The following is a 127151-nucleotide window of genomic DNA, read 5'->3' as shown; positions in this document are numbered from 1 at the left end:
TTCCACCCGAAAACCGATAATGTCACGCCGATAATTCTATTCAAATATGTAAAATTTTTAAGTATACAAAGATCAAATGTTACTGTGCAAAAATGTAATTTAGTGCTATTTTTTTCCACAACAAATGTGAACAAATAGTAAATTCTAACAACTAAACAATGGCAATGACGTTGTGTAATGGTAAGCTTTTGGCAACAATTACTTAGAGAGTAAACACCCAAGTTGCACAAAAATACCTTTAAAAGTAAGCCATTCTTAACATATATCACATTACTACACTGCAAAAACACCTCATTAAAACTAGCAGAATTGGACAAAACTGTTGATTGCGCATATTTGGAGGCTAAATCAAGTATATAATTATCGGATTGCATTATCGGTTGAATTTCGCGTTATCTGGATTATCTGTGTGACGTCATAATTGCCATTATCGGCCGATAATTATCGGTGACCGATATTATCGTGCATCTCTAATTGGAAGAACTAGCGTCCAGGGTGCTTTACTGTCCAGGTTCACCTCATGTGAAGTCACTGATCAAGAGAATGTGGCCAACAATCCCACTACTTCTCGCGTGAGACTGAAAGCATCAGATGTGTAAGTTTGATGGTAAATGTGGAGCCTACTGAAAGTTAAAGTTGAAAAGAATCAAAGGTTCCTTTATGCTAACCCTTGAGGGAATGTTTGGGGTCATTTTTGACCCAGCTTATAGAAGAGAGTGTGGTAATGATACAAAAACGGCAAATGCAAATTTGTAATACAATAGCCTCATGTCACAAACATTATTTATGATGAACTCCTGCAATATGAAAATATAAATAATTTTAATATCACAATACACAATATCACAGATTTACAACCCTTGGGGTGATTTTTCACCCTATTATGCATCTAAGGGTTACAAAAAAATACAGTGGGGCAAAGAAGTATTTAGTCAACCATCAATTGTGCAAGGTCTCCTACTTGAAATGAATAGAGAGGCCTGTAATTGTCAACATGGGTAAACCTCAACCACGAGAGAGAGAATGTGGAAAAAAAAAAGAAAATCACATTATTTCATTTTTAAAGAATTTATTTCCAAATTAGAGTGAAAAATAAGTATTTGGTCACCTACAAACAAGCAAGATTCCTGGCTGTCAAAGAGGTCTAACTTCTTCTAACGAGGTCTAACGTGGTCTAACGAGGCTTCACTCATTACCTGTATTAATGGCACCTGTTTTAACTCATTATCGGTATAAAAGACACCTGTCCACAATGTCAGTCAGTCACACTCCAAACTCCACTATGGCCAAGACCAAAGAGCTGTCGAAGGACACCAGAGACAAAATTGTAGACCTGCACCAGGCTGGGGAGACTGAATATGCAATAGGTAAAATGCTTGGTGTAAAGAAATCCGCTGTGGGAGCAATTATTAGAAAATGGAAGACATACAAGACCACTGATAATCTCCCTCGATCTGGGGCTCCATGCAAGATCTCACCCCGTGGCGTCAAAATGATAACAAGAACAGTAAGCAAAAATCCCAGAACCACACGGGGGGCCTAGTGAATGACCTGTAGAGAGCAGGGACCACAGTAACAAAGGCTACTATCAGTAACACAATGCGCCGCCAGGGACTCAAATCCTACACTGCCAGATGTGTCCCCCTGCTGAAGAAAATACACATCCAGGCCCGTCTGCAGTTCGCTAGAGAGCATTTGGATGATCCAGAAGAGGACTGGGAGAATGTATTATGGTCAGATGAAACCAAAATAGAACTTTTTGTTAGAATCACAGGTTCTCGTATTTGGAGGAGAAAGAATACTGCATTGCATCCGAAGAACACCATACCCACTGTGAAGCATGGGGGTGGAAACATCATGCTTTGGGGCTGTTTTTCTGCAAAGGGACCAGGACGACTGATCTGTGTAAAGGAAAGAATGAATGGGGCCATATAACGAGAGATTTTGAGTGAAAATATCCTTCCATCAGCAAGGGCATTGAAGAGGAGACGTGGCTGGGTCTTTCAGCATGACAATGATCCCAAACACGCAGCCAGGGCAACAAATGAGTGGCTTCGTAAGAAGCATTTCAAGGTCCTGGAGTGGCCTAGCCAGTCTCCAGATCTCAACCACATAGAAAATCTGTGGGGGGAGTTGAAAGTCCGTGTTGCCCAACGACAGCCCCAAAAGCTCACTGCTTTAGAGGAGATCTGCATGGAGGAATGGGCCAAAATACCAGCAACAGTGTGTGAAAAGCTTGTGAAGAGTTACAGAAAACGTTTGGCCTCCGTTATTGCCAACAAAGGGTACATAACAAAGTATTGAGATGAACTTTTGGTGTCGACCAAATACCTTTTTTCCACCATGATTTGCAAATAAATTCTTTAAAAATCAAACAATGTGATCTTCTGTTTTTTTTCCACATTCTGTCTCTCGTGGTTGAGGTTTACCCATGTTGACAATTACAGGCATCTCTAATATTTTCAAGTGGTAGAAATTGCAGAATTAGTGGTTGACTAAATACTTTTTTGCCCCACTATACATGTGTAAATGGTGAAACATATTGTAGGAACAAAAAAAGAGAAGTGATCATAAAAATGATAACAGGTACCCGATGTGCACACCAGTAAAAGAGCATCTGGAAACATTCCAGCTGTAGAAAGGCAGACTGCCAACCTACATATGCTACCAGATTGGGTTTAACACGCCAGATTGATTGTAATTGTCTGATCAATCCAATGTTTTTGAGCATTAGTGCCCTTTATTACGGTTTGTTTTTCTTTAATGCTCTTTCCTCTGCTGATTTTTCTTCCCTGGGGAGGATCTATCTGTTTCAACAACTCTATTGCATCACTTCATTCCAAAACGAGTCTCGCTGAGAGCGACATGAAAAAAATCTGTCATTTGCAGCCCCTGTTTTTCAATATAAATCTGTCTATAAAACTTTTTCAAAGCAGCATATTTCAAAGCGTCACATAATAGCCGGTGCGCTTTCCAATCATGGTCAAAATATTCTCTCTTATGAACATATTTCACTTTTAATTCTTTTTCCCCGTGATGCATAAAGTGCTGGGTGGTTGCTTAACAATCCCAATCATAAAAAAACTAATTTACCAGTATTGTTGGACAAGAGTTCCTTGTGGTTTGGCGAACATACAATGCAATCCAAGAGCAATTATGTCTTTTACTTGAAACAGTATGGGGCCGGTGCAAGGTGTAGATTTCCACAGGTTCAATCTGATTGAAATTGTTCTGTGCTAAGTGTTGACATCATGTGTTGCCTCAGGGCCTTTGATTTGTTCTATTGCCTTGCTGTTTCGTTTTTGCAATTTTTTTGTTAAAAAAAGAAAAAAAGTAGTTTTACTCTTGACAAGCATCATTATCCCACACCGAAGTACTCTCATTCTTCATCACCAAGTCAAAGTGGTACGAAAGGTCCAGTTATGGAAGTACTGTACATAGTTGAAACTAGTCCTGTGAGGCCCCTGCTTGACTTTTAAAAGTTGATCACTCTTGATATTTGTTCTCATCAGTAAATTAACAACCTTCCTGGAGCTTAGGTTCCGTCTAGCTGCCAGAATTTACAACTCCTCTATTTTTCACACGACAGAATCAATACCGGTACTGAAGAAGAGGGATAAAAATTTATGGTATCTTGCAATTTAATGGTTGAAAAGATGCAATTTGAGAGATCATAAATTGTGAAGGAGCTTACGCTTCATTGCTTTTGATTCAGTGCTTGCTGTTAGAACTTGATTTGCGAGTGTCTGCAAAGTGTGATTAACGAGGCGATCAATGTGCAGTGCAGCACACCATGGCCCTCCTAATGCTCTTCATTAGAATAAATAAAATAAATTGACTGCAGCTCTATGAAAACTCGGTAATGGTTAAAAATCAAAGAGTGTCATCCCCGCAGTCACGATTTAGCTCCTCTCGGCCCGCGTCCACCTTGATCACATTATCGTGACAGCCCCCGGGACCCCGAGCGAGGGAAGCGGACGGAAGCTGAGCATCAGCGGGGGGGGCGGAGGGCACCGACTGCCGCTTAGTTGACTGGTAATCATAAATCGCAGGGCTTTGTCGTCAACGTGTTCAGTTTGTGAAGTATTAATGCATGAAATAGCATTTGAAGCTGATAAACGCTCGGCTGAACGGTCACTGTGCGCTCTTGGAGGCATATTGTTTGGAATAACATTTACCGGGAACGTTTATTCCACTTCACCTCATGTTGTCGTGCCAGACAGCTCAAGTGTTGTGTCCGACTCTGCTTTAATATTCATCACTCGCGACTGTCCTTTTATTCTTATAATTGTCTTGACAGATTACAAACACAAATGGCTACTCTGAGTTGTTGCTCAGACCTTCTGATTGATTTCTGACCCATGTAGATATGTACAGTGGTAACAAAATGGTTTTTTTTAGTTTTTTTTGTCATCACTCACGATGAAAGGCAAAGTTTTTGCATTTGCTTACAATATCACAGAAAATGCTTCGTTTTGTGAAGTATCGACAGTGCTGCCATGCTCATTAATGTTCCTCTCGGGTTCATATTGAAAGGGTTGAAAAGATGACACGTTTATGTCGCTAGAGCAATACTCTGGAAGCTCGGCAGCATAACCATGTGACGTCACCTCCCTGCGACATCAACAACAATGGCGACCTATGGAGGAAGTCGGCGTGATGTCACGATGACGTCACCTCGCTTAGCAACTAAAGATGCACCAATACCGATACTAGTATCGGCAGGGGGCGCCGATCCAGCCCGAAATGGTGGTATCGGTATCGGCGAGTACCAACAAAGATGGCGCCGATACCATTTACTGGTCCATTATTATAACATTTGACCGCTGCCTTTTTTTTTTCCTCCTGGCGCTCACTACACTCTGTCTCCATGTTGTGTGATGACACGTGAACCAAGAAGCTATCGCTATTGGCCTGCTCCAGACCAATGAGAACGGGCCAGTAGCCATTCCTGACCAATGACAAGGCTGCTTGGCGGCGCCGACATGGCGGCGCCGACATAGCGGCGGTCGGGAAATATTTCAAAATAGAAATCCCTTCAATTAAAATCAATGGCTGCATGCAAGATTTGCGGCCTGAAAGTTTCGAGATGTGGAGTTAAATCGGCCAGTTTCAATACCTCGAACATGATAAAACATTTGAAGACGAAGCGTGAACGAACACAACGAGTTTGAGCCTGCAAGAGCAGGACTGCTATGGAAGGCCGCTGGACCGGTGCAACAATCTCTTGTCAGTTCACTACGTCAACTTTACTTTGTCTTTTACTTAAAGAAATGCTGCAGTAATTTGGGAACTGTTTTCAAAGTAGGGTTGCCACCTTTCAGAAATGGAAATAAGGGACCCCCCCCCCCCCCCGAAAAAAGGAGGCTAATAGAGAGACGGGATGCTGTGGTCAATTATTATTACTTATAATTGTTAGCGTCCGCAAATGCGGAAACAAGGTTGGACCTCGAAGCGGACAACAAGCGGGGGATACGTACAAGGGTTTAATGATTGCAAACAAAAAAATAACACGCGATCGCCGGATAGTAGAAATAACAAAAAGAGTCCGTGACAGCAGGTCGACGGAGCTCAATACTACAAACTCGAAGGTTGACTAAGACGATAGGCAGCGAGCCAAAAAGTCAAAATAAAAACACTCAAATACCTGCACAGGGTAGAGGTTACAAACGAGTGCAGCACACTAACAGAAAAAAACCAATGCAGGGGCGTAACAAGCAAATGTAGCGAGACTATAGTGCGAGATGTCAAATGGCAATCAGCAAAGCAAATATCTCTGCAGCCTTCTCTGAGCTCACCCGTGCTTAAATGCTGCGTTGATGAGCCTGCATTGGATTCAGGTGTGACGTCAGGAACGCCCCCACTAACAGCCCAGCAACAAAACACAATCTAACCAGCAGCAGAATGTGACAATAATTTCATGAAAGTTGCACTGTTTGGCCTTTGAGAGGTTTAAAAAAGTTTACTCAGTTCATTCAGAGTTTATTATTATGAACTTATTTTTACTTTCTTACTGTTGGGCTAGTATTATACTTTGTACAAATCCTTTTCCTATTTTGCAAAGGTAAGCAACAGCCTGACAAAGCCTTGATAGAAATGATTTCACATCCAATTATGTAGCTCTTTGGGGGAGAAAAAAAAATTATATATATATATATATATGTATATATGTATATATACAGGTATATATATAAACGGGGTGGTATCGGTATGGTATCGGTATCGGCCGATACTGCACAGCCAGGTATCGGTATCAGGGCCAAAAAATGGTATCGGTGCAACACTATTAGCAACGTGTCGCCATTTTGTGAAGGGGGTCCGCACAGCTAAACATTCCATAGACAAACGTCTGAAATTCATATATTTCAGGTGTGTTTTGCGTCTTTTTTCCTGAAAACGTCTTAAACGTGGCTTACTATTATCACGAGTCACTGCCGACAGACGCGAGGAGGCGATGCAATTTAAAATTAGCGTTTATTGGCGTACAAAGCTGCCGATACAAAGTCGCAGCTGATAGCTGGATAAACAAAGGAATGGCCTGCAGAGGAGTTCGGAAACATCTACAACTACCTCATAAAGTCACCCAGTAAGTTGACCTTTATCATTTACGTGGAATATGTACTGTGTGGAACTGAAAAAATTGGTAGTATATACGAAGTGATTATTTCTGTCGTTACCGGTAATTAGCCTCCAAGCGTTATTTAGCCGTCAACACGTCACGGCAAAATAACCAATTCCCACCAGGCCAACAATATACCGATTGACTAATCAGAGCAGTTCACGGCAAAAGAAAAAAAACGCTTTGCGAGTTGCCGGTTAAGGTAAAAATAACCCCTGCCTAGTCTATTGAATCTTAGCAGCTAATTGGGGCAAAAAAATAATCAATTAAACTCACCAGTAATAAAATGTCGGCTGCAAACGTAAATGTGCTTGGATTTAGGTTCCCACAGGCGAAAATAGTCCACGGAACCGTCTTCTTTTACTGTTCCTCGATTAATTGCGCTCAGCCATTTGTTTCTCCTTTTTTTCTCACGTGGAAGAATGAAGAACTTCAAATGCAGCTCCGAACTCTTCCTTGTGTGACAACCCGCAACACAGCAACTTTTAGCCATTCCGACGGAAAAAAGACGGCAAATAAGACGAAAGTTCAATGCGTTTGTATTATAAGTGACTCGTCTTTTACCCCATTGTCAATATGGCGACGCTTTGTTGTGGCTGTTGACGTCATTAAATGCCCGGATGTCCGACTGCCTCTATTAGTTAAATTAATTTTACAAAATGTATGAAAAACGAAAACATCAAGAGTGGTTTCAATATCAAATTATTTTAACTCATAATAATGTTTATCTTTTAAGACTTTCTATCCGTGGATCCCTTTAAATATTTTAGTGTTTGCGTTCCCACCAATACAGTAAATGGATGTAGAGAACACATACCTCCCAAATGTGGGCTTCATGAACGCCAAGGAAAACACGGCGACTGTCAATAGTCCTGTTCAATTTTACAGTTGATGGTAATGACCTCGTTCTTCTTCTACAAACCGGATTCGGTTGAAGTTGAAGAGACAGAATATGGCTGAATAATAAACAGACTTTCAAAATGTGAGGGATCCCTACATACTACTAATCTCAATCCACAATCATGAAACGGATCTGAGAGACGCAGCATTGGGCCTAGAGTGGTAATCCAAACCGGATTCAGTTGAAGTTGGGAAATTGTGTAAAAGGTAAATAAAAACAAAATACAACGATTTGAAAATCCTTCTCAACCCATATTCAATTGAATACACTACAAAGACAATATATTTAATGTTCAAACTGATAAACTTAATTGTTTTTTGCCAAATAATAATTAACTTAGAATTTCATGGCTGCAACACGTCCAGTAGAAGTTGGGAAAGGTGGCAAAAACGCCAAGAACGCTGAGAAAAGCTCATCAAACACCTATTTGGAACATCCCACATGTGATCAGGCTAATTGGGAACAGGTGGGTACGATAAAAGGAGCCTCCCGAAACATGCTCAGTCATTAACAAGCAAGGATGGGGCGAGGTTCACCACTTTGTCCACATCTGCGTGAGAAAATAGTTGAACAGTTTAAGAACAACATTTCTCAAAGCAAAATTGCAAGGAATTTAGTGATTTCAACACATACGGTCCATAATATCATCAAAAGGTTCAGAGCATTTGGTGAAATCAATGCACGTAAGCGCCACGGCCGGAAACCAAGACTGAATGACCGTGAGCTTCGAACCCACAGACGGCACTGTCTTAAAAACCGACATTAGTGTGTAAAGAGTATCACCAAATGGGCTCAGGAAAACTTCAGAAAACCACTGTCAGTAAATACAATTCGTTACAACATCAGTAAGTGCAGGTTAAAACTCTACCATGCAAAGCAAAAGCCGTTTATGAACAACATCCAGAAACGCTGCCGGGTTCTCTAGGCCCGAGCTCATGTGAAATGGACTGATGCACAATGAAAAAGTGTTTTGTGGTCTGATGAGTCCACTTTTCAAATTGTTTTTGGAAACACTGGACGTCGTGTCCTCCAGACCAAAGAGGAAGCGGACCATCCGGACTGTTATCGACGCAAAGTTCAAAAGCCAGCATCTGTAATGGTCTGGGGGTGCATTAGTTCCCATGGCATGGATGACTTACATTTCTGTGAAGGCAACATAAATGCTGAAAAGTACATATAGATTTCGGAGCAAAATATGCTGCCATCCAAGCGTTGTCTTTTTCATGGACACCGCTGCTTATTTCAGCAAGATAATGCCAAGCCACATTCTGCACGTGTTACAACAGCATGGCTTCGAAGTAAAAGAGTCCAGGTTTTCCCCTGGCCCGCTTGAAGTCCAGACCTGTCTCCCATTAAAAATGTGTGGCGCATTATGAAGCGTAAAATACGACAGAGAAAACCCGGACTGTTGAACAACTGAAGCGGTTCATCAAGCAAGAATGGGAAAGAATTCCACATGAGAAGCTAAGAGAATTAGTCTCCTCTCTTTCAAAACGTTTATTAAGTGTTATTAAAAGGAAAGGGGATGTAACGAAGTGGTAAACATGCCCTTTCCCAACTTCTACTGCACGTGTTGCAGCCATGAAATTCTAAGTTAATTATTATTTGAAAATAAAATAAAGTTTATGAGTTTGAGCATTAAATATGTTGTCTTTGTAGTGTTTTCAATTGAATATAGGTTGAAAAGGATTTTCAAATCATTGTATTTTGGTTTTATGTACACTTTACACAATTTCCCAACTTCAACTGAATCCGGTTTGGATTACCACTCTAGGCCCAATGCTGCGTCTCTCAGATCCGTTTCATGATTGTGGATTAAGATTAGTAGTATGTAGGGATCCCTCACATTTTGAAAGTCTGTTTATTATTCAGCCATATTCTGTCATATTTCTTCTCTTTAACACCCCTCGTTGAGGCTGCTTTTTTATTTTGGCGCGTACGGGAGAAAAAAGTACAATAATTTCAAAGCTAATCCTCTGATATTGGCTGGTGTGCAACATGGCATGACGCTTTTTTCCTGACTTAAATTCCTTCTATGTGTTCTTCTCTTACTCAGTCCAACCTTGATGAGCTCTCTGCCCATTAAACATGACCTGAGAGCTCATTTTACACGGAGACATTTAATTGCGTGTTGCCGGGCTACTCGTCTTATTAGGCTAAGTGCCGGCTCCTACGGTGACTCCGTGAAGTGAACATGCAAGCTGCAGAACTTTTCCACCTCGCTGCTCAGCCGCTGCTCATTATTGCAGTCATCATCACACAAGTCACTTTCTAATAGATTTGTGTCAATTTACAGATGGAACTACTTGTATTCCTTTGACAGGTTTGACCCTGACTTGATACTTCTGTTGATTGCAAAGTGTTGGGGATTACTGTGAGAAACTGTGAGTAACCATAAATAAGTTCAGTAAGGTATTGTTGTTGTTGTATTTTTTTTAAATTGACAGTTTGCAGGTTACAATTATGTTTGATTGAAGGTGTGCATATTTAGGCAATGACTTCCCCCCGCTCCCTCAAAATGAAAGAAAAATGATTCAATTGAGTTCTATATATTACAGCTCACTGTTTCGGTCGAAAAGGTTTTGAAATGATGGATCTTAGTCACATCTTTATACCTTGGTAGTTGAACATGGGTGTCTAGAGTTTTTAAAACTACTGTAATTTAACACCCAAGCTTAATTACAGAAAATAATCATAAAATACTATTTAAATCTACTGTAAAAAATAAAATAAAATAAATAGTGCTGTCAAATTTATCGCCTTAACGGGCGGTAATTAATTTTTTTAATTAATCACGTTAAAATATTTGACGCATTTAACACATGCGCGGAATGACACGCTCAAGCATTGCCTTAAACAGATTAGAATGACGTCGTTTTTTTGCACATTGAGAGCTAAGAAGCAGAGAAAGGCGAGTTGACACAGGTGTTCATTGGACCGCGTCGTTTATTGGCATAAGCTTTGGCAACTCCTTCACAACAAACATACTGTAGGTATCATTTAGTGAAAGCACAACAAAAATAATATTCCTATCTCTCAAAAAAAATAAAATAAATAAAAAATTATTCCCAATCAAAATAGCCATGCAAAATACACATAAAACTTACTCAGATTTTGGTCAAACTCTATTCAAACATTTCGTCTAGCTCAACAAATACACTGGATGGCAATATTTAGTCACAATACACAGAGGTCTCGTACGTTGTGAAGCCAGCATTTAAATGACCGTGTACAATGTATGAACCAGTAAACAACTACCTGGCGTCAGTCGAGGGACAAAACACACTCATTGGCTTGATTTCTAAGTAATTTAAAACTCGCCATTGACACCTTGTCGTGCATTTCAATGACGACCTTACGTAGTTAAAGACACTGAGGAAGAACAGCAGAGAGGCAGTGTGAAGTCCCCACTCTGCGACGTCAACAATGGCGATATAAAATTACTATAACTTGTACTAACATTTATCTTTTAAGAACTACAAGTCTGTCTATCCGTGGATCCCTTTAACAGAAAGAATGTTAATAATGTTAATGCCATCTTGTGGATTTGTTATAATAAACAAATACAGTACTTATGCACAGTATGTTGAATGCATATATCCGTCTTGTGTCTTATCTTTCCATTTCAACAATACAGAAAAATATGGCGTATTTTAGAGATAGTTTGAATCGCAATTAATTATGATTAATTTTTCAGCTGTGATTAACTCAATTAAAAATTTTAATCGTTTGACAGCCCTAAAAATAAAAGAAAATGAAAAAAAACACCCTAGACTATTTACAGAGAAGACTCATAAAATACTTAATTTAGATGTCACCAATGGTGTAGTGGTGCCAAGACACTACACTATGTTGTCGTGAGTTGAGGCGCTTCATGTAGATGCATAGTTGGCATCTTGGAGCCAAGGAACTTTGTTGAACTAATTTAAAGTGTTCCATTGCAATGTTTGTCGCCATTATGTGACATCTAAAGACAGTTAACTCATTCACTCCCAGCCATTTTCATCGGTGCAACCCCTTTCGCTCCCGGCCGTTTTACTGGATTTTGACTGATTTTGCAAGGCCCACAGAAAATTATGTTTTATTGCTATATAAACATGGAAACCACCCAAAGAAAGATTAGACTCTCTTCTTTCAGCAGAAAAAAAAGCAAGTTCATATATTTTTCCATTCTTTAGAAATCAGCATTAGAAAATAGCGTAGTTTGAGCAATTTTCCAATTTCTGGTGAAAAAACGGAGAAATTGAGCTTTTTGTGAAAGCATACATTTCAAACATAACTTTGACTTTAACCCAGCTATTTTTTGCTTTAGTTACATCCCAAACATCTGAATAATGTTTTCCGTTTACACAAACATCTGAATAATGTTTTCTTTTTACAAAATAACATAAACAACAAGACAAATAGAGCTTTTGATAGCAAAGTAACAATTTATTTACACATAACTAACTGAGAGATGACTGTTGTGTCTGTGACAGACGAGTAAACTTTTCCCTCATTGCCGCCTGTCTCATAAAGATGGATTTTTTTTTTTTGAGTCTCTGCGGGGTCTGCTCGGCGAGCAGCATGGACTCAACGGCATCGTACGCTGCACTGGTGGTCCCGGTCGTTCTGCTCGGTCGTCCAGCGTCTGGCATCCTGGGCGTCCTCTAGGTTGTTCTGCTCGGTCGTCCGCCACCTGGCATCCTGGACGCCATTCGGTCGTCTTCCGCCGGCGCACCGGCCGTGCGGCCCGGCCATTCGTTGCCGTTGAATCGGATTGCGGGTCTTACCAAATGCGCTACTGCCCTCCAGTGGTCAGTTTTATTGCTTTAAAATGGATTTTCAGCTTTGTGCTTTGGAGCTAAATTTAATCAGAACCAGGAGATGTCTCTTGTTCAAAAAAAAAAAAAAAAAAAAAAAAACGTAAAAGAAGTATACTTCTTTGGGACTCTGAAACAGTTAAAAATAGAATGTATTTATACATTTCTGTGAGCAAATGAGTTAATATAAACCATCAATTACTCGTGACCTTTGCTAAATTTTGTGGGGATGATTTAGTAATTTTTTAAGTAGTAGTTTTGTAACCCAAATTCAGCAGATCCCTGGGGCAACAGTTTTTTTTGTTTGTTTGTTTGTTTGTTTTTTTTGCATACATAAATGCACAATAAATACGTATGATATATAAGGCTACATTAAAAGAAAAAGTTGGCAGACTATATATATATATATATATATATATATATATATATATATATATATATATATATATATATTAATAGAAAAACATTCAATGCTAAAATAATTAGCATCAAATAAAATTACACACTTCAGTTTCACTTATCACGAAATACACGGGGTTGTTCTTCCCCTCTTTTGTCTGCTTCCTTCCTTTCTGTCCCCCTATAACCCCTTCCCATTCGCTGAAAAAAAAAAAATACAGGTTATGACGGACCCGATTTATGCGATTTCGAGTTTACGACGACCCTTTTCATTTTTTTTTGTTTTGTTTTTTAATGTTGACTTTTATTTTGGCACAGGAAGCATAGAGCAGGTTGTACTTTTCTGCACGCGAGAGCATTTACACACCGCCCACCCCACACACGGCACACGCACAAATGAGGAAGCAGCCGATTGAAGAGGTGACAGCCTGTGCGCACATTTGTTGTTTGTCAAGCATCCATAGGGGACGGCTGTATACAGGGTACCCGCGGGTTATTAAAAGTATTAAAAAAGCATTGAATTTAGTTTTCCATTATTAAAGGTATTAAAAGTATTAAATTAGCTGTTGTAAGTCTGGAATTTTTTCACCGTGGTCTTAATTTTCAAGAACATCTCAGTGCAACCTAAATTATATCCGTGACGAAGTTTTTTTTTTGGTTTTTTTGTTTTTTTTTAAATCCATAACGAAGATGACGCATATCATTTTTACGATGCACTGCACTACAAATTGAAATGCAACTCGTGCGTGCCAAACCATCACAACCGGCAAAACGGAGAATCCATCCACCTCTGCATCGGGAATGCGTCCGTTTGTCGGTGGAACGAAAACCCTGCAGGCAGAAGTATTGTGGATTCTGAACACCAAAACAGACCACCACTCATATACTTCAAATGAGTCCATTAGTGATCTGTTTCGGATATTACGTCATTTTTGGTTGGCATCGGCTGTCACATTGTTGGTCATATTGCGTTTTGTTCAAGAGGGAGCGTTCCCGATGTCTTAACTGTCTTTTGTAACGAATTTTCAGTTGGCAGAAAAAAACCGCACATTTTCTTAATGTTTAAATAGTCTACATATTTTTATGACCATTATAAATGCATTTACACAATGAAATAACGCTGGAAAAGTTTGTTAAACATAATGTTGCTCAAATTGTGTTTTTTTTCCGGCGGGAGCATTCCCGTCTTCGTAACTGCAGCCAATTTAAGCTCATCAAGACTTTAAGATAGAGGTAAAACCGGGCCTAAAAAGTCCAGCCCGACCCGAACTGGTCCGCGGGTATTAAAGCCCGACTCGCGTTTTGTGTGATAACATTTGTGACGATGTCTGCATAAAAGCCTGTCTTTTATAACGAATTCTCAGTTGGCAGAAAAAAAAACGCACATTTTCTTAATGTTTAAATAGACTACATATTTTTATGATCATTATAAATTTATTTACACAACGAAATAACGCTGGTAAAGTTTGTTAAATATAAATAAACAGATGCGATTTTGCGGATTCGTAGAGGGGAAGATTAAAAAAGGCGTATAGGCACGCTCTGGCTCTGCAATGACCATACAGTGCCTTCTTTTTTTTTTTTTAATCCCAATCATTTATCTTATAACAAGTATTCTTAGTTTATCATTCATACATCGTTAATATATAGTTATTTCAAAAAGTTAGCGAGAAAGAACCCTGGCCCGGCCCGACGTAATTATTGACATTTTAATTTTGGTCATGTTTTCAGTTTAATGTAGCTGTTTCCAGCTTGCTATGTTTATAATTGCGATGTTTGTTTACCGCTTTTCCTCTTACTGCGAAAAGGGAGGAAGTTACATCGGCCGCCGCTATGATATTTAAGTCATCGGCCATCTGCTGTGACCCGGGAATTTAACGCCTGCTTTCACGCACGCTGCTTCCCATATCAGTCGACACGGGAAATTGTTTTCACACATAACTGCTGCACGGTTAAGTACCGCGATATTCCCGTTTGTTTTGGAGTATGTGATAGGGGCTCAAGTTACATCCAGATACTTTAGGTTGCAGTTTATGGGTCATGCGAAGGCAGTGGACCTGCTTAAACATTTCGGTTTGCCTTTCGAATGAATGTGAATTTCGCCGTTTTAACTCGAGAGTTAGCTACAGTGCTGCTCAAAAGTTTGTGAACCCCCTCAACATTTCAGAATTTTCTATTATTTCAACCTGATTTCCTAATCAATCAATTCAGTAGTTTTTTTTTTGTTTTTTTAACAGTTGTGTTGTCGAGACTAAATTAAAAAGAGTTTTCATCAACTGATGTAGGTGCAAAATTGAACTGTTTGGTCACAACCAAAACCGCCATGTCTGGCGAAAAGTCAACACTGCATACCACCAAAAGAACCTTCTCCCAACAGTGAAGCATGGAGGTGGGAATGTCAAGATCTGGGCTTGCTTTTCATCCTCAGGACCTGGACAACTCCACATAGTCCAGGGAATCATGAATTCTGAGGAATATTGTCAAATCCTAGAACATAACCAGACGCCATCTGTTTTGAAGTTAAAGCTTGGCAGAAGGTGGATCATGCAACATGATAATGATCCAAAGCATTCCAGCAATACAACCAAGGAATGGCTGAAAAAGAAGAAGATTCGTGTTCTGGACTGGCCCAGTCAAAGTCCTGACCTAAATCCCATTGAAATGCTGTGGCGGGACCTGAAGTGAGCAGTTCATGCCAGACGCCCATCAAACCTCTCTCAACTGACTGCGTTCTGCAAGGAAGAATGGGCAAAAATCCCCCAAAGTAGATGTGAGAGGCTGATTAGTCACTACAGAAACCGTTTGGTTGAGGTAATCTCTGCAAAAGGAGGCGCAATATCCTATTAACTGAAGGGGTTCACATACTTTTGCACACATGATATCTGAGTTTTTCTTAAATCAACCACTTTTGTTAAATAAAGAATGACAATATAACTATTTCTTTTGTTTCAGTCCATTATTTGGAATGTCAGTATTGTGGATTTGGGTATAACTTAACATTTAATAAGGTTATTTTAGTTTTTTTTACAAAAAATCTGACCATCGCTGTGGGGTTCACAAACTTTCGAGCAGCACTGTATGTTCACTGGGGTCTTGGCAGGTGCGCTAGCGGCTAGCCTGTTACAGAAGATGGCTGGTCTGAGTCCTGTCCTCCTCCTCTTTTTGTCCATAATTATTGTGTGCGTGTGTGTGTTTAAAAAAATTCTGACAGACTTTATAATGTTACTTTAAATGTGTTTTAATTGTATCTTCAACATATGTGCATTCTCATTTGATGTTCAGTGCTTTATTTATTTAATATGATTCAATATGATCTAAATAATGGGTGCGAGAAAAGTATTAATTTTCAGTTGAAATGGCATTAATAAAGGTCTTAAAAGTCTTGAATCTAGATTTATCAATCCTGGCGGGACCCTGTGTATATAACCCCATAGACTTGATAATGTAATTGACGGGACACAGGGTGCGGGGCCGATAAGTAGGGGACCTGCATTGTTGGCGAGGCCGTCAAAGCTGATCGAGTGGAATCACAGACAAAGAGCTTTTTTCGTTGAAAATTCTTGTGAATAAATGCTTAAATCCCTGAATTCTTTATAGATATGGATTTAGAACAGTTTCGATTCTTGGTTAAAAGCAACAACAAAAAAACGTGCAGGTAGCATCTATTTCACGTAACTATGTCTATTGTGCGGCTCGTCTTTAAGTTCACTGTGGCACCGCCTTACCACCACAAAGAGCTTTTTACGTTTAAATTCTTGTGAATACATGCTTAAATCCCTGAATTCTTTATAGATATGGACGTAAAACAGTCGATTATTGGTTAAAAGCAAAAAAATCTGCTGGTAGCATTTATTTTACGTAAATATATCGAATGTGCGGCTTCGTCTTTAAGTTCACTGTGGTGCCGCCTTACCACAACAAAGAGCTTTTTACGTTGAAATGTTTGTGAATAAATGTTAAAATCCCTGAATTCTTTATACATACTGTATGGATGTAAAACACTCTCGTTTCTTGGTTAAAAGCAAAAAAAAAAAAACTGCAGGTAGCATTTATTTTATGTAAATATTGCGAACTAAGATGCCAATGCCTTAGCGGCTAATCTCTCCACTTTTTTTCACGTTTCAAAATGCAAACATGGTACAAAAAAATATAATAATTACCTTGAATCCTTGAACAAATCACTCCTGAGACCATCCTTCCTGTGTGTATGTGGTACAGCTTTCGTACTTTTTAAACCGAAATCCACTGTTAGTTCGCTGCGTGCGTGTGTTTGTGAATAGCTCCTCTTGATGTGGGCGGCCCCCTGCTTGAAGGAGTCCCGCAGTGCATGGCCGAGCTGACCCGTCAATAATGATGATGTCTATGATAACCCCTTTTCTACTGTTTTCTGTGTTTTCAATTGTGGTCAGATGGTTAGAGCGAGTTTATGTGATTGTTTTTGATGATGTGCGCACGCTAACTGATACATGCTAATCGTTTGTTATTGCTGTATCAGCAGCTACTTACTAGTGAAGACCGATTTAATTTCATTTTATTCTACTTTCATTCTGCAAGTGTTGATGTCATGAGCAGCTGAATAAAGTCAGCAAACCACACGGACGTCTGACATCGTCATTTCGGAGCTTAGCTCACTCTCTAGTTAGGACTTAGCTCCAACGTCTTGGCGAGGACAGTACAATGACGTATAATACATGTTTTTGGATTTTTAAAAAAAAAATTATTTAGAGGGTGTTTTGAGGTATTTAAAGGGTTAATTCAGACTTAAGAGGAAATCCAGGTTAGATCGCCAGCGCAGGAACGGAAGTCGTTCTACCTTTACACGGGGTCCACTGACGGCGTCAAGTGAAGATTGACCTTGTGGTGCTCAACAAGAGGGGTTTGCTACTGCGGTGTCATTTCAAATGGCCAATTCTTGTCGTTTCTGTGGAGTACATTTTGGCAAACCTCAGGTGCCCCTTTTTTTGGCCGGGGCCACCAGCAACTGCCTGGTTTGCCTGTCTGCTAGCCCCACCTCTGCAGATAACGTCCATTTTATCTGGAAAAAAAGAATGTCACTCTTGTATTATGTTACATCATCATCTTGTGTAGCTACGTTTTTTCCTACATTTCTGAGAAAAGTGCCTTGTAGAGAGACTTTATTTCACGCGGTCACTCTAAGCACAGGCATCCTATCTAGAGGCCTTTTTTCCAGAATGGGAGTTTCCCCTCCATTGCCTTGTTTACTTGCGATATAGTCACAGGCCAAACAATGCTGGACACTGATATCTACCACAAGAGAGCGCCGGATACCCTCATGTAATTAAGGATTTTTTGGGGGTTTTGTTTTATTTTCTCGCTGATTTCCCTGGGTGTCTCTTTACAAATGAAAGACAAAGCGTACAAATATTTGTAGATCACGTTTTCTTTCAATTCCACTAATTTCACAAAGCCCTTGTTATGACAGGAAGATGCAAAATGGCGCAGCAGAATGAGCAGTGGTGAATGGTCTCTAGTTACACCCAAGACATGTAACTATAGTTGCAATCATTCCACGGATGTGTTTTTGATTGTGTCCTTAATTACTGAACTAATACCAATTTTAGTCAAATTATTTTTTTATATGTTAAGTCAAGTCATGATGGTAGTAAATAATACTGGACTAGATAGATAGATAGATAGATAAATTTATTAACAGACTCAAGGTCCAAGCCACAACCACACAATACAAGGGAACGAACCATACTAAACTAAAAACAACATAACAGTAAAAGAAGGTAAACTACAGTGATACAAAAATTAGGTCATCTATTGGCCCAGTCACTAACTATTACGAACTATTCAAATTTGCATAAATTTAGCTATATATCTTGTTAGCCAACATGTATTATCATATTTTTGTGAAAGATTTAAATCTCCTAATTTGAAAATGCATTTGAACAAATGTCATGCCTAATTAACAGCTGTTATAAATAACTATAATATAATAATATGTGTATATATATATATATATATATATATATATATATATATATATATATATGTGTGTATATGTATACATATGTATATATAAAATATAGTACCGTATTTTCCGCACTATAAGGCACACCTAAAAGCCTTACATTTTCTCAAAAGCCCACAATGCGCCTTATAATCCGGTGCACCTTATATATGAATCAATATTGAGCCGCAACTTTTTTTTTTTTTTTTTTTTTTGACAGATTTATACAAATTTGCATACAAAAACGGGCTTACAAAATTGCACAATTATAGTAAGAAAACCACAAATAACACTCTCCATCATAATATACAAAATCTTTGCAGCTTTACACTATTATGAGTGTTACTATATTGTGATTGCACTAACGTTTAACCCTTTAAAGTCCGAACCTTTTTTGTCTGATTTTGCATTCCTTTGATATTGCATTTATATTTCAAAGAAAAAAATGTTCACAGTGGCCTGGTTTGGTTCATTTTTTCAGGACACCTTGAACTTCATGTCCAAACTGTTGTTTTCTTCGCTGACCAATTATAAATCAACATTTTGGGACCAAAAAGACATAAGCAGCAGGTATAGTCATAGGCGTTTTTGGCCTTTATACATGGTCTGGTCAAATACAGTGCATACATTGCCAAACAGTGGAAAAATTATAACCCATCTAACACAAAAAGTGTGACTGTGGAAAAGAAAAAAGTTCCCCTCCACGATGTGATATAAATGTTGCACTGCATGTTTTACCTTGCTGTTGTGTTGCTGTTTTGTTGACATTCCCTTGAGCGCAGCACCGTCTAATGGATGCATAAAATAACCCCAGCCTCTACTGTAGTGTTTATTCTTTGCGCCTTATAATGCGGTGCGCCTTATATACAGTGTTGGGAATAACGCCGTTACAACGCCGTTACCGTTACTGACGGTCAAAAGCGGTGTGTTACTTACTCTGAATAAATTGGAGAAACTACCAGCCGTAGTGAGTCTACTCTGCTCTGTTAATTTGTCATCCAAGACTTGGGGTGCGTTCAGGTTTGAGAATAGCGCACATACTTCTTATGACTCCAGGCTGTTTGTCCCTACTCATTCTATTAGACAATGCTTTCCAAAGCTTGCTAATGTTTCTGTGTTTGCTACACCTAAATGCTAGCCTTGTTTCCATCCCCCACTGTCAGCCAGCAAGAATGCTGCTTCCATCTTGAGGACGGCAGACGCTTTGAGGGTGACGGGAGGAGTAGGGGGACGAGGCTACCTGAATGCATACAGATAGATGCGATGGAAGTCATTGTGATTGGCTGAGGGTTAGAGTCATGTGTCATGGTAAGTCAAACAAACACAAACCGGAACAGCGCATGCGGCAAACACACACGCAAAACAGATGCAGAGGGATATGATGGCAGAGCATTCAGAGGAAAATTTGTCCTTTACGAGGTGGAGATATAAACACTATTTCAATTTGGTCAAAATTAAAGGAAAGAACGTGCATGTAAAGTGTAATTTATGTCCCAGGGCAAAGCATTTCTCGACATTTGTGGTAAGCAATTCAAATCTGCTGAAGCAGCTAGAAAAACTACACACGCTATCAGAAAGCTAGTGGCGAAAAATCTTACTGTTTATTTTTGTTGCACTTCAAGTGTAGGATAAATCTGTTGCTGGTGAGGTGCAATAAATATTATAAGGTTCTATAACAAGAATCTGTCTGTTCTTCTCTATTCAACTGACTCGAATACTGCTCAGAAAATTTCAAATTCTATGACATACAACAACTTCTTTTGAAAGTAACGAAAATAGTTACTTTCCCTGGTAACTAGTTACTTTTACTATAGAGTAATTCAGTTACTAACTCAGTTACTTTTTGGAAGAAGTAGTGAGTAACTATAATCAATAACTTTTTTAAAGTAACGTGCCCAACACTGCTTATATATGGAAAAAGTTTTAAAATATGTCATTCACTGAAGGTGCGCCTTAAAATCCGATGCGCCTTACAGTGCAGAAAATACGGTAAGCTTCATTTCTTTAGGTAAGGAAATTTTTTATTTTAAAAGTTGTGCATTATGTGACCTAAGAATGTTTTTTTTTTAAGTTAATATTATTCTTTATTATCAATTTCAATAGCAATAGTGTTACCAGATAACTTATTTTATTTCCCTGCTCTGTGAACAATGTGATGTAAAAGCATCATTGTGGAGAAAACTCAATCAACACAGGGCAGCACAGGGCACCAGGTTGTGAATAGGCCTCATCAGTGAGTGCGAGGGTTCATGTCCTCATATTACTTATAAAGGAGTCGCTGTGCTCGACCCAAGGCAAATAAGCCCCTGAGGCAATTATTCGCAATCACTAAATGTATTATTCATTGTACGATTTTCTTGTTCACATACCGACATAATTTGCTATTGTTCGTGCAAATATGGCATGCAAAAGTAATATTGTACAGAGAGTGGTTTCTTTTTTTTTATAAATATAATGACTGCTTAAAAGAGCATAAACTTTCAAAGAGCGAATGAAATGGAGTGTCATTGTCCGTCCAGCCACGTCTGGTGTACGTGTAATCATTAGGCTGTTTTCATTGACCTCATCAGAGTGTATTGTGTACCGAGAGCTTTGTGTCAGACAGCCGCCACCTCAGGTGAACGTGTTCCATAATGCCTCCCAGGCTAACAACTTAAAGTTGCACAATTACTCCAAACTTTCTCTCCAGTCTTTTATCTACACTTTACTATCTGCTTTTCTCCAATTCCCCCTTCTCCTTCTAACTTGCTTTGCAAAGCGTAACATTCTGATTGGTGATGCAAAAAGAATGTCGCACTAATTAGCAATTCCATCACGTTGCAATGTTGTTGTTTTTTTTGCCCCACGTAGTTCTGCCTTGGAGATAGGAATGCAATTAAGGACAGCGTTGTTGTTGTTTTCTGCAGAAATTGTAGAAAGTAGATGTAATTAGAGAGGGATGAGGAGGGAAACTGATTGAATGCAAAATATACAGTACATAAGTCTAGAGCTGAAAAGATTACTCGAATACCGTATTGGCCCGAATCTAAGACGGTGTCTTTTGCATTGAAATAAGACTGAAAAAGAGGGGGTTGTCTTATACTCGCGGTCTAGACATTATACCCATTCACGATGCTAGATGGCGCCAGATATCATTGAAGCGATGTTCTGTCATGACAGATCTCAGCTACCCTCCCCATTCACGACGCCACATGTCTCCAGATATCATTGAAGCGATGTTCTGTTATGACAGATCTCAGCTACTTTCAAGTTTAACCAGTTTGCATTATTTTATTGCATTGTTTTTCCTTATTCAGATTTGTTTCAATACTACAGTTACAGTTAGACTTCACTTTGATGGTTAATGCAGTTATTGCAATTTTGTTGTTTTATCACAATAGATTGGTTTATTTACATTTCAAAAACCAGAAGCCATTCATTTACGAATGTGATTGCACTTTAGTTTACATATTTAAATGTTCAGATATTAGGATTTGAATGAGTCAAAATAACAGGCTTTTTCTCTCAAATCAATATTGTTATAATCATTTGTTTCGGATGTACTAAAATTATTTTCTGTATAAAAATTAATTTGGTGTTCAAAAAGTCTTTTTTCAAACTTGAGTCTTGAAAAAGAGGGGGTCGCCTTATAATCAGGGCCGTCGGGCCAATACGGTAATTCGAGTAACTCAATTTAAAAAATTGATCGAGGAATTTTCTCCGCCTCGAGGAATCGTTTCATTTTGCCAGCTCTTAGCATGACGTTTTGCCCACACTACTTTTAATGCGGCACAAAGCGCTGACGTCACGTGCGTACAGGAAAAACAGGCGGCGGATATATTTGATTTCAACCCTGCATGAATATAGAGGTAACGACGAAGACGTCGATGAAAGGGAAGAGAAAGGCAACAAGAAAAATCAGAAAATGTCCAAAGTGTGGGAGCATTTCAAGCTGGACACCAAGGCGAACACTGCTTCATGTAGTCCAGTAATTCTCAAATAGTGGGGCGGGCCCAGAGCATTGCTGGTATAGGCGCATGTGACCCTTGGGAACATACTTTTTTGCCGTACTGGAATAACGTGTAATTGTACATCCTCTCAGTGGGTGGCATTCAGTGGCACACCCATTTTCATTGTGTGCGCAGTATTTTTGAACAAAAGAAGAGCACACAGCAAAGAGCACTGGAGATATGAAAAGCTAAGACGAGGAAATATGACGAAGGGTATGTACCATTTGGCTTTTGGCTTTGACTTTTAGTACAGCAGGAGACGAGGAAAGACCAGTCTGTTTACTTTGTCTAAAAATGTTCGCAGCGGACAGCAGGAACTTTTTTATGTTCAGCGAAAATGTGACGAATTTTGTCAGAATGTCAGAATATCAGTAAACCAACGAGCACTGTTAGCATCATATAAGGTGGCATACCAAGCTGCTCAGTGCAAAATATCCCCACACCATAGCAAAGGAGCTGATACTGCCTGCAGCAAAAATAAAAACTGTCCCTCTGTCCAATGACACTGTCGTTTTTGTTCTTTTAATTTTAATTTTTTCTGTCTAATTGTTTAGCATAGTGTCCTCATGAGTTAATGTCGCTAATCACTTTGAATTTATTATTATTTATTGATTTGATTAAATTTTATTTTTCAGTATCAAACAGTCAAAAATGTATCTTGAGTGTATTTTTGCAGTATGGATGTGTTTTTTTTTTTTGTTTTGTTTTTTTTACACTTTATTGTAAGTTGATCTATATTACTTTTCTCTTTAATATTAAAAAGGACACGATGTGATGCAGAGGTGTACATATAAGAATTTGATAGACAAATGATACTGGGGGGGCATAACAGAAAATAATTGAGAAGCACTAATGTAATCACTGCAAGACAGCGCTTGCATACCACTACGGCACTTCTGCAGCTCCACCAAAGGCACACTGTTTACTCCAAGAGTGGAGGACTGATACCCGAGACAAGGGAAAATTAGGTTAACATAGCGCTAATAATTAAGATTAACGTTACTGTACCTTGCTAACGTAACGTTAGCCCTGCGGAGGGCTAGGTTTCTATTAATTGTAACTACTGTCGATACGTGGCTTTCATACAGGCTTTATATAATCTGTAAAAACAAAGCGCTGTAGAGTGATGAGGGTGTAAAATATAGGGCTGTAGCTATCGAATATTTCAGTAGTCGATTAATCTATCAAAAAGTTAGTTCGAGTAATCGGAATAGGATCATTTAATGTGTTGCTGAATAAATTTAAGGTGATGTAAAGCAAAGGCTTGCTAAGATTGCACTTTCAAAAGAGCATTGAATGAGAATACAAAATAAAATTCCAGAGGTTCTTCAAACTGGATTGCACCTTCAATTAAAAATAAGTTAAAATACCTGTGTTTAGCCCCCCAAAAATAAACGAGGATCAAAGTACAACAAAAGAACAATTGGCTAGCTTGCATAGAATGTCTGCTAGCTAAAATGATATAAAATGCTAAAAAAATTTTTTACAATGCTCTTAATTGGTCAAACATATATTCCCATTGAAAAAAAAAAAACGGCTCAATATACATATAAACTAAATTACGAATGCATAAAGAAAAGGAAAAAAAAGCTCAAACAAAAACTTGCCTTATGTTGGTCTTAAGAGGGAGCCGCTGGATTCAGCCATGTTAAATTAGTTATGTCATATTCACTGTTGCCACTAGAGGGCAGTTTATCCACCCAAATCAATCAAACTAAATGCAAACACTTTCAAAACAAACCATTACAAGGCCACTCTAATTAAACGAATACTTGAAGCAGCAAAATTTAATTCGAAGTTTTTTTCTAATCGAATTACTCGAGTTAATCAATTCTCGTTGCAGCACTAATAAAATAAAAACATAATAAAGCTAACTGTCAATTTTAGCTCAGTAGTCATTGATAGATAAATCACCAAGTTGCACTGGTGCCTAATGTGCTTCAATACAACAGGTATTATCATACATTTATTTTGAACACTGCAAAAACTCAAAATCCTATCAGGAATTACAATTTAGACTAACTTAACACTTAACTAGAACAGAAAAATAGCTTGACACAAGCGTAACGACATTTTTAGGTAAAAAAATAAGAATTTTTAAAAAAGTTTTTGGAGTGAAAGCGGTGAATTTGTTGTTGTTTTTTTCTAGTCACATCTGAAATGCAGTTGTTGGCTGTTTTCAACAATGTTCATCTAAAATAAAGACATTGATTGTCTAAAAATGCTTCAATATTAGGTGAAATGTCTTGTTTTCTGTATATTTATAATTGCTCTTCACCTTAAGAAGCGTTTTATTCGATTACGCGATTAATCAATGGAATTATCAGTGAAATACTCGATTACTAAAATATTCGATAGCTGCAGCCCTACATAAGTCTGTAAATTTCTGCAGTGCACATGCTTTCTTTACACGGTTGACATTAGATGGAGAATTTTTGTCATCAATTCTGAGATCCAGTGTGTCAAACAGTAAAGTAAAATAAAGCAACACGGCAACTATATTCTGCTTACTTGAAAATAAGTACACACAGTTCACCAAATCAATTCTTCAAATTAATTACACAAAATTAATTTAATTTGTTATGTCTTAGTATTTTAAATTCACATAATTGTTAAAAAAAATATACAGTGTGCAATCACAATAATAATAAAAACTATTGCCATTGTACAATACATGCAATTTTAAAAATATATAAATACTCTATTGAGGTGGTGACATTTGGGTTGTCCTTTGCTTTAGCTATAAAATTTTTTGTCTAAAATCTTTCATTATCTTGTGCATAAATATCAATTGCTATACCACCTCATAAAATACGCAAGTGCTTCTCATCATTTACTATTGTAATGAATAATGTGTTCAGGAGGAAATGAGTCTAATTAGCAAGCACTTTGGTTCAATTGATAAAGCCTAGGCTTGGTTCAATGATGGGCAGGAAGCTATGTCATCAGTCAGCCTCAAACAAATGAGCATCTCTAATAGAGGCAGTGCTCCTCTGTCCAACCAAGTATGTCCGCTATCCAAACAAGTCTTACACATGGAGCAACTTTCCCACAAGCACAAAGCACATTTGCAGTCATTACTGCACCTCTTCGTCCATCACACAGAAAACCGCGGAAATGCATTGGACACGCCGCTTTAAAAGCGTGCCCAGCTTTGAGGCCATGATTAAAAGCAAAAGGAGGATTATGGCACATCCTCTCTCGCTCTTATAAGACCCCACTAGTGTTGTTTAGGAGTGAAGTAGCGTACAAACTGATGGGGGGGGGGGGGGGGGCAGCGATTTAATCTCCATTGTCATGTCATCGTATTTTCTAATAATGCAGCCAGTTAGACTTCACTTTGATGGTTAATGCAGTTATTGCAATTTTGTTGTTTTATCACAATAGATTGGTTTCTTTGCATTTCAAAAACCAGAAGCCATTCATTTACAAATGTGATTGCACTAAAGTTTACATATTAAAATGTTCAGATATTAAGATTTGAATGAGGCAAAATAACATGCTTTTTCTCTCAAATATATTGTTAAAATCATTTGTTTCAGATGTACTGTAATTATTTTCTGTATAAAAATTAATTGGGTGTTCAAAAAGTCTTTTTTCAAACTTGAGTCTTGAAAAAGAGGGGGTCGTCTTTAAATCAGGGCCGTCTTATATTCGGGCCAGTATGGTAATAATAATACCTGTAATAATGTAACGAATCAGGTTCTAGTGTGGCGGATATGTTTTGCATGGTTTACCTGAACGCACCGCGTGGCTGACGTGACAGACTTTTTACTTTCACTTTTAATGTTCAGCTGCAGCGGACAGTAGGCATGTTGTGTTGCACAAGTTCTGAAATAAGTGATTAAAAACCTGACGAAACTAGCGATTTTTTTGGCGATGTTACAGTCATAATAATTGTCACCTTAACTTACAAAGACTGGCAGACGGAGGTCGTTGGAGGATTGTTGAGATCGAAGACATTCTACAGCCGTATTGTCGAGCCAGTTCACGGACGCGCACACCACGCTTTTCCATCTTCATTTCAATGGTAAGCTTTTTTTTTCACCACCTGCACTAACATTCTTGGAACCCATGTTGATTTCTCTCTCAAGAAAACCTGCCGCGCGTCCATCTTGCAGGAAAACAAAGACACTGCAGCGCTATCATAAATTGTCATAATTCGAGCATATCGTCGGATGTAGAAACAAATGGCGAGTCAAATTTTACGGTGGATGTCGAAAAGATCGTGTGTCGAGGTACCACTGTGTTTCTCAAATGCTAAAACACATTTGACAAAAACTCACTCCTTTTCCCCCAAGTTCCAAACATAACACACTTTTCTAAAGCAACAGTCCATTTATTGTTCATTTAATGTTTGCACCGTGAATGCTCATATAAGAAATCCCAAGCATCTTTATTTGGAGACATCTTATGGTCAATAAGCATGACGGCTGTGCTAACCTGTGGCCAGCCCTTTTACAAAGGCAAAAGGCTATTACATTCACTTTGTAGGCATCATACATAATGACCCAAAATTGACAGAGGTGGGTAGTAATGCGTTACATGTACTCCGATAAATTTACTTGAGTAACTCTTTAAGAAAAATGTACCTTTAAGAGTAGTTTTACAAAGCCATACTTTTTACTTTTACTTGAGTAGATTTGTGAAGGAAAAACACTACTCTTACTACGCTACTTTGGGCTACACAAGAGTCGTTACATTTTTCCTCTTTATTCCACATATTATATTTTTATTTTTTGCCAGCAATGCTAAGAGTAGCTCTGCTAATTTCACCAATGAGACGTAGCAACAATAATCACATGACTCCATTAAACCAATCAGACGCAAGCTTGCCGTTCAATGATCACGCCAGCCTATTCAATCACGTGGCGTCTTTAAAGCACCATAGAAAATGAAATATTTGATATAGAGCGCTGCCGTCAACATGACTCGAAAGCGCGGATTTATACCTCTCTCCCAGGTTTTATTTAGCACCGTATGACCACGGAAAACTGGAGATATAATCCTTTTAATTTCTTCATAGTAACTAGGAAGGAACTATTCACTATTCAAACTAAGAACTAGAGGGCACTCATGATCTTTGGCATATTATTGCTTCATTTCTGGTTTTTCTCTTGCCGGAATTCAATGATTTTTTTTTTTTTTTTTTTTGTATTTCTTTGGATTAATGTGGTTATGTAATGGGTTATTTTACAGTATCATTATAACAACAGTTCACATAGATAAGTTTGTGCTGAGAGAAAAAAATACAATCGTTTAAAAAAATAAAATAAAATAAAATAAGCAGTTATTCACAATGTTACTCATTACTTGAGTATTGTTTTCACTGGACACTTTTTTACTTGTACTTGATTACATCTTTTGGATGACTAGTTTTACTTTTACTTGAGTAATATTATTTTGAAGTAACGCTACTCTTACTTGAGTAACATTTTTGGCTACGCTACCCACCTCTGACAATCGAAAATAGAAAACCCATGTCAATATTATCCGATATCATTTTAAAATGCTTATATCGGCCGATATTATCGGACAACTCCAGTTTCGAGTGTGGCAAAAGCGAGAGTTCTAGGTCAATATGTTTCAATGACAAGGGTCCAGGTATGAGGGATGATATTAATAAACAGCGAAACCATAATGAGAACTAAAGAGGGTGATTAAGTTGATGCCCTTGCAGGAAAAAAAGTCCATGAAGTGTGCGTGGAGATGTGATGAGCGTCTCTTTTCAATTCTGGTGGGGCTTGAAAAAGAGGGATGCTGAGCAGATTCTCCAGAGACATTTGAAGATGATTAGATGAAGTCAATTCTAACACACATCATTCACCCGCAGACATGATGAAGGATACTCAACATTTAGGTTGGGGCGGGGGTTTGAGTCTTGGGCTTGATCATCCAGCTTCAAAAATGCCCAGTATCACCTATTTTCAACATACATTTTCCCCTTCAAGTTCAATATGTTCATACAGTGCATTTATGTCTCCAGGTGCTATTACAGCTATTACAGTAATGACTAGCACATAATTAGCCCTCCCACTCTGACTCGACTGCTGGATTTCTCTCATTACAATTCATAATTGTCTGTGATTGAAATGAAATAATTCTATGTGCTTTGAGGACGAGGTGAATGACTTTCCACAGGCCCGATGGAATTTAACTGTAAACAACACGCTAATACGCTGCAACACTTTCGCGCCTTTCTGTGCGCATCTCCCAATTTTCCCTAGAAAGCAGGCTAAAGAAAGTTTAATTAAGAAAGAACCTGTTGAGGAACGTTTCCAATCACGCTCGCCAGAATGAGCCATTGAGCGTATTCATCTCCAGGCGATGTGCTGTCTCTTTATCCAAATTTTCTCCAGAGGGACCCCTAGTTAATTGAATACATTAAAGCCAAGCGCTGGGGGCTTTATTTATTTTTCTCCTTTGCGCAGACTTGTTTAAAAGAGACCAACTGCTGATGTTTGGCCTCCTTCTAGAGTTGAAATGGTCTCTATGCTGGGAGCGTTGTGCAGGAGAGGAGATTTCTTGAAAGCCAAAGAATTATTTATTTATAAGGAACCCCTGAGCTTTAAATGAGCATGCCAGTTTTTATTTGGTTCTCATCTCTGCTGACAATTGACAGTGTTCGTACATCTTTTTCATGGCCACATTCAAGCACTTTTTAAGCACTTTCGAGACCAATTTTATAGTCTTTCCTGTACATAGTAACGTTATCCCATTTATCTATATATATTTTTTATTTTTATACAATATGGTGCGTACTCACAAGAACGCAAATGTCTTCCAAAATGTTCTGCGACCCCGAAGGCTGGAGAAATTTAATTTGAAAGGTACCGATTCCGAAACCCCCTGGGAGGGTGCTTTACCGGCAGCAGAGAGCATTTTGTGGCAAACTGTGTCCAATAGCAAAGGTGCTGGCATATTGATAGCATGGTGTTCGGTGGACGGACACACAAGTCATGGCCGAGGAAACCTCGATAAACGCGCTTTCTTGAAGTTTGGAACACCTGAAAAATGGTGGTCACATCTCTAATTTCTAAGCTAAATGACACCTCGATGTACGTTTGTGTAGAGCTGTAGTTCACAACAACAAAAAACCATTCCCTTCTCACCGAACATAGTAAAGCTCTTTACAAGTAGGGTTGGGCATCGAACATTGATGGGATCCGGGACTAACACTCCGGTTCTCCCAGAACCATTCGATTTTTTAAACTTTGATTCCAAGTTTCGATGCCCTGACCACCAAGCGGAAAAAATAGCTGCCGAAACACCACAAAGAAAAAGCCACATGAAGACTAGCTCTGTTACGAGCAAATCATATCAAGTGGCTAATTTAGCATAGCACAAAAATATGTTGCTTCGCTTCACATAAATGACAACAAAGTAACAGAATAAACACACCGGAATTATATCAGACCCTGTGTTAAAACGTACAAACTTACAGATTTTGTGTTATCAAGGGTTCCCAACGATGTGTGGTGCAGAGGAAGTGTGTAGCGTCTGTACACCTCAAGGATTATTTTCCAACTAAAGTAGTAAGTTCTTTTTGCCTACTGCTTCCAGTAAGTCACCACTAGGGGAACCCAAGCGCACATAGCAAAACCAAAGAAAAATTGTAGAGTCCGGAGTTACAATAGTGACATCTTGTGGCTGGATTAACAATATAACAGTTTAGAAAGAAATCAAAATTAAAACGTAGTCAACTTAAGATCAAGGGACAGAACACCAGCAGCATAAGACACTCTAAAACGTAGGCAAAAGAATATGTGCAAATTTTTCTATGTGAGTTTTTGAAAAATAAACATCTATGTAAAAGTGCACTCCTGTGGAAAGAAACGTCATCATATTCAAGTTCAAACACTGATATTTATATACAAGTTAAAAATAGTCCTGTGAGAAATTCATAGCAAAGTTAATTGAAAGTTCATATACGGTAATTTAGAAAATAATCGAGGAGTTAGGAAATTAATCTAACGATGCAATTTTTTGACCCTGCCTATTAAAAGAATCTGAATCATTTGGAACTGGAATCGAAACGTTGAATCTCAATCGGAACTGGAACCATTCAAATTCAAACGATCCCCAACCCTATTTACAAGGCTATTACAATCTTGGCGGCACTGTCGGGCTACCACAGTGTAAAAAAAAAAAAAAATTTAAACTGTGTCACTCTTTAAGCTACATCTTTATGACAAATTAAATTGTTCAACATTAAACCTGCTTTGTTTCATTAACCTTGACTGTGCAGTTTCAGTCATGTTTACATCTCAAATGATATCAAATTTTATGAAATTTAATGTTGAACAATGTAAGATACACAGTATTCCTCTAAATTTAAATGAAAAATTCTAAGATATACACATTGAGCCAGTCTTGGTTTAGTGGTCTGTTGATGCCGTGGGAATAAAGATAAAAACATAAATTTTGACCTGTTTTTTAAAAAAAAAAAAAAAGTGCTGTCTAAATGAGGAGAAATTTGATTGGAAATTCAATTGGGGTTTTAGCTTGCTAACTTAGATATTGCGGAAAACACTCAGGTGACTTGAAGTTCCGCTCTTAGACCCCCAATTTTGCCAAATTTTAAAATTGTCCTATATGCATCTGTGATACATCATTGGAAAGCTTAAAATCTCAATTTTCTGGGGTAAGAAAAAAATTGAACAGGAGGGTATTTAAAAAAAAAAAATTAAACAGCAAAACCCTAACTGGAGGTGAGAGCACGTGAGAGCATAATTAAAGACGCCATGATTTTAACAATATATTATGGCGTACTTACCTGTTTTCGATCCAAAAACTCCATGTGGCATGTATCACCGAGTGTCAAGACACAGCTGTGAATGGCCACCGCCAGATTTTTGGTGGATTTTAGGGGTGAAGCATGGAAATATAACAAGGGTCGCGAAGCAGAAATTGCAGACATCAAGGAGTGGTTGAGATGTTTATTTTCATATATTTACCATTTTTAAACGTTATTTTTCAATTTTTCTTTGTTTGGATCGATTATTTATCATCGAACCTATCGGAGAAAATGCGACAGTGACAAAAAAAATACAATTAAGCGATAGTTATGAGGTAGATATCCAGGACTTTTTTACGGACACCATTTTTTTTCATTGTGACATAATTTGTTTAAAAGTTTAAGATATGCGAGTGAAAATGTTTTAAAGTCGTTTTTTTTTTTAAACGAAATATTAGACATCAATTAATGATTCAAAGATAAAAATGGCTGACATTTTGAATAATAAATATAATTAATTAGCTTTGTTTTATGGCAGTGTTGAAACAAAAGCAGTTGTGCGATGTCTGTAAATGGGGGCTTCCAGGGTAAAACGGACAAATTAAAAATAGTTTGGGGGCTTAATGCGCCATGAATCTGCTATGGAGCATATAGACATATTGTTCTATCAAACACAACTGTTCTTTTGGCTTAAAATACAGCAATTTATTATAAAGAGGCGTACAAGAGCAGAAACTGCTTTTTCAGTCTTGTCTGTGTTTTCCACCATATATCCATTTTTAATTTTTCTAATTCCCAAGGGTTCGGTTAATACAAGTGTGAAACACGTGGGTTTCGGTACCTTTAGCAAGGTTGAGAACCACTGCTCTAATGTGAAAGAGCCCTTATGCTTTTCAGAACCCCTGCTCGCAAGACGCTACAATAAGACAGCAGATGGCCTTGCTCTTTGATTCATGGTGAATAGCAAAGATTATGTATTTGTAACAGACATTGCATAAGATATGTGATTTCCAGTCTTAGCCATTTTCTAAGCACATTGCGGAAGGAAAAGAAACCCAAAACAAGTAACCTGACTGGTAGCGCGAGTGAATTATGAACATAGTGTCAAGTGTGAAATGCAGACGGTGGCTTTCTTCCTCAGAGGGCGCCGGGGTGACGTCCCCGGACAATACTCATTAGTCAACATGCTCTTCACCTCTATTGTGGCATTCATCACGCTGACGTCTGAAAGCCTCTTGTACAAGCGGGTTACTTGCTCATTAATGATGACTTTCATCTCGCCGCGACAAAGTTCAACTTTGCAGTTGCTGAAACAGAATTGTAGCTTAGACTGATTACGACTAAGGAAACTGATTTTTCCATCTAATTTGAATATGTAAAACTATAATTGACCATTGCCTAAATTGTGGCCTAAAGTAAGATTTAAAGTGAACAAGATGATTAAGCGTTTATGTCGCAGGACTGCATATAATGAATAAAGATCCCAAGTTGATTTTTTTTTTTTCCCACCAAGAAAGTGCCTGGTGTGAGCAGCCTTTAATCACCTCCCTGACAGGAATAACTGCTTTCATTTAACCTTGAGTGAAGATCATGAATTGTAAAGCGCTTTAATTGGAAACAGCGTTTAAAAGACGGAACAGAGCAAATTGTCGCCGACTCAAAGGCCTGCATGGATAGACGGTGGTGAGAGGCACCACAATTAAAGCTGATCTGTATTCACCGGTCGTGTCACCTGCCACCATTAGTGATGGAACTGTTTGATCATCTCCCACGACAAACTTTGCAAAGCTTCACCGTGTTTCCGACCCATGACTCCTCAGTGAAGAAAAGGCTGCGGAAGATCATTTATTGTTATTTCCAACAGCCTGCCAAATTGAAATGTTCCTAAATCAGAAAAATAACAATGGCGTTTTTGTGAAAGTCAGCTTGTCATGAAGTTGTCTCCGCAGGCAATCGCCCCAGTGAGGTGAGAAAGTGTGTCAAGTGGTGCGCGGGCGCAAATGTGCATTTAATTGTTTTCCTTCCTTTGACATGAGAGAGAGCACAATTTCAATCTGCGCAGCAGACTCGTCCTCTGCGACTGAACTCGAGCACCCGCGGCCCGAGCGAAGAGCCCTAGGGTCACATTTCACATTTTGCCAATTATATTTAGAGAAAGATCTTCCACCAAATACAAAGTGTTATTTAAATGAAAATAGCTTAGGGATAGTTTTGTTAACTAGATCCCCCAAAAGTGAAATCTGGGGAGCCCCTGTGAGAGCCTGAGGGGATTTGCAGAAAAATGAATTCATAGATTAATTTCATTCTGTACTAACTCATCAATTTGTAGAAGGAGGATAAATTGTTTTGAGGTCATGTCTCTTCATCACAGAGGTCTACAATTAGGGGGGGTCAAAGTCATATTTTGTCATAGTCATATTGTAGTTAGGTTTTCCCTTTGACAGTGGAACTATAAATATTACTACAATGAATAGATACCAAGGGCTAGTTTTGCATAGGGACGGTAGGTACATAACTCTACCAACTTTTCAGGATGCTCAAATTGTCCCCACCAACTTTTAAGCAACCTTATTTGCATTATATAATGACTCCAGTCATTTAGATCAGGGCTCCCCAACCCCCAGGCCGCGGTACCTGTCAGGGAAGTTCAATTTCGAGCAAGACGGTCATCCAGGACAATAAAACCTCCACAGAGGTTTAGAGAAGGGGTTGGGTGCAATGGCGCAACTGGAGGAACAGCGTTTGGTGAAGAAAGGTATCGATTGTTTATCTGTAGTTCAACCTCTCTGTACTTTTCTCAAGGTAATTTTTACTTCGTGCACGGTACTTTATGTACGGTGGGGCTGCCGATTTTGCTGGTTTTCCCACTTGCAAAGCATGTAGAGGTCTGTAATTTGTATCATAAGTTCTCTTCAACTGTGAGGGACGGACTAACAAAAAAACAGAAAATCACGTATGATTTTTAAATAATAAATTTGCATTTAATTGCATGAAATAAGTATTTGATACATCACAAAAATCGAACTTAATATTTGGTACAGAAACCTTTGTTTGCTATTACAGATACCAAACGTTTCTTGTAGTCCTTGACAAGGTGCACACACTGCAGCAGGGATTTTGGCCCACTCCTCCATGCAGATATTCTCCAAAGCCTTCAGGTTTCGGGGCTGCTGCCGGGCAACACGGACTTTCAGTTCCCTCCATAGATTTTCTATTGGGTTCAGATCTGGTGACTGGCTAGGCCACTCCAGGACCTTAAGATGCTTCTTACGGAGCCACTCTTTAATTGCCTTGGCTGTGTGCTTTGGGTCGTTGTCATGCTGGAAGACCCAGCCACGACCCATCTTCAGGGCTCTCACTGAAGGAAGGAGGTTGTCAGCCAAGATCTGGCGATACATAGCCCCATCCATCCTCCCCTCAATACATTGCAGTCGTCCTGTACCCTTGGCAGAGAAGCAGCCCCAAAAAATGATGTTTCCTCCTCCATGTTTCACGGTTGGGATGGTGTTCTTAGGGTTGTACTCATCCTCCTTTTTCCTCCAACCGCGATGAGCAGAGTTTAGACCAAAAAGTTCCATTTTGGTCTCATCCAACCACATGACCTTCTCCCATTGCTCCTCTGGATCATCCAGATGGTCAGTGGCAAACAAGACGTGTCTGGACATGCACTGGCTTCAGCAGCGGGACCTTGCGTGCGCTGTAGGATTTTAATCCATGACGGCGTAATGTGTTTCTGATGGTTTTCTTCGAGACTGTGGTTCCAGCTCTAGTTCTAGTTCTGGGCTGATCCCTCACCTTCCTCATGATCAGTGATGCCCCACGAGGTGAGATCTTGCATGGAGCCCTGGAACGAGGCAGGTTGACCGTCAACTTGAACTTCTTCCATTTTCTAATAATCACTCCAACAGTTGTTACCTTCTCACCAAACTGCTTGCTTATTTTCCTGTAGCCCATCCCAGCCTTGTGCAGGTCTATTATTTTATCTCTGATGTCCTTACACAGCTCTTTGGTCTTGGCCATTGTGGAGAGGTTGGAGTTTGTTTGTTTGTTTGTTTGTTTGTTTGTTTGTTTGTTTGTTTGTTTGAGCATGTGAACAGGTGTCTTTTATACAGGTAACAAGTTCAAACAGGTGCAGTTACTTCCAGTAATGAGTGGAGAACAGGAGGGGTTCTTAAAAAAGAACTAGTTGGTAATGTATCAAATACTTATTTCATGCAATTAAATGCAAATTTATTATTTAAAAATCATACAACGTGATTTTCTGGACTTTTGTATAAGATTCCGTCCCTCACAGTTCAAGAGAACTTATGATACAAATTACAGACCTCTACATGGCTTGCAAGTGGGAAAACCAGCAAAATTGGCAGTGTATCAAATACTTGTTCTCCCCACTGTATAAAACATGTTTGTATTGTGTGCTGACTTACAGTACAATATACAGAGTGTAAATGCGCAAATGTGCGCATGGCAATCTACTATGTATGGAGTTGTGCCTCGTTGTTCAAAGTATACTAGTACTGTATATGATATCATTATGTTCATGTATGTGCAGCAATCCATAAATTTTTGGTACTATACAGCGTTTGTGACTACTACTACTCTGCTACAGTTTGTGTTGTGATGAGGAACAGCTATATACTGGGTATGTGCTATAAAATGACAATGAAATAAGAACTCATCTTCTTCCTCAAGAGACATATGTCCTGGAGAGGGCTGTGGAGATGCTGAAGCTGGAGATTCCATTGTGGTCATAGACCGAAATCGCAAGGGGGCCAGCATGGGGCGCCAACTCTGCAAAGGAGCACTGCCTGGATGTGTGAGACATGCAATGTGGGCCTGTATCTCTAGCCAGAGAGGAACTGCTACTCGCAGTTCTACCAAGGCCTCAGAGGAATCAAAATACTAAAAACTGTATATACTTTTCATTTTATTGTCTGTTTTGTACATTTAGAGGAAAAGTAACAAAATTTATTGTAAATAGTATATTATATTATATATAGAATGCTGGCCAAAAGTATTGGCACCCCTGCAATTCTGTCAGATAATGCTCAATTTCTCCCAGGAAATGATTGCAACTACAAATGCTTTGGTAGTAATATCTTCATTTATTTTCCTTGCAATGAAAAAACACGAAAAAGAATGGTGAAAAAAATTAAATCATTATCATTATACGCAAAACTCCAAAAATGGGCCGGACAAACATATTGGTACCCTTTGAAAAATCATGTGATGCTTCTCTAATTTGTGTAATTAACAGCACTTGTTACTTACCTGTGGCACATAACAGGTGGTGGCAATAACTAAATCACACTTGCAGTCAGTTAAAATGGTTTAAAGTTGACTCAATCTCTGTCCTGTGTCCTTGTGTGTACCACATTGAGCATGGAGAAAAGAAAGAAGACCAAAGAACTGTCTGAGGACTTGCGTAGCAAAATTGTGAGGAAGCATGGGCAATCTCAAGGCTACAAGTCCATCAATAAGTGTAAAGCCCATGGGACTGTGGCTAACCTCCCTAGATATGTACGGAAAAGAAAAATTGATGAGAGATTTCAACGAAAGAGTGTGCGGATGGTGGATGAAGAACCTTGACTAACATCCAAACAAGTTCAAGCTGTCCTGCAGTCCGAGGGTACAACAGTGTCTGCCCGTACTCTCTGTCAGCGTCTAAATGAAAAGGGACTCTACAGTAGGATACCCAGGAAGACCCCACTTCTGACCCAGAGACATTAAATAGCCAGGCTGGAGTTTGCCAAAACTTACCTGAGAAAGCCAAAAATGTTTTGGAAGAATGGTGTCTGGTCAGATGAGACAAAAGTAGAGCTTTTTGGGAAAAGCCATCAACATAGAGTTTACTGGGGGGGGGGGGAAACGAGGCCTTCAAAGAAAAGAACTCGGTCCCTAGAGTCAAACATGGCGAAGGTTCCCTGATGTTTTGGGGTTGATTTTCTGCCTCTGGCACTGGACTGCTTGACCGTGTGCATAGCATTATGAAGTCTGAAGACTACCAACACATTTTGCAACACAATGTAGGACCCAGTGTGAGAAAGCTGGGTCTCCCTCAGAGGTCATGGGTCTTCTAGCAGGACAATGACCCAAAACACACTTCAAAAAGCACTAGAAAAATGGTTTGACAGAAAGCACTGGAGACTTCTAAAGTGGCCAGCAACGAGTCCAGACAGTCCAGAAAATGGCAGTTTGGAGAAGGCACCCTTCAAATCTCAGAGACCTGGAGCAGTTGGCCAAAGAAGACTGGTCTAAAATTCCGGCAGAGCATTGTAAGAATCTCATTGATGGATACCAGAAGCGGTTGTTCAGTTTTTTTGTCTAAAGGTTGTGCTACCAAGTATTAGGCTGAGGGTACCAATACTTTTGTCCGGCCCATTTTTAGGGTTTTGTGTAAGATGATAATGATTTGATGTTTTTTTCCTTCTCTTATGTGTTTTTTCATTTCAAGCAAAATAAATGAAGATATTACTACCAAAGCATTTGTAATTGCAATCATTTTCTGGGAGAAATTGATCATTACCTGACAGAATGACAGGGGTGCCAATACTTTTGGCCAGCACTGTATCTACAGTATATATATTAGGGGTGTGACGATACACACAAGTCACGGTTCAGTACGTACCTCGGTACGGAGATCACAGTTTTGTACGGGTTCAGTACAACAGGAAAAACAAAAAGGCTTTTTTTTCTCACATTATTTGAAAGTTTTAAGTTTTTGTATACCGTTACACTCTTGCATAGGTAAAAATTTTTTAAAAATGTAAAAAGTATGACCTACGTTTTTTGTTTTTTTTTTATGAAAAAATCTGTTCAATTCAATCACTTATTATTATATGTTATAGAATATATAATGAAATAAAATGTAGAACATGAAAAGTAATGTCAGTTACTTTGCTGAGTAACTAACTCTTACAATGAGGTCACTCAGTTACTAAATTATTTTTTGGGAGAAGTCATTTGTAACTGTAACTAATTACTTTTTTATAGTAAGATTAACAACACTGGCCATTGACGGCAAAAGACGTTCCATTCATTTAAACCGAGAGGGCCAGGCTGTGATCGCCATCCGTAGCAGGCATTGAGACAAAGGCATATGAGCTTTGCCGATTTTGTGACCTTGTACATGGAAGTTGTGTGTGATGTCGTGTCCGTGTTACTTCTTTGTTCAGACAACATGTATCCACTCCTGTAAAAGTCCTCAGTGTATCCTGTATCTTGGATTCATGAGCATAACTGCGGCTAGTGTGACAAAAAGGGTCTGAAGGACTTAATGAAGTAAAAAATTAATGAAGCACGTGAGAAGCTCCATTTTAAGCTCCTCCATGCCCCATTTATAATGTATGATCTCAATAAAATCGATCTAATGTACCAGGTCTCACTCCAGGTAAAAAGAGATTTACTGATTACGGCCCAGTGTTCCCCATAGTCATAATTACCCTCCTCAGCATTGTCATGTCTGCTGGAAACCTCAACTTATACAAAATGTTAAACCTCTACACTGGTGAAACTCCAGATGTATTGATTTTCTATCCCAGTTTGACTAAACTATGAAACCCAAATTATTGACATTGCAATGTTGAGCAATTGAGATGCCTGTATTAGAGCTCCCCCGTTAGGTAACAGTGAGAAGGGCAGTTGGAAAGGTTAAAATGATGAATCAGAAATTTTAAATCAGTGTTTCTTAACCTTGCTAAAGGTACCGAACCCCATGAGTCTCCCACGTGCATTATTTTTATTAATTAAAAATCTTTTTTTTTTTTTTTTTTTTTTTTTTTTGGTCTAATTCTAAATCGATATATCTAAGGTAGGTTTCAGTGAATTTCCATTTAAATTTCTTCAGACTGCATGATTTTAAACAGGCCAAAATGTATGTTTTTATTTTCATGCCTGCAGCATCACCAGACCACTAAACCAGGACTGGCCCAATATGCATAATTTTTCATTCAAATTTGGAATAATATATCTGAGATTGTTCAGCGTTAAACCTGCTCAGTTGCATTAACCTGTACCGTGCAGTTTGTCATGTTTACATCTCAAATGTTATCAAATTTAATGAAACACCCTGCACAAAATATCGCCAAATTTGTACACAATGTCATTATGTTAATTAAATATATATATATATATATATATATATATCTTCTCACAAACCCAATAAACAGTGTGAATTCACAACAAATATTTTTTCCTTTTGATTTGCTTTTCACTTTGGAAAATGAAATTAAACTCCATTTCAACGCAGTATGTTGTACTTCCTCATACCAAGTGAGAGTCAACCTTCCACTGAGCAAACCAGTTTCTCCTCCCATCAGATATAGGAATAGAAGAATTGGAATAAAGCCTGTAAATTGGGGAATAACCAGTCTAAAACGCCACTTTGCCTAGCTTTAGTCAGCGTCCAAAAATAGGGCCCTGAGTGTCATAACCTTCACCGAACCCCTGGGGCATAAGCGGATTTTAAGGGGGGCCAGGCCCCCCCCGGTGGCCGAAAAGTGTCATTGCATGTAATTGAGTTTCCTATATATATAAAAGTTGTAAAGCAATAAAATTGCAACAAAAATGAATGAAATGAACAAAATATATATATTTTTATAATGGGTCAAAATTATTTTTCAAACAGATCATGTGACTAGCAACATATGGTCATTTGCTTTGCGTATATATATTTTTTTTAATTAGGGGAGGGCAATTTTATTTTTCAAATGTTTTTTTTTCTTTGATTGAAAATATATATATATTGTTTTTTTGATTGAAACAATTTTTGGGGAATTAAATGATTCAGACACAAATGTCCTACTCATAATATGACCCAAACACAAAAAGGACAGCTTCAATCAAAGAAAAACTTTTTTCAAATGCAAATTTTTCAATCTCAATTATTTTTTCGCATTCAAAACCTTTTTCCATGATTGAAGTGTTTCTTTTTTTGATTGAAGTGATTTTTCTGTTTGAAAATATACTTTTTATTGAAGCAACTTCTTTTTTGATTGAATAATAAAGACAAAAATGTCCTAGCCAAAAAGTGGCCTAAACACAAATCAACATAACTTCAATCAAAAAAGTTGCTTCAGTGAAAAAAAAAAAAAAAAAATCAATCAAACAAATATAGCTTCCACATGCCTTCTTTTGAGTTTCAAATTTATTTTAGCATTCAAACACATTTTTGGGGGATTGAAGCGACTTTTTTTTGAGTGAATAATAAAGATACAAATCTACCTCCGTATGGCGCTGCCGAGGGGATACAAGGGGAAAAGTATTGCCTCAGCAGCCCGATTTAGAATTCCCCTCAAGAATGATGGGAAAAACGCTCATTGCCAACTTACTATTATAAATATTCTTGTTAAGTTAATTTTATTGCTGACACTGCGACATCAACATGCTGTGCCCCACCTGCCCCAAATGGTAAATGGTGTTATACTTATATAGCGCTTTTCCACCTTTCAAGGCGCTCTACACTATCTCGCCATCCACCTACTGGTGACACAGCACCAGGAGCAACATGGGGTTCAGTATCTTGCTCAAGGACACTTAGTCAAGTTCATCAGGGCGGAGAATTGAACCCACAACCTCTGGGTTGGGGGACAACTACTCTACCACTGAGCCACGCCACCCCAAAAGTGGAACTCCGCCGATGCCCTGGGGTTCAATCGGTCCCAGGTTAAGAACCACTGTTTTAGATGCATGTTTGGATGTATGCTTTTGAAAATGAATAGAATAAATTTTAAAACTTGATTACTCATCATATAAAACTTCATTGAGTTGATGATTATCCATGAGACACCAATTCTTTCCAGCCGATATTTTAATTCAGCCAAAATAATTTTAAAAGAAAAACTTCATTGATTCGATGATTATCCATGAGACGTCAATTCTTTCCAGCCGATAGTTTAATTCAGCTAAAATGATTTTAAAACAAAAATAAAAAAGTAAGAAGAATTAATGTGCTTATTTACTCGAAACTACATTGGGTGTATATTATGCATTATGTCTGTTCATGCATTCAAAAGTGCTTCCAGATCATCAAATAGCAATAAAAGCCTGTCATAAATATATGGTTCTGTATTTATGGAGAAGAATACCTCCAGATAACCACATTTTTCGACCGACGTCCGCCCCGTCCATCAACAAGTGCATATTTCACCTTAGTACGCGTTCCTTTTAAAAGCATCAGTAAGTGCACTTGTGCTTTTCCTTTGTTAGGGTGACTTGGCAATTTCCCCCGTGATGGACCGACTGTTGAGAGCTCTTTGCTTTCCATAATGTCACCAAGACGGCACGAGGTGAGCACTGTTTCCATCACTTTGCTTGCTGGAGTTGAAAAATGAGCGCGTCCGGAGACACATTTGGACGTGCTCACAGGATGCTCCAAACTGGCTGGAGGTTTGAGTCATGGGATGGGCTGCATCTCGAACATCTGTCTTTTGACATTGCTTTTCATCCCAGTGTTTTGACTGACAGCTATGGTTTTTGCTGTTCAAAATTCACAGCAGATTTTCAACAATCATCATTTAACACGTTCACAACCAGTCCAGGTTTTGTATACTCATAGGGTCATTCCAGAATTGGATATTTTATGTCCCACCCTTCAAATTTTAAATTGTCCACGTACAAAGTTCTAAAACATGCAGTTTAAGTAAAGTGACTTGTCCTGAGGCAAAATCTTCAAATAAAAACAAAAGAAAGGAATGCATAAAAACATATTTTTTAAATAGCAAATTCATTTGAGCACCTGTTAACTCATTAAAGCAAGAAATATTTTAGTTGTTGTTGTCTTTTTTAAACCTTTTAAACACTCATTTACCTCAGTGTATGAATGAATGAACGTTCAATGGCACTGAAACATGAGCATTGACAGCCAGTCTTCCCGGTTTAAATGAATTACATGTCCATCGCCATCAATGGCATGCGATGATTTGATACTATGCTCGACTAAAAATCTACTATAAAGTGTAACCACTGTGTATTTCAATAGTTTTTTTTATTAACATTTGTATTTTATACATTTCTTTAAAGTTAGAGATAATATTATAACACCATAATTATTGTCATCATATAAATATATAAAATCATATTTTTATACGAAATCATACTATAATAATCGCCTTTTTTTTTTTTAATGACCAAAAATATTCACTTGCTCTATAAAGTCTTAAGTTGCAGAGGTGGGCACAGTAGCTAAAAATTTTTACCAAAGTAAGAGTAGCGTTACTTCTAAATAATATTACTCAAGTAAAAGTAGTCATCCAAAAATTGACTCAAGTACAAATAATAAAGTATTGATTGAAAAGAATACTCAAGTAATGAGTAGCATTGTGAGTAAAAAGCACAACTTAATTGATATAAACTTATTATTATGCTGTATTGTAACATACTAATTGACCATATTAGGCCAAAATGACGACACAAAAATCATCGAAATCAGACCAGAACAACAATATGAAACATCACCCGTCCAAAGAGCATGAGTGCCCTCTGGTGAAGAAAAAACATTCTTAACTCTGATTGGAATAATGGAGTCATGTGGTTATTGTTTCGATGTCTCATTGGTGAAACTGAGACGGCCACTGTCGGCATCTCTGGCAATAATAAAATCAATATGTATAATAAATATGAAAAAGGTAACAACTCTAGCGTAGCCAAAAGTAGTGAATTAACAGTTGTGTTTGTTCACAAATCTACTCAAGTAAGAGTAAAAAGTATTGCATGGTAAAACTACTATAAGAAGTAGATTTTTCTCAAAAAGTTACTGAATTAAATGTAACTGAATAAATGTAACGCGTTACTACCCACCTCTGCTTAAGTGTCAACCTATACAGCTGTCCACTGTTAATGACCACTCTTCCTCAAAGGGTTCAAATGCCATTTGTCTCTTGTCCCAACCTCCATGACCAAGTTTAATCTCAAATAAAATGGTTAAAATGAATTCCTTGCGAAGTTTGGGGAAAGTTTGTTTAAGAATACATAATGTTTCACATATTATTATTCGTAGAACATGTTTCCCGCAAAATGTACGTATCCCTGTTACCATATCCTTTTAGCATAGTTGAAGAAAGCAGGAAGTCACATGATACGCTGGATTTGACATCATCAGAGCATTTTTTTTTCTAAGTCCCTGCTTCTATTTATATTTTCCTAAAATTGTTAGACTTATTTGAAAGTCTCACTCTACCTCACTCAATCAACCCTGTTATGCATATGATCAGAATGAAATCATTACTTTTTCTTTGTTACTAACATAACTTAGTCCTCTTGATCAGCAGTATCAGCTAAATAAACAGATAGCTTCTCCCATCTTCCTGGAAAAAAAAGGCAAATATTGTAAATATCAAAGAATGTCATAGAAATAATGTTACTAATGATCTGTACACTGAGCCCTTGATGGTTTATTACCTATTGCTCATGAATATTCAGTAGATAGCTGTAAAGGGAAAGATTAGTTGAAGAATTTTGAAGATAAAATCCTCCAATTGTGGACCGATCTAGTAGAGGATTTATTGTGTTAGTAAAGGAAGAAATTTTTACATTAAATTTTACATTCGGTTTTCTTATATAAATTGTGGATAGTATGAAGAAAACAACAATAAAGCTGAGTTTTGACCTTTTTTTTTTTTTTTTTGGAAACGATTGCTGCCAGTACACCCAGTCCAAATGGATTTGACGTTTATCGCCATCATTGGTAGCACATGAGTTAATATTGACTTGCCAACTTCCCTTTTAGAAATGCGCAATAAAGTAAATAAAACACAAATACCTAACAAAATAAACTATATCTTTTGTTGATTTTCACCCACCTCACCCCACTTGCCCTCCAAACAGAAATCAACATGGACCTACAGGCCTCTGAGGCAAATCAGCAGTCTCCACACTCTCCTGCAAACCTAATGAAAATATCAAATTCTTTATTATGCTGTGAAACAGCATTATCTCCCCACGTGCATAAAAAAAGTCGCATTGCTCAAAACCTGTTTTAGCAGAATTTCACTATGACCGGATTTAACCTTTACTACTTTTGCTTACAAATTTGACCTGTTTTGAGATGTTACAACAGAAATGTACTTTCTGAATGCTTTAGTTTCACGGTGAAATTTGCTAACTTTTGATTTTGTCTCATTCATGGTCCCATCTGTAACCCGTCATGTGATAAAGGTCAGCACGTGCGGCCCCTTCAAGGATCCTCCACCTTCCTCCTCCCGACACCCCGCCCATCCCTAGGTTGGTGGTACCCCGCCGCCACACGCTGCTCATTTGCTGCTACGCTGGTTTTCATAATTAGCACCGCAAGGCCTCATTAAATCTGCTCTAATGAATAAATATTGTATTTCATAGCGTGATTAGCAGATCAGCGCAATGCTGAAGCGTTGTAAACAATTACTAGGCCAAATATTCATCACCCCAAAGTGGAAGATCATTGCTATTTAATACAGGAGACTCAAGTGCAGCATTATTAGAAGTCAGATCTTTGGAAATTTTGACACACAGGTTGGGATTTGTCATTTTTTAATGCATAATTGCCTGTCTGTCACTGTCAAATATACAAATTAAATATGGATAGTTGGGCCCAAATTTCCATATTTAAACAAAACAAGACTCGCGTCCTTTCTCAATAATTACATAATTATGTTTTTTGATTTATTTTGTGATAAAATTAAATACAAAAGTTTTTAGGGCACCAAACATTATGTCAAAAAGTTTCATTAAAATGTGTTACATGCTTAGATGTTTAAAACTGTCACACACAAAAAAAGTTATAAGCTATGAGCTATACTCAAAATAAGCTATAAGCTATATTCAGTTTTTTTTTAAAAAATCAACCATTAAAATGTTATTTGCCTCAACTACTTGAACAGCTTAATTTATGTTGCACTAGATGAAAATTTGCATCACTAACAAGGTAGGGGTTTCATTCCTACAGATTATCTTTAATATTGTTCAGCACTAGCACAGTAAAATTATGAAGATATGCTTATGTTATATTTTACATTTAAGCTGTATATATTGTATTCAAATTCATATACTGTGTATATAAATATATATATATATATATAAAATAGTATCTGTAAATAGGTCACGGATATATACCTCATAATTATCGCTTAATTGTATTCTTTTTCTTTTTTTTTTTTTTTTGTTACTGTCGCATTTTCCCAGAAATTTTAGATGATAAATAATTGATCCAGACAAAGAAAAAAAAAAAACATTTAAAAGGGTAAATATTTGAAAACGAAAATCTCGACCACCCCTTGATGTCTGCTATTTCTGTATTGCGACCCTTGTTATATTACCGTGTTTCACCCATAAAATCCCCAAAAGGTCTGGCTGTGGCCATTCACAGCTGTGTCTTTACACTCGGTGAGACATGCTAGATGGAGTTTTTGGTTCAAAACAAGGTAAGTACGCGATAATATCTCGTTAAAATCATGGGGTCTTTAATTATTAATTACTAATTTAATTTATTATAAATATTAAATAATTATCTCATGCGCTCACCTCCAGTTAGGGTTTAGGGCAGGGGTGTCCAAACTTTTTGCAAAGGGGGCCAGATTTGGTGTGGTAAAAATGTGGAAGGCCGACCTTGGCTGATGTCCTTTACGTAGAACAATATATTTAAGAAAATGTTAGCAAGCCATTCTGTGTGTCACATTTGCTTTATTTTTTATTTTTTTGTGCTGAAACGATGAATCGATTAACTCCGGTATTCGATTAAAGAAAAAAGATTCTAATTAAATTTTGCTGCTTCGAGTATTCGTTTAATTAAAGTGATACACTGCCCTCAAGTCTGCCTCATTTCACATGGCTGAATCCAGCTGTTCCATGATAAAACCAACATAAGCCAAGTTTTTGTTTGAGCTATTTTATTTTATTTTAAATGCATTCTTAATTTAGTTTATTGGTATATTTAGCAGTTTTTTTGTGTGGGAATATGTGTCTGAACCATTTGTTAAGAGCATTGTAAAAAAAAAAAAAAAAAAAAAGTGTTTTATAGCATTTCAGCTAGCAGACATTTGCTATGTAAGTTAGCCATTGTTCTTTTGTCAATCCTTATTTATTTTTTATACCATTTGAGGCTCAGCTCAGGTATTTCAATTTTTCATGTTCCTTATCCGATTACTCGATTATTCGAACTAACTAGTTCATCGATTAATCAACTACTGAAACAATCAATAGCCGCAGCCCTAATTTTTTAAATTAATAATTTCAACAATCTCGCAACTAGACATTGTGGCGTTCTCTTTCGACTCTCGGGCTCTTGCAAAATACTGCTGTTATATGTAATGTAATAATGCTGCTGTAAAATTAAACTAGCTTCAAGTTGCTTCAATTTCTCGCTTCTTCCTTGTAATCTTTTCGTACATGTCAGCATGTCTTGTTCGGTAATAACGCCTCTGGTAATATCGCCTAACATTGAACCATTTAAAAACAGCGCACTGTCTCTTTGCAAATGAGGCAGACACAGCTGTTGCGTATTTTAGTGAAGAAATAGTCCAATTTCCACCTATCCCTGAAGCGTCGGCCGTCGCAGTCAACAGTTTTTGTTGATTGTCGCCATTTTAGAAAATTGGGAGTAAAGGGTCACACGGGGTAATGTTGCTTAGAGTGCTGCTGCCTTTTAGTGGGTAAATGAGGAGCAGGATTTAGTGTGTAAGCTACTTCATATGCTGGTAGGAGTACTTCTGACCAATATATTAAGTCTATGCGGGCCAGATGTTAATGATTATTATGACAGAGGTTGGGGGCCAGATGAAATTTGACCGAGGGTCGCATTTGGCCCCCGGGCCGGACTTTGGACATGTCTGGTTTAGGGGTTTAATTTTTTTTTTTTTTTTTAAATGCCCTCCTGTTCAAAATTTTTCTTCCCCCAGAAAATTGAGATTTTAAGCTTTCCAATGATGTATCACACATGCATATTGGACAATTTTGAAATGTGGCCAAATTGGGGTATCGGAGCAGAACTTCAAGTCACCTGAGTGTTTTCCGCCAAATATTTTAGTTGAGTACTAGTATTCCTTTTAATTTTTAATCTTGTGTTCCATGCATGCTTATTGGGAATGAGAGATACGAGCATTTCACTGCCAAATGGCTTCATGTAATTTTCAGCATGTGCCAAACTCTTGAACCTTGAAACCAAAATATAACCTTAGTACTTTAGCGCTCAATGAATTCATGGATTGATTGACATTCACAATGGATTCAAGCAAGGACCCTTGAATCAGCCAGAGAAACAATAGCTTGTATAATGATTCACTTCAAGTCAAATTTCAGCCTGGAAAGAAATTTTTCATTTTTAGTATAATCATCTGTAGTTTGAATTCATAATCATTGGTTAATTGCAATGATGTTCAGTGCTACAACAGTTTTAATGGGGTGGTATGCAACCAAATATTTTAAAAAATGCACAAATTACAATGGTTTTGACACAATTTTTTTTTAATTAACTCCACAAAAACCTGACATTTGAGCAGGGGTGTACAGACTTAATACCCACAAAATATTGACATAATGGCTTATGAATGGTACCATTACGCCCGTAAACAGAATGTAAACAATTTATCTCCAATAATTCCAGTCAGAGCGATAGTGATACTTTTGTTTTCCTGCATGATGAAAAATTGTATGAATACAGAAACAAGAAAAAAAAAAAAAAAAGTACAGTTAAGTACAGTACACTCAGTGGAATGAACCCAGAAATGACCTGGTCCAATTCCAGTCATTTTGTATGCAGAATCACAAGGGTGAGCACAAAATGAGCCAGAGCGCAAGATGAAATGATTTACAGGTACAAGACTCTCATTAGAGCGCACTAATTGTTTCCACGCCATTAGCGACAGTTATCTAATGAAGGAGACCTGAGCTCTACAGTACATCACACAGTGCTTCTCACGATCACCAAGTAGCGATAAGTGGACACCCTGCCCCCATCCACAGCAGTTCGAACATAAGAAAATACATACCAAATTTATATAGGCTTATGAAAATATACACACTTTTTTTAATGCCTTATAACAGTGACAAGACCAGGAGTCGGCAACACGCGAATGCGGGTCAATTTATTGTGACGCTTGTGAGATGTGAAGATTAATTTCCCTATAGTTGACATATCAAGCCAGGCTTGCCGTTTTGTTAGTTTGGCCATTAACAGGCGCTAAGACTTGTGGGTACTTTTGGTAGTAACCATGACTTTACATAGACTTTACATAGTTGGTGAATTCATGAGTGAACTATGTAACCATGACTTTACATGAATTACATGAATTCACCAACTATGTAAAGTCCTGGTTACTTGCGCCAAGTCTGACTTCTAGCTGTAACCATGACTTTACATAGTTTACTCATGAATTCCCCAACATTGCGCGTAGACATAATCCAAATCATAAAGACTGGCTCCATGGAACATGCAGTCATGGCGCGATGAACTCATGAATTCACCAACTATGTAAAGTCATGGTTACTACTAAGAAGTCATGGTTACTACTAGTAAGTCGTAGTAACAAGTGAACTATGTAAAGTCGTGGTTACGACTAGAAGTCAAACGTCACCAACTATATAAAGTCGTGGTTACTACGTAACCATGACTTTACATACTTGAATCCATGAGGGAACTATACAAAGTCATGGTTACTACGAGTTTACATAGTTGATGAAGTCTGGCTTCTAGTAGTAACTAGAGGCGTGCAAAATTTCCAATTCTTAAATTATTTGCGATTCGGCCGTGGAAGATTCAAGAACGATTCACAAACATCCAAATTCCGAATATTGAATTATACCAGGTAAAGCAGAACTAAAACACAGTCAGCGCGGTCTTCGGGGCGCAATGAGGAACGAACCGAGAGTAAATATCATGTACAACTGATGCCGCTAGATAAAAAAACAATAATACCTGACTGCGGCCGACAGCTGCTTCAAACAACGCCCAGTTGCTAGTTGCTACAAACATGCGGACACATACGGCTATAATAGATAACACATATATGTAGAACTATAGATGCGAAATGACAGACTTGCAGTTTAATAGTTGCCGCGTTGTAAACAGCCGCCATCTTAAAGCAGTAGACTTCTCTAGAAGGCTCTGTTGTAGCAAACCTAAATAACGTTTTAGCTAAAATACTCCTAGATCGGCAAAATCTTGACTTGAATCTATCTTTAAAGGAAGAAACAGCTTTAAAACTTTGACATGTCGAAAGGAGACAGAAGGGAAATTATGGAATAACAATTTTAACAACTTTAACAGTTGATTCACATCATTAAATGTAGTTTAAAGCTGCTGATACAGAATGGAGACTTGAGTATTTTATTTACTGTTTTTAACTGTTAACTTGATAATGAAATATTACTTTGGTTTAGCCTGAGAGGATTTTTGAACAATTTTGGAACGAATGTACAACACATTAAAAGCGCGGGGGGCGGGGGTAAAATCAATAATCGATTTATAATCGAATCGGAGCCTCTGAATCGTAATCGAATCATTAGGTGCCCAAAGATTCCCACCTCTAGTAGTAACCATGACCTTACATAGTTCACTCATGAATTCACCAACTATGTAAAGTCATGGTTACTACAACTTCTAGTAGTAAAAGTCATGGTTACTAATAGAAGTCAGACTTCACCAACCATGTAAAGTCATGGTTACTACTAGAAGTAACCACCCGACTACTAGAAGTCGTAGTAATCATGACTTTACATAGTTTGCTCATGAATTCACCAACTATGTAAACCATAACTTTACATAGTTGGTGAAATCATGAGCAAACTATGTAAAGTCATGGTTACTACTAGAAGTCCGATTTGGCACAAGATTTGTCGGTAGACCTTCCAAGTTTCAACCATGACTTTACCTTCAACCCACAAGTCTTGCGCCTGAGTGACAACCATGACTTTACTTGTGAAAAGTGTAAAAACTGAGCAACTATTCTGCTTACTGAACAGAGGCTAGACTCATTTGTTAGGTATAATTTGCACCACATAATATGTATACTGTACATCCACACATACTGTGTATAGATATATATATATTAATAATATTACAGTTGAGCTGACGCAATCATTTCAAATGTCAATGTGTGCGTGCGACACCCAGTGTTGTCATTTTTGTGTGGACTGGGTCAAAATGGTTCTATGAGCGTTAAAAGTTTGCCGACCCCTGGACTAGCCAGGTTTGTCATTGGAAGTCTCTCACTGCCATTGACAGCAATAGACTCCCAGTTCAAATGGATTAGGCGTCTATTTACGTCAGTGGCGCTGATACGTGGTCATTCACTGCCAGCCGGAGTTTGTCGTTGTGGCCGTAATCACTCGCTTATCCCTTCTAGCTCCTTCCTCAAGCTGCAGAGAAAATAAGAATTCATACAAAACTATGACCAAATACGGACTACAAAAAGAAACTACTGTGAGTAAATAAAGCCTCAGTCACCTTCTCAGGTAGGCGTCGACGTTGTCGAAGCCGTGATATTTGGCCAAGTAGACCAGCACGCCAGTGGGACCGCGGCCTTCTCGTGCTCGGCAGAAGCTGCAGTTGCAAATCCCGCGGCATGGCGGGCAGCGCCACTCCTGTCAGGGGCAACCGGGCGCAAGTGAGACTCAGAACAAACTTGCAGGACGGGGCGATCGACGCAGTTTTTGTTGAAAACTTACCGCGTCCAGAAGAGCATCTCGCACGTCCTCCCCGTAGCGGTTGCGAAGGCACGGGCCGCAAAATTGACCCCTGACGCCCACGCAGTCTGGATTTCGGCAGTTGGTTTTGGTGTCAGTGGTTTTCTGACGGCATTGATGGCAGGTACTTCCCTGGAAAACACAGATTTGGGGCTCAACAAATTGCACAAGGACGCCATCATGTGGTAGCTTAGGCCATGGAACTAGTTTGAAATGAGTTGAGGAGCTTCATTTAGATAAAAAATAGAAGTCTTGGTCCTAAGGTACAGTGCTGGAGTTGAAGAGAGAGAGAAAGTCTTTTTTGCCACCATCTTGAGGTCATAGAATTGTTGAAAATGAGTTTTGATAGTTCATTTAGAGAAATTTTGTGGAATTTCGGTACTATCTAACGATATTGGAGTTGAGGCACTTCATTTAGATAAAAGTCCAAGTCTGGGGAACTTTTGAAAGTGAGTTGAGGAGCTTCACTTAGAAAGCCTGCATCGCTGCCATTTTGTGAAAAGTTGGAGAATTTTGTTGGCATGCTTCATTTAGATAAGAAAAATGTTTTTATTCCATTTTGATGCTAAGAAACTGTAAAAAGTTGAGTTTAGGAGCTTCTTAAAGACAAAAGTCATAGTCTTTGTGCCAGGACACCTGAAAGTGAGTTGAGCAGCATGGTTTAGAAAAATAGCAACAGTCTTAGAGTTGAGGAGTTTTTTTAACCTTGTACAGGTAGTGCCCGAGTTATTAAGGAGTTCCGTTCCTATGCTGGCGACGTAAACCGAATTTCCGCATAAGTCTGAATTAAGTACCCCAACTTAACTATCCAAAAAGTCCAAAATTATTGATTTTGTTTACTGATGGAGGATACACTCTGGTGGCAGCGTTGCATCTGGCTGCACTGTCGCCTTATGACTGAGGAGCAGACACTCATCTAACGTGGATAAAGGACAGCTGCGCTCTGGTTTGGCCCACATAAGGGTGTAAGTTGTTTCAGCTAATATACGTTTGTGTATGCATTTGGAACTAAGTTTATAGCTACAGTTTGTGGAGTTACGTGAGTGATTTGCTATGAGAATTGTAAATACGTTAGCATTCGTAGCATTTCAGCAAGCGAACTTTTGTTAGGCAAATTAGGCTAATTTTATCTACCAAATATATATATATATATATTGATCAGACTAGATGGACGTTTGAACATCAGTTGTTTTGTGTCAAGTGTTTCATTGTTAAATGTGTCGATTTGAACATTAGTGTACATATGTGTGTTACAGCTTTACAAATAGTCAAACGCGGAGGAAGTAAAAAGCTTAAAAAAAAAAATCACAATTGCCTTGTTTGATGTCTGTAAAGCTGAACAACATCATGTTTTAGTAAGGACAGAACACGTCCTATTGATAGAGTAAAAAACAAGATACTCTGAGGTACAATAAGGAACTGTTTATGCGACCTAGAAAAAAAACTGGAGACAAAATGGCAGACGAGACACCGGCGTCATTAAGTCGAAATCGCGTAAGTCGAGTACGTCGTAACCCAGGGACTACCTGTATAGTGTTCGGGTCCTGACGCCTGTTGTCAGTAATGGGAAAACCAGGCATACAATTAAAAGTAGTGTTTCTGGACCAAGGAACTTGGTTGAAGTTCAGGAGTTTGTTATACCCCTTTCCCACTGGCCAAAAAACCCTTGTCAACCCGCTAACAATCGGCTTTTGGTGGCAGTGGGAAAGGTGCAGCGACCCGTGTCAATTGACCCGCCAAGCGACCCGCGTTAAAATCACCTCCACTCTGATCGCCATGCAGTGTGAAAGCAAAACCCCGGGTCAACAGTCAACACGCTAATCTACGTGGTGACGTAGGCTAGTACGTGATGCGTCATAACAAAAAACAAAAACCATGTGTTCTAGCCCGGATCCACATACGGCGAACAGTCGGTGTAGCAGCGTTAGCAATAGCCATAACAGATGAAACAAAGGCTCTTCTCCTCCTTCTGTGACGTACACGACTCCTCTCAATTTCAAACCAAAATTCACGTCGCCGACGTTGCCCCAGCACAAGCAGAGTGTAGATCCTTTGCTGCATTTCAACCATTTTGCGGGCAGTAAAAAGCATGAAAACAGAGAACACAGAAGGAAAGGAGGCTTCCATGTTGCTTTGCATTGTTAACTTCCTTGAACTGAATGAATTCGGTCGCGCTTGTCGAAGCGCATCTTAGCGTGGTGACGTCACGAACCTTACGCACAGCTGAGGAGGGGTGGGGGGTTAGACGGGTGAAAAAGAAAAAAAAAAAAGACACGGCTTTTTTCGTCAGTGGGAAAGGTGCCAAATGCCAATTGCTAGTGGGTTGCATCGGCTTGGAAAAACGCGCGTTGACCCACTAGTTTCAGTGGGAAAGGGGTATTATAGACATATGTATAGCTCTGCCATCATCTTCTTGCTGAGGTTCTATGTTGAAGTGATTTGAGAGCTTCAGTTAAACAAAAGTAGTGTTTTGCCACCATCTTGTGGAGTCTTGGTGCCAAGAAACTTTAAAAGTTGATGAACTTCTTTAAGGCAAAAGTAGTGCGTAACTACCATTTTATAGTAGCACTTGCAAGTATTTTGGTAGTATTTAAGTTTTTACTATTCATGACATTCCCTGCCAAAAGGAGGGGGAAGACTAGGAAAAAGATATAATGGATGCAGAGTTTAATTTATTGATTGTCATTTACGGCAAAACCAGAAGCAATCAATATCAAATGGATTGTCGTCCATCGTGGCCAATGGCATCAAATTTTCTTTGTGCTTTCTGGTCAAAGCTCACTTTATTGTTTTTTAGAAGAGACTGCTTTCTGGCTAGACTTACATTGACGCTGTGGTAAACCTTCTCCCTCACGTTGTAGCAAATATGCTCCAGCTCGTATTCAGTCACCTCCTCCACGGGCCGCACCACGTGAGGGAGAGCCTTGTTGCCATTGCATGAGCGGCGGCGAACCTAATTCACACGAGGGATTAGATTTATCGGTCGTCAGGTTTGGCGTTAACATTTGGAATGGCACAGAAAAGGCGGCGGCGTACCGGCTCGTCCACCTCCTCATAGTAACGGCTTCGTCGGACCAGGCTGAATCGGTCCTCCGGCTGCTCCTCCTCCGGTGTCGGGCTGGGCGGGCCGTCGGTGAGCGTGCGGGAACGAGTGTGGGGACGGGACAGACGCTCTGAGCTCCGCCTCAAAATTGCCGACGTGGAGCACCGACGTGCACGTCGGTTCTGTAAAGATGTGAAGAATGTGAGTCTTTTTTTTTTTCCATTTTCAAAGGCATTTAAAATATTCTCCAATTTCTTAACAGCAAGATAGTGGGACCAGAAGATAAGGAATATTTTTAATTGTTTCAAAAAGTTAAAATTGCATAAGAGGAATAAGACTTTTGGATAAATTGTACAGATAATCCGATTTCAACCGTTTTGAATGGATCTAGAACATATTAACGGCTTCTTAGTAGTTATCATGAGAGCCTTTCAACCAAAAGCAGATGTTTCAGGTACCGTGTCAAATTGAGTTATGACGCCGAATGTGTGTACTTATCGCCCCAAATTTTGAGTACTTTGTGAATGAACTCTTACATCAGAAACTTCCACGCACAGATTTGCATCCTGAAGTTGTGTTTGAACATGCTTTGGTAAGCAGATAAGAAGCATTGCATGAATATAAATCCCCACATTGCACGTTTTTGTGAAGTTTTTGCCATATCGAAGATATGTTAGAGATGTTAATGCAATACCTCGAGTGATCAGTTGGTGTTGCCAACTTTTCACCCGAGATCAAATTGAGGGAGAGTCACCCATTAATTTGAATAAATGACAGTTGCTCAGGACTTTTGAGAAGCACACATTCCTCATGTTTTTTTGTCTTTTTGTTGTTGTTGTTGAATTATTGAGTTTCCTTTAATTTGACGGAGAAAAATTAACTAATTACTTTGCCAATTAAATGAAATTAAAAATACATTTGCAGTCTTGGAAATCTTGTCAAAGGCACAAAGGAAAACTGCATTTCTCATATTTTGACCAAAACATTTGGTTTCAGTAGAATAGCTCACATATACTGGCCTTTCTAAAAAAAATTAGCATATTGTGATGAAGTTCATTATTTTCTGTAATGTATTGATAAACATTAGACTTTCATATATTTTAGATTCGCTACACACAACTGAAGTAGTTTAAGCCTTTTATCATTTTAATATTGATGATTTTGGCAAAAAAGTCAAGAAAAAACAAAAATCTCTATTTCAAAAAATGAGCATATCATGAAAAGGTACTCTAAAGCAGCTACTAACCCAAGGGTGGGCAAACTATTCCACAAAGGGCCGCAGTGGGTGCGGGTTTCTGTTCCAACTCATCAAGAGTTTGAAACCTTTTTACCAATCTGGTGCCTTGCAGGCGCAATCAGTTGATCACAGGCAGGTGCTTCTTGTTTCAGCAGAAACTTCATTGGTTAAACTGTCCTTGCTGGATCAGTTGGAGCAAAGACCAGGACCCACTACGGCCCTTGAGGACCGGTTTGCCCACCCCTGTACTAACCTAATCATCTGAATCGACGAATTAACTCAAAACCCCTGCGAAAGATTCCTGCGGCTTTTAAAAACTCCCAGCCTGGTTCATTACTCAAAAGCGCAATCATGGGCAAGACTGCCGACCTGACTGCTGTCCAGAAGGCCATCACTGACACCCTCAAGCAAGAGGTTAAGACACAGAAAGAAATTTCTGAGCGAATAGGAATAGGCTGTTCCCAGAGTGCTGTATCAAGGCACCTCAGTTGAAGTCTGTGGGAAGGATTTCATTTTTAAGCACGACCTGGCACCTGCTCATAGTGCCAAAACCACTGGTAAATGGTTTACCGACCATGGCTTTACTGTGCTCAACTGGCCTGCCAACTCTCCTGACCTGAACCCCATAAAGAATCTGTGGGATATTGTGAAGAGGAAGTTGAGAGACACCAGACCCAACACTGCGGATGAGCTTAAGGCCGCTATCGTAGCATCCTGTGCCTCCATAACACCTCAGCAGTGCCACAGGCTGATTGCCTCCATGCCACGCCGCATTGAAGCAGTCATTTCTGCAAAAGGATTCCCGACCAAGTATTCAGTGCATAGCTGATATAATTAATTGAAGGTTGACTTTTTTTGTATTAAATACTTTTTTGTATTGGTCGAATGAAATATGCTGATTTTTTTGAGATAGGGATTTTTGGTTTTTCTTGACTTTTGCCAAAATCATCAATATTAAAACAATAAAAGGCTTGAACTGCTTCAGTTGTGTGTAATGAATCTAAAATATATGAAAGTGTAATGTTTATCAGTACATTACAGAAAAAAATGAACTTTTTTCACAATATGCTAATTTTTTTAGAAGAACTAGTAATTTTGGTGTTACTTGATAGTTTAGTGCTAGATTCATCTTAGATTAATCCCAGATTTGGTTGGATGGTTTACCGTTGTGGATGCAGACGTTGTTTGTTTGGGGAAGAGTCCTGGCGCTTTGTTGAGCTCTGCCATTAGCTTTGCAAGCTAGAAAACCAACAATGATTAATGCCACGCGAAACAGTGCACTTGGTTCATTTTCAATCAAACAATGTTGGTTACCATTTCTTTGTTCTCTTTAATATTCAAGGCTCTCTTGGCAATGAAGTTCTCCTCCTCTTCATCAGAGTCCAGTACTTGAGGTTGAGCGAGGGGCTCAGACACAGGCCTTTTAGAGGCCGCCTTTCGGGTCGGGAAAGCCATGGCCACCTTCAAAATGTTGGGCTTGCGGCCACGTCTCACAGGCTCGCAATCTACTTTCTGGGAGGAAAAAGGATTTTTAAGACGCCATCCAAGAATATACTTAAACATTTTGCCTTTTTTTTTTTATACACACCATTGTTTTCATTTGATTGTTGATGATCTCCTCCTCAAAGCCTGTGCGTGCATCCTCTTCCACAGCGACCTCCAGGGCCTTCTTCTTATCAAGCGTTTTCCTCAATAGTCTGGAGCTGCTCCTCTAAAAAATACAACTCACCATTTTCAGAACGACTCTTCAAAAGGTTTCACAATGGTTAGCGACTGATAACAACGCACGCATCATTACCGTGTTTGTAAAGCCTCCGTCGGAGCCAAAACTGTCACAGCTATCGTCGGAGGAAGACGACGACGTCTCCATGGTAACCAGGGGGACGCTGCGGAAGTTTCTCAGACTCATCCTGGTGGATGGAAGCTGGGCTGCTGCACTCTATGGTCAAGTCACAGTGTCAGGTGACCACTCTTTTAAAACTTAAGCAATACTGTGCAAGTAAGCACTGGCAATAGGACCACTTATAAGTTTTAATTTTTCAAATAAGAAGCACTAAAGTAATTTTCCAATATTTTAAACTTTCGTAATGGAATCGAAATGAGAGTGTATGATTGGTACTTTTTTAGTTGATTGCAACCATGTTTGCAAGTGAATTTGTTCTGCAAACGGTAGGTGGATGTGACGTCTCACCATACCTAATTATGCAAGTACCTACCCTCTTCACTCTTCCTCTACACCCACTACTACTATATCAAGAGCACTGAGCACTCAGAAAAGCCGCCTGGAGGTTTCCACTTCCTGCTTCTAAACTGTGCCACATTAAGTATACAGTTTATAAATAAATATGTTTTTAAATCCATTCATGCGAGTTTGCTCTAGTTTAGTACAATACTTTTGTCGCATGACCAATTCCTGTTTTTATCACTTATTCCTGCCGCCTCCAACCATCAATGCTAACCACCCAAGAGGCACTGCACAGCGGCAAAAGTCAGTCAATTCAACTGGTTCTTGATCAACTTTTTTAGCAGAGACCACCACCCTCTACCCCTCTTTGACATCTAGCAGGGCCAGGCGCACTTTGCCTGGCTTGTCGTTCGCCAATTCGAATTGCAAACTACAGTAGGTACAGTGGTACAAAATACACCACGTTGCCTACACGGTTACATGTACAAGACCAATCTATAAAAAGACTAAAGTAATTTCGGAATATAAGTCGCAACTTTCTTCCTTCATTTTGAATCCTGAGGTGTATAATCCAGTGCTGTTTATTTGTTGATTTATATGGGTTAATAGGTAACAATTTGACAGCGTTGTCATAAGACAGTCATAATTGTGACATGACACTATGAAGAATGCTTATGACAGATGTCATTAAGTGTCATCCGGCACATTATGTCTCTAACTCCATTTATGTCCATTTCAGATCTTTTACATCCATTTAAAAGTGAGATAATTGGCCGGATAACACTAAATGACGTCTGTTATAAGTTGTCATTAACGCTCATGACATTGTCATATCATAATTATGATCGTCTAGTGACAGTTTTATGGCGCCACTGTCAAATAAAGTGTTACCAAATACCGTAACTAGCAATTAATGAAACGACTGGAACAGTATCTGAAGAAATAATTAGCACAGAACATAAATTTTGATTGTTATTTACGTCTGTAGCGCTGCAATGCATGCTAGGAGGCATATTGGACAATAACAGTGTTGACAGCAGGTGGCAGCAGACGTTGATTGTCTCCCCCAAGGGAGCAGTGATGGCCAAATGAAGCATCTTGAATCAATGACGCTTTGCAGTGGTGGTTCATTTGGTCTTATGACAGTCATATGATGCCACTGTCAAATAACGTTTTACCGGTTAATATCTTTTCGTGTAAATATCCCATAATACAGTGATGACAGCTGTGGCTTATCGTCCAGTGCGGCTTATCTATTATCAAATGCTGTTTTCCTGTCAAATTTGGTGGGTAGTGGCTTATAGTCAGGTGCGCCTTACGCCGGTAACACAATAGAAACGTCAATGTCGCGTCAACGATCCCGCCGCGATAACGCAGTGAAACGCAGCTGTTAAAGTCAATCAGCCAATGCACACCAGTCGCTGTGCGGCCGCGTCTTGGACGCGTCCCAGAGCGCTCAACGCGTCGCGCGGAAAAGAACAGCAGAGTTTGTTATTTGACGCGAGACGCGGCCCCCCTTGCGTCAATACTACTAGGTAGGATCGGGCAGGCCGGAAGTCACTCGTGTAAAAATACGGTGGATCCGGTTGATTTTCAAAATAATATGCAATCGCAACTTACTATATAAATAAAATAAATTGAAATGAAATTAATACGAATAATACACAAATCCTGCTACACAATTAAATTTATTAATTTCTGCGTGGTGCTTTAACTTGAGAAAAAACATCAATAAAGCTCAGAAAAATGTTCATAAGAAAAAAAATGATTGAGGCATTTAATTTGTAAAATACATGTTAAAATCTTTGTCACTGGGATTGCTTTTTGCTTTAGCACATGACTTCTTTTTTCCTCTTTCCAAAAGAAAGCTGGCCAATACGCGGGGTCTGAAAGGCAAAGTATTGTTGTTTTATTACCTTTAAATACCCGCTATTCTCGCGCAATCTTGCAATCCTCGCGTGAACCGATCGAGCCGCTCCACAGACGCGCTGCTCGTGAAACGCGTCCTATGGAAATTGACGCAGAGCGTCACTGGTGCGTTATCGCGGCGGGATCGTTGACGCGACGTTGACGTTTCTAGTGTATTACTGGCGTTATAGTGCAAAAATTACGGTAGTTACACTTTATCGTCCTGTTGCGTAGAATATATGGATTTACAGATAGCTATAATAACGTAGTCTGGGGGGGGGGGGGGGGGGGGGGGTCTCATACTGTTTTGCACCAAATGAAATTATATTGTCACTGCTTTATGTCCGCTGCAGTGGTTCATAGGTTTTATATAATGAATGTGAATGTGTTGACAATTGAGTAGAATGGATGTACAGTGCCTTGCAAAAGTATTCGGCCCCCTTGAATCTTGCAACCTTTCGCCACATTTCAGGCTTCAAACATAAAGATATGAAATTTAATTTTTTTTGTCAAGAATCAACAACAAGTGGGACATAATCGTGAAGTGGAACGACATTTATTGGATAATTTAAACTTTTTTAACAAATAAAAAACTGAAAAGTGGGGCGTGCAATATTATTCGGCCCCTTTACTTTCAGTGCAGCAAACTCACTCCAGAAGTTCAGTGAGGATCTCTGAATGATCCAATGTTGTCCTAAATGACCGATGATGATAAATAGAATCCACCTGTGTGTAATCAAGTCTCCGTATAAATGCACCTGCTCTGTGATAGTCTCAGGGTTCTGTTTAAAGTGCAGAGAGCATTATGAAAACCAAGGAACACACCAGGCAGGTCCGAGATACTGTTGTGGAGAAGTTTAAAGCCGGATTTGGATACAAAAAGATTTCCCAAGCTTTAAACATCTCAAGGAGCACTGTGCAAGCCATCATATTGAAATGGAAGGAGCATCAGACCACTGCAAATCTACCAAGACCCGGCCGTCCTTCCAAACTTTCTTCTCAAACAAGGAGAAAACTGATCAGAGATGCAGCCAAGAGGCCAATGATCACTCTGGATTAACTGCAGAGATCTACAGCTGAGGTGGGAGAGTCTGTCCATTGGACATTGAGTACAAATTCAAATTACTTTGACTATACTTGACTACATTTCATCATGTGCATGTTTTTTTAATTCAAGATGACTGCCAATGTACTGACAGGGAAAATTAATTTGGAGTACATAATTTGTATTTAATTCTACCATTAAAGGTAATCAATAGACCAGGGGTTTTCAACCCAGTCCTCAAGGCACACTGTGGGTCCTGGTTTTTGTTCCAGCCGATCCAGCAGAGACAGTTGAACCAATGAGGCTTCTGCTAAAACAAGCCACACCTGACTGCAATCAACTGATTGCACTTGTAAAACACCAGATTGGGGAAAAAGTGTTGTCATCTTGTTTGGTAAGAATGAAATCCTGCACCCACAGTGTGCCTTAGTGGAATAGGTTGGGGACCCCTGCAATAGACAATCCATTTGGATCCATAGGTGCTAGCAGCGCTTAGTCGGTCTCTGCCAAACCTTCCAGTATTTACCCCAAATATTTCATACAACATTTTGGATGTGCTATTTTTAACAACTGTTTGACCTCTATTGTTTTTACAGAAAAACATGAATCTTTTGGGTGATAGCATTCATTAAAAAATCATCTGGGATTGGTTAGTTTAAGATGTTATAGTGAAATTAAATTACATTTTTTTAAAAATCACGTTTGATATAAAATGAAACGAGGACAACCTTTGACCTTCAAATTGATTCAAACTTACTGGAAACTTTAAGAAAAAAATAAAATGGAATTAATAAGTCTTAGATTCTCTAGGCAACTTTTGAATGCATATCCACGTTTTGCTTCAATGGCTTGCAGTCAGTTAACGGCAAGTAACCGAATGGTGTCTTAAAAATATTGAACAATTAAGGCGAGTTCAAGCAAATATTTAGTTTTACCTTTGAGCGTGTGCAAGGCATTCTTCTTCTCCAAGTTTCAGAAAGAAAGAAAGAAGACAGGCAGTCCTTCACTGGTCTACTTACTTGTGTGCACTCGTGAACAATGCACTTCCGCACCCGCGAGCGCGCGCTATTCACGTTCGTTTCCCGCGCCACTAAAAAGTCCTGGAAGCTACATAAAATGATTTTTGATAAATTACAATAATATCATTTTTGCAGCGTGTGAGTTTGAAATACCCAACATACACCTTTTAGAGATGAAAATACGCTTGCGTATAACTATATTCGGTCAACACAAGCGTTTTAATGATTTGTTGATGTAATGAAATGATATGTATCTTCTATGTTGTTCAGCGTGGCGCGAATTTTTTTCCCTTTTGAATTTGCATACAAGGCGGGTAAAGATTGATTTCTGTCCAGTTTGAGTTCTCCATATGTCCACTGCGTGGTCATTGCTGTTTGAATCATTTTTATGTTTTTGCCATAATGTTTTCTGCAAGGGCGGCGGTTTGCATAGGGACGGTAGGGACATAACACTAGCAACTTTTCAGGATGCTGAAATTGTCCCCACCAACTTTAAAGCAACCGTATTTGCATTAATTATATAGGTCGTTTAGATTGTCTTCCCTTATGTTGGAAGGATAGAACTGAACCTTCCAGTATGAAGTGAATTATTTCCCTTATGTTCAGACTAAGATTTACCTCTTTTCACATGCTTAATGTGACAGTCCATTTTTCCCCCCTCAAACGCATGTGTGATTGGCTGATGACTTGTTATTTATATTTATTTAAAATGTATTGATTTATTTTCTACATTATTTTCTTTTAAAATATTTTATTTGCAGCCTATACAGACATTTTCAGATAATTATACTGTACCTTCATCATAATCGAGGTAAAAAGCTTCCTTTTTTTGTTGTTGTTGCGTTTGGCTGTGCTTGCGGACAAAAGCAGTTTTATACCCGAGGGAGGGCTACATTTGTTTTGTTATAACCTTACTAAAAAGTTTTTTCAGTTCTATTTAATTTATTTATTTCGACAAACGTTGAGTGCTCTTAAGACAAATGTTTATTTTTTGCATTCCTGAATAGTTAATAGATTATTAACAAGTGTGTATGTTACTATAATTTATGTTCAAACATTGCAATTTAAATTTGCTTATAAAATCCAGACATTTATTCTGGTAGTTTTCAAAATGTTTCTTTCGTAGTTTTTTTATAACAAAGGTTTGAATCGAATGTCGTATTACCTGAACCAATACATATGAAATGAGTATGAGTCAATACAGATTTATTTTGCATTGATTATCGATCATTTAGCCTATCAATTAATTAGGTTCATATTCCTGAGAAATGATGCCTTGACCCCCATTCCCCCAATCTGTTTGGTGTTATTAATGTCCCCTCCCCAGCAAAAAGTGTTCATGCAGGTTATGCTGTCCCTAACAATGTTGAGACCAAACCTACGCCCTTGTTTTTCTGTAATTGACAGAGAAACTGAGGAGAAAGTGTGTTAAGAAACGTCTTCTCCAAAATTGGTAGATACTCTGGAGACAGGGTGGCTGATACAAATGGGAAAGAAGTTACATTAAAATAAAGTGAACTTTAAAGTACAAATGACTTTGATCTTTTACATTAGGAATGTCAACTATACAGTAGAGTAAATTGAAATGGAATAGCGTACCGCACGAATGCTATTTTTAGACCGCAAGGCTGCGTGACGTCACCATCGTAAACCGGGAGGGGGTCAACATAGAAGCGCGCTTGCATACAAGCCATGCTAGTACTGCTTGTTTTCTGCCGGTAATCTTTCAAAAAAAAGAACATGCCGAGTAAACACTGCTGCTGTGGAACTTGTAAAAATGACTCTAGACAAAAAGACTTATGAAGGATGTTTTTTTCATACATTTTCTGAAGCCAAAAACTCAGAAAAGAGAGAAAAAATGTGAAAAATGGATCAACTTGTGCGGACGTCCAAAAGACCAGTTTAACGCCAGCAAAGTGAAGCCATTCACCTTCATATGCAGTAAACATTTTGTTGAGGCTGATTCATTGCCTGCCCCGAAGCCATTTTGAGATTTTTACTTGTTTTTTTACATGCCATTTTGCCGTGCTGCTTCTGTTTGACAATGAATGACCGGACAAAAAATGTAAAATTTTATTCATACATCGCAACAGTCATGTAGGCCTATTTTTATAAAATACGGATATTTAAATGTATTAGCCATGTTTGGCCTTGGTCTTTTTGTTGTAAGCCTGTCCATGCCTACATTTGGGCTGTAGATTTAACAGCTTTGCCTTTTCTGTTGTAAAGAAACAACCTTAGCAAAGGGGGAGTGTAAATAAATTAATAGAAATAAGATTTGTTATTAACAAAAAAATGAAAAGTTCGTTGGCTGTCATTGAATAGCATTTACGATCGCTAGACAAAAATAGCAATATAAATTATCCCCAAGAATGGTCAGAGACGTAAGACAACCAGAGGATATAATATATATCAAAGACATGGCATATGGTGGTAAAGGATAGATTGTGGAAACAGGAGGATGTCATTGTCAGTGCGTAAGGCAATGCACACAAGAAAAAGGTGTCGATAAAAAATCTACCTTTGGATCAGTTCGGCTCTCTTCCCCATCTTTTTCAGCCCTCGACACTCAAGCCATCTCTTTAACTGAACATTTGTATATTCTTCCACATCTTTACTAGTGATTTTGGCACCAGGGACATAATTTTCGGACACAATCTGTAGGTTTAGTTCAGTAAACATCTCGTTCGTACACTATTTACATGCATTTAACATGAGGGAAAAACGAGAGTTTGACCCCCCCCAGCAACAGTTGCTAACGTCATGAATGTTAATGAGCAAAGGCAGGGCCGGCCCAGGCCATTTGGGGGCCCTAAGCAAAATAATGCAAAGGGGCCCATATTTTTGGCCCACCATTTCGTCACAGTGTACTGTGAAACCCATTCATGCAATCCAACCCATACGTCCATATTTTGTATATTAATCAGATTTTGTTCTACTGCATACTTCAAACTTCTCACCCCAAATGATTGTCAGTACTTACAGTAGATAGCGCCAAACCTTTTTCTAAAAGAGGAAAGAAGTTAAGGAAGAACTTTATTCTTTTTAAGCTTGTAATCAAGTATCAACACTCACAAAAGTCAAATAAAGCGAACTGTAGGAAACAAAATAGAACATAAATTAAAGAATCACCAGATTGGGGGCCCCCTAGTGGTCAGGGGCCCTATGCAGCTGCATAGTCTGCGTATCGGCTGGGCCGGCCCTGAGCAAAGGTGCCGTGTTACGTGCGGTATGCTATTGCTTTATCTACGCAACAATTTAGTCATTCAAGATTTTAATTTTTCAAGGAAATTGTTTTTTTAATGATAGGAATATTTAGCAATTTAGAACAGTACAAAAAAATAATTCACGCCATGCCATATGTTCTTTTCATGTTAATAAGAATAAAGGTGGAAAAAAGAGGCATGTTGTAATTTTAATAAATATATACTGTGCATTATTCCAATAAACTATATTTAAAAATAATAATTCTTTGATAAACATACAAAGTAACTCCTTTTAGAAAAAGTTCATTTTAAAGCTATATAAAACTGCCATTTACATGGTAAATGCATTGAGTTGATGACATATATGGTGTTTGCCAATTTAAGTCCTCCCCCCAGAACCCCGCCCTCCCCGTCCTCCTCTCCTCGGCCGACCTCTAACCGATTTATTGTCCTGTCGCGGTAATTTTTTATGGCGTTCCACTTTGATCCAGCCGCCGTCGTTTCCAGATTTGGTGTCCTCATTTTCCTCGTTGGGGTTTTCGCTCACCGACAATATACCGGGAATGATGCGTGGGTGGTTCTGTGGTGCGGCACCATAACTGTTGGATCGCGGCCTCCCGGGCTGTCGAGGGCTTTTGTTGGTTTTATTGGTACTTTGGCCTCCTCTCAAACTGCCCCTCCCCGGACTTGCCGCACTGCTGAAAAAGCCCCGTCTTCGGTACTCCTGCACTATCCCCGCGCTGAGGGGCCGCTCCCTCTCAGACATGCTCTCTGACGTTGTGCTGCACGGGCTGCTGCCCTTTGACCCCAAATAGAGCGGCGACAGTTTGGCCGACAGCCCGGCGGTTGGCGAGGAGCTGCGAGAGTCGTTCCAAGGGTTGGCGCAGGGGCGGACGGGCGAGCGGCGCGCCGCTGCCGCGTAAGACGACGCTTGGCTTTCGTGCGCAGAGAGGAACTGAGGAAGCGTGCAGGCTCCTGAGCTGGTGAAGGTGGGGAGAGCGGGGTTGGGCTGCTGTGTTTTATGCCTAACGAGCTGCCGCAACCGAACGCTGCGCATCCAAGCCTGATCGATATCTAAAAAGAATGACAAACTGTATTGTAAGAAGGAGCTAAATATGAATAGTAGTTAAGATCTTACCAGAGTTAGACCTGCTCCTGGGGCTCAAGTCAAAGTGAACAGGTGTAGGTTCAATAACGAGCTCCACTGTTTTGATCTCGTCCTGTCCACCAGACTGACACCATGTCATGGGGAAGCCGTGTTTAGTTGATTTTGGTGACTTGACATTACTCTGCAGTGACATGTTGGAATGGACAGTTGAGATTTATTTTCACCTAACACTACAGTTGAATTCACTACAGCTTAATTTGGATTCGTGGACTCAGATTGTAACACAGGAATTACTTTCAGTCGTGTCACATATTGCCATTAATCACAACAAATGTCTCTTTTACAGGCCTACATTTGAGAAAAAAGAACATCCATTAATCTGAACCCACAAAAGAGAACTTTCAGTCCCTTTATTGCTGTTGTATAAGTCTCTAAAGCAGTGTTGTTTTTTGGCAGCCCTTTTAATGTTCATCTTAGATTTTTGAACGAAAATACTTATTATTAGTCTTAGTCATATTTTAGTCATTTAAAATGTGTTTGTCTTCTCCTAGTTTTGGTCAACGAAAACTCAGACAAATTTCGTCTAGTTTTAGTTGACAATGACTCAAAATGTTTTTGTCTGTAAAATGTAAAAGTTTTAGTATAGATAAATAAAGGTTTCCAACAATTTCCAATTATAATAGATGGACGAGCACATAACTGTAGCGTCTACAAGGACATCACCATCTTAGTGATGATAATACATACTCAGCAGGTTAATAATACATTATTGTCAATTAATTTAACGCACCTTGAAGTGAATTTGATGCGGGGAAAAAAAAGGTCCAAAAATTTAAGACGCTCGCCACACTAAGTACTAACGCAAACGCTATGCTAATGCTAAAAGTACATTTGGTGTGTGATGATCACTCAGCACAGACCTTTAAAGGCTAAAGCAACATGGTGTATTCTCTCTAGCCAAGATAAGCAAACAAATCTGATCATGTGTTTTTTAAAAAAGCAAGTCTGGAGCCTGGACAGGACACCAGTGAGTAAGTGTGTGTGTGTAGGGCGGGAACAGCACGTCATGACATGACCAAACACTGTTACGATGCAGGCTAACTACACATACGACAAGAAAATGTCACACATTGCAAACTTATGACAAAAACTGATAAAATATGTTTTTTAAATCACTCTTGATTTTATTGGATTGTTAAAAAGTTCCTTTTTTTGGGTCACCTTGTACAAGCAGCCTTCACTTAGTGTTCTGGGTTTGGGAATTCACATCAAGGAATCCCTGATTTATGGTACAGTACACAGTAATGGTAGACTTTTTCACACAATGTACTGTAGTACACTTTCATGATAATGAATGTGAGTGCCTTATGGCTGATGTTAAGGATCACCTGACTGTTACAAATGAAGAAAATAGACAAAGTTAAATGAGCAATGCAGACTCACAAAGTCATAAGTTTTAATAATCGCAGTAATTATTTTTTTCTACTCTTGCATGAAATTTTTGAATTTTATTAACACATTAGTCCTGCACAATACATCATTTGAACATCGCCATCGCGATATGTGCATGCGCAATAGTCTTATCACAGGAAGTGCAATTGTTTTCTTTGTTTTTTTAACACGTAAACTTTTGTTTTGCGTCATAAAATCCGAAAGTGTGCAGAGACATGGCCTCTTGGATCCCTTTTATATACATCAATTTTCATTCGTAGATGAATCCCCCTTAGCCTGGAGTAAACTGTGTTATATGAATACAATTTGGTCATTGTGAGTCAACCAGTCTTCCCAAACAAAGCTATTCATCTGGTGAAAATCCTTCTAGTTTTAATATTACAACATACACACACCAGCCACTTTATTAGGTTAACCATGCTAATAACGGGTTGGACCCCCTTTTGCCTTCAGAACTGCCTCAATTCTTCGTGGCATAGATTCAACAAGGTGCTGGAAGCATTCCTCAGAGAGTTTGGTCCATATTGACATGATGGCATCATACAGTTGGTGCAGATTTGTCGGCTGCACATCCATGATGCGACTCTCCCATTCCACCACATCCCAAAGATGCTCTATTCGATTGAGATCTGGTGACTGTCGAGGCCATTTGAGTACAGTGAACTCATTGTAATGTTCAAGAAACCAGTCTGAGATGATTCCAGCTTTATGACATGGCACATTATCCTGCTAAAAGTAGCCATCAGAAGTTGTGTACATTGTGGTCATAAAGGGATGGACATGGTCAGCAACAATACTCAGGTAGGCTGTGGCGTTCCAACGATGCTCAATTGGTACCAAGGGGCCCAAAGAGTGCCAAGAAAATACTCCCCACACCATTACACCACCATCACCAGCCTGAACCGTTGATACAAGGCAGGATGGATCCATGCTTTCACGTTGTTGACGCCCAATTCTGACCCTATCATCCGAATGTCGCAGCAGAAATCGAGACTCATCAGACCAGGCAACGTTTTTCCAATCTTTTATTGTCCAATTTTGATGAGCTTGTGCAAATTGTAGCCTCAGTTTCCTGTTCACAGCTGAAAGGAGTGGCACCCGGCGTGGTCTTCTGCTGCTGTAGCCCATCTGCCTTAAAGTTCGACGTACTGTGCGTTCAGAGATGCTCTTCTGCCTACCTTGGTTGTACCGGGTGGTTATTTGAGTTACTGTTGCCTTTCTATCAGCTCGAACCAGTCCGGCCATTCTCCTCTGACCTCTGGCATCAACAAGGCATTTCCGCCCACAGAACTGCCGCTCACTGGATATTTTTTCTTTTTCGGACCATTCTCTGTAAATCCTAGAGATGGTTGTGCGTGAAAATCCCAGTAGATCAGCAGTTTCGGAAATAGTCAGACCAGCCCTTCTGGCACCAACAAACAAGCCACGTTCAAAGTCACTCAAATCACCAACTGTGTGATGCCATCATGTGAATATGGACCAAACTCTCTGAGGAATGCTTCCAGCAACTCGTTGAATCTATGCCAAGATGAATTGAGGCAGTTCTGAAGGCAAAAGGGGGTCCAATCCGTTACTAGCATAGTGTACCTAATAAAGTGGCCGGTGAGTGTATATCGCAATACTGTATATCGAAAACCCCAAAAAGTCTCGATGTGCAGTAAGTTTTTTCCAATGTCGTTCAGCCTTACAACACATCCAGCACCAGAATCCCAAAAGTTGGCACCAAATTAATACAAATAGTAGTAGTAATGCAAATAGTTGAATTTTCACCAATAAATGCCAACGTCAAAAGAAAAAAGAAGTACATATTTCGTCAACAATGACGATAGCATAAATATTTCGTCAGCGAAAATCTTTTTTCATGACGATGACATCGCGATGACGAGCTAAAAACGTGTCTTGGAGACTGAAACATAGCGAGATGGATGCCAGTTGTCATCTGACGAGAAGAGAACGAGAAATTCGCCATAGTTTCCGTCATAGGTTCACAATATGTTATATTTTCTTAACGTATGTGGAGTTAGCACGCATTTTGGGAGTGTTTGGTCGTGTCACTCATGCGACGTGCTGCGCCTCCCCCCAACCCATACACAGGCTTAAGCGTGTGCCCATTCCAGGCTCCTTTTGTTTTCTTATCTTGGCTAGGTCTGTGCTGAGTGATCATCACACACTAAACTAAATTTTAGAGTTAGCATAGTGTTCATGTTAGCATGAGCGTTTAGCGTGGTGACTCGGTGAGTGTCTTAAACTCTTGGAAAACTTTTTACATACAGTTCGTGGCGTCCAGGTGGGTTTAATCAATTGCAAATCATGGGGTGTTTTCCTGCTGAGTTTGTATTATCATCATGAAGGTGTTGATAGGACATCAACATCTGTAGACTACAATTATGTGCTCGTCTGTCAATGTTCATTCGAAATTGTTGGAAACCTTTCATTTATTTATTTATTTATGGACTAAAACTTTTGCAGTTTATAGAGAAACATTTTGAGAATTGTCGAGGAAAACTAGCCGAAATTTGTCTGAGTTTTCGTTGACTAAAACTAGTCGAAGACGAACACATTTTGAAATAACAAAAATATTACCAAGACTAATAAGTATTTTCGTCCAAAAGACTAAGACTAAAATTAAAAGAGCTGCCAAAAACAACACTGGTACATATACAGTATTGCCTTAACTAAACTTAAACAAAAGTTCCAAAAGTGATTGAATCAGTTCTCTTGCTACCTGGTCACCTTTCGACTATGACACCAGATTAACAAAGTAGCTGCCCCAAAATGAACCGTGTATTCTTGCTCCTCAGCCATCATTCATCACCTGTCATCATTCACCTTATAGCTGACGGTGTAGTCCACTCTCTGGTTGGGCTGTATCCCAACGATCCATTTGTCCATCACGAATGGCAGCTGCATTATAAGTGGAATTTGTTCATTAAACAAGCAGCAGAGAAAATAAATGCAACAAGTCAGTGTTGGAAAAAAACACCACCAACCTTAGTCATGCGCATGGGTTCCACATCCTGTCGATTGGGGGTGAAGATGACATCTTTAATGTAAGTCAAGGCTACGTCGTCGCCGTCAAGTTCCAGGAACATTTTCCACTTGCAGTCCTTAACAGACAAATAGCTCATTGTTAGACACAGCAGGCTGCTTAGTGCACTCGGCAATAACGTCTGATTGCAGCCCTGATATAAAATAATTGAGCATTCCACTTCTCTACAAGAACTTCTGAACGTAAAGTAACAGCACAACCTAGAGGATGTCCAGTGGAATTACCTCAAAAACAAATGAAAGCCTTCGTTGGGGAAAATTTGGCAAGAGCAATAGAAGAACATAACTACTACACAGTGCTTTTGAGATCCCTCCATTTCATCTCCCTTAAAGTTGAAAATTTCCATTGATAGAACTATGACTGAATATATCTGAGGGTTTCTTAAAGGGCAGTTATCCTTGAATAACAGCCTGAAAATTAAAATACAAATTGCACAAAGTGCAATATAACTGTGGAAATATGATTGAAATTATTCATTTTACAATAGTGGACAATAAAATCCCTTAACTCATCGACTGCCTTTGACAGTAATAGACGTCCAAACTATTTCCTCATTGGCTGCTCTGAGGGTGATAGACAAACTAAAGTTGCTCTAAAAGTAAACAGTTTTTATTGACTTCACAAAATAACGCAAATTTATTTGAAAAGACTTATCAGTGTATTGGTAAGTGTGCAAATGTTTGGACTTTCATTAGATTTTCATGATGACCGAGTGATTGTTGTGATGCACACCAAGGGCAATTTGTGATATTGCTCCCCAAGCACCAGAAAAGTGCACAGTTGTGTCCGAACGTTCATCGTCAATCACGCGAGTCAAGGTTGTTTCCTTCCTCACATCAAATCATCTCTGAGGGGGAATGGGGGGTGTCCAACTGTGAACAATTCTGCAGCCTCTTTTCTCCTACGTGCGGCACGCTGACGAAGCAGTAATGATTGTGCCGTTCTCTGAACGTGAGCCACAAGTCACCGCTTAACCACACAGGGTTCAGGGTGGAACCCGATCCGTTGCACGGTGATCACAGAGAAGGACATTAGAGCAGCGGCGCCAATACACTCATCTGAGGAGCCTTGGCCCTCTCCCGCGCGGTCCTCTGGGGCCCGCACAAAAAGGAATCCGGCTGGCTCGGAAGCACACCGGTGGCCCCCGCGTTGGCCCCGGGACGGTCGCGCCGGGGCTCCCGCGTCGCCGCCAGTCTAATCACTCCGGCAGAAACAATGTCGCGTAATGATGCCTTGGACCCGAGTGCATATAATGACAACTCATACATAATTCAGCACCTTTCACTTGGCTGCACGGTGATATCCTCATTAGCAGGGAACCCTCAGTGGCTGTCAGATGGTGGCCGCTCAATCGCAAGGCCCTCATTTTGTCTTTGAGAAGTGCAGCTGCTTCCATGACATCGCCAGCAAAGAGGGGCGAAGAGGAGGGGAAAAATGCAGTGTGGGTTTGTTTTATTTTGTGCACAAAAAAAACTTCCAGTTTGTAAAAACAAGGCTGACACGGAACCTGACACCAGGCAGGGGAAAATAATTAGCTCTCATTTTCTCAGCCTCCTGTTTCCTTCTCCCCGCTGTGTTTTCGACCCACTAAACCACCACATGTCAGAAGAAATGGGAGGCAATTAGCAGGCTCGTTTCAGCCCTGCCGAACACACTGAAAGAGGACTATTTATGATGGGACAATGAGCAGCTGAAAGATTAAATAACGTTTTCCTTTTAAAAAGAAAACTGCTTCTGGCTAAATGGGCTATTTTTGATTAAATTCGAACGGCAAGTGAAGAGCCGGCCTTTCTCCGCTCACAAAGAGCTGTGAGTGAGAAGCGCTGGATGTGCTACATGGAGGAGAATGACATGTTTATTTGTCTGCTTTTATACCTGTATAGCGATGCCTCTAATGGTCAGTGTAACAGCTATCATTAGGCATTCTTAGGGCAAAAAGCTGCAACATATCAATGACTCCGTTGTCACGAAACAGTCTTCGTTGATTGAACGCATTCGTTACGGACCCTTAAAATCATGGAACACTTTATTAGATACACCTGCACCCACATACCTAAAATATGCGCCAACACACAACACTGTCACAGCAACAATTCAACCTTTTCAAATACAGTTGTACATCTACATACGAAGTTAATTGTTCCAGGACCTTGTTTGTAAGTCGAAATAGTCGTATGTCAAGCAGGATTTTCCCAGAAGAATACATTATAATTAGTGTTGCACCAATACCATTTTTTGGCCCTGATACTGATACCTGGCTGTTCAGTATCGGCCCATACCTTTACCGTACTGATACCACTTTGTTTGAAACTTATATATACAGGTTCTTCTCAAAAAATTTGCATATCGTGATAAAGTTCATTTTTTTCTGTAATGTACTGATAAATATTAGACTTTCATATATTTTAGATTCATTACACACAACTGAAGTAGTTCAAGCCTTTTATTGTTTTAATACTGATGATTTTGGCAAAAAATTCAAGAAAAACCAAAAATCCCTATCTCAAAAAATGAGCATATCATGAAAAGGTACTCTAAAGCAGCTACTAACCTATTCATCTGAACCAACGAATTAACTCAAAACCCCTGCGAAAGATTCCTGAGGCTTTTAAAAACTCCCAGCCTGCTTCATTACTCAAAACCGCAATCATGGGCAAGACTGCCGACCTGACTGCTGTCCAGAAGGCCATCATTGACACCCTCAAGTAAGAGGCTAAGACACAAAAAGAAATTTCTGAGCGAATAGGCTGTTCCCAGAGTGCTGTATCAAGGCACCTCAGTGGGAAGTCTGTGGGAAGGAAAAAGTGTGGCAGGAAACGCTGCACAACCAGAAAACGTGACCGCGCCCTGAGAAAGATTGTGTATAAGGGCTGATTCCAGACCTCGGGGGACCGGCAGAAACAGTGGACTGAGTGTGGAGTAGAAACATCCAGAGTCACCGTGCACAGGCGTGTGCTGGAAATGGGCGCATTCCCCAGGTCAAGCCACTTTTGAACCTGAAACAGCAGCAGAAGCGCCTGACCTGGGCTACAGAGAAGCAGCACTGGACTGTTGCTTAGTGGTCCAAAGTACTTTTTTCAGAAGAAAGCAAATTTTGCATGTAATTCGGAAATAAAGGTGCCAGAGTTTGGAGGAAGACTGGGGAGAAGGAAATGCCAAAATGCCTGAAGTCCAGTGTCAAGTACCCACAGTCAGTGATGGTCTGGGGTGCCATGTCACCTGCTGGTGTTGGGCTACTGTGTTTTATCAAGGGCAGGGTCAATGCAGCTATTATTCAGCACGACCTGTCACCTGCTCACAGTGCCAAAACCACTGGTAAATGGTTTACTGACCATGGCATTACTGGCCTGCATGGCAATTGGCCTGCCAACTCTCCTGACCTGAACCCCATAGAAAATCTGTGGGATATTGTGAAGAGGAAGTTGAGAGACACCTGACCCAACACTGTGGATGAGCTCAAGGCCACTATCGAAGCATCCTGGGCCTCCATAACACCTCAGCAGTGCCACTGGCTGATTGCCTCCATGCCACGCATGAAGCAGTCATTTCTGCAAAAAGATTCCCGACCAAGTATTGAGTGCATAGCTGATATAATTCATTGAAGGTTGACATTTTTTGTATTCAAAAAACACTTTTTTGTATTGGTCGGATGAAATATGCAAATTTTTTGGGATAGGGATTTTTGTTTTGTCTTGACTTTTTTGCCAAAATCATCTATATTAAAACAATAAAAGGCTTGAATATATGAAAGTCTAATGTTCATCAGTACATTACAGAAAATAATGAACTTTATCACAATATGCTAATTTTTTGAGAAGGACTTGTGTATATATACATACATATATATATATATATATATATATATATACACACACACAAAGTGAATACAGTAAAACCTTTTATTTCATACCTAGTATGGTTGACAATAGTTAAACCTTTGGCTCTGAAAGGCCAAAATAGTGCTAAATTTGTGAAATTAAAACATGTATAATACTAGCTCAACAGTAAGAAAGCAAAAATACAATGAATGAATAATTAATAAACTTTTTAAACCCTATGTTTTGGCTCCCACAGGCCAAACAGTGCAACTTTCATGAAATTATAAGTACCGGTAATAATAGCTGACCACAGCATCCTGTCTCTCTATTAGCCTCCCTCCCTGTGCACCAGCAGCAACACACACGTAGCCACTTAGGCTGGCTTACTTTGCTTACTTCTACAGCACTTTTGATTTGAAACAGGTCTCAAATTACTGCGACAATCCTTCCAGTAAAAGACAATAAAAGTAAAGTAGACGAACTGAACTGACCAGAGATTGTCGGTCCACCGGTCCAGCCCCCTTCCTCTGGATAGCAGTCCTGCTGTTGCAGCCTCCAACTCTTTGTGTTCGTTAACATGTTTCAACTTCAAATGTTTTATCAGGTTCGAGGTATTGAAACTGGCGGATTTAACTCCACCTATCCACACTTTCAGGCTGCAAATCTTGCATGCAGCCATTGTACGTGACAGAGATTACAGTACAGGCTGAAGTATTTCCAGACCGCTGACATTTTCCTCTCGCACTTTGTTTTTCCTCCATATGAAAACGCTGCCCCGGCATTGGTTAACAGCGGCTATTGGCCGGCTCTCATTGGTCTGGAGGAGGCCAATAGCGATAGCTGCTTGGCATGCAAAGTGATCGCGTGTCATCACACCACAGAGAGTGTAGTGAGCGTCAGGAGGAAAAAAAGGCTGCGGTCAAGTGTTATTATACTGGACCGGTACACAGTATCGGCACCTTCTTTGTTTGTACTCGCCGATACCGATACCATCATTTCAGGCCGGATTGGCCCCCCCCGCCGATACTGGTATTAGTATCAGTGCATCTTTTAGTATAATTCCTTTAAAAAATTTGTTTTTAAATTATAATTCCATTAATTCGTTCTACAGCCGAAAACCTACATTAAATCCTTAATAAATACTGCTGGTACAATTGCAAATAGCAATTGCACTGAACAAAACAAATAAATTATAAATAAAAATCGAAATAATAATAATATAGTAAGAATAACAATAACACCTGAAATAATGTAACGAATCGTGTTCTAATGTGGCGGATGTTTTGCGTGGTGTACCTGAACGCACCGCGTGGCTGATGGGACAGACTGAGAGAGGACTTTTTACTTTCACTTTTCATGTTCAGCTGCGGCAGACAGTAGGCCTGTTGTGTTCGCACAAGTTCTAAAATAAAAGATTGAAAACCTGACAAAGCTGTCGATTTCTTTGGCGATGTATTATAAATAATAAATAATTGTCACCTTAACTTATAAAAACTGGTGAACGGAGGTCGGAGTCGGATCGTCGAGATTGTAGACATTCAACGGCAGTATTGCTGAGCCAGTTCACGGACGCGTACACCACGCTCATATTTTTCTATCATTTCCATCTTTATTTCAATGGCAAGCATCATCTTTTTCCTTTTTTTCACCACCTGCACTAACATTGTTGGAAACCATGTTGATTTCGCTCACAAAAAAATCTTCCGTACGTCCATCTAGCGGGAAAACAAAGAAACTGCGGTGCTGCCATAAATCATCTCTTTTGTGAATGTCGTCAGATGTAGAAACAAATGACGAGTCAAATTTTACGTCAGATGTCGAAAAGGTCGTGTGTCAAAGCGATTGTTGGTCGAAGTACCACTGTATAAGGTATGACTGACGTCCAATGCATTTAAAGTAGGAGTTCCCAGTCAAAGTAGACTGGATGTGGCAATCAATGAGTTAAATACAGTCAAGTAATAAACTTACTGATTTTCCAGTGCCTGGCTTCCAGTGGTATCCAAAGACAAGTTCGAGATGAACACTTTTACTCATTTCCACCTCATTTTCAAGCGCCTCCTAAAAAAGAAAAGATGCAAATGTAAAAACGAAAAGAAAACAAAAAAACAATGACGTTCAGTAACATTTAAACTCACGGAGCACAATATTAGGAAAACCTGTACCAAAATGCAAGTAAGCATAGCTATACTTATGAATTGGCATTACTAGGCAGATATTGACATTTACTGAACCATAGAATTCATAATTAATATTGACGGGTCAAATCCGCCATATACTGCGCCACGCCTTCATGTAGGCGGGCTGCCCACGTCATGAGGATTTATTCTCAAAAACACGCACCAAACACACGCATGCAGCGATCTAACGCCGGATTTAGGTTGAAAAAGTACGGAAGCTGTACCGCACACAAACAGGAAGGATTGTCTCAGGAGTGATTTGTTCGAGAATTCAAGACAATTCTTATATTTTTTTGTACCATGCATGCATTTTGAAACGTGAAAAAATTCAATCGGAGAAATTAGCCGCTACGGCATTGGCGTCATAGTTCGCAATATTTATGTAAAATAAATGCTAACTGCACGGTTTTTGCTTTTAACCAAGAATCGAAATTTTTTACGTTCATATATATAAAGAAATCATGGATTTAAGCATTTATTCTTAAGTATTTCCAACGGAAAAAGCTCTTTGTGGTGATAAGGCGGCGCTACAGTGGCTTAAAGACTAGCAGCACACTCGACATAGTTACGTAAAATAAATGCTAACTGCCCGGTTCTTTGCTCTTTTAACAAAGAATCAAGACTGTTTTACGTCCATATCTATTAAGAATTCAGGGATTTAAGCATTTTTTCACAACAATTTTCAACGTAAAAAGCTCTTTGTGGTGATAAGGCGGCGCCACAGCGGCTTAAACACTTAGCAGCACATTCGACATATTTACGTAAAATAAATGCTAACTGCCCGGTTCTTTTAACAAAGACTTGAGACTGTTTTACGTCCATAACTATAAAGAATTCAGGGGATTCAACCATTTATTCACAAGAATTTTCAACGTAAAAAGCTATTTGTCTGTGTTTCCACTTGGTCAGCTTTGACGGAGATAGGCCCCCTATTAATCGGCCCCGTGTCCCGTCAATATTATTATGAAGTCTATAACTGTAGATGTTGTTACAAGGAGTAACCATAACACAGTGAACAGTGACAGTGTTGTTTTTGGCAGCCCTTTTACTTTTTGTCTTAATCTTTTGGACGAAAATACTTGTTCGTCTTCGTCATTTCAAAATGTGTTCGTCTTTGTCTATGTAACCGGTCAGTGCCGCCCCGCGTTCCGCTCCCACCTCTGACTAGGCTGGCACGCAAACCCGCGCGCACACGACGCGTTCACTCGGCAGGTAGGTACGTTAACCGCTGCGCCATGAAGCTCGAGCCAACGGCACAGCCGCCAGCGCACCTACATGAAGGAATAGGAAGGGAGGTTTCCACACTCCACAACGGACATGCGTGTACCCGTTACATCTAGTTTTAGTCAACGAAAAACTATACGAAATTTGGAAAGTTTAGTAACAATTACTCAATGTTTTCGTTTGTAAACTTCAAGTTTTTTAACATGAATAAATTAATGAATAAAAGCTTTCCAACAATTTCGAATGTACTGTACATCAACAGACAAGCACATGATTGTAGTCTACAATGACATCACTATCTTCGTGATGATAATACACACTCAGCAAGTTAAAAGTTCATTATTTTCTATTAATCAAACTCACCTGGACGGCACGAACCGTATGTAGAATGTTTTCCAAGAGTTTAAGGCAATACTCACTACGCTAAATGCTAATGCGAACACTATGCTAAAGCTGCAAGTTACATTTAGTGTGTGATGATCACTCAGCACAGACCTTTAAAGGCTAAAGCAAAATGGCATATGTAGCTAAGATCACAAAACAAAACTTAACAATCAGCACCTATCGTGTTTCAAAAAAAGGCAAGTCTGGAGCCAGGAGAGCTAAGACACCAGTGGGGGTGTGTGTGTGTGTGTGAGTTGGGGGGAGGGGTCACGTCACATGAGTGACACGACCAAACACTGCTATGATGCGCGCTAACTACACATAAAATATGAAAATGTCATATATTGTGAACTTATGATGGAAACTATGTTGCATTCTCATCTCGTCAGATGAAAACTGGCATTGCTATTGTTATGTTTGAGTCCTTCAAGACACATTTTAGCTTATTTGAGTCTACCAAGACACATTTTTAGCTTGTCATCGTCACATCATCGTCATTGAAAAATGTTCGTCGACGAAATATTTTCGTTATTGTCATCGTTGACAAAAACATAAAAACTTAGAGGCCAGCCCAGTCATAACCCAATATTTCCTGTCTTCCCTCTTCCTGTCCTATCAGTTATTAGAAGTGTCCCCACCTCACTCAATAAAGTAACTCATACTGTAGCTCGGTAGCATACACTGTATGTTTAATAATTTTCTTGTATCACTGTTCCTTTTTCTTTCTCTCTCTCTTTTTTTCTTTCTTGCTCGTTTCATGATTCAAATTCCCCTATTGCATATTAAAACTGTTCCAGAATTAAAAGGTATCCAGATCTACAATTCATCATGTCTAAGCAGCTGAACAGGACATGTTAAAGGAGGAAAACGGGAACAACTCTACCATCCAATAAGAATGACAGCTTTAGGAAAAGTAACATTTAGCACCAATCTGAGAGATAGGAATTAAAATAAAAGGAACTTTTAACAAAAAACAACTTGTACACAGCCAAAACATAACTTTCTACCTTGAGCAGTGGTGGGAAGTGGACCAGCCCGAGGTAGTCATTGGTGAGCTTTTCAATTTCACTCTACCAAAGAAAAAACACGACATAAATCACAACAAGTAGGTCTGAAGCAGCATGGGAATATCAGGTAGTATTTGACAGTGGTAAAAGTTTGGCCTAGCCTTGCCTTCAGGTGCATGACATGACCTTTGGACTTGATACCCATGTCCCGCATGTCGTTTTCCGACAGTAATAAAAGCCTCTTTCCCGTAATGTGATTGTCTCGAAATAGGTCCGCATACAAGTGCATTCCACATGCGTTAACTTCTAAGAGAGGAAGTGGCAACATCAGCTCAGACTTCCAACAGATATTTTGTTAATCCATAAAAAATAACACTAACCTTCACCAAATATTTGCTGCATCCAGAAATACTGTGTATCACAAAAGTCACATGTTAGCGGTAAATAAGAAAAAAACTCTGATATTGTGTGATCACAGCATTTACCACATGCTCCTCTGTCCACGTGTAGATGTCAAGAGTGGGCAGCAGCTGCATGGACACAAAACACAAACACAAGTTAGAACACTAGAATTTATATGGATATCAGATGCCAAATCAAGTACAGTGATACCTCAGCTCACGAACGCTTAAGCTCACGAACTTTTCGCCTCAAGAACATTAAATTCGCGAGCATATAGTCTCTGCTGACGAACTAGTTTTCGGCGGACGAACCAAACCACGCGGTAAAACAGCGCCACGAGAAGCTGACGCACGCTCACGGCGTCCCAGTTCGTCCCCTCCCTTTCGTTGAGTGCGGACGTGGTTTGTGTTTGATAGACATTTTGGACCATATTGAGTGTACTTTTGCTATTATGGGACCGAAAAAGACCCCACCACAGGCTAGTGTTAAGCCTAAGAAGACATTTAAGAAAATAAGGTATATTTTTGTGTAGTTTTAAGGCTTATTTAGTAGAAAATTATGTTTTATGGGGACCTGGGAACGGATTATTCTCATTTTAATTAGGGCTGTCAAAATTATCGCGTTAACGGGCGTTAATTAATTTTTTTAATTAATCCCGTTAAATCATTTGACGCAATTAACGCACTATGCCCGCTCAGACAGATTTAAATGTCAGTACAGTGAAAGGCCAACTTGTTGTGTTTTATGGAGTTTTTCCACCCTCTGCTGGCGCTTGGGTGTGACTTGCATATGTTATGTGGCGTAATGTCGCCCTCTGCTGGCGATTCAGTGCAGCGGATTATTTGGGTTTCGGCGCGCTTTTCTGACGTGATTATATGTCGACGTGAACTCACACTAATAGACAGTGCTACTCAGACCAGCTAACGTCCGCATCCAGTATTCAGTGGCAGTTCTCATAGCCCCATCACACTGTTTGTGTCTAATACATGCATCCCTTGTGAGTTATATTCCTCCTTTGTTTATATTCATGAGCATTAGATAGTTATTGATGATGTGTATTTGAATTTGTTCACATATATGGTGAAATGCAGTTACATTGTTAGAGGCTTGTGAGCTAATTGGCTAGTGCTACTGCTCAAATGGACACGTGTGTGTACATTTTATGTTATTTTGTGATTTATGCAAGTTATTGACACATTGCCTTGTTATTTTCAGTTTTACAAAAATACAAGAAATGTGCTCCTGTCAAAAAGAGATGACTTCAGTAAAGCCCATGCAACTTTGCCACACCGTCTGATTTCTTTTTGGAACTTATGTTCGCTATCTGTCAATTTGTGTACTCACACACATTGAGGACAGAATAGGGCTACTAGTTTATTTTTTGATTGAAAATTTTACAAATTTTATTAAAACGAAAACGTTAAGAGGCGTTTTAATATAACATTTTATCCATGGATCGCTTTAACAGAATGTTAATAATGTTAATGCCATCTTGTTGATTTATTGTTATAATAAACAAATACAGTCCTTATGTACCGTATGTTGAATGTATATATCCATCTTGTCTTATCTTTCCATTCCAACAATAATTTACAGAAAAATATGGCATATTTTATAGATGGTTTGAATTGCGATTAATTACGATTAATTAATTTTTAAGCCGTAATTAACTCGATTAAAAATTTTAATCGTTTGACAGCCCTAATTTTAATGGTTTCTTATGGGAAATAAATGTTCGGAAGACGAACTTTTCGCCTTACACACACTTTCTGGGAACCAATTATGTTCGTGAGCTGAGGTATCACTGTATAGGGAGAAATGCCGTCTAAATGGAAAGCATTTTCAATCGAATAAGAGCATCCTGGCTCTAATGGGTTTTTATCAGACTCAAATGTCCATCTGCCTGATCTAACGCCAACTATTTGAATGACAAATCATTTATTGATCAATAAATGTAATCATGCAGAAACTTGACAGGCAAAATAAAGACGTCATCATTGTGATCGCTAGAATGGCGCGTAATGACAGAGATAGCGGCATGGAAAATTGGAGGAAAGATGACTAACTGAGGGAGTAATCTCTTTTCACTGTCTCCTTCAGATTAAGAGCTGAATGCGGGCCTCCATAAACAGTGGCTGCTGCTATACATTTCAGTGCAGCCTGCCGCCTCATAAAGACACTCAGCCCTGCGAGCACTTCCCGCCTCCTCTATGCTGCGCTTTGCAAGTAAGCACATTCAGTCTCAAACTCGCAATCTTATTTTACGCGGATCTTTTTCAACAAATGGACAGCTTGCCTCTTTTCTTCAATCCAGTAACTTGCTGTTGTGTGGGTTCTGCACAATTTGCTGTTCTAACTCTTCTGCTGACATCGATGGCATGGGCTGGTGGGAGATGTTTCAGCGACATTGACAACAATAGGTGTCCAACCCATTTAATCTGGCAAGGTTGGCAATGAATGATCCCTGCCCTGTCTCCATACATGCACACATGCTAGTCAGATCCATGACGAGTTTCACTAAAGCAAAATGTATAGTAGGGCTGTCAAAAAATCGCGTTAACGGGCGGTAATTATTTTTTTAAATTAATCACGTTAAAACATTTGATTTTTAATTAACGCATATGCCCCGCTCACAGATTAAAATGATAGTACAGTGTAATGTCCGCTTGTTACTTGTTTTTTGGTGTTTGGCCCCCTCTGCTGGCACTTCGGTCCCACTGATTTTATGGGTTAGTACCATGAGTGAGCATGGTGTAATTATTGACATCAACAATGGCGAGCTACTAGTTTATTTTTTTGATTGAAAATTTTACAAATTTTAATAAAACGAGAACATTATGAGGGGTTTTAATTAGGGCTGTCAAACGATTAAAATCTTTAATCGAGTTAATCACAGCTTAAAAATTAATCATAATTAATCGTAATTAATCGCAATTCAAACCATCTCTAAAGTATGCCATATTTTTCTGTAAATTATTGTTGGAATGGAAAGATAAGACACAAGACCGATATATACATACAACATACTGTACATAAGTGCTGTATTTGTTTATTATAACAATAAATCCACAAATGGCATTATTAACATTCTTTCTGTTTAAGTGATCCATGGATAGTAAGACTTGTAGTTCATAAAAGATAAATGTTATAGTTACAAGTTATAGTAATTTTATATTAAAACCCCTCTTCATATTTTCGTTTTAATAAAATTTGTACAATTTTCAATCAAAAGTAGAGTTAATATAATAATAAGAATAAAAATAACAATAATAAGAATTGAGTTAACAAACTGAGTAATGCCAGTTCACTTTGCATTGTTGTTTAGCTGTGTGAGAATAGGGCCTCATTACTACAGACTGAAGTGCTTTTCTTTTTGTGAACATTATTTTTTTTGAGAGATAGCAATATTATTTTTGTTGTGCTTTCACTAAATGATACTTCTGTTTGTTGTGAAGGAGTTGCAGAAGCTTATGCCAATAAACGGCGCAACCCAAAGAACGCCTGTGTCCACTCGCCTTTATAACAGATATATATCTCTGTGCATATCTTACCCAAAATACAACAAGACACATAATTGCCACTAAAAGAAAGCAAACTTACCGAAATATGTGTGGCGCACAAAGCAACAGCATAAATGTCTCACAACTACTAATTCTCCCACTATTAGAAGGAATAACATTAGTATGGAACGGCGCTGCGCTGCCCCCAAGCGGCCGGTGGCATTCTTTTCACTCTTAATGTCCATAAACGGCCTCATTGAAATCTGTTTGAGGTAATGCGAGAGTGGCTCATTCAGTGCATGCGTTAATTGCGTCAAATATTTTAACGTGATTAATTTTAAAAATTAATTAACGCCCGTTAACGCGATACTTTTGACAGCCCTAGTTTTAATATAAAATTTCTATAACTTGTACTAACATTTGTCTTTTAAGAGCTCCAAGTCTTTCTATGCATGGATCGCTTTAAGAGAATGTTAGTAATGTTAATGCCATCTTGTGGATTTATTTGTTGTAATAAACAAATACAGTACTTATGTACCGTATGTTGAATGTATATATCCATCTTGTGTGTTATCTTTCCATTCCAACAATAATTTACAGAAAAATATGGCAGATTTTATAGATGGTTTGAATTGCAATTATTTACGATTAATTATTTTTAAGCTGTAATTAACTTGATTAAAAATTTTAATCTTTTGACAGCCCTAGTATATAGACAAGTTTCCGAGGTACTTCCTTATGCTGCTAGCAACTTCCGTTTTACAATTTCTCCATCCAAAACAACAGTGGAGCTGGAGTAACATTACACATCAAAATCTCTTAAAAAGACAATTCAGCCATCTGCCACACATCTGCCAGGACAACATGTTCATAAAGGCAGACGTGAAACCAAGCTCGTGACACCACAAAGACCGGGTGTTTTTATAGCCGTGTTGCAGCTGTGTTTTGGAGGATATGTTCTTCCTATCTCTGCATTTTCATGTGTCCGGTGCTCAAAAAATCCGAAAGTTAAAATCTTGCGCATGAAACGACTTGTTGCCTTTGATATTGTTATTTACTACAACTACTAGGGATGGGAATCGAAAACCAGTTCTTAAAGAGTACAGGTCCCGAGTGTTCCAATTCCATGGAATCGTTTGGCAATTTTTCTAACGATTCTCTTATCGGTTCCAACCAGCACGATTTACGTTTTATCATTTGTGCATGTTACACACATAAGAATCAGCAAGCACGGCCACATATTTACCAATGGCGAGACTTAACATCAAGTGTAACCTGGAGAGAGAAGTTGCTGAGTGAATTTACACTTTTACAGGCCATGTCATTATTCATGAGACTACTTAAAGAAATGGTGATTTTTCCAAAAAGTCGATTAATGGTTCTATCATATTCCTCGTCCAATACTCTATAAGAAAAATATAACACATATGCATCTAAAATAATCCTAAACAATTTTATTAGCAATTTTAATACTCCTGTTAGAAAGAGTCCATGGGTATGCATTCGTTCTCATAGCAACCGGTCAGTTGGTTCTGGTTATTGTCCTACGTCATGCGCGCTGCGTATTCTGGGACCGAGAATAGGCGTAAGGTGCGCATTTCGAACAGAGGACGGCCAGCTGTTAGAGGAAGTATAATCTGTGCGTCCATGCACGAATGTAAGTATTTCCTCTTCATGCGATAAAGTTCTTATGATAAGTTAGAGCAGTTATCAGCGCGACCGTTTCATGTTTTTACTGTTACGTCGGCTGGTTGCTCCCGCTCCTTCTCGCTGCGTCGAGAAGAGCGTTGTTTACATTATATTCGCGTTGCACATTTGTGTGAAGAGGGAATGTGTTAGTTTAGCATCTTAAAAAGATGTTGTACATCCATATGAGTGTAAAGTGTTTAGTTTTGCCACTTTTATGGCTAAAATGACCGCACGTGCACGCAGCATGCTTCCTAGTTATGCGCGAGCTTGCGCCCCCCCCCCCCCCCCCCCCCCACCTTTGTGTCATTATATTATTACGTGTCATGTATGTGTGTTATGGACTGCTTTACAGTCAATCTGAATTGTACACACATACAAATACATCAACATCTTTCCACGCATGCTCTCATCTGCTCATTGAGTGATTGTCATATCAAGTGCCATTGCCTGTATATAGTTGAGCCTGTTGCCAAGTTGAATTAAAAGTGCCAAAGACCAACTCCACTCTCCGCTCCTTGTGTTCTAACCGACACTCCGAGGCGAATGAACCATAAAATATATTGAACCCAGAACCTCATACAGTCCATTAGTCCATTTAGAATCGATAAGGGAATCGATAATGAATCGAATCGTTAAGCCATATCGATAATGGAATCGGAATCGTAAAAATCTTATCAAATCCCATCCCTAACAACTACAGTATCTGCTGCTAGCCTGTTGCTAATCATTACGTGTAGCATGGCACAATTATGTAAATGCATAAATGCAAGAGTTACAAGTTTTTTCTTCGTTTGTTTACAGCTGGAAAACGCTGTTACGCAAGGGAAGACAACTTGACTTGTACGTTGATGGACGTATATCGAGACTACGTGCGTTCTACTTTGATGATAGAAGGCTCCACTCCCGGGAGCGGCCGAGCGGCAGGGGCTGGAACATACGTTGGCTCACCTCGCGACGGACCGTCAGCTCGATCCCGAGATCCGACTACGAGCTTTTGAACTGCAGCAACTTTGAGATACGCTATTGGAGCTGGAATTACCGAGGACAGCGGGAGAAAGTCTGTCTGTCAGCCGCCGAGGGTCTGCATAATGTCGGGTCAAATGTTGGCAAGGCTTTCAAGCCGCTCCGGAGCTATGCTGTCTGATATCACATTCTCGTATGCTAGTTTTTCTAATCATTTAATAAATTGTGATTTATTGACCTGTTTTAGACATGCACCAAACGTTTTAAATAAAACAAGAAATGGAATCATGTTGCCCAAAAGTTTTGTTGCGATCAATATCTGCAATAAAAAAGAATGACATACTATTTTTGTTTATATGTACATACCTTGTAGTATTTCCTTGTAATAACAAAATCCGTGTAAGCCCTTCTGCATTTGGCAAATGTAATATAATTTTGGTCACACAAGTGGCTGGCGTATCAATCTATACAACACGTCAACACAGGCTAACAATTTATTATTTTTTCCACGATTGACCAACGAAGTGATAAGAACAATCATACAATTTCATCTACATCTCATCTATGTCGTGCTGCATCCATTTTGGGAGATTTCGTGAGTTCCTCTGCTTTAATTTTGCAGTTTTAACTTCGTCAACACGCTGCTTACTTAAACCATAATTCATGTTTTTTCTAAAACCAAAGTTCGGAGCAGACATTGTCCAAGATGCTGCCGCCCATGTTTTGCTCAGGAAACTTGTCTATAGGAATTATACATCTCTATGTCCAATAAGGCTGCCACAATTAATTGACTAATGAACAAGCCAATCTTCGGGCTGATGACGTTAGGTTATCTTGAAGAATTTGAAGGTAATCCTCCTTCTTCATTATCCCATTTACTCTCTGTAAAGCACCAGTTCCATTGGTAGCAAAACAGCCCCACAGCATTATACTACCACCACTGTGCTTGACGGTAGGCATGGTGTACTTGGGGTTAAAGGCCTCACCTTTTCTCCTCCAAACATATTGCTGGGCATTGTGGCCAAACAGCTCGATTTTTGTTTCGTCTGACCACAGAACTTTCCTCCAGAAGGTCTTATCTTTGTCCATGTGATCAGCAGCAAACTTCAGTCGAGCCTTAAGGTGCTGCTTTTGGAGCAAGGGCTTCCTTCTTGCACAGCAGCCTCTCAGTCCATGGAGATGCAAAACACGCTTGACTGTGGACACTGACACCTGTGTTCCAGCAGCTTCTAATTCTTGGCAGATCTGCTTTTTGGTGATTCTCGATTGAATATTCACCCTCCTGACCAATTTTCTCTCAGCAGCAGGTGATAGCTTGCGTTTTCTTCCTGATCGTGGCAGTGACAAAACAGTGCCATGCACTTTATACTTACAATTGTTTGCACTGTTGCTCTTGGGACCTGCAGCTGTTTTGAAATGGCTCCAAGTGACTTTCCTGACTTGTTCAAGTCAATGATTGTTCAAGTCAATAATCACTCACAAGAAATTGCTAATTTGTGTTGCTTTATGTATATTTTTGACCCAGCAGATTTGATCACTTTTTCTGTTAACCCATATTAAAGTCATAAAAGCACCAAACTTCATGAATGTCTTTTGTGACTAAGAGGTATCTGTTCCAATCACTCTATCGGAGAAAAATCAGAGTTGTAGAAATAACTGGAAACTCGAGAGTGCCATGACATTATGTTCTTCACAAATGTATGTAAACTTTTGACCACAACTGTAGATTTTTTATTTTATATATTTTTTTATTTTTATTTTTAAATTAAAAAATTACAAAGGGGAAAAACAGTACTTTTTTTGGTTTGTTTGTTGCATGTTTGTTTTATTTATTTAAAAATATAATTGTCTATATTATATTTTATATTTCTCAAAATGAAAAACAGTAAATATTTTCTTATTCCTGTTGTTCTCAATGACATTTAAATGAATCAAACACTGACAATAAGTTACATTATTACATAATAATACAACGTTTCAGAGCGCATAGTTGTCGGCTCAGATGCACATTAACAGCCGAAATGTAAACCCTAAACTCACATAACAATGAATAGCATAATTTATATATGAGCCGATAATTCAAATATATACATCTGCGATAAATCTTCGATTAAAATAATCGTTTGTGAAAGGCCCTAATATCTTGTCTAGTGTTTTGTGTGAATGTAAACTCATAGATGTCTCTCATTTATCATCTATACCACACAATGAATGGAAAGGAATGAACATGCACTCCCGCAAAATTTCTACCTTCAGTGTTTGTGAAATCCTACGTAATAAGACAAATAATAACGCGGAAGAAATCAAAGGAGCCCTTGTGTTTCCACAATGTAAAGTTAAATGCCGTACCTACAATTCAACAGAAATGCAATTTCTGAAGGGCTCCATTGCCTTGAATTAAAAATATTTATAACAGAATAATGCGTATATCTAGGCAGTATTGTTTTGTCAAATCTACAGGAACATCAGAATTATTAACATGGAAAATATTTTTGGACTTACCATTAAGTACTTGATAGACGGAGCCTACTGTAAGTGTAAGTAAGTCAGAGACTGCTACAACAACTGCACTCTACCACATTCAGAACAAATTGGCCAATCTTAATGTCAGGAAAATGTCACTTCATCATAAAAGATTGGCCTTCTCCAAGGAGCTGTGTGCTTGTGGCTTCTTTCTTCACAGCATGCCACTCTCTATCAAGCATTTTAACCATACATTGAATTACTTCCGTAATGTCTATAGGCTGAGGACTGTCAAATGGTTCTTTTTCTGAATGACGGACTAATTGCAGAAAAAAAAAAAAAAAACACAAAATGCAATTTAAAATAGTGATGTTATTGTACTAACCAACAATTAATGAAATACCATATTATTCAAGTGTAATACACCTATTGACATTTTTCCCCTTGTAAACATTCATTATGCAGTCCCCTAACTGGCTACCATGCTTGAAAAATTAAACACTGTATCATATTTTTAGTACTTTGTGTACTGTTTTTTTTTTTTAAAGAAATACTTGAGCTAACGTAAATTACTTCCAATACAGCACAGTTCCAATTGTGAATTGTCATTTTTTTTTTTTTTTTTTTTTTTTTTAAATATGAGGTCAGTCCCAAATTAAATTCGATCAAGTTAAGAATCTTTAGCTGTTGCGCAGATTGATAGTGCACCAAATAATTCTACCTATAAATTTCTTTTCTTCTGGCATGGCTTCACATACTTCGCCTGTTGGGAAATAATTCATTCACTGCGCTGCTGAGGCCACTTCAAATGTTATTAACTTGTTGCAAAGGGAAGAAATGCTGTCAAGCAACTGACCGGACTGTTGGACTGCTGAATGAGTTTGCGCTCCCACATTTTCAGACGTCGCTCTCTCTCCTTCAGTTCCTGTTCTTTGCTACTCAGGTCCCTTTCTAGCTTCTTCAGCCTGTCCAGTGTGGCTTCAATCTCACCTCTGCAGGGCGACAAATATAAAAATCAACAATACTTGGACACATGAAATATAACAAGCACGCAGACTCACATTCACAAAAGACTATGTAAAATGTGTTATGATATTAACATGCTTGTTTTTTTACCCACAGAAAATCCAAGCAGGTATTACGATAAACTACAACCTCTACTCAGGAGATCATATTCAAATCCCAAACACCTCTACTCAGGAGATCATATTCAAATCCCAAACAACAAAACTACGAGGCAAAAACGGTAACCACTTTCACACCATGCACCGGTACAATTAAAAACAAAACCTTAAACAATATACAGTGTAACCAAAAATTGAGCTGTCAGCAACCTTGAGGCAAAAGAAAGTACAAGAAAAGAGAAACAGCACACCCTAGAGGTAGGATAATTAATCACATCATGTTGACGGAGAAAGGGACTTGCGCAAATAAAGCAATAAATAATAAATAATAATAAATAATAAATAAAGCAGCAGAAAAATAGAAGAGGCATGACTGGTAATCACATATATTTAGAGGTGGGTAGAGTAGCCAAAAATTTTACTCAAGAGTAGCGTTACTTCAAAGTAAAATTACTCAAGCAAAAGTAGTCATCCAAAAATGTACTCAAGTACAAGTAAAAAAGTATCCAGTGAAAAGAATGCTCAAGTAATGAGTAACAATGTAAGTAACTGCTTATTTTTGTTTGATGTTTTTATTAGAGCTGAAACGAATACTCGAGCAACTCGAGTAACTCGAGTTTAAAAACTGATCCGAGTAATTTATTCACCTCGAGTAATCGTTTATTTTGACAGCTCTAAGCATCACGTTTTGCTTGGACTACTTTTAATGCGGGATAACGCGCTGATGTCACATGCGTAGAGGAAGAAGCAAAAAAAAAAAAAACTTACTGCAGCCGACAGCCGCTACAAACGACGCCGACGTTGCTAAATACTAGACCGCACGATGCTTCGTTGGTAGCAGGTAGCATTTGATGAGTCTCATAGAGATCACATGTACAGTGCCTTGCAAAAGTATTCGGCCCCCTTGAATCTTGCAACCTTTCGCCACATTTCAGGCTTCAAACATAAAGATATGAAATTTAATTTTTTTGTCAAGAATCAACAACAAGTGGGACACAATCGTGAAGTGGAACAACATTTATTGGATAATTTAAACTTTTTTAACAAAGAAAAAACTGAAAAGTGGGGCGTGCAATATTATTCGGCCCCTTTACTTTCAGTGCAGCAAACTCACTCCAGAAGTTCAGTGAGGATCTCTGAATGATCCAATGTTGTCCTAAATGACCGATGATGATAAAAAGAATCCACCTGTGTGTAATCAAGTCTCCGTATAAATGCACCTGCTCTGTGATAGTCTCAGGGTTCTGTTTAAAGTGCAGAGAGCATTATGAAAACCAAGGAACACACCAGGTAGGTCCGAGATACTGTTGTGGAGAAGTTTAAAGCCGGATTTGGATACAAAAAGATTTCCCAAGCTTTAAACATCTTGAGGAGCACTGTGCAAGCCATCATATTGAAATGGAAGGAGCATCAGACCACTGCAAATCTACCAAGACCCGGCCGTCCTTCCAAACTTTCTTCTCAAACAAGGAGAAAACTGATCAGAGATGCAGCCAAGAGGCCCATGATCACTCTGGATGAACTGCAGAGATCTACAGCTGAGGTGGGAGAGTCTGTCCATAGGACAACAATCAGTCATACACTGCACAAATCTGGCCTTAATGGAAGAGTGGCAAGCAGAAAGCCATTTCTCAAAGATTCCATAAAAAGTCTGGTTTAAAGTTTGCCACAAGCCACCTGGGAGACACACCAAACATGTGGAAGAAGGTGCTCTGGTCAGATGAAACCAAAATTGAACTTTTTGGCCACAATGCAAAACGATATGTTTGGCGTAAAAGCAACACAGCTCATCACCCTGAACACACCATCCCCACTGTCAAACATGGTGGTGGCAGCATCATGGTTTGGCCCTGCTTTTCTTCAGCAGGGACAGGGAAGATGGTTAAAATTGACGGGAAGATGGATGCAGCCAAATACAGGAACATTCTGGAAGAAAACCTGTTGGTATCTGCACAAGACCTGAGACTGGGACGGAGATTTATCTTCCAACAGGACAATGATCTAAAACATAAAGCCAAATCTACAATGGAATGGTTCAAAAATAAATGTATCCAGGTGTTAGAATGGCCGAGTCAAAGTCCAGACCTGATTCCAATCGAGAATCTGTGGAAAGAGCTGAAGACTGCTGTTCACAAACACTCTCCATCCAACCTCACTGAGCTCGAGCTGTTTTGCAAGGAAGAATGGGCAAGAATGTCAGTCTCTCGATGTGCAAAACTGATAGAAACATACCCCAAGCGACTTGCAGCTGTAATTGGAGCAAAAGGTGGCGCTACAAAGTATTAACGCAAGGGGGCCGAATAATATTGCATGCCCCACTTTTCAGTTTTTTATTTGTTAAAAAAGTTTAAATTATCCAATAAATTTTGTTCCACTTCACGATTGTGTCCCACTTGTTGATTCTTGACAAAAAATGTAAATTTTATATCTTTATGTTTGAAGCCTGAAATGTGGCGAAAGGTTGCAAGGTTCAAGGGGGCCGAATACTTTTGCAAGGCACTGTATGTTGAGCTAGATGCGAAATGACAGAATCGTCCGCGTCTGGGCAGCGTTAGCAAACAGCCGCCATCTTAAAGCAGTAGAGCGCTAAGCGCTAATAAATAAGATTAACATTAATGTCACTAGCTCACGTAATGTAAGCCCTGCGGAGGGCTAGGTTTCTATTAATTATGACCACTTTCGATGCGTGGCTAACGTGTCTTACATACAGGCTTTAACATAACATAGCGTTGTGGAGTGATGAGGGTGTAAAATAAAAACTCAATAATGCTAACTATCAATTTGAGCTCAGTAGTCATTGCTGGATAAAACACCAAGTAGCACTGGTCCCTAATGTGCTCCAATACAGCCTGTATCATACATTTATTTTGAACACTGCAAAAACTCAAAATCCTATCAGGACTTACAGTTTAGACTAACTTAAAACTTAACTAGAACTTATAAATGGCTTGACACAAATAGAAATTCAATTGAAACACGTGGGGAAAAAAAAAATCCTAACTTTTAAGTGATGTGTGTTATCAAGCGTAACGGCATTTTTAGGTAAGATATATTTACGTATATATATATATGTTAATAAGATCTAAAAGTTTTCTGAGTGAAAGCAGTGAATTAGTGTATTTTTTTATTGTAGTTACAGTTTGAGATGCAATTGTTGGCTGTTTTCAACAATATACATCGAAAATAAAGACATTGATTGACTGAAAATGGTTCAAGATTAGATGAAATGTCTTGTTTTCTCATGTATATTTATAATTGCTCCTCACCTAAAAATATATTTGTTTTATCCGATTACTCGATTAATCGATAGAATTTTCAGTCGATTACTCGATTACTAAAATATTCGATAGCTGCAGCCCTAGTTTTTATTTTTAAACAATGTTATTTTTTTTCTCTCAGCACAAACTTATCTATATGAACTGTTGCTATAATGATACTGTACAATAACCCATTACATAACCACATTAAGCCAAAGAAATACAAAAAAAAAATCATTGAATTCCGGCAAGAGGGGGAAAAAAAGGAAGAAATTATGCATTATTCGTCCAAAGAGCATGAGTTCCATCTAGTGGAGAAATTAATTCCTAATTTGAAAAGTGAATAGTTCATTCATAGTTACTAATAGAGGCGTGCGAAATTTCCGATTCGTAGATTATTCGCGATTCGGCCGTGGAAGATTCGAGAACGATTCACAAACTTTCAAATTCCGATTATTGAATTATACCAGGTAAAGCGGAAGTAAAACACAGTCAGCGCGGTCTTTGGGACGCAATGAGGAACGGACCGAAAATAAATATCATGTTCAACTCATGCCGCTAGATAAAAAAAACAATCATACCTGACTGCGGCCGACAGCCGCTACAAACAACGCCCGGTTGCTAGTTGCTACAAACAAACGGCTACAGTAGATATCATATATATGTAGAACTAGAGGCAAAATGACATTCGACGTCTGTGTTAGAACATGTATTATTGAACAGAGATGCGAAATGACGGACTTGCCGGCGTTAGTAAACAGATGCCATCTTAAAGCAGTAGACTTCTCTAGAAGGCTCTGTTGTAGCGAATCTAATTAACTTTTTATCTAAAATACTCCTAAATCGGCAAAATCTTGTCTTGAATCAATCTTTAAATCATGAAACAGTTTTAAAACTTTGACATGTCAAAAGTAGACAGAAGGGAAATTAGGGAATAACGGGAGCAATTTTAACAACTGTAACGGTTGATTCACAACAATAAATTAATTGAATGTAGTTTAAAACTGCTGATACAGAATGGGAACTGGAGTATTTTATTTACTGTTAATTTTGTATATTTGTTTACTGTTATATGTCAACTTGATACTGAAATAGTAGTTTGGTTTAGCCTGAGAGGATTTTTGAACAATTTTGGAACTAATGTACAAAACATTAAAAAAAAAAAAAAAAAAAAAAGGAGGGGGGTTCATCAATAATCGTTTAATAATCGAATCGAAGCCTCTGAATCATAATCGGAATCGAATCGTTAGGTGCCCAAAGATTCCCAGCTCTAGTTACTAATTAAAAGGATCGTATCTCCGGTTTTCAGTGTCAGTGCCAAATAAAAATTGGGAGAGAGGTTTAAGTCTGCGCTTTCGAGTCATGTTGAGGGCAGTGCTTTATTTCAAATACTTCATTTTTTACGGTGCTTTAAAGAAGCCATGTGAATGAACAGGCTGGTGTCATTAGAACGGCAAGCTTGCGTCAGATTAGTATAATGGAGTTATGTGATTATTGTTGCGACCAGTGTTGTTAATCTTACTTTAAAAAAGTAATTAATTACAGTTACAAATTACAAAAGTAATTGAGTTAGTAACTCAGTTACCAGAATGTAACAGTAATTAGTTACTTGGCAAAGTAACTGCTGTTACTTGTCATGGTTTTTTTTTTCTTTTCATTCCAAAAAAAAAAAAAAAAAAAAACCATAGGTCACACCATGTAAAGTTCAAAGGGTTTTTGGGACAATTGGCCCTACCCCAATTTTTTACCCTAAACTTAACTAGACACAGGGGCATTGCGGATATTGCAATAACTAGATAGTAACCTTTGCTATGTTTGGAAGTCATTTCATGTTGTGAATCAACTGTCAAAGTTGTTAAAATTGCTCCCGTTATTGCATTAGTTCCCTTCTGTCTACTTTCAACATGTGAAAGTTTTAAAACTGTTTCATGATTTAAAGATAGATTTAAGTCAAGATTTTGACGATTTAGGAGTATTTTAGATAAGAAGTTACTTAGGTTCGCTAAGAAGGTTCTTTACAACACAGCCTTCCTGAGAAGTCTACTGCTTTAAGATGGCGGCTGATAACTCACGCCGGCGAGTTTATCATTTCACATCTAGTTCTATATACATGTGATATCTACCGTAGCATCATGTGGGTGGGCGTATTTTGTAGGCTATCGGCTACAGTCAGGTATTACTGGAGCCACCAAGCATCTAGTTTCCAACGGCGTCACAACTCCCCTCCTCCCCACTCCCGCTCTGCTCTGTGAGTGAGTCCGTGTCTCTCGGACTTTTCTCGTGTCATTAAACCAACGTCGTAACATATTGTAACGCACGCCTTTACATCCTCAGTAACGGTAACGGTGTTGCAAAGATGAGAGAAGTAATTAATTAGTTATCTCACTCCTGAAAAAAATAACGCAGTTAGTAACGCCGTTATTAATAACACCGGTTGCGACGTCTGATTGGTGAAATTTGTAGTGCTACCCTTGGCATCGCTGGCAAAAAAATAATCAATTTAATATGTAGTAGAAAGAGGTAAAATGCAATGACTCTTGTGGAGCCTAAAGTAGCGGAGTAAGAGTAACGTTTTTTCTTAACAAATCTACTCAAGTAAAAATATGGATTAGTAAAACTACTCTCAGATGTACATTTTTCTCAAAAAGTTACTTAAGTAAATGTAACGGAGTACATGTAATGCGTTACTAGTAAGCCTGTAGAGATATGCAATAAGTCAAATTATCGCACGGTAAATAAAAATGAGGGCGGTCATTTTCCTGGCGGCGATTTATCGCCGCATGCATGCGTACATACATTTGTGCATGTGCTGCGTGCACTCGGCACACATGCATGTTGATTGCCTATGAGACTACAGTCACTTTCGCTGATGTTTATTGGCCATAGACACGCCATAGAATTCAAGTTCAGACATACAAAATAAGGAAACATATTAAACAATGTAAAACGTTAGCATTGCTACATTGAGGCTAATGGAAAAAAAGACAATGTACTAACCACTTTAGCTTGCTATAAAACATTGCCAGTCTTCTCCACAACGCAAAATTGCGGTTGAAGGTGACACTTCAAAAATGAAAACTCGCTGGATTAAAGAATTTTCAAGCAAAGTGCACCTTGTTTCTGTTTCTTTTTACTAATTGTAAAGCTTACAGTTAGTGGCTTAGCAAACATACTTCCGGTGGACATTTCAAAATAAAATATTATGGTATATTATTATATGAATGTTTTATATGGGTTTACAACCTATAAATGTTCAAATGTATAAACGGTCTGGTTTAACCTTTTAATGGAGTTGCAATTGTGTGGGGGGAAAAAACTTAATTTTAAAACAATTTACCAGAGCATACTTTTTTCATCTTGATATCATGAAGTCATTTTCAATCAACAAAAGTGAATATGCTTCTCTATTAGTTGTGTCTTATTGAGGCACAAAAGTCGAAACGTAGCATTTTTGGCAGATCTCGAGCAGTACTGGTTGATGGCTATCACTCCAATGTTTCAAGTTGTCGTAATTCGGATAGTCAAGCAGCAGCCTAGATGAGTTAAGAGTTACACTCTCAACTGGTTGCTACCTTATCACAAGACACACGCCGACATGGAAAAAATCTTTTCTTTGGCTTTCTTAAAATCATAAGCGGAGTTTAAGGGGGGGGCAGCCCCCCCTCCAGGTGGTCGAAAAGTGTCATTGCATGTAACTGACTTTCCTATATATATAAAAGTTTTAACGCAATAAAACAAACAATAAAAATGAATGAAATGAACAAAAAAATATATTTTCATAATGGGTCAAAATTATTTTTCGAACAGATCATGTGACTAGCACCTTAGACGGTCATTTGCTTAGTATATTATTAAAAAAAAAAAAATAGGGGAGGGCAATATGGCCCAAACACAAAAAGGATTGCTAAAATCAAACTTTTTTAAAATAAAAAATTAAGTGTTCCAATGCAAATATTTGAGTCTCAAATATTTTTTTCGCATTCAAAAACGTTTTTTTTCTATGTTTGAAATTTCTCTTATTTTGATCGAAGTGATTTTTATTTTGAAAATATATATATTTTTTGTTTGAAGCAACTTATTTTTTGATTGGATAATAAAAATGTGACCCAAACGCAAAACAACATTACTTCAATCAAAAAAGTTGCTTCAATCAAAAAAAAATAAAAAATTACTTCAATCAAAAAAAAATTTCAAACGATAGAAAAATAGCTTTCAAATGCATTTTTTTGAGTTTCAAATTTATTTTTGCATTCAAAAATTTTTTTCAATCGAATTGACTTTTTTTTGATTGAAAATATATATTTTGATTGAAGCAACCTTTTTTTGATTGAATAATGAAGATACAAATCTACCTCCAAATGGCTCCGTGCAGGGGATACAATTTTTGACTGGGGTAACTACATTGGCACGACACCGTACAATATTCAATGGATAACGATCTTGGCAAAAGGTATAGCTGTCCTAAGCAGCCTGTTTTAGAATTCCCCGCAAGAATGATGGGAAACAAAAAAAAAAACCACGCTAATTTTCAACTTATTATTATAAATATTCTTCTAATTTTTTTTTTAATGCTGACACTGCGTTTTGGGGTCATCAACATATTGTGCCCCCCCTGCCCCAAAGGTCAAACTCCGCCTATGCTTAAAATGTTCAATTCTCTCAACACCAACGTAAAGGCCGAAGGAGAATCCGAACTTAATAATGTTGAACATACTATTTTTGTCAGTAAAATCTCAAAAACAACACTGCACGGCATATACCAGAAACTTCACACAAGAACCAGTGCTCCTAAAACCAGCTGGAATCCACTGAGATCTAACGAGGCAAACATGACCTGTCCACCGTTTGGAACACATCTCACCTGCGCGGACGTGACAGCGACAGCACGGCTATGTGTTGAAGACGCCACACGGCGCCATCCCTGCTTAGGGGCTGAGGCGGAATAAAGTAGCAGCTGAGACTCAGGCTGTGCTGAACATCAACTGAACCTCCAGCTGCTCATACAGCCCAATTAAACACTTCTACTTGAAAAAGATGGTGATTATTTTTAGGGCCTTATGGGTAAAGAGAGGAAATATATCCAGATGGAGGAGTCGTTGGAGGTTTTCATGCCTTTCTGTCGCCATCAGTCAAGTCATTAAAGATCTATATGAACCATCTCCCCTTCCTTTTTTGTATTTTCCGACCCCCGTCAGCCACATTTCCATGTCATTCTTTGTAATTTCCTTTAGGCTGAGTGCATATTGAGTTCTCAATACATTTAGTTGGACTGCAGAATGGCTCATTACGTTACCTCCATTCAGACTTGTTGTGGAGGAAAGAGTTGCACTGTTGAGGAAGTTGGCTGTCGTTCGCCATGGCCTCCAAAGTCGACATGATCTGCTTGAACGTTGGCCTCCTCTGAATTGAGAGAGCAACTTTAGGTTTGTGCCATGCGGACATGTTGTTCTTCTCAATGCCAGTTCAAGTGGATGCAGCACTCACTTTTGGATCTGTCACCCAGCAGTCCCTCATCAGCTCTGCAAAGCTGGCAGGACAGCCACTGGGTATAGTCAACCTCTGAAACACAAGTACACACTCGTGTCCTCCTATTGACCAGCAGTTGTTATACCTAAGTGTTTTAATACAATTGTGACATTCTCTAAACGATTGTTTAATGCCGGAAGAAGAGAACCGCCAACTAAGGTTCAATCATATTTGTTCCGAGTCACATCAATTTGCACAAGTTGGTTTATCATGTGATCTTGCTAGACGTAATTGACTTTCAGACCTGTGTTGAAAATTCAATACAGACCAAAAATTCAATAAACACCTGAGTCATCCTTTTGCTGTAAATTTCATTTTATCAATACTATATGTCCAATCCATTTGAACTGAGAGGGTGGCAGCGAATAAACATTTGTTCATTCGCTGCCAACCCTCCCACTTCAAATGGATTGGACGTCTATTGCAGTTACTTGCAGCCAATAAGTTAACAGATATACATATAGTCGCGTGACTAGGAACACCCGTAAAAAGTGCAATCTTGTGGTTTCCACTGTTGCTACACTCGAGCAAAGTATTTGAAAACCCTCCACAACTAATTTAGATTAACAAGAACGAATGAATCAAAAAACTTATGATCTCTTGGCATATGAGTGCAACATATGTGCAATTGCTTGAAAAAATACCTCCTCTTTTTCCACTACAAGCCAGGCCACTTGTAAGCCTTCCAGACCTTTGAATGGTACTTCACGTGTCAACATTTCCCAAAGCACCTGTAACACAAGGGAATTAAATTGGTGACACATTAACATATCTAAGAACATTTCAAAGTAATGAAGTATGGTAATAATATTGTGGATTCTATGCTATCAACATGTGACTATGCTAAAGTGAAATAGCTGATCTAAAACCAGTTTTAAAATTAAAATGCATTTTAGAATAGCATCTATATTTTTTAATTACATTAGATATAAAGAAGTCCTCCTCATTGAGGCAGATAAAGTATAAGCAAAGTACTTGATGTTTGACATTAAGTTAAACATTTGTATACGGCGGAAAACACAGACAAGGCTGAAAAAGCAGTTTCTGCACTTGCATCCCTCTTTAAAATAAATTGCTATATTTTAAGCCAAAAGAACTGTTGTGCTTGATAGAACAATATGTCTATTAGAGGAGTTCCAAAAAATTGATTATTACATGCATCGCGATTCGACACGTGACGATTCGATTACGATTCGTAAAGGTTCAAAAGCGATGATTTTTCTCTCATAACCTTATGGCAGCCGCTTGTAGCAGAACGAAATTCAAGACACATCTGCCGCCCGGGAACCATTACCGGGCGCATGCACGTTATGATGGATGCTGCCGGTTACTGAGAGATTTATTCATTTTTAAAAGATTGGAAAATAAATTTGTGTATGAGACAGGCATGTACACAAAAGCGCGAACACAGGTTAGCGCTTTTGTGTGCAAGTAATTTTTTAGAGCAAGAGTTTGTTGGTCCTTGTCTTTTAGATGTCCAGCAGTAGTTTGAAGGCATTTGAATTGAAAAATGTCCTGAGTGTGTTGCTATGACCCGTGTGCATCCATAATAGGTGAGTACACGAACCCTCTTGAACTGTTTAGCCTTTATTGTTGTTGTTTTTGAGATGTTAATAGTTAGCGCCGAGCGCAAAGCTAATTAGCTGACGTGTATTACATATGCAGAACGTTTAAAACCATGATTAAGTACAGCGGTAACACTACAAACATGCGAAATAGTACCGAAATCTGTGAAAGCAAAGTATATTGGTTAAAATAAGTCTTATTTGTAAAGACACTTTGTTTCCAGAAAATGTGCGATTCATTCCACCTGTGTAAATGTTATTGTATTGTTGAGAGAAATAAGTACTCCCTCTAAAATGGTTAATGTTTTTGCACTTTCTTGTAAAATAAATAAATAAAAAAGCAGCTTGAGGGCAACTTTTTGTTGTATGGGCATGTTTCCATCGTTCCTGTTGAATCATTAGGATATTTTAAATAAATAATGGACATAAATTTGTCTGGCTACTGTATTAATTAGTAATGTACGATGCAGAGATACTCGCGATAACTGTGATAATCGCGATAACCGTGATCGTCATCAATACTCTGATCATTGTTCAATAATCGAATCATAGCACCCTGAATCGTAATCGAATCCTATCGTGGGGTGCCTAAGATGGCACACCCCTAGTGTCTATATGCTTACATAGCAGTTTCGTGGCGCATTAAGCCCCCAAACTATTTTTAGTTTGTCCGTTTTACCCTGGAGACCCCCGTTTACAGCCACCGCGCAACCGCTTTTGTTTCAACCCAGCCATAAGAAGAAGGTAAGTAATTATTATTCGAAATGTATATCATTTTTAGCTTAGAATCATTAATTTATCTCCAATATTTAGTTAAAAAAAGACTACTAAATTATTCACTCACATATTTTAAACTTCTAAACAAATTATGTCACATTGAAAAATATAGTGTATGTAAATAGGTCACGGATCTCTACCTCATAACTATTGTTTAAATGGTTTTTTTTGTTACTATTGCATTTTCCTCGATATTTTAAATGATAATCGATCCAAACAAAGAAAAATTGAAAAAAAAAAAAGTCTAAAAGGGTAAATATTTGAAAAAAAATCTCGACCACTCTTTGATTTCTACATCACATTCCTTGTTATATTACCATGTTTCACCCATAAAATCCCCAAAAAATCCGGCTGTAGTGATTCACAGCTGTGTCTTGACACTTGGTGATACTGTACATTCTACATGGAGTTTTTGGATCGAAATAAGGTGATGATATCTTGTTAAAATTATGGTGTCTTTAATTATGCTCTCTCATGCGCTCACCTTGAGTTAGGGTTTAGGGTTTAATTTTTTAATTATTTATTTTTTAAATGCCCTCCTGTTTTCTTCCCCCAGAGAATTGAGATTTTAAGCTTTGTATCACACATGCATATAAGACAATTTTGAAATTTGGCCAAATTGGGGGTCAAGAGTGGGACTCCAGACTCACTGCTGTTCCAGTCTGGGACCTAGCTCCTTATTGGCCTCTTGAGCCCAACGAAATAGTCCGTGCAATCCGACTCGTTTATTTGCGTGACGTGTTCTTAATGAGCAACGTCACTCTTGCGCATCGGAAGTCGTCTCCACAACAACACAGATGGCGAACAGGAGAGCCGAGAATATGTTCTTAGCTGTGGTAAATTCAGTTTTAAATGACCAAAAACAAATTGAGTCGCTAAAACCAACAGTCTGTCTCGTGCTAGCCATGTTGAATAAACTTCTCCGTTCTCCGCTCTCCTTGTATGTTTACCTCCTCGCGCTAGAGTTTCTTGTCGCTTTACCAATGTCACGTCCGCCCGTCGCTGATTGGTCCACTTCGCTGTTTGCTGTGGCTTGCTCTGCCAGGGAATTTGATCCGCGGAACAGTCACCAGACTCTAGAGCTGGAACAGCGGTGAGTCTGGAGTTCAAGGCTAGAACTTCAAGTCACCTGAGTATTTTGCCATATATACGTATGTATATATATTATATATTTTAGTTTTTTGTTGTTTTTTTTAATTACATTTTTTATATATATAATGACACTAGCATTATGTCCCGGTTTTGCTTGGGTGTAAAAGTGAAAATTGGCACTTTCTCTTCTAGTTTTTTTGGGAGTTTCGAGTTAATTTTCAACACTCTATGGAGGCCTACAGAGGTCAAACCCATCTAAGAACACCCCCAGACAAAAAAGTAAAACTGTAAAATTTTATCAAAATCCACCCAAGCCGTTTCGACATCCATAAAACACCAACACAGAGACAGCCACACACACAAATTCGCCTTTATAGAGATTAAGATATCAAGACGAAATGAATCTCTTAGTAATATTCCGGAAATTTGTCCATTTTTATAAATCCAGCATCTTGTTATGGAGCACACAAAGCCACACCGTATCATCACAGCCTTTTTAAATTTGTACATTAAACCGTCAAGTGTGAAAGCCAACTGCGAAGTTGCAATCACAAGGGGAAGTGTCTTATAAGACAGCACTGTCGCTTCCACAATCAGGGATTTTCTATGCTCATTTTTGGAGGTTCGGAGTAATTTTCCACACCAAATGGAGGCCTACAGAGATCAAAATTCCAGCAGTTATAATATCCAATGTACTATTGTGAAAATATAGTCTTATGCAACAGACGTACTTGAGATTTAAACTTAACTAAGATGCATGTGCAGATTGCACAAGTTTACTCGTAATCATGTGACTTCCCCGACTGTGGTCTTAGCTAGGGGCGTTGCACCCTCGAAGGACTCCAATCATGCCGATAAGTTTCAACATCCCCAACTTTCTTCTTTTGCCAACTTCGAATTGTTATGGCGCAACCTAGCACACGACTTTACTGTTTCTTCGCCTTGTGTTGGTGCACTCACCACGGCGTAGGAGAATGTGTCACAGGTTTCAGACACTGGCAGACTCTGGATGACCTCAGGCGCCATCCAGGGAAAGGTGCCCACCAAAGACATGTGTGTCGTGTGGGTAAGAAATTTGGAGGCCCCAAAATCACAAATCTGAGAAGAAAAATTATAACTTCACAAATGAAATAACTTGAACAATTAAGCAGATGTAGCAACACAGATCCGTGGAAATGCTTTGACTTTTTTTCCCCCCAATGCTTATGCTATTTTTTTTTTAAATATGGGAAGCGTAATATTTTTGTTGCTTGTAGAGAATCATTGTTTCCCAACAGGCATCCTTCAGTTAGTTATAATACAGTGTATGTCAACGTATCAAAAAAGTTGTTCAACAACGCATACTGTACAGGTTTAAGGTATAACAAGGTCAGCTTAAGTTAACATAAATATATTTTTAATGAAATTTGAGCTACATAAAATGTAGCTGGTGTTTGATGGCATACATGGATGATATTACTTATGTGCACATCTTTTTCTTGCACAGGATATAAAACGACACCTACCTTAAGGACTTTATCTGCCGTTATAACAACTGAAAGACAAATCAGATTTTCATATCATAGTTTCCTAATGATAAAAATGACATATCACGAAAAAAAAGACAGATTTAAACCAGGGAAAATCATTATCGTTACCATTCCTTGACTTCAGATCTCTGTGGATCACCTTTACAGGGGCTTCTGAGTGTAAATAGTGGATTCCTGCGCAGAAGATAAAAGTCAGCTATTAGCCTAAATGAGATGTATTATTTTTAGTTTTTTTTTTAGAAATAAAACCTGTCTAGCTTTTGATGACCAAAATGTTACTGTAGTACTGCTTTTGAAAAAACGTTTGAGAGCTACCACTTTTGGCCAACTGTGTCAGTGTTGTTTTTTGCCAGCCCTTTTCATTTTCGTCTTATCTCTTATCTCATCTTTTGGACGATTATACTTACTAGTCTTAATCATAGTCATCTCAAAATGTGTTTGTCTTTGTCTAGTTTTTGTTGACGAAAACTCAATTTCGGCTAGTTTTAGTTGACATTTACGAAAAATGTTTTCGTCTGTAAAATTCTTTAAAAAATACTCAATAAATAAATTAAAAAATTAAGGTTTACAACTATTTTGTATGAACATTAACAGACGAGCACATATTGTAGCGTCTACATAGACATCGCCAACTTTGTGATCATAAACACTCAGCAGGAAAACAGTACATTATTTTCAATGAATTATACCCACCTGGACGACCTGTATGTAAAAAAAGTTGTCCAAGAGTTTAAGGGGACGCTCGCGTAATGCTAACGCGAATGCAATGCTAACACTACTTTCGGTGTGTGATCATCACTCAGCACCGACCTTTAAAGGCTAAAGCAACATTGCATAGTCTCTCTGGCCAAACAAATGAAATCTTACCATGTGTGCGTGTGTTTAACCTGGAGTGACTGGAGACGAGACTGGTGAGTCGGGGGGAAAGAGGGGCGCAGCACGTCATGAGCAGTGTCGTCAGTAACGTGTTACTAAGTAACGTTACTAAGTAACACGTTACTGTAATGTGATTACTTTCTTTCAGTAGCGAGCAATCTAACACGTTCGTTTTTCCAAACCAGTAATCTGATCTGATTAAAGTTACCGTAGTTTCCTTAGTGTCTGTGCGTTCCTATTTTGTTATTGCCTCATAATATATGTAGAATGAAGACTATTGTAGTCATGTACGGACAGCATTTCAAATAGAAAATGTTAGAAAGGTTCCCATCTTCTCCCTACGGGTTCGTTTCCATGGTAACCGCTCACCGTTACTTCCTGTTTTGGTCTGGCGTGACGAATGCGTTGTGCACATTCGAGCCGAGTGCAGGCACATGTTGAGCCAGGGTATGTTGATCTGTGTGCGTCCATGAATGAACATGAGTATTTTCCTTCATTCTGGAGGGTTCCAGCGATAGGTTGAAGCCGCTACACGTGCGGCCGTTTCGTAGGTTTGCCGTTGCAATGGCGGGTAGTCATCGCGCCAAGTCGGCAAGCATGTTTACATTATATTCGTGTTGCACATTTATGCTGTGAGGTGACGTGTTCGTTTAGCATCTTTGGGATGTGTTGTAAGTCCGAGTGAGTGTAAATTGCTTAGGTGCCGCCCTGTGCTGTGGCCAAATTGACCGCGTGTGTGTACGGCGTACTTCTGGGTTGTGCGCGCGCATTCGCGCCTGCCCCCACCTTTGTTTTTATTGCACTGTTTATCGCAGAATTCATTTGTGTGTTGCTGATTTTTGTGCAGTCAATTTGCATTGTTTTACATTGACACTGAGATTCTGTTAACCCTAACCCCTAAACCCTAACCCGAAGTTTAGAATTTTGACATTAGACTTAATCTTTGGGTTCGAGCGGGGTTCTAATTAGTCAGTGGAGTTGATTTTAACAAATTTCATACAGTTTGTCAGTTATTTGTTAGTTTCAGGGGTCCTGAATGGATAAGCTAGCGCGAGTCAATGGTGGTTGAAATCAACTCCATCGACTAATTAAACCCCCGCTAACTCGAAGATTAAGCCTTATGTGAAAAATTCTAATCTTCCTCTTTAAATTCAATTATCGGAAAGTCAATTATATGTGATGACATTTTTCTGTTGTCATTCTTCTGTTGAGGCAGAAAAGGGAGGAAAAATGGTAAAAAGTAACGGATAAATTACTTTTAAAGTAACTTAATTACTTGACAATAAAGTAATCAGTAAAGTAACTAGATTACTTTTTTTAGGCGTAATCAGTAATTAAATTAATTTTCTAAGTAATCTGTGACAACACTGGTCACGAGTGAAACAACCACACACTGCTACGAAGCAGGCTGACTACAAATAAAATGTCACACATTCTGAACATGTGAAGGAAACTATGCGCATTTCCGTCTTGTTCTCGTCTCATCAGATGAAAAACTGGCATTAGTCTTGTTATGTTTTAGTCCCCCAAAACACATTTTTAGCTCATTATCGAGTCGACGTCGTCACGAAAAAAGTTGACAAAATATTTTCGTTATCGTTGACAAAAACATCACTGTTGTGTACACATACAATTTATAAACAAAATACAGTATAAATTGGGTAATGCATTTTTATCTCACCTCTGGCGATCTCAGTCGCCCAGGTCATAATGTGCTCCATGTTCATTTCTTCACTCTCATTGCATGACAGGTAATCATACAGTGAACCACCACTGGCATATTCTATGCAAACAAAAAAGCCCAGAAACCAGAAAATAAAATTCCTCTTGTACAGGTCAAGAACAGAACCTAATTAATAGCATTGTTTGATCAAAAAGTTGTTAAACATGAAGTCAGTGTTAATAGACATCTGAAACCTGAATTATTAGACATTTGAGGGACAAAACACCAACAACAAGCAGTAACAAGTCAGTGCCAGTCTAGGTCTGCACTTTGCACTTTAATATGTTGTGTCCACATTCCGCAGATAATATGACTGGGATGCACTGACACAGAGATGAACTGCTCCTGCCTTTCAGCAGACTTCAATAACGTCTTGACTGATTTTGTAGTCTTTGGCATCATGCTTACCTTTGCCCCCCATTAACAACCAGTTTATACTTTATATTCTTTAGCTGTATGCGGTGGCTGGGCGGGAGCAATAAACAGAGACAAGCGTATATGTGTATATTGACGCGCATGTGCCTATTAGCTATTCGAGCGCTGTGTCAACACAGGAAATTACTAAAGATAATCAATAAACATATCATGTTTCTGCTGGTATATGGCTTACCCTTGAGTAAACAGACACCCACAAGCTACTTTACAACAAATCCATTCCTTCTCTCAAGCTGGACACCAAAGGAGCAGTTGGAAATCAGTTCTTACTTTCTGCTTAGTTTACGGTGTCCAGTATTGAGTCTGCACTAATGACACAATTCTATACATTGTTTATTTACCATTTTGAGCGGAGCAAAAATAATTAAAATGAACTTTCTAACTCTTACTGTTAGAAAAACACGCAGTAGTTCAATGTTGAAATGTCAGAAGAAAAATGTCTAAAAAGTCTTATATTTGAGTGGAATTTATGCCATGTTCAAGAAAGGCTTGTCTCTGACCCACATTTGATTAAAATAAAAACACATTTTTATCACAACTGCAAGCTAATGACATTAGCCATTAGCCAATAATGTACTTAGTATCAAAAATTATTCAAAAGTCTGTACTGTGGTATTGTAGCATCCTTAGTTTAAATTCTGCAGGAAATTGGCTGTTGATTACTTGACAATCCATCTTTTGTGAAAAATAAAACGTGTATTTCATTTTAATGTATCGGCCGTAAGGGACACAACATTTTTGGTAATATGCGCAGGACATAAACATTTACGTCACCTACCAGTGACAATTCCATAGTTGGGAGCCTCAACGACAGCGCCGTAAAACTGGATGATGTTGCGGTGGCTGAGAACACTAAGGATTTCAGCCTAGGAGGTGGACACATAAAGGAAAAGTATTATTAATTGAAGAGGAGAGCATATAGTCTTTCAGGGATGTGCTTACTGCACATGTCACTGAGTACATACTGTAAGTATTAAGATAGTGCCAAAAACTCGATTATTAGATGCATCGCAATTCGACCCTTGACGATTCGATTACGATTCATAAATGTTATAAAACAATGATTTTCCCTAATAACTTTATGACAGCCGCTCGTAGCGGAATGAAATTCAAGACACGTCTGCCACCCGTACACCTTTAACACACGCACGCACAACGTTATGATGGATGCTGCCGGTTACTGAGCGAGAGATTTACTCCTTTTCAAAAGACTGGTAAACAAATTTGTGAATGAGACAGTCAGGGACCTGTGCGCAACTTATTTTTTAGAGCGAGAGGGGAAGAGAGATAGTTCGTTGCTCCTTGTCCAGCAGTAGGTTCAAGTCGTGTTAATTGGAAAAAGTCCCTAGTGTTTTGTTAAGCCCCGTGTCAGTCTATCAGAGGTGAGTACACAAACCCTCTTGTACTGTTTAGCCTTTATTGTTGTTGTTTTTGAGACGTTACTTGTTAGCGCCGAGATCTATGCTAATTAGTGAATTCGCTAACGTGTCTATTTGTGCGTTGTTTGGTGGTGTACAGAAGTTATTCCAGATGCAGAAAGTGTAAAACCAGGATTAGGTACAGCGGTAACACTACAAATATGCGAAATAGTACAGAATTCTGTGAAAACAAAGTACTGTATATTGGTTAAAAGAAGTCTTATTTCTAAAAACACTTTGTTTGTTTCCGGAAAATGTGGAATTCATTCCACCAGAGTAAATTTTATTGTATCGTTGAGAGAAATAAGTACTGCCTTTGAAATGGCTAATGTTTTTGCACCTTCTTGTGAAAAAGAGTATATCTAACGGTCAGCTGGGTGTTGTATGGGCATGTTCAGAAATAAGTACTGTCTTTAAATGGTTAATGTTTTTGCACGTTCTTGTTAAAAAAAAATAATAATAATAATAATAATATTTTGCACGTTCTTGTAAAAAAAAAAATAATAATAATAATATATTTTTTTTAAAAGGCAGCTTAAGGGCAGCTTTTTGTTGAATGGGCATGTTTCCATCGTGCCTGCTGAATCATTAGGATATTTTAAATAAATAATGGACATTAATTTTTTTTGGGCTACTTTATTAATTAGTAATGTACGATGCATCGATAATCGTGATCACAGTCAATACCGAGATCATCGTTTAACAATCGAATCGTAGCACCCTGAATCGTAATCGAATCGAATCGCGGGGTGCCTAAGATCGCACACCCCTAATACGTACGGGCCATTTCAGAATTGGAGGACATTTTCGTATCAAAATTCTTGAAAAAAATAAGCCTTCACTTTTCTGGTATTTTATTGAAAAAAAATGAAAGATTTAAGCAAGGACACAAATTTTCTTCACCCATTCTATTGGAAAACTTATGATGTCAAGTCTAGCGTAACGTGTGAATGACTGGTTTCTTCTTCTACCCTGATAAGGTTTTTGTTTCACGAATAATACATAACATTTGAAATGTAACGTCAAATAAAACTTTTTTTTTTTTTTTTAAATCCCACAACTACAAGGGACAAAAACTAACCAAATACCACCTGAAAAAATGAACTGTTTTACTTGAGATTCAAATTGGTCAGTGGGTGTGGGACAAGACAAAAATTTTCATTTTAGGGGCTACTACTATTTTCAAGCATTCGTTTCTTTCAGTTTTTGGGGGTTTTGTCTAAGATTCAAATTTACTCAGTAACAGCATATTTTGGTATTTTCTAACTGAATTTTTAAAAATTTGAAGAGTGTTATGTAAAGTTTAGAGTCTTCCACGTTCATATATATATAGTTGTATGCTGATTTCAGGGGAGTGCTTTGGGGGGCTATTTGGTGCTGCTGAACTACGGAGACATTGCCCTATTATACAGTACTTTTTATGAATGACGAGGTGCTGTTTGTGTTTATATATGTTTTTTTTTGTTTGTTTGTTTTGCATGTATGCTTATACGTCAAGGTCACATAGGGCGAGGTTGGACTCCATTACTGAAAAATGTATGTTAAATTTAACTTGTGACTGAAAAAAAAAAGTCTTCTCTCCTCCCCCCAAAAAGTACTCAATGCACAGAAAGACCATACTAACGCCACACAGACATGTCAACAACATTTGTGCCATTTAATCCAATGAAACACTTTTTTAAATTAGAGCTAACAATGTTCTCTCTGATTGATGCAGTGCAGTGGTATACAATTGCGCGGCACACAGTAGAATATGATTGCCAAAATTGATCAATTAATGGCTTTCAGTAATAACAGCATATATACTGTAATGAAATTGTATAGTGTAACTAGCAGAGAAACTGAGGTGAACGTGACAAAAGCACTTAAGTGTCATTGTCGTAAAACACTGTAATTAAGCAAACAATTAGTTCCGCACTTAAAATATGTCATTTGTATCATTGACTGAACTTCAGTCAGTGATCTTGTACTAGTTGTACAAAAGATACTCAAAATATGCTGTCAGAGGCCAACAAATCTAGTTTTTCAAAGATGAATCATTTTTGTCTGAAAGACAATGGACTTCTGCTTTGAATCATGGTCGCCACATGCTGTAACTGTGCCAAATAGGATTTCCCAATAATATTTCTTTTGCAACAACATTTAAATAGTGGGGGAGTATAATGACAATGAATGATGTGTGTGCAAGTCCCACTAAATGGGCTGGCAATTAAAATGATTACTATCGTGGCAATTAAAAAGTACAAAGTATACATGAAAAGCACAGGGCAATTATGACTCCCACCTCATTCTCTATCTTAAGCAGCTTTTTCACAGCCACCTCTTTGTCCTGGGAGATCCACCGGGCCCGATACACGCTCCCAAAGCTGCCGCCGCCACAATTTTCAAAGAAATGGATGTCTTCGAACTTGATTTGCACAAAGGAGCCACTATGAGACGACATTTCATTCTGACAATTTTTGCCGTCACAGCTCCTGGAAAATCACAAAGAAGAAATGTGAGATGACAAAGTCACAAACAGTGTTGTTTTCGTCAACGATGACGACAACGAAAATATTTCGTCAACGAACACTTTTTTTATGTAGATGAAGAGAAAATAACGAGCTAAAAATGTGTTTTTGAAGACTAAAACATAACAAGACAAGTGCCAGGTTTCGTCTGATGAGACGACGAGATGAAAATGTTTTCCGTCACAAGTTCACAACTTGTGACATTTTATGTGTAGTTCGCCAGCAATCGTAGCAGTGTCTGCTTGTGTCACTCATGTGACGTGCAGCGCCCCCCCCCACACACACACACCAGTGCAGTGTCCTCTCCAGACTTAAGGCTTGCACACACAGTAACATTTCTTTTCTTATCTTGGCCAGAGAGAATATGCAATGTTGCTTTAGTCTTTAAAGGTCGGTACTGAGTGATCATCACACACTAAATGTAACTCATAGCGTTAGCATAGCATTCACGTTAGCATTTGGCTAATGCTATCAGCGAGAGTCCTCTTGAATTCTCAACTTTTTTTTTTACATACAGTTCATACAATTTTAGTAAACGTCGACTAAAACTAGACAAAATTAGTCTTGAGTTTTCGTTAACAAAAACTTGACGTTGACAAGTTTTGACATTACTTAAATATGACTAATAAGTATTATCGTCCAAAAGACTAAGACTAAGACAAAAATAAAGGGGCTGCCAAATAGAACACTGGTAACAAATAACGTTTGGTTCAGATTAGCTGGTATGAGATTCTGATGGTATGATAAGCTTAAGCAAAAATATCAAGGTTTCACTGTATCACGGTATTGCAATTAAAGCTCTAAAATATGTTACTTCGATATATCTGGGTTTAAAAAATAATAATAATAAATACCATTGAACAGAATTTTTATTTTTCAAAACATATTAGAAAATTGGAACATAAGTATAATGTTAAGTTACAATAGATGTTAAAAATAATAACAAAACAATAACTGAAATATTCTAAATAAATGCAGTCCTTTAGATGAGCCTGAACCCACAGCCACAGCTCAAAATTATTACCATCAGAACAAAAATAATTGAATTATTTTCCATAAAAAGCCCATGTGTATAACTCGTATCATGTTTACATTATACACACACACTCCCTTTCTCAACACACAGTTGGCAGAGAGGGAAAAAAAACACGTTTTACCACCGCTAGACACACTAGTTACTAGAGGTGGGAATCTTTGGGCACCTAACGACTCGATTACGATTACGATTCAGAGGCTCCGATTCGATTATAAATCGATTATTGATGCGCCACAAACCCCACCCCACTTTTAATTTTTTTGTACACTACTTCCAAAATTGTTCAAAAATCATCTCAGGCTAAACAAAATACTATTTCAGTATCAAGTCAACCGTTAAAAACAGTAAATAAAATGCTCAAGTCCCCATTCCGTATCGGCAGATTTAAACTACATTCAATTAATTTAATGTTGCGAATCAACCGTTAAAGTTGTTAAAATTGCTCCCGTTATTCCATAATTTCCCTTCTGTCTACTTTTGACGTGAAAGTTTTAAAACTGTTTCATCATCAAGTCAAGAGTTTGCCGATTTTTCTTTTTTTTTTTTAAAGATAAAAAGTAATTAGGTTCGCTACAACACAGCCTTCTAGAGAAGTGTACTGCTTTAAGATGACGCCCATTTACTAGCGCGCGAAGGTCTTTCATTTCGCATCCAGGTCTTGGTATATGATCTAACACAGCCGTCATCTGTCATTTCACATCTAGTTCTAGATATATGTGATATCTACCATAGCCGTATGTTGCCGTATGTTTGTAGCAACTAGCAACTGGGCGCTGTTTGTAGCGGCTGACGGCCACAGTCAGGTATTATGTTGGTTTTTTTTTTATCTAGTGGCATGAGTTGAACATGATATTTACTCTCGGTCCGTTCCTCATTGCGTCCTGAAGACCGCGCTGACTGTGTTTTATTTCTGCTTTACCTGGTATAATTCAATCATCGGAATTTGGATGTTTGTGAATCGTTCTCGAATCTTCCACGGCCGAATCGCGAATAATCTAAGAATCGGAAATTTCGCACGCCTTTACTAATTACGCTTGTAGATGGTGGGAAACGTTCATGACAGTGTTATCTAACCTTTAATTCTGTTTAAATGCGAAATCATAGTGGAGGTAGCCACCCTCCGCAAACATGTTTTACATGTCGGTTGGCCGTCCTCTAAGCTGGAGCCGTCTGTAACTTCTCTGTAGCCGAAGTATTCCCATACCAGCGATTTTGTTTTCTTTGATGGAGGAAAAAGCTCAGAAGTTTCACCTCCTCCAGCCATCGTGTAGCACAGCTGACTAACTGACACTGAGCAACAACCGGTGTGGGAGGGTTGAGCCTTGCAGCTGCAAGCAAGGGATTTCTCCCTAAATTTTTTGGGACATAAAAAATAACTAATACCTTAGGGACGGTATGACAGAAATTTTTTGCGGTTTTGAAACCTTGACGTTTTCATACCACAGTATACCTTGAAACAGGTAATCGGCACATACCTAGTTAAGATGCATACACACACATATGGAAAATGAATGAGGAAATTGATAGTTTGTGGAAGTTCACCTAACAGAAAGTGAAGTTGTGACATTTATTTTGGCGGATAGGTTGTAGTGTTGTATCGGTCGCGAACGATTCGTTCTTTTTGAACGAATTGTTTGGGTGAACGAGACCGAACTAATCACCATCTGCACTGATTCGTTCTATGAAGTTGGTGCTTGTTCACTGCGTGGGAGGCCGTTGAGCAAGCGGCAGCGTCTTCTGACATCGCACACGACCAATCAGACGCCAGCCTCATCGCGGGCAGGGGAGGGACCGGAAACAGAATCAGGGCGTATGTTACTCACTTCCACGTGTGGCCAATGAGCAGCCAGCGTGCAGGCAGGGGGGCAAGACTGAGTTTTGTCACTTCCCGTTCAGTGACTCGGTCCTCCGGTTCCTGACCTAGCTTGCTGCTACCTTGACTTTCCAGTAATGACTATGCGGTAAACGAATCAAAAAATGAAAGGAAAGGACTTTGTCACATATTTGTTAACGTGGAGCCTATCAAATGCAGCTGAAAAAGACAAAAACACCACACAAATCTAGCGAGCATGGTTTAGTGTACTACTTTTCTCAACAGACTCGCGACTACATATTACGACATACTATCAAATTTACAGTAATTTAAAACACTGGTAGCTACGAGGCAAGCAAAAGCTGAGCTGCGGTCGCGTGACGGCAATGAAGGGGGCAAAGAACTGTCACTATAAGGAGGCTTCATGGCAGCGATATTTACCTCATATGTGCACAGAAAAAAAGAATATTTAGTATGATCACCATAATACTGATTTGCAATGAAACGGTATATACATGTCCATTTTTTCCAAGTGTTTTATTTTTTTTTTCGTGTCAGGTGTTGGTTGGTTTGACAAATTATGTCAATCCGTCCATCATGTGCTACTCAAGCGCCCCAAAACAACGCACATGGACACGGGAGATGTCGCAATATGTCTACATTTTTCTTAACAGACTAATGAGAGTAGAAAGGCGATATCGTAAAGAGCAAACAATTATTTCTCGTCAGCATTTGACGATCTGAGATGCGGGGACGACAGGGGAGCTGACCGGATTATTTTATTTATATAACCAGTGCAAAAATTCAATACGATCACCATAATACTGATTTGCAATGAAACTGTATATATATGTCAATTTTTTCCGAGTGTTTTATTTTTTTTTTCGTGTCAGAGCGTGTCGGTTGGTTTGACAAATTATGTCAATCCGTCCATCATGCGCTACTCAAGCGCCCCAAAACAACGCACGCGGACACGGGAGATGTCGCAATATGTCTATATTTTTCTTAACAGACTAATGAGGGTAGAAAGGCGACATCGTAAGGAGCAAGCAATCATTTCTCGTCAGCATTTGACGATCTGAGATGCGGGGCCGACAGGGGAGTTGACCGGATTCTTTTATTTATTAATACCAGTGCAAAAATTCAATACGATCATGTTAATATTGATTTGCAATTAAACTGTAAAATATCAAAATGTAGTATTGTCTTTATTTCAGAGCAGCACATTCGACAACTAGCTATTTACACTTATAGTTTTAACAATAGTAACTAAAAATAATACTGATGAGCATAAAAACAAAAATACAACAGAGCGAGAGGTAAATATGATGTGTTGGTCGTTCCATATTTAGAAATTAAACTTTCGATTTATTTTTATTTTCGTGACAGCAAGCATGCTGCGTTGGCTGGTAGCAGCATTGTAAATGTGATCAAGAACATGCTAAAGAAAGTCCGTGCGCCCCCGACCCCAACCCCCCCGCTCCCCCCACAAAAGTAAAATGTTTAACCGTGTCCTCAATCGAAATGCAAGCACGAGCCATGACTTTGAGCCCATAGAACTAGGACAGACGACGCGGAAGTTCTCCCTCGCTTTTGCAGCAGCGGGAGGGAGACGAGGCTGTCTGTGAAAGCAGAATGATATTGCCTGTCACTCATTACTGAAACTACGACGAGCGGTCAATGAGGAGCCTGTGTGCAAGAGAGAGGGAGGGACCAAGAATGTCACTTCCCGTTCAGTTATACTGCGAAGCGGTCTTTGGTGATTCGTTCGGCAACGTCACTTCCCGTTCACTAACCGAACGATTCATTTGGGCGGGGAGGGAGATGACGGGGGCGAACGATTCGTTGAACGATTCGTTTGAACGAATCTTTTTACTGAACGATCCGGAATGGATTCGTTTACTCAAGTGAACGACAGATCCCGTCACTAATAGGTTGGTCACCTCAAATCGCTTGATCTGTTCAACTTTTTTAATGCAAGAACTGAAGTTTATGTCATTGATGAGAAATGTATGAAACACAAAAATATACAAAAGGGAACACAAGATAGTTTGCTAACTGTATAGCTTCATCTTTTGATAAAAATGGCTGGCAAAAAAAGAACTAAATTGAAGAAATAATTCTAAAGCGAAATATAACTCTGTTATTGTTCCTAGCTTTACCAATTTGCAGCTGAGCCATTATGGCTTTTAAAGGCTGTTACCTTGTTCTTCATGGGGATTGCTATCCATGGATGGATGTGCCTCAATTGTCACAGAGGGGAGCCACTGCTTTGCGACCATTAACGTCTATTCGTGCCACACTCAGCTCTCGCAGGAAGCTGCTCTGTGGGCCGCCCACTGTATTGTGTGTCCACTCAAGCGGGGTCACAGGGAACATTGACATTGCGTCATTCATTCCTGATGCTTCTCACCAACAGCAAACACGGCTGGAAGTGTGATGGCAATACTAAAACTGCATCATGCATAAAGCCAGATGGCCTACCCTCACAGTCGTGGGGCACTTCATTTGGCACCTACAAAATTTGAAGCCATGCAATACAAGAGCAGTATGAAGCTGTGTGGCTGTAGTTTTTACAACTACACCGCATCACTCCTTGGGACTTTACTTGTAATCAGGTTATCAGATTTAGCTCATTCATCTCGGTTACTGACGGTAAATTGAGGATGTACAGTATGCAGGAGAACTTCATTTGGTAGTAAATGACGTTGGAGTTCTGTGGACTGACTTCCAAAGTAAATACTGTACATTTAAGGCCTTTTCCCACTCACACAGAGCTAGTGTGAATGGGTCAAGTGGCAAAATGCAAAGAAGGCAGCACCCTTCTTGTCAGCATGACCAAATTTGGAAGCGACACATTAAAATGGTAATTTATTCATTTACTCAAACATTTTGTAGACAAGCACTACCGCGAAAGCATGTATTTTTACTTGTTGCACAAGGAAGTAACCGTTTTATTCATTTAAATTAGGAAGGGGAGATTATAGCTGTCTACTTGTTTGCCGCATTGCCCATAACATCCTGCGAAGCTCTTTTCCATGGGTACCGCTCCCTTTCCAGATACACAATAAAAGGTTTTGTCAAAGGCGTGCTGCATGCTGCTTGCAATAGTGTGAAAAGTTAGTTAAGAAAAATTAACAAGTACTGTAGATATATCCTGTCTAGTAACTGGATATTTTCTTGGTATTAGCCAATCGACCTACATAACACCACTTTGTTCACATTTTTTCAAAAGGTCATGTACAAACTTTACTATTGGCTTTTTCCATGTGCTAGGTACCAGGCCTGTCGCGATAACAACTTTTAGTGTGCGATAATTTATCTCATAAATTATTGCGATATGCGATATTATTGCATCCACCCATTTGTTTTTTAACCAATTTACAATAACACAGTGAGAATACAGTATATATTAATAGATCAAGTACAACTATTTATACGCGATAAATGTTTACTCTTAAATTCAAAAATACTTTTTAGGAAATCACAACTAAAAACCAAAAAATAAAATAAAATTGCACTTAATAACTTAAGCATTTAGGCAAATGAAAACTTTTCTCATAGCTTCTGCTATGGTGTTCCACAGGGATGCAACGATACAGTTAAGTCACGGTTCGGTACGATTTTCGATACGGAGGACACGATTTTCGATTCGATTCAATACATTTAATGTTCTGGGGGAAAAAAATAACAATTGTATTTTTTGTTTCGATTTTTTTTTTTTTTTTTTTTTGCTAACGAGCAAAAATTAAATTGCCATCAAAAACATGCATTTTAGTGCATAATATTTATGTGCTTACCTCTTACTGATCTGAAGAAATTTTGTATAAAAGTGCTGAGAACAATCTTTACTGTTTGGAAAGTGAGGCGGGGCACGTTGATTGCTACAGCTCTCTTAGCAGCTAGGTTTACTACATGAGCAAAACATCCTATTTGTGGTCCGAATCCATTTGTGTCACGTACTGAATTAACAATATTTGCAGTATTATCTATAGTCACTGGTATGGATTGATTTGGCCTGCTTAGATTCCATTCAGTCATGGCAGTTTATAATTCATCGATGTAGTCTATGGACTACATGTACCATCATCACTCTGGGCTCACGTAGCCAAAGGCATGGGTCGTAGCACATCTAGTTTGTTATTTCATGATATCTAGTGTGTGCGCACATTAAAAAAGTTAGCAAACACCACAGAAGTCACGTCTGCTCATTACTGCACAACACCGGCATATGACAATCGACTTTCATAAACAGGACGAGTTTAAAGCACAGCGCTCTTAATTTGCCACTCAAATATCCGGTGTTGTGCCGAAAAATAGCCGCCCCGCGTGAAATGTCACTCCTGACGGGAGCGCCCACACGTCAACAACACCGGCACGCGGGAGATGGTCCGCAGTCAATCCAGAGCACTGACGCGGATGGTATATGTTGAACAATAGGATATAATGGGAACGATTGGCTCTGGCGCTATTTTTTGCCGGACCAGGAACGAGATGCATTTTGCGCAGTTGGGTAACAAGGAATCCAACTTTTAACAGCATGTCTGCCGCACGTGTGCATGCATGTGCACGCGAGGCGATAAATCGCAGCGGAAAAATTACCGCCTTCCTTTTTATTTATCGTGCGATAAATGGAATTATTGCATATTGCGACAAGCTTACTAGGTACTCCTATGCACCAAGTGGAATGAAAACTATCTCAAGGATATTTCTAGCAACTTGATGAAAACAAACACAACCAATACAGTTCTGAGCTTCTGAGGTATACCTAATAAATAACATATGATGCTTATGAGAAATTCATATGATGAATTGGTTCACTCTTAAATTGGCAGGAACAGAAAATGTGTCTTCAAAATTGTGAAACACAGCTGTATGAATCGTAACAGCTATCTGTCAGACCAGGCGTTAATATCTTCTTGAGTTGAGTGCATGCTTCTAGCTAGGCCCGACACCACAAGAAATAGTGGGCCCTGCTCTCCCCCCCAAAGGCTTGTGCGATCAAAGCACAGAGCTGTTAAACCCCCTTATTTTTGTGGGGAACAAAAATGATCAACTCCCAAGCTAGATATGTGCCGATTACCGGTTTCAAGGTATACCGTGGTAGGAAAACGTCAAGATTTCAAAGCCGCAAAAAAATTCCATCAAACCGTCTCTAAGGTGATAGGTATTTTTTATGTCCCAAAAATGCATGGAGAAATCCCTCGATTGCAGCTGCAAGGCTCAACCCTCCTCCACCGGTTGTTCCTCAGTGTCAGTGAGTCAGCTGTGCTACACGATGGCTGGAGGACGTGAAACTCCTGAACCCCCCCCCCCCCCCCCCCATCTAAGAAAATGAAATCGCTGGTATGGGAATACTTCGGCTACAGAAAAGTTACATACGGCCGCGGCTTACAGGAGGAGGGCCAACCGACATGTAAAACATGTTTTCATTTTTGCATTTATACAAAATTAAAGGTTAGTAAACACTAGAGCTGGGAATCTTTGGGCACCTAACGATTCGATTACGATTCAGAGGCTCCGATTCGATTATAAAACGATTATTGATGCACCCCCCCTCCTTTTTTTTTTTTTTTTAAAATTAAATGTTTTGTACATTAGTTCCAAAATTGTTCAAAAATCCTCTCAGGCTAAACCAAACTACTATTTCAGTATCAAGTTAACATGTAGCAGTAAACAAATATACAAAAATAACAGTAAATAAAAAACTCCAGTCCCCATTCTGTAACAGCAGCTTTAAACTACATTCAATTAATTTAATGTTGTGAATCAACTGTTAAAGTTGTTAAAATTGCTCCCGTTATTCCATAATTTCCCTTTTGTCTACTTTCGACATGTGAAAGATTTAAAACTATTTTAAAGATAGATTCAAGTCAATATTTTACCGATTTAGGAGTATTTTAGATAAAAAGTTAATTAGGTTTGCTTGGAAGGTTCGCTACAACAGCCTTGCAGGGAAGTGTACTGCTTTAAGATGGCGGCCGTTTACTAACGGCCCGCATCTAGCTTTTTGTAGATGTGCTGTTCACGCTACCGAATCAATGGTGCATCTAGTCCTATATAAATGATATCTACCATTACATTATGTGGATGCCGTACTTTGTAGCAGCTTTTCGGCAGCAGTCAGGTATGTTGTTGTGTTTTTTTATCTCGTGGGATGAGTTGAGCTAGAGCCGTGAGTTGAGCATTGGCATTACTCGAGGGGCCGAGTAATGAGAAGCATGATGTTTAGCTACTCTCGCTGCGTTCTTCCTCGTTGCGCCCCGAAGACCGCGCGGCGCGCTGAGTGTGTTGTACTGCCGCTTTACTTGGCATATTTCAATAATCGGAATTTGGATGCTTGTGAATCATTCTCAAATCTTCCACGGCCGAATCGCGAATAATCTAAGAATCGGAAATTTTGCACACCTCTAGTAAACATTGTCATGAACGTTTCCCACCAGCTATGAGAGTTAACTCCAGCGTGTGTAGTAGGGCTGGGCATCGAGCATCGATGGGAATCGGTTCTAACACTCCGATGCTCCCGGAATCGTTTGAAATTTTAAAATTCAATTCCTTGTTTCGATGCCCTGAGCACCAAGCAGAAAAAAATTGCTCGAGTTCAAAGACTGATATTTATATACAAGTTAAAATTAGCCTCGTGAGAAGTTCATTTTATTTAAAAAAAAAAAAAAAAAATCATTGAGAAGTTAAGAATTTAATATGAACTATGCAATTTTTTTGACCCTGTATTTTTTTTTAACCTGCCTCTTTAAAGAATCGGAATCGAGAATCGTTCGGAACTGCAATTGAAACGTGGAATTGGAATCGGAACCGGAATCGTTCAATTTCTAACGAAGCCCAACCCTAGTGTTTAGCGTGTCTAGCGGTGGTAAAACGTATAGATGGATGAATATTTTGTTAATTTTTAAACAATGTATTTCAACTTAACATTATACTTATGTTCCAATTTGCTAAGATGTTTTGAAAAATAAAAATACTGTTCAATGGAAAACAGTTTGGTTTTTTTTAAACCCAGATATCACAAAGTAACACATTTTAGAGCTGTAAATGCAATTCCGTGATACATTGAAACTGTGATATTTTGGCTTAAGGTTATCATACTATCAGAATATCATACCATCACATGTCTACTCCCAACCACATAAGTGCAAATCAACACACATTTCATCTAGACCCTTTGAGTTGTCCAGCTTGCAATAAACTTTGAAGATGCTTATCTCGTAACCACCTTGTGGCGCAGTGGTTAAATGTTCACCATGCGGTAGTCGCATGACAACCTTTGGTGTCATGTTTGAATCCCCCTGTTGATGCGTTACTATTTCATTTTTTAAAAATCTTTATATATTTATTTCGCAGCTGATCGGGAATAGCAAACACGCCTCGGACATGAGGATTGTGTGTTGCATGAAGGGAATATACTGTAGGGTTAGAGGTGTGCAAAATTTCCGATTCTTAGATTATTCACGATTCGGCCGTGGAAGATTCGAGAACGATTCACAAACATCCAAATTCCGATTATTGAAATATGCCAAGTGAAGCGGAAGTACAACACACTCAGCGCGCCGCGCGGTCTTCGGGACGGAACGGAGCGGGAGTAGCTAAACATCATGCTTCTCATTAACTGGCCCCTCGGGTAATGCCAACGCTCAACTCACGGCTCTAGCTCAACTCATGCCACGAGATAAAAAAACACAACAACATACCTGACTGCTGCCGAAAAGCTGCTACAAGTACAGCTAAGCTACATAATGTTACGGTAGATATCATTTATATAGGACTAGATGGATTATAGACTCGGTAGCGGTAGCAGCACATCTGCAAAAAGCTAGATGCGGGCGTTAGTAAACGGCCGCCATCTTAAAGCAGTAAACGTCCCTGCAATGCTGTTGTAGCGAACCTTCCAAGCAAACCTAATTAACTTTTTATCTAAAATACTCCTAAATCGGTAAAATATTGACTTGAATCTATCTTTAAAATAGTTTTAAAACTTTCACATGTCAAAAGTAGACAAAAGGAAAATTATGGAATAACGGGAGCAATTTTAACAACTTTAACGGTTGATTCACAACATTAAATTAATTGAATGTAGTTTAAAGCTGCTGATACAGAATGGGGACTGGAGTTTTTTTATTTAATGTTATTTTTGTATATTTGTTTACTGCTATATGTTAACTTGATACTGAAATAGTAGTTTGGCTTAGCCTGACAGTAGTTCCAAAATTGTTCAAAAATAATGTACAAAACTTTAAAAAAAAAAAAAAAATTTTTTAAAAAGGAGGGGGGTGCATCAATAATCGTCTTATAATCGAATCGGAGCCTCTGAATCGTAATCGTAATCGAATCGTTAGGTGCCCAAAGATTCCCAGCTCTATGTAGGGTTACTCAAAATATGGGAGTAGGGTGATGACAATTATTGTGCCCCCCCCCCCCACACACACACACACACACATGCCTTTCAAATGTCCAACTCAAAGTGCGTACGACAATAAGTCTTAAATAGCATTGTAATGTGAATTGGAATAATATTTTGAGACGATTCGTCTATATACAACAAATTGGCAAAGCGCAGATGATGAGAAATTAGTCTTTTGATCTGTGGTTTAGCCACACCTACCATTATAGGGCTCTCGCGTCCCCAACAGCAGGATGACGTCGGCAGGAGAATGGTTTCATCTGATTTAGACTTCAGCCCATTGAGGAATTATTCATAATGAGGAAAATGCAAGAGAAGAAAGAGCAGCATATTGTCATTCTTTCAATCTCTTTCCTCCAATATTTCTACAGAATATTCTTTTTATCTCAGTATTTTTCCCCAATTGCTCAATAAATGGTATGGTTATGACAAATAACAGTCATGTGCTAAATGGAATATGAAATATTAAAAATGCATTTATTCAATACGACATGGCAAAATTACTCCATAATGGTCAATACTGTCCACTTTTTGCACCTCCCGAACAATATTTTATGCCACCGGCTTTTTTCATTTTCCTGCCCACCCCGGCTTCCGAGACGGTGGAAAGAGCGTAAACAACGGCGGGCTGGCAGTGCTCGTCGCTGGGGGAAATAAACGCTGAAAATAGCCCATTCTCGGTGGAAAAAGCAGAGGAAAGCGCATTCTCGGCGCGCACGCGAGGACGACCGATCAGGCTGGGTCAACCAACCCGTCGTTGTACTGGGGCCACGGCGGGCTGCCAGGGCTCGTCATCAAGCCGAGAAAAGCGCATTCTCGGCGGGCACGCTAAGAGGACCGGGCAAGCAATAAACAGCTCGCCGCTCTACTGGGGCCACGGCGGGCTGGCAGTGCTCAATGCCAGGAATTAATGCCGACTCGGCCGACATCGGAGCACGGAGCTGCTCGTGGCCAAGCCGAGGAAAGCGCATTCTCGGTGGGCACGGAAAGAGGACCGGGGGGGAGGGGGTGTGGGGACAAGCCGCCGATCGCCGGCCACAACAAGCAAGCCACTTCCTTATAAAAATGTGTGCCATAATCCCAGTATTTGACATAATACAAAACACGATGTTTACTCACTTCCTCGTAAGTCCAATGGTCCCACAGCTGTCAGAATTGTTTACGCCAATCTTGGGGCGAACGGGAACTTTTTGAAACCCAGGAAGGCTCATACACCTCTTCCTGGTGCAGCAAAATTTTCCTCAGAACATTTGGCTGGTGTGATGCGAAAAATAAACAAATTAATCCGCAAAATCAACTGAATCCGCAGTCGTTCTTCATACTGTAGTATTGGATGTGTACTGAAGATGACGATCCCGCTGACGTCACATTCGGAATCCTTGTCAATCCACGAAGTCGCTCATTTTCATGGCGCGGGATTCAAGAAAGTGGATAAATATATCGATCGCTTCCACACACATCCAAGCGGTCCATTTCATTCAGGAGCATAAAATCCCGCCGAAAATATGAAATAAATATGCTTTTTGTTATCATATGCACTTTAAGACTAACATCTAGTGGTACCCTTACCCAACACAATATGCAAGCTTGCAACATGTTATTCATATACTAGGTTGCACCCTAGCTATGTTTCTCTAATATTTCCAGTACTTGGATGTTTTTAAAGTCACTGTTCGTTATTACAGAATTATATGAAGCAGGAACAATGCATATAAAAAACAAACATGTGTGTGCTACAGCACACTACAGGCTGAAGGCTATGCCAAAGGAGCGCGCATGCCATCTCTTGGCTAACTCGCAAACTACAGCAAAAATAAGTCTGGAATTAATTACTCAGCTCTGAAAATCAAAAATTGGGCTCCGAAGATCAAAAGATAAAAGATATTGTCCCATGCTACATACCTACCAAGTTTCAAGACGATCGGTTTACGAAAAATGTTGGAGTAGGACTTAAAAGTTAGTTTCCACAAGAACAAATTTAGCAACTACTACTTCAGTGGCAAGACAAGCCTTCAGCCTGTAAGAATAGGCTAACGAAAGAACAAATGAAACAACACAAAAACAAAAAAGGTGAACTATTCACTGTAAAAATTAACCTATAGAATTTACCCAATAAAGTTGAGGTAACAATTTGCATCTACTTTTTTTGGGTAGATTTAATTACATATACTGAGTATGAAGTAATTGAAATAAAAAGCTATGAAATACTAAGCTATGAAATAATTGGGTAAAATTTACCTAATGTGTATGTATATATTCAACACATACCTACTCAATAAAATTGGGTAAAATTACCTAATATTTATGTGTATATTCAACAGATACTTACTCAATGAAATTGGGTAAAATTTATCTCCATTGCTAGTAGGTAATACCTGATAATTCATTCATTCATTCATTTTCCATGCCGCTTCTTCTCACGAGGGTCGCGGAGGTGCTGGAGCCTATCCCAGCCAACTACAGGCAGTAGGCAGGGGACACCCTGAACTGGTTGCCAGCCAATCGCAGGGCACATGGAGACATACAACCATTCACGCACACACTCATACCTACGGACAATTTAGAGTGTTCAATCAGCCTACCGTGCATGTTTTTGGGATGTGGGAGGAAACCGGAGTTCCCGGAGGAAACCCACACAGGCACGGGGAGAACATGCAAACTCTAGACAGGAAGGCCGAAGCCCGGGATTGAACCCTTGATCTCAGAACTGTGAGGCAGATGGGCTAGCCACTAAGCCACTGTGCCGCCATACCTGATGGTAAATGGTGTTATACTTATATAGTGCTTTTCCACCTTTCAAGGCGCTCAAAGTGCGTTACACTACCTCGCCATCTACCTACTGGTGACGCAGCACCAGGAGCAATGTGGGGTTCAGTATCTTGCTCAAGGACACTTAGACAATAATTACTAATAGTTGATTTATAAGATTTATAAGATAATATTACTATATAAATCTTACCAACCCTCTCATTAACAGAGGGGTGTCCTAAAAACTAGCACGGATGTACACGAATGGCACCACTTCAGAACCATTTTGCAGTAAATGAGGGGCTTAGAGGAACGTCATCACTTGATATAAATATCTGAACCCCACACCCCCAATTTACTGCAAAACTGACACGGATTTGTGTTTTAATCGTGCTAGTTGTTAAGACAACCCTCTGTTATTGAGAGAGTTGGTACGCTCCATTAGCCGCGAGAGCTAAGCTAAGGAAACTAATATCTCAATAAAAACCATAATACTGTATCTTAAAAACCGTTGTAGCACAAACGATTTACATCATTTTCATTAAAAAAAATGCGTCTGGTGTTACAATTGGGAATTGTGCTATTTTTTTCTAGTTGAAAAGGTTTTGGACATTGCATTTCGCCTGACACCTATCGACCACAGTTCTTTGGGGTATATGTTACCCTATTTTTCCATGTGATAGTTGTTACTGTTAACGAAGCGGTAGTATGTGTGAAATTTACCCATTATTTTATAATTCCTTGGGTGACAAGGAAGATTAGGCAAATTTTATACAGTTTGGATAGATTATATTTACCACTCTCCAAAATCGCTTTTTTCAGTGTTGGGAGCTTGAAAACTGAACAGTGTCATAGCAGGGGTCACTGTTAGCTTTGGCTAATTTGTAGTATTAGTAGTAAGGACAATGATATAATGTATGTAAGTATAGTACTAAACACAACAAAAATGCAACAAGTTCATACAATCAATGAATAACGTTTAGTTGTGATTATGTTACAGTTAGATCACTGGTTCTTAACCTGGGTTAGATCTAGGGCTGCAGCTATCGAATATTTTAGTAGTCGGTTAATCGATGGACTAGTTAGTTCGAATAATCGAGTAATCGGATAAGGAACATGAAAAATTAAAATACCTGAGCTGAGCCTCAAATGGTATAGATTTTTTTTTTTAATGAGGACCTATGTACAACAAAAGAACAATTGGCTAACTTACAAAGAAAAAGCCCGCCATCTTAAATGCTATAAAATGCTTTTTTTTTTTTTACAATGCTCTTAACAAATGGTTCAGACACATATTCCCACAAAAAAACGGCTAAATATACCTATAAACTAAATTATGAATGCATTAAAAAACATTAGCTCAAACAAAAACTTAGTTTATGTTGGTCTTAACAGGGAGCAGTTGGATTCAGCCATGTGAAAAGAGGCAGACCAGAGAGCAGTGTATCCAACCAAATCAATAAAACTAAATACAAACCCTTTTAAAATAAATCATTACAACGCCACTTTAAACGAATACTCGAAGCAACAAAATTTAATTTGAATATTTTTTCTAATCGAATACTTGAGTTCATCGATTAATCATTGCAGCACTAGTTCGATCGAACCCCAGGGGTTCGGTGAGTAAGTCTAAGGGGTTCGGCGAAGGTAAAGAAATCCAGAGCCATATTTTCGTACACTGATTAAATCTAGGCAAAGTGGCTTTTTAGACTAGGCTTTGGACTGCTTTGCTCCCAATTTACAGGCTTAATCAATTACTTTTAACTATTAATCCACGATCTTGTGGGAAGAGTAACTAGTTTGCTCAGTGGAAAGTCGACTCACACTTGGTATGAGGGAATATAACAGACCAATAGGCAGCGTGGTCTCAAATTTTGACCTGTTTATATGTCAAAATGAGAATTTTGAATGGGAATGTGCTAAATTATTAGCTTGCTAGCTTAGATATATTGGTTTTGAATTGGACAAAAATAACTTTATCATCTAATTCCGATGGGTTCGGTGAATCCACATGTGAAACTTTTCGGTGAGGTTCGGTCCCATTAGCAAGGTTAAGAACTACTGTGTTAGATTGTGTGTGCGAGTGTGATAGTGATGTAGATGGTGTGTGGGAGTGGGTGTGCGCGTTTGCGTGTGTGGTTGTGTGTAACTATGCCCCTTGACAAAAACCCCTGGGCCCCCTAGTAATAAAACTGACAAACCTTTTCACACAGCTGTATTTACGTTAGAGTACAGCTGCTTAGTTACTAAAATTAACCTTCGAAAGTCTTATATTTACTTTTACAATGTGCTTCAACGTGACAGACATCATGCTCAGTGTGTAAACAATAGTGTAGTAGTTGCTAGAACTACTAGGCTATGTCAATCAATCTATCCAAAACAACAGACAAGAAGACTAATATGCAAATCCATTTCAAACGTAAAGACCAGCATTTCATAGATTTGCCACCATCAAACAAGTGTAAAGGAGGATGTCGTCCGACCACAGCCACGCAAAAATCAAGTAATATCGTTTCCAAATGTTTACTCCTCATACGTACCTTATACATAAACTTTTAGAGAGGGCGTCAAAGCGCAGCGGCTCGTCGTTGAAGGAGCACAAACTGGAAGTGAAGAGCCCAAAGTGTTCCCGGAAAACGGGTGGTACTAGCCTTTTTTCATTTTCACATGCTCTACCCACGGTGGTTTTACTAGTTACACAACTTTTACTTGAGTTGAAGGACGAGGACTAGCCGCTTTGGATTTTCAATTCGAATGCCAACAGCGTCCTCTGTTGGGTGTAAACGAGAATGACGCTTTTTTTTTGCTCACAGTGCTGTACTGTCCTCGGTTTACTACGGAGTTCCGTTCTATGGAGGAGAGACGCAGCAAAATTAAACCCTTTCTCTGTCTGGCCAAAATGTTTGATAATTGATCATTAAGAACCCTTTGCAAAGGGCGTAGGTTTGCATAGGAACGGTAGGGACGTCACATAACACTACCAATTTTTCAGGATGCTCAAATTGTCCCCATCAACTTTTAAGCAACCTTATTTGCATTACATAATTAGTTCAGTTACATAATAAATGAAGATTGACTTCCCATATGTTGTAAAGATAGAACAGACCCTACCTGTATTAAGTGAATTATTTCCATTATGTTTAGACTTACATTTATCCGTTTTCACTTAGTGAATGTGCCAGATTTTTTTTCCCTCAAACGCAAGTTTGCTTAGCTAATGATTTGACCCCCCCTTCACGCACACACCACCACCACAACCACACATACACACGCACACAAAGCCCTCATAGGCACAGTTTGATTTTTGGGGCAGGGTGGGCACAACATGTCGATAATCCCAAAACGCAGTGTCA

The 127151-nt window shown here is 38.9% G+C and overlaps 2 protein-coding genes across 5 annotated transcripts; both read right to left on the bottom strand.

Moving 5' to 3' along the window:
* Positions 1 to 47849: 47849 nt before the first annotated feature.
* cdca7a (cell division cycle associated 7a) lies at positions 47850 to 61518 on the bottom strand. Its single transcript, XM_057852666.1, has 10 exons — positions 61428 to 61518; positions 57153 to 57293; positions 56943 to 57065; positions 56669 to 56866; positions 56519 to 56593; positions 54111 to 54299; positions 53899 to 54027; positions 51057 to 51206; positions 50836 to 50972; positions 47850 to 50747 (listed from the first exon to the last, which is right to left on the bottom strand). The coding sequence occupies exons 1-10, from the start codon at positions 61446 to 61448 to the stop codon at positions 50714 to 50716; spliced, it is 1197 nt and encodes a 398-aa protein (XP_057708649.1). The 5' UTR covers positions 61449 to 61518; the 3' UTR covers positions 47850 to 50713.
* A 1990-nt stretch (positions 61519 to 63508) lies between these two features.
* map3k20a (mitogen-activated protein kinase kinase kinase 20a) lies at positions 63509 to 126504 on the bottom strand. Of its 4 annotated transcripts, XM_057852926.1 has the most exons (22): positions 126339 to 126413; positions 122170 to 122304; positions 121252 to 121320; positions 109560 to 109749; positions 106636 to 106723; positions 105381 to 105482; positions 102932 to 102997; positions 102800 to 102828; positions 102255 to 102392; positions 98505 to 98591; positions 97819 to 97893; positions 97628 to 97734; positions 88810 to 88945; positions 79422 to 79466; positions 79317 to 79347; positions 79103 to 79242; positions 78937 to 78999; positions 76113 to 76202; positions 70268 to 70384; positions 70107 to 70181; positions 65856 to 66006; positions 63509 to 65791 (listed from the first exon to the last, which is right to left on the bottom strand). In XM_057852926.1, exons 4-22 carry the CDS (start codon positions 109716 to 109718, stop codon positions 65097 to 65099), a joined length of 2394 nt encoding a protein of 797 aa, XP_057708909.1. In that variant the 5' UTR covers positions 109719 to 109749; positions 121252 to 121320; positions 122170 to 122304; positions 126339 to 126413; the 3' UTR covers positions 63509 to 65096. The 4 variants fall into 4 exon arrangements, with proteins under 4 accessions (XP_057708909.1, XP_057708910.1, XP_057708908.1 ...); XM_057852927.1 differs by lacking the exon at positions 122170 to 122304 and having other exon boundaries at positions 126339 to 126427; XM_057852925.1 differs by lacking the exon at positions 126339 to 126413 and having other exon boundaries at positions 122170 to 126008.
* Positions 126505 to 127151: the final 647 nt, after the last annotated feature.

This window comes from Corythoichthys intestinalis, chromosome 12, assembly GCF_030265065.1.
Source record: "Corythoichthys intestinalis isolate RoL2023-P3 chromosome 12, ASM3026506v1, whole genome shotgun sequence".
Taxonomy (NCBI): Eukaryota; Metazoa; Chordata; class Actinopteri; order Syngnathiformes; family Syngnathidae; genus Corythoichthys; species Corythoichthys intestinalis.
The sequence above is the reverse complement of the archived record's forward strand: the minus strand, read 5'-3'. Positions and strand labels throughout refer to the sequence as shown.

Excerpts from the sequence above, each read along its gene's own strand:
- map3k20a (XM_057852928.1), bottom strand. The coding sequence starts at position 109,718 with ATGTCGTCTCATAGTGGCTCCTTTGTGCAAATCAAGTTCGAAGACATC. Across the intron at positions 102,393-102,799 it reads CGGCAGATAAAGTCCTTAAG|ATTTGTGATTTTGGGGCCTC; the intron begins GTAGGTGTCGTT and ends TTTTCTTCTCAG. Across the intron at positions 97,735-97,818 it reads GCTGGGTGACAGATCCAAAA|AGGAGGCCAACGTTCAAGCA; the intron begins GTGAGTGCTGCA and ends CTCTCAATTCAG.
- cdca7a (XM_057852666.1), bottom strand. The coding sequence starts at position 61,448 with ATGCCTTGCACACGCTCAAAG. Across the intron at positions 50,973-51,056 it reads GAGATGCTCTTCTGGACGCG|GAGTGGCGCTGCCCGCCATG; the intron begins GTAAGTTTTCAA and ends TGCCCCTGACAG. Across the intron at positions 50,748-50,835 it reads GTCGACGCCTACCTGAGAAG|CTTGAGGAAGGAGCTAGAAG; the intron begins GTGACTGAGGCT and ends TTTTCTCTGCAG.